Consider the following 109,590-nt stretch of genomic DNA (forward strand, 5'->3'; position numbering starts at 1 on the left):
GAGAATAACCGCAAAACTCGTTAACCGCCTATACGGAGAGTGGGACCAACGTCAGACCGAAAGCGGGGAAAAAAGCGATTCGAATTGACGGTTTTACGGGGAAACAAAGGAAATAGTTCGGTGACGCGGTATATATGGACATGTTCGTGACATCAGCTTACGTGTTGTATATTGTTTGTTAGCAGTCCTCGAATGTCCGTGATGATGGCCATGGTGATAGCGATGAAACCCAACCGGATGAATCAGAGGCACAAAGGCAATTCCATGACCTACATACATGAAGATGAACTCATTAAAGTGATGTTATCGAGCCGTGCGAGGTCCTCCTCGAGATCCCTTTTTGAACGCGGTACGGTCACACTTTGATTAGATATAAAGGCTCATCATTGAGTAACGCTCATGTCTAATTGTTTGTCCTCTGGCAAATAAACCAACAACACCATTGACTGTGAACGCCTCGATTGCTCCATTATAGCGTTTAACGCCGCGTAGGTCTATCACGCCCAAGGCCTTATTCTTCACTCGCCATTTTCCACAGGAATTTGGACTTCCTTTCAGGTACTGACCAATCAGAATCGTGGATGGTTGGTGAGGCACGCGCAGTCATGATGAGTGCAAGCTCCTGATTGGCCAATACCTGAGTGGAGCACCCAATCTCCTAGTGCTTCAGGACAGTAGTTACTGAATACTCACGGTGGTGTACATAGCTCACGCGGTGTGCGCGATGCGCATATCTGTGTATTGCAGATGTCACATCCACCAAGAATAAAGTCATCACGAGGAGGACAAAAACGGATCGTGGGGCCATGATGTTCTCCGAACAAGTTCTAAGCAGCTGCTATTCCCCTGGACGTGTGTCCCGCCGGGCTTGTCTTCGCCGCCAACAAAGGGGATATAGCGTAAATGGCTAAACTCGCCAAGGGAGTCTTCCAAAACTAGCTACCGAGTTACTCATCTTTGTATCCCCAGGATAACGATACATTCTAGCTAAATGGGAAATTGGCAGCCGAAACGAAAACACTCAAAAACGTCACACCGGGGGCGCGGGCACAACCAGTCAAAACAGTCCTCGAATCTATCTGTAACGGAGTAGTATTGGCCACAATTGAAGCATGTTGGCGTAGGGCTATGCCTATTTGGTAATGTTGGTGGTCTTGGTACTTGACCAGCTGTTTGCCCTCGGTCGATATATTTGAAAAGTCTGACATATGTCCATGCAATAAAGAATGATTGACACAATAACAAAATACATGTACATGTAATAACAACTAAAACACTTTCTTTGTCAAGGACGACCTCAAGGTACACCCTGCGCAGTAATTAACGTTGATAGAGAGAGTGAGAAAATACTTGCATTTGAATGTCGACACTGCTTTGGGAGTGTAACACCACGACGCGTCCGTGCCGAATTTCAAAATGACACGTGGTGGCGTCCGTCATGACGTCACACGACCCTCTGACCTCATCAAATCGCAACAGTGACGTCATTGGTCGCCAAGGAAAGGAACTTGCTTCATTTTGAAGAACACACCGCGGTCGCATTTTTTTTCGTGCTCCGGATATTTTTATATTTTCGCCATGTCTGAAACAACGAGAATGGCCAATTATGGGCGACAGGAGTTGAATCCTATTGAATTGGACGGCCAAGCGAAGGAGATTGTGAGGGTATGTCCCAGGACTGAGCCATGGGGTTTCTCTATAATTGGAACACACACCCTGAGGGTCACACCAGACGGTCAGATTGCACCTCCATGTTTGACAAAAAAACATAGATTTTTGGTTACCTGCTTGTATCATTGCTTTGAAATCTTGCATTTCGTGTTTTTCATTGGTAATTTCCAGCTTGGTGCCATAAGATGCAAAAACCACTTGGCCATCAAAGGTGGCGAGCCAGGGGGACATTGGCCGGGCGTGAAACTACCAGACCCCGATCTTAACATCAGTTACTACAACGAAACAAAGCAGGTAAGTTAGGCAAACTCTGAAGGTCACCGTGATTGTACCCCGAATGCCCTTTCTTCTGCTGTGGCGAATGTACTAATCGTCTTCATGATAAACTCAGCCACTCAGAAAAATAAAGTCTCGCTCATTCCGAATACATCGAGTGCGTACACCTCTGATAATATTTGCCCCTCTGCAAGTGTGTTGCAAAAACTCCGGACTTCTCCGGTTATTTCCAATCTAATCTGCGAATCCAATAAAACGTGACCCTTTCCTAATTTTTTGGTTTCCCCTTGTCTCAGCATACCCCATCATCAAGAGGTTATGATACCATGTTCCACATCAAGCATGGTTACAACAGTCACCTCCACCGCGACGACAGGGAGCACACGGTTGGCCTCAACGTCGTTGAAGAGGTGTGTATAACTAGTACAGAATTCAAATTATTATATTGACTTCAGACATGCCATATATTGGGCTACTATGGCAAGCCAAAGCGGAATTTATTCAAGACTTTAGAATTACCATTCAAGAAGTTAGATATAAGTTCAAGAAGGAAATATATGTTCAAGACTAAAATATGTTCAACCTTGAATCAAATGTTTTCAACCTTGAATAAAATATGTTCAACCTTGAATAAAATATGTTCAACCTTGAATAAAATATGTCCAACCTTGAACAAAATATATTCAACCTTGAACAAAATACATTCAAGACTCACGTGACCATATTCAAGACGCACGTGACCACAAAATTGATGACGTAGAGCGTAGAATCTGTGGTACTTCTGATGCGTTCTGTTTCACGACATGATTGATTGCCTGTATAGCCTAAACACTCAAACATGTCAAAAGACAACGAGAATCCGATACAGTGGTGTCGGCCTTAAGAATGAAAGGTGAGAGGCATTGCGCATTTTGAATAATTTGCCTGATGTGTCTGTGAAACATGTATCGACTCTGACATTCACTCGGCATCCATGTCATGATGTGTAGGATTACAGTACATGTCAGGTGTAGGCGGCTAGGTACGTGTACAATCATGTGTCGAAACCTCGTGCGAACAATTCGAGCTCCGAAACGCAACACAAGTACCATGGGTTCGGGAAAGTCCGGACGCGGGTTCGGGAAAGTCCGTAAAGCATCAAAACATGAGCAACTACGTCATCAATTTTGTGGTCACGTGCGTCTTGAATATGGTCACGTGAGTCTTGAATATATTTTGTTCAAGGTTGAATATATTTTGTTCAAGGTTGGACATATTTTATTCAAGGTTGAACATATTTTATTCAAGGTTGAACATATTTTATTCAAGGTTGAACATATTTTATTCAAGGTTGAAAACATTTGATTCAAGGTTGAACATATTTTAGTCTTGAACATATATTTCCTTCTTGATCTTATATTTAACTTCTTGAATGGTAATTCTAAAGTCTTGAATAAATTCCGCTTTGGCTTGCCATAGGCTACACTGTAACTCTCCGAAATGCTACCAGTAATGCAGGGGATGCCGTCTGGCCACAGCATAGTCGTCTCCGAAGACCAACAGATGTCTATCCGACAAGCCCTGCTGGACTAGGCGAATTAAAAATTAGTCGCCACTTGGTCCGTATTGAGCGGGTCATGCAAGGTCTAGGGCAAGGGGAATTGGTCTACAGAGCACTTGGTCCAAATCATTTTCATATCAATACCAAGCAGGCACACTCGCTGCGATTTTCCTCGGTCGCCCTATTATATGTATATGAAAATAGCGGGGCAGTCGGTATCCCCCGCGGATGGTCGGGCGAGGAACAATTCGGAGGTTGACGAACGTTGGGATCACCCTGGGTATATAACTGGGTGTGTACCGATTGTGGTGCTGCTACCCCGCGCCCAGCTGCCGTGTACTCATTACAAAAGAATCATCAATCCTTCTGTCTTCCAGGAGCGCAACCGCCCAGTCCCTGTCCTCTCCTCCTCATCCTACGGGCGACGCATAGATCGGCCGTTCGAGGACCCGGGCACTCTCAGAAAGTTCGTCCGTATTGAGCGAGTCATGCAAGGCTTCTCTCGGGCAAGGGGCACTGGTATACCAACCAGTGTCGATATGGCGACAAAAGAGCACCAAGCCCATTAGAGAAAGGTGGAATAAATTGAAATAAAATGAATAAGAAAATGAAGACGCCCAGTTCAAACGATTATGAGTTCAAGTTGTAAATCTAGTAATCTTCAATGAGCTTTCGTATTTTTTCTGTTCACTTTTTATCTAAGAGCTGAGGGGCATCACCCGAGCCGGATCAGTTCCATGACTACGAAATATACGTTGGAAGATACTAAACGATCAAACCTATATCAGAGGCACAACCATCCTAACCATCACGGTCACAACCGAGAAGAAGCTTGCAAGGGGTCATCCAGCCAGCTGGAAATTATTTCGGCTGAGAACTATTGACAGAGTCTCAACTGTCAAGACCTTTAGTAGGGGCACAACCAGGCTGACCACTGTGAGTGAGAACAGACTGGGGACAGAGTCTCAACTGCCAAGACCTTGATAAGGGGCACAACCAGGCTGACCACTGTGAGTGAGAACAGACTGGGGACAGAGTCACAACTGCCAAGACCTTGATAAGGGGCACAACCAGGCTGACCACCACTGTGATTGAGAACAGACTGGGGACAGAGTCACAACTGCCAAGGCCTTGATAAGGGGCACAACCAGGCTGACCACCACTGTGATTGAGAACAGACTGGAGACAGAGTCACAACTGACAAGACCTTGATAAGGGGCACAACCAGGCTGACCACCACTGTGATTGAGAACAGACTGGGGACAGAGTCACAACTGCCAAGGCCTTGATAAGGGGCACAACCAGGCTGACCACCACTGTGATTGAGAACAGACTGGAGACAGAGTCACAACTGACAAGACCTTGATAAGGGGCACAACCAGGCTAACCACTGTGAGTGAGAACAGACTGGGGACAGAGTCACAACTGCCAAGACCTTGATAAGGGGCACAACCAGGCTGACCACTGTGATTGAGAACAGACTGGAGACAGAGTCACAACTGGCAATACCTTGATAAGGGGCACAACCAGGCTGAACACCACTGTGAATGAGAACAGACTGGAGACAGAGTCACAACTGACGAGACCTTGATAAGGGGCACAACCAGGCTGACCACTGTGAGTGAGAACAGACTGGGGACAGAGTCACAACTGACAAGACCTTGATAAGGGGCACAACCAGGCTGACCACCACTGTGATTGAGAACCGTAGGGACGGAGTCACAAGGGACAAGAAGGCACAGAAATGCCATAACTTTTGTTATTGGATAAGGCTCAGACGGCAACACTCAAATTACACAATCTCTGCAGTGAAAAAAACAAACAACAGACCTAAAGTAATTGTATGCAACATTTTTTATACTTCGAGAAAACAGACAATATCCCAGCCTCAAAAACCAATGTGCCATGAGGCCAATGGACAGAATAATTACGGAGTTTGTAGCGATAGCATCGGAGGGGTACTCGATATGAAAAAAAGGAAATCTGACACAGGAGGACAGCAAAATGAGTCACTCATTTCCCATTGTTTGGTCATTGTGACTCATTTTAGTATCCTCGATCACAAATGATTTTTCGATCAAAAATAGGGGGGCCATCCATTACCTACTTACGCGTAGAATTCGAGAATTTTAGACCCTCCTCCCCTCCCCCTAAAATTCTGTGAATGCAAAATACACTGGTGAATGTACAGTGACACTTGAATTCTTGAACCACCCTCCCTCTCGGATACGTACATACGAAATGGGAGACTCCTAGCTACACAAGAGATGTGATCCTTCTAAGTGTCAAGAAACAGTAAATTTTGAATTGAAAATCTCCTTTAGGAATAAATTGTAAATCTCAATAAATTGTAAATTCTAAATTTTTAACGGAAAATCTCCTTTAGGACCAAACTTACACGATTCAAACATTATTTACAACAATCTCCTCACTACATGCACAGTGAGCATAACATTATTTACAACAATCAAATGCTACCCGTCACAGCAAAACCAGGCGCATGTCACTCTGTCTGAGCTTGGCAGGTTGAGACCGACTGGTTGTTCATTTCATTGTTGTCTGCCTGACGAGTAAATCAATTTCTTCTAATATCTCCTGGTATCATTATGGCTCATCTCCTGTGCGACATGGGCCTTGTTTTGCTGTGATGGGTCACAAATGCGCCTCGACAGCAATTCAACGACATTGAAAGAATTTACAGTGTCACATGAAAAACATGCAAGTTGTGTACATTATATGAATATTGCCATTACAGTAGTGTCTTGCTATTACAGTAATGCAGTAGTTAACATGGACTCGGTAACCCCCTCAATCCCCTTACTCAATACCTATTTGACACTTCACAACTTGCGCCAGACTTCTTTTTTACCAAAGATTGGATATCCTTTCATCAGGAACTCTGTTTTTGCACTTAATGAACTGTCCAGTCTAGTGTGTGTTGTGTTTCAAGCCTTCATCAACCTCCTGTGTTTTGTGAAGAGGTAATTGGTTCATGTCAAAACGCAGCACCAACTCGATGCACCGAAAAATGATTTGCTAGGAGTTTGATATCGCGCTGTATTGTTCTATTCTAAACCTTCAATGCGTAGAGAATGGTTAACCGGTAGTCGTTGTAATACCACCCTGTGCTAAATGACTCAACAACTGAATTGCCATCGACTCGGATGGCTCAAGGTCTTCGACTGAATACGTCTGCTCCCCATATTGCTGCAGGGTTTTTTGACTCGGTTTCGTGTCACAAGAGGAGAGCACAACTTCGGCCATTTCTAACATGATGTCGGCCGCTGATGTCGTCTGCAAGCTGTGTTGGATCACGACGTCTGCATGACTCGAAGAAGTTGCGAGATACTGTCCATCATTGGTTGTTGTGTCGACAGCAGAACTAGCATGAATTGGGTGCTTCAAATCTTTCCTTGACGACAAAGATTCGTACACAAGTATATCATCTTCCCCAGCGCCAGCTGCCTCTGTTTTAGAACTATTTGCGCACTTGGCAATTTCCAGAAGGGCAGATAAGAAGTCTTTTGGCACGTGAATCAAATGATGAACAGGGACCAAAGATTGAGGTGTCCGCGCTTTCTCGACCAACAACAACGATTTTGATAAATCCTTCGAGTCGGACATTTCAATGACTGACTGCGCCTTTGGTGGCGCAGCATCTCGTACGCCCGCAAAAAACGACAGGACAACATTGCGAGGAAACATCGCGAGTTGGTGCAGTGAAACTAGATGTGTCAAGCCAGGCTTAGTCAAGTCGGACAGTGACGGGCAAATGTTGGGATTGCCTTTTGAGGTGTACACAGGCAAAACAATAACATCGGTCTTTGACTGGACAGATATACCTGAGGACTGAGCATGATTTTCATCAGCTTGATTGACAGACACTCCAATCAACTGGAGATCACAAGTTTCCGGTAACTGACCAATGTACGCATCATCGTTGAGGAGCGCACGTAACTTTCCATAGGAAATACCACCAGGCAAAGATGGTAGCACAGGAACCGCCGAGTTTCCCAAAGCTTGTTCAGAGGTGGATGGCAAAGTAGATGGAACTGGGACTTTTCCTTCGGCGACAGCCGGCCAGGAAACAGGAACATAAGTATATTTACCAAAAGCTACGTCTTTTTTGTCTTCCTCTTTCAGCTGTGGCAAGTTTGGTATATTGTTGGCCTCTATCACACCAGTAGTAGGAATTACACTTGCAGCTTGTGGTGTGTCACTTTCAGGTTCTTTAATGAATACCTCCACCTCCTGCACCTCAATAACTTCCATGCCTGCTTCAGACATTTCCTTCAGCGTGAAAACATTTGCGACTTTCAGTTTAGCAATCTTGTCCGAACGTTTCCTAGTAACCTTTGGCGACTGTCGCTTCGTTCGCTCCTTTATAGGCAAGACCTGTTCGCCCTCTAGCGGTGCCTTGGGGTCACCCTCTCGCTTATACAACCCAGAATAAACGGAAACAACATCCAAGTCACTGTTCTTCATTTCCGCCTTATGATCCGACACGAGATGATCACGAAATGGCTTCGAATCGTTCGAACTGAATTTGCAGAATTTACAAACATACACTTTGAGTCCAGCGTGTTTCTTTGTCTTCATGATGTGCTTACGAATATTTTCATGCGTGTTGCATTCATAGGAACAATACGGACATTTGTACGGTTTGGAACCGATGTGGACTCTCATGTGTCGACGGAGGTGGGTGCTATTCAACGCCTTATATGGGCAATACTCGCAGCTGAAGTTGCGTTCCCCTGTGTGAGTACGACGATGCCTCGTCAACTGATTTCGACTTTTTCCGCGGTACCCACAAGTGTCGCACAAAAATGGCCGTTCATTAGTGTGCGTGCGTAAATGAATTGTCATATCGCTACGAGAACGGAAAAGAAGGCTACATCCGTCATATGTGCACTTCAAGTGCTTCTGGCCGTGAATCTTACTATGGTGTGTCAGCTGCCACTTTGAGGCAAATGCGTGATTACATGTATCGCAGACGAAATTCTTCGGCGCATTCCGATGAACGATCGCCACGTGTTGGCGGTAGGAGTACGATTTTACAAACCGCTTTCCACATTCCTCGCAGACTATCGGCTCCATGTTGGTGTGGGCGCGTTCGATGTGGCGTTTTAACGACGGGACGGATGAAAAAGACCGAGAGCATGCGCTGCATTGTTGAGACACAGCAGTATGCGTGCGGAGGTGTTGCATGACGCCAACACGTGTTATACTTTTATCGCAATCCGGGCAACTGATAAGGCTCTTGGTTCGAAGCTTCGGGAGGCCTGCTAGGAAGTCTTTGTACTTTTCTTTGATTTCGTAATACTCGTCTTTTGATGTAGTACCGCATCGATGAGACAACTTATGTAACAGGAGACTCTTCTCTTTGGGAAAAACGCGTTCGCAAGTCAGGCACTTGAAAGCACTATCTCCCTCTTCTGACAATTTTGCCAACGTTTTATGTCGTTTCGTTTCCAGATGATTCTTGAAGTCGGTAGTACGAAACATCGTCACGGCGCAATGCTTGCAAGTTTTTGCTTCGTTCGGATGCTCTTTGACATAGTGGGGACGCAAATCTGTAAATTTTCCCGTCTTGAAATCACAGAATTCACAATAATGGACAGGCACATGTTTTCCGCGGACTTTCTTTGGTTTGACGACAGGACACAATGGCATCACTTCGTCTTTTGAACGTGCTGTCACTGTGGCATGAGCTTTCGTATTCATGTGTAGCTGCAGAGTATACTTATCTGCGTAAGATTTTTGACACGGTTCACACGTGAACGGTTTTTCTTTCGTATGACGGCGGCGCACATGAATCCCGAGGGAAATCTGCGAAGAAAAAACCTTATCACAATGCAAACATGTACGTTTCACGCGCTTCCTGCTTGTATCTTTGGCATGTTTTGCCAAAATGTGCTTCTTTAAATCGGTGACACAATGTACTGTTAAACCGCACTGTTTGCAGTCGACCTTCTTGCGATTTTCGCGAATTACGCACGGTCGCTTTTTCGTGAGTTCAGTTACGCGCGCAACATGGCCGTCGCTGCCGATATGCTCGACCATCTCATCATTATCATCGGTCATGAACCGACACAAGGTGCACAACTGTGGACCAAGATTACCTGACATGTTGTCAATGTGATCACGCATCTTCAAATGCAACTTCAAATTCTCATTCGAATTACAATAGAACTTACAAGACCCACACTGAAATGGGCTCAACCTTAGAATCAGCAGGTGATACTTTTCGAAAAGCTGCACAGACTCGGGATGCCCTTTGGCACGATTGTGGTGGTACTGGCTCAAAAGGTGGCGTGCCATGCTGTACTGATTGTAAAACTTGTCTTTACATATTGGGCAATAGTGTCCTTTCTCAGAATTAGAGTCTTCATTCGTACTACTCTCATCTTGCAGGACGGTTTCCTCTGCTGCCTTCGGAGGTATGCTGTCAGTGACCTCATCTACCTTGGCCTCTGCAACGCTCTCTTTCTCAGGAGCTGCAATGTCGCTACCTGTTGCTCTACCATCGATCTCAGTGGCTACAGTAGGCCTATCTGCGGCTGTTACTTCAGTCTCTCTGTCTGCAGTTTCATTTGTCTGGTTCAGGGGTCTGTCCTCATCTTCTGTAATTAAACCGAAAAATATGTTGTAGATTCTTCCCAAAATGAAAGAGAATATTAGATAATACTATAAGAGCCCAGCATCAATTACATGTACCAGTAGGACAATCACTAATGAAAATGAGGATAGACATTCACAACTCATGCATCCACCCCCACCCTATCATCCCATTCTCAATGGTTTATAGACTGCGTTCAATTGTTTCCCTGAAAACAGAACCTCTTAGAACTTCCAAGATACAGAACAGCAAACCGGTCCCACAGGATACAACCTGGTGGACCTAATTTTTTACCAAACAAAGTCCTAACAAATGTAGGTGTGACAGGAACACAACCTTACCTGGAGCATCATCCTCCTTATCCCTAGTTCCATGAACTTTGCCCCCCGTTTCTCCCTCCTTGACAAGATGCTTGAAAACCTTTCCTCCAGTCCGTCTATCCTTGCCTCCAGTCGGCGCACACTCCTCTTCAGTTTCTGTATCCGCATCAGCATCCTCATCATCATCTTCATCTTCAACATCATCACCACTAGTAACAAAAGAAAAAGATAAAGTGTTCCCCTCCCGCCATGGACTTAGTCCACAAAATCTGCGGCTGAGAAAATGATACCATCCCCTACCAATGCAAAAAGTGTGAAAAATGATAAAAAGAAGATTCTGTGGTGTATGACCGCAATTTTCACTCATCCTAAATTGGTCTCAGGACGACAAAGCAACAACCAGAAGGATGGGCCGGATGAGATCACATGCAAATCATGCTCCAGAGAGATAGACCTTACCATCACGATGTGCTGCCATCTATGACCTTAAGTAGAAAGCACAACATGGCCTACCGTGACATGAATCGAGCCTTTTGGAATGTTCCACCATCTTCTCCTCGTCCTAATGTTTGGGTCATAGCCCAATGAAGTGGGGAGTTTGTTAGGTCGAATAACAATCACAACCACACACACTTTGATTGATTTTTACTGTAGCCAAGCTGTTCAATGATTGAAAAACCGTTTAAGCAAAGAGAAATCTGAAAATACTTAACGGTCAGCTTGATAATTTTTCAGTCAACAGCACGAATTGAACAGTAGAACCTCTCTATCACATGTATTAGGGACAGCCTTGGGACTGAAAAATGCTTGCCTTTTCAGGGATGAGTCCTGATTGCAGAGGTAAATTTGTATAAAAACAGCCCATTTGCGACCCAAACCACTGTCCTGCTACATGTAAGAGAGGCGTTCCATTGTACGACAAATAGTAACATTCAGGACGGTCACCTCATGTGCCTAGCTCTCTTTCTGCTGATAGGTCGAGGCCCCATCCCTGGTTTCCATTTCCCACCAGTGTAGCCTGTAAATAGCATGACAATTGATCAAAAGTTGACCAAAGCAGACGACTATTACTGAAACATTAGATTTGCTTCTCCAATCTGCATTTCTCTGGGAAACTCCTACATGGCGAACAACTAGAACGGCAATGATGAGACTCTGGACAAGACTTTATCAACATCTGCCTGCGCCGTAGGATCTTTCACCTCAGATGGACAGACCAGATCTTCAAGAAGGACCTGTGTAGGAGAGCCGACAAAACCAGGGTAGATAGAAGTACTCTGACGATGTTCCATGATGGGATTAGATCAGACATTCAGCCCGACATCACCCAACAGGCTCAGACATGGAAGCCATCGGGGAAGAGAAAGAGGGGAAGACCGAGGAACAGCTGGTGACGGGACCTTGAGAGTGCGACCATTGGTCTCTCTTGGCAGGAACTAGAGAATTGCCAAGGGAAGAAGACGGTAGAAGGAAGTTGTCGGTGTTCTTTGCTCTCAGAGGAGCAAAGGGCAGAGTAAGTATGTATAAAAAGTGGAATAAAGGCTTTCAATCTTACTTCTTGGAGGCCTAGCTCCAGGTTTCCATTTTCCTCCAGTGTGAGTCTCCGGTGGCTTCCATTTCCCGCCCGTACTTTCGGGAGATTTCCACTTGCCACCTGTACATTCTGGCGGCTTCCATTTCCCGCCCGTATGACCTTCCGGCGGATAATAATCATCATCGGAATCCTTCAAATATTCTGACAAATCCGGATCCGAATCGCTGCTAAAGCCAAGATTTAGAGTCAAAAGATTCGAAGACCCAAGATCCATTAGGTCAAGGTCATTTGGTCTTTTTTCCGTTGATTTATCTGGCATATTAGAGCGACTCTGCAAGGCCAAACAGGAGATAAAGTCGTTGAACTTGTCCACATCGTCATTGTTCGATCCCAAGACGACATTCGGATTGACGATTCCGCTCGTCGATGGGCTCATGTGACTTGGCGGATGAAGGTGGCCGACTTCGTGGACATCGACAGACATGGGACCAGCATGATGAGACGGACCAGTCCCGGGCTTTTTTGAAATTGTACCTTTTCTGTGGGGACATTCCAACTTTTTATGCCTGAAGGAATACAAAACAGACAGAAAGATACGTGTAACATCTCCCTCAATGTTGTCATGTTATAGTACGTTTAAGATATTTTGAGAAAGTATAGGCCCTACTGTAGATCCAATGAATACTCACCTTTCAAACAAAATTAATGCTTCATTGTACCATGAATGATGAGGAAGTGCTGATCAAATGCTTTTCAATGTGTTTTAAGGGAATTCTGAATTTGGCAGTTTTGTAACCTCTTTGGGGGACTTTTTCTAAGCCCTACACATTGCATGGCTTAGATAAAAGCCATGCCATTGAGCCAGTAGCAGACAGAGATCTGTAAATCCGATGGCGCTGAGGGTGCTTTCATTCTCTATACGCTGCAATGATGTACGATAATTAGCCTCGTGATCCTTTAACCAGTGTTAAAGGACTAGTCGGAGCACATCACATTGTGAAACCACAATGAGAGTTCATAACATTTTTTCTCACCTGACATAATTCTCTAAGCCAATGATTGTTGTCTCACATGTCAGACACATGTGAGTGTCAAGGTCATCTTCATTACCAGCTTCCATGGCGTGACCTTATTGCTGTAGGACACGAAAGAGAGACCTCAAAAAGAAAAGATTGAAACCTCAAAAAGACTTTTTCCTAAGAATATAGAAGTGCCTAGTGCCTTACTCTTACCTACAAGTGCCTTACTCTTATACCTACATGTGCCTTACTCTTACCTACAACGTGCCTTACTCTTATACCTACAAGTGCCTTACTCTTATACCTACATGTGCCTTACTCTTACCTACAACGTGCCTTACTCTTATACCTACATGTGCCTTATTCTTACCTACAAGTGCCTAACTCTTACCTTCATGTGCCTTACTCTTACCTACATGTGCCTTACTCTTACCTACATGTGCCTTACTCTTACCTGTGACATGTGCCTTACTCTTACCTACATGCTCCTTACTCTTACCTACATGTGCCTTACTCTTACCTACATGCGCCTTACTCTTACCTACATGTGCCTTACACTTACCTAATGTGCCTCACTCTAACCTACATTTTTTATGACCCAGCCTCGAACCTCGGCCTACATCTTATCCGCTGCACATATCATAAGCCACTTTTACCAATTGGTTTTTCAGTGTACTAAAGTGGGATCCGATTACATCAACAACAATTATTAATGGTTTCTGTAAGTGTTTTACCCAAGGTCTCACACATTGTCAAATATGAATTGCATCTGTTAATAAAGGGACTCGGCAGGGATAGGCAGCAGCTAGGTCACCAATAATTCAATAGGGGTCTCTCCCATCTATCTCACAAAAATTTTCAGAAAATTCAGCCAGTAGCCTATCACTGCCTCTTAAATAAGTGAAAGTATCTTGCTCTAGGTCAGATACCTTTCAACTTACATTTAATCTATTGTACTTCAATTAGTTAACTTGCTCAAACAGTCTTGTCAGAGTCAAGTGTCTCAGCCATGGACGGTCACACATTGCACAGCAGTCAGTACACCATACTATATCGAACGAGCCAACACAGGCCACCGTACACAAATAACGTCTGCTTCAAGCAATACACACCTTCTATCCGACTAAAGACACGTTTTCAAACACCATTGGGTGTCTTAATAGAAAATGTTGATATCAATATTCAGCATTTGTTGAAATTTACATGGAAAAAAGGCTTAGTTTAGTCACAAATCGACATGATCAAAGAAAATATTTTAGCTGTTGCGCTTTCAGAAACCACACCAGCGAGAACACTATTGTCGCTTTGTGCCAAACGTTCAGATTAAATTATGGACGTTACTTGCAAATCTAATCAAATTCAATATTTCGTTTTATTCATAACTATTATTGAATTCTGTATTATAATTGAAACAACCAGGCATCTTGAATTGTGTATTCAATGCATTGCACTATGTATTACATCTCATACACCAAGGCGAATCAATTATGCAAATGAGCGGGCACCTGCTCCCAGAATCCCCGGTAATTGCCATGTTTCCGGTTTATTTCTGAAGCAGACCGAACGCAACTCAACGCGGCGCTCTATTTCAAGCTGGATATCAATCTGATATATAATATTGTTACAAGTTCTCGATTTTAGGCAAAATTGGCAAGCTACCATCCTGGAACTGTTTAGAGAATGCCGAGGAGAAAACAAATTCGACCAACGCGGATGAAATGTGAGTAAAAATACCGTTTTGAGACGCAGAAACGCCGCCCCGCCTTGAGCCTTTCAAGCATGCGCTCGGCGGTGAGATCAAAGCGTTATGAGATTCAGCATAGCCTGTATAGTATTGTTTTACGGTTAGTGCTTCATTTCAGACGATGATTACTCGGACCATTTGTGATTATTTCAAGTATGAGAACGAATTCTGTGTTATACTGCCAGTTGTTATGTGACCTTATTTCTAGATTCCGGCAGGATGATGTTGAGTTTTTGTAAATTTCTTGCAGCTGTTGTTCGATTTGAGAGCATCAATCAACCTATTCATGCAAGTCCGTCAATCATGTGTCATGGGCCTTTGTGGGATTAACGATCAATCTTGCACTGCCATCAATCATAGAGGAGGTTTTTATCTGGAAAGTATTTGCTCAGCAGTGCAAACAAAATGCAAATGACATACTAAGATGACTTTGACTTCATGATGAGAGTTATAGGGCCAATCAGACTACCTGGATGTAGGCCTTTGGAGTCAGAACCACATTTTGGGAGAGAATGATCAATTTTTATAACAGTGTAGGACTTTGAATTAACCCTTGTTCTCCAAATCCTCCAGTTACAGATTCAGAAGATTTGCCAGAAATAAAGCTGATTAACACTTTGGGGAATTTTTTAAAAAGGAATAGTGAGAAATTTCTGAACACATTCTTTACTTTGGAGGGGGTTGAGTGTTGGAGGGGAGGGGGAGATTTCTCTTTTCAGGTTTGTGATATTCACCAAAATGACAGTTTTTTAACAGAACTTCCGAGTAGGCTGAGTACTCAATTGACAAACTATTAGCTTGACTGTCATGACTCAGTGCAAAAGTTTGTCAAGGACTGTTCTGACCATACCTTTCTTTCAGTATTCATGTCCTAAAAACTCCCAGACAAGGATTGGGCGTGGGGGGGGGGGGTTGTTACAGTGGACCTCCCTTAGCGGACACCTCTCTAATAAGGACAACCTCTCTATTAAGGACAACTTCTCTATTAATGACAACCTCACTATCAAGGACACTAGTTTTGGTCCCTAACTGGTAGTTTCTATTGAATTTGACCTCTCCAATTAGGACACCTTGCTATTAAGGACAGCACTTGTCAATCCCGAGGTGTCCTTAATAGAGAGGTGTCCAGATTAGAGAGGTCAAATTGAATGGAAACGACCAATTTTGGACCAAAACTAGTGTCCTTAATAGAGAGGTTGTCTTTAATAGAGAGGTGTCCGCTAAGGGAGGTTCCACTGTAGTTGGGGAGAGGGGTCATTATTTGACCGGGAAGCTTCTCCACTCTAGAAGGTCTTCATGAGATGTGTGGTTTCTGTTTGCCAAATGAACTCAAAATGGCTGAAAAATTTGCCAGTGCTTCAACTTGATAACCTTATACATGCTTCCCGAAATTGGTGGCTTGCATTGGAACTAACTTTTTCCCCCTTGTCATCATTAAAGGCATTCAAGTGTGTTGGTCAACCATGACTATCTCGACTCCTTTGTCACTCCACCATAAGGCCTAGTTTCCCCTTATGACATCACTAATTCGGACACTCGGACATTTCTGGAAAGGTGTATAAGGGCTCAAATTCAAGCATCCTAATGCTTTTTAGGAAAATATATCAAACCCATAATTTTTCCATCAACAACAGATGTATCAGTACAAGTTTGCCTTGCATATTGGCTTAGAGAATGCCTTTCTAGGGCTCAAATTCACTGGCAAGCGTCCTAATGTTTCTTAGGAATATATATCAAACCCAAAGTTTATCCTACATTTACAGATTTATACAAGTTTGCCTTGCATATTGGAGAATGCCTTTCTATTTGTCATTTCGTCCTGACAAAGAGAGTTCGGCTTTTAATTCACACAAAGCATGCATTGGTAATTTTGAGAGGTGATTGATGGCCGTGTTATCAGTCACCAGTTCATAAATAAGCCCATTTATTTTCGGACCTGTCACTTGGCAGTCATATGAATCATTCTAAATGGGACCACCAGTTCCAAAAAGAAGCAAGTGCCAAATTTTGGCATTTTTCTCATGCACTTATTCCAGCGCAAACGCGCTCCTGGGAGCCAATAAATCAACTTGGCCATGATTGGTAGAAATAATAGTGGAGAAATACTGCGAGTTGGTTTGACAATGTCTTCTCCTGCCATCAACCATGTCAGACGTAGCATTAAGTTAACCATTACTAATGGTATATAGTGGGTGATTGCATTCGCTTATGCAACCAAAGCACTTCCAAGACGATTTATACTCGTCACTGGCAGTTGTCACCTTAATTATTTTTTGGATTAAAAGTGCTTTTTTCATCTTGATTTATTTCCCTTATCTTGATATTTGAGGGATTTAAACTTGTGACGGGTCATATATTTTTTTCTATTTTCACTATTTCACGCAATATCGGTTTTTTGACAACATGTCTCATTTGCCTAATGTCTGTTTTATGCATGATTCTTCCATCTGTTTTTCTTTGAACTTTAAACATGGAAAAAACATTGCAGAAGCGTTTCTTTCTTGTTGTAAATCGGTTGACACCATGGTGGGATACTCTAGTGTCATTGATGTAAGACTGCTTAATGACGGCATCAATGCACCCCTCACAGTCATATTCATTTTTTGATGATTTTCAAATTGCACTGAACAAATTCGGTGATGAGAAATGAGCAGCCTTCTGTCAGTGTCTGGCTGTTGACACCAAGATCTATCTGGGTCATTCAAAGGAGATAAATCAAACAGGAGTAACAGCCTCGTAAATTTGAGGAAAATTATTACCTTTGTTCGCAGTAGTTTAGTAAATTCAATTTAGAAAATGATGTCCTATTTTGCATATTTCTATTCCACACTGCCTCACATAAACCATTTTTTTTTCACCTATTCTGGGTTTTTTTCTGTTTTTTATTCGGGAGATGATGGACAAACAGTTTTTAAGTTTTCCCGAATAATTAGCTTGGGGAAAGTTGCACCAATTAAATTAATTCTTCAAAACTTCAATAGGAATAATCAATGCTTTATTGGCACCTCAGGTCTGATGACGTGTGCTTTGGCATTGAAAATTATGTGATACTGGAAATAAATGATGTTGACGGAGATGAAATGTACATTACATGTCGACTCTGACTTGTCACTTTTAGTCATTTTGGATATGGAGCTAGCTAGGCTAGCTAGGCTAGCTTGTCCAATGAATTTACTGTGGATGGTAAGACAGTGGAACATCCCTTGGCAGACACCCATGTTAGCAGGACAAACTCTCTATCAATGGTTTTGGTCCTAAGTGGGGTTTTTTTTGGAGATAATTTGACCGATTTGACCTTTGTGAACAGAACCACCTCTCTATCAAAAGGTGGTCTTGGTCTTATATGTACAATAAATGGTTTTTTTTCTATAAAATTTGACCTTTGTAATCAGGACAACTCGCTATTAGCAACAACATTTTTCAGTCCCAAGGGTTTCCTACATGTTTCCTACAAGGTTCTACATGTACAGTACATGTGATTCAAGATTCTAGAAACCTTCTTGATGTTGTTCCTACTATCATGTTGTTATTGCTGGCTATTTTATATGCACCTCGGCCAACATGACCCTCATCACGACACCCCGAGGAAGGTCATATACACTGCATGTTTGAACTGTGTCAAGAGGCGTTGGTGATGATAGTGAAGTGATGTCATTGACAGCTTCTGCCTCTTCGGTACACCCTCCTTGACCTTAGTAAAATGTGGCCAAATTGAAAAAAGCCTGGTTTCTTTGAGTGGAACCTCCCTTAGCGGACACCTCTCTTATAAGAGCACCCTCTGAATAACAAAAAAGCCTGGTTTCTTTGTGAGTGGAACCTCCTTAGCGGACACCTCTCTTATAAGGGCACACTCTGAATAACCAGCTTTGGTTGTTTCCATTCAATTTAACCTCTCTTATCAGGACAACACACTATTAAGGACATCACCTATCAGTCCCGAGGGTGTCCTTAATAGAGAGGTTCTTCTTTACCTGTGTCGAGGATTTATTCTCAGAGGGTGGCCCAGAAATCTCCCAAAAGTGTGAACGACAACGTCAGTCCCAGCATTGTTGTTTTTTGTTACAGATTAATGTATGAAGTTTTTAATCCATGTTATCTGACTTCTTCACCCAACAAAATAAAACTTTGGGTGTACTTCTGCACATGCACCTTCAAGTTGAAAACTAATCAATTATTCTGGATCAACAACTACTTCAAACATCAAGGAGCAAACATGGAGTCTCCTGATGTCTGATTTCGATATCTTGAGTGCGGGACTGAAAAACATGGAATACTGTTTGTGACTAGGTATTTCCTTTAATTTTGAGCCTACTTACTCCCACAGCTAATTCCAGGAGTACCAATCGTTGATTTATTCAATGGTTTTTGTCCGATTCTCAAATAGTTGCCAAATAATGTGCTATTATTTTGCATCTGGAGTGTCGGTACTTCAAAGCCCGTCTGACATGGAGGACCCTGCATTCTGCTGATATCAGTGCATGTTGGACTGGATTGCTTTTATCACAGATAAAATGTCACTGACTTTAGGATCCTGTGTTGTATTTTTTGTCAATATTTTGATCAGGAAATGAGTTTATGGCGCAGATGACACATTTTATCTTTTTTATTGCCCCAGTAATGAAAGGACTTCAAAGTACCACTGAACCTCTCTATGAAGGACATTTTTGGGATGCTGTCCTTTTAGAGAGGTGTCCTGATGAAGGAGCTCAAATTGATTAGAAATGGTCAGTCCTGGAACAAAATGAGTGTATCTGATACAGAGGGTATCCTGGTAACTGATAGCTTGCTAAGTTATCCTCTCTTGGAGGCTGTACCGTAACTCTTATTCTGGCATAAGCCCAGAATTCGTGGATGGTTTCACAAAGTGGCCAATTGGCAATTTTCTGAAATTGATATCAACGCCATCTGAGTTGGACTAGCCATGTGTACTTACACACCAATTATCATGGTGATATTTAAAGCCAATGTCAGTTCTATAACTCTTTACCCCCTATTCATGCATTTTGTGACATTATACTCTTTCATATGTAATGCACTGTGTCATTCAAACTACGGAACCTTTGAGTGGAGTTTTCTCACTAAGTTGGTCCCAAATTGGTTGTTTCCATTCAATTTGACCTCCCAAGTCAGGACACCTCTCTATTAAGAACACCAGGTTCTACTGTATTCTTTTAACAATGTATGATATGTGTTCTTGATGTAGGCCTGGACATGATAAGGAAAATAGCTTTCAAAGACAGGATTTCTTTCAAAAAATATCATCAGTGGTAAAATGATGGTCGCCCAATGCATTGCCAGTAAAGGTCGCATTGCGCAATGACCACGTTTCTCATTAGTCCCCGGGGATTCCACACAACCTGGGACCGATGAGCCCAGGTTACTAGACTAAGCCTATGAAAATCATGAAGGTGCCAAGAAAATGCATAGATGTTCTAGGCAGAAGCTTACATGTAATTATGCCTAAAGAATTGCAAATTTCATTCTCAATTATTTTCGGTGTTCAAATTAATGCATTTTGTTGCAAATGCTTCACCCAATCCTCGGTAAATTACCATCGATCAGCTTGACTTTACTACCCGCAACAATCCATCATACTTCAGGGACTTAGAGAAGGCCCAGAAGTTCTCCAGCGTTGATGAAGTTTGATTTCCACCCTAATTGCACTCGTCAGGTATCAATCTTGCAAAATGTTAACCTCCTTGGTGAGAGTGTCAGCTGATGAGTCTACCAGCCACACGAGGGAGTCTTTCAAATTAGGCCGCTGAAAGTTAATTTCATGGTTTTCATCACTGCCCTAATATAGTCATTGTTTTAACAGAAACAATATCTAATTTCAAGACCTGCAGATAGGACCAGAGCAACAGAAAAACACAATTAAAAGTCCAGGGGCTGAGATGTAACCCTTATAATAATATGATAATTTTAACCAAGATTTTCCAATATCTGACCATTTTTTCAGTTATTTTTCTTCTGTACGAAACATTTTTTTTAGGTTTTACTGATAATGAAACTATTGAAAGATGAAAGTTGAATGAAAAAACCACACACATTTTCTGCAAGTGGCTGCCAAGAAACATAAAATCAAATTTCATTGGCCTTAATGGAGGAACATTAAACCATTGATGGATTGTTTTGTCTCAACCTTGTGCTGCTCTGGGATGGATGGATAATTGATTGTTTCACGCATCAATTTGAACTGCTGAACAAAATTGATGTTACTTTTTGCTAAGCTTTTTGATAGCTCACCTTAGGAGAGCTTATATAACACCATCATCATGTGGCCTGTTCCATGACCACTTGAGCTATGACCTTGAAACTTAGTGCACAAGATGTGGTCAGGTGACCTCTAACAGTGGAGTTTGGTTTTGTTCTTGAGTTGGCCACCAGTGGGCCAAAACTGAAAACCTGAAATGGGCAATAATTTTCCTACGACTGCTTTGTTTTTAATCAAGCTATTAAAGTAGTTACTCCTAGCAGAATATACCCACGTTTTTTTAGATGCTATTTTTCGAGGTCACAGATCGTCTTAAACACTTACAAAATGTAATAAGCCAGTGACCTCATCAATTACAATTTAACATAACTTATTTCCTTTAATTTATTTTCATACCAATAACTTGGTGTGTATGCAATATTTCAAAATGAATCATTTGCTGAACTTTGACGCCAGGAGATTTAATGAAATTATTTACTACATGTAGTGTAATTTGTTTTTTTGGAATTTGAAATAATTGTTGTACTCTTATCAGTTCATTAGCCCAAATGATCTAAGATAAAGGATGTAGAAGAATAGACATTGAGAGACAGACTTTCACCTTGGGTCTTATTAACCCTTTCGCTGCGCCGCTCAAAATTATTTCAATATTGATTCCTTGCTGCCCCCAAAATACTGTAAAACCCAATTTTAACATAGGTAACTTTGAGGCCAATATACAGCCTGAAGGAGAAGAGATAGAGCTTTGGACTATTGGAAAAGGTTGTTGGGGACAGCATTGACTTTCAAATTATGCATTTGTCAATCACCTGAAATTATGTTAATTAACTAAATAACGCTAATTAGTATTAATCAACGAGGAGAAAAACACCATTTTTCATCTTGACCCAGGCTATCACTATCATCCCCTCGGACCCTGAATCATGCACACTTTCAATCCCAATGCACGCTGTGTACATCGGCATTATGTTCAGAATCATAATCACTAATCAGACTCATCTTCTAACGCCTCGAATTCACTATTTCATCAATTATTGATTCTGCAGTTCGTCGAACACGTGACTGAGGCATTTAAATTTGTTTACAAAACTTTGGACTCAAAATATCGCCTAAACTTTGAATAAAAACACCGAAGTTTTCACCAAGAAATCGGAAGTTCTAGCGGTAAACAACATGGCAGGACACCTAGCGACAAGTTACTGTACTAATTTGCTATTGAAAACATCGTCTGATTCAGGTCTCTCCCAAGTCGCAGTTCTGCGTACATCCGCACAGATCGGAAATTTTTTTTGGTCGCAAAAATGCGTACATCCGCAGCGAAAGGGTTAAAGGCCTACGCCGTTCTTTGAAAATTTGAAATTGGTAATTGAATATGAATTTGAAAATTGCCAATTTCGTAAATACGTAGAGATTTCAGCATTGCTGTTCTGTAGTCAAATCAACAAATACACGTACTAAGATTCAGCAAATTCGTATGCCAAGTAACTGCACTGTGGCATTGACTATTGCTGAATTTCTTTTTTCTTCTACCACCAGTAATAACAAACGGCATACCCCTTTAAGTGTTTACTCCTTGCCTGCCAAAGCGGTCTTTGTTTTCAACCCCAATTCTAGTCAAGAAACTAATATGTTTTACTGTTTTTAAAAAGATTCCAGAAAAAAAGCATCAATGCGATCGAACTCATGAAACTGATCCTGCCTCCGGACATCGTTTATGGGATGGTTCCTTAAACACCCATCCCCTTTTGCAAATCACATGGTACATGTCAGTATACTTTTTGCAAAATCGTATAATTCAAATCGTCAACAAGAAAGTGGTTGAAAGAGTTGCCAAATTAATTTTTGCTGTGGTAAATTACTTTGCCGACCATATTGAAAGGGCTTGCAGCGCTGCATCTCAAAATTACAATACTTTATTCTTCCTACCTCTTTGCTTGTTATTATTTTATACTTCCTTATGTGGTCCATTATCATTTGTAAATATATTGTTTGTACTCCAGGGCTAATAATGCACATTGTGCCTCAGCCCTGGAAATTTATACCTTTTGTAACTTTGTATCCTCTTGTGATTCTGAATAAAATTTCATTAAACTAAATCGTCAAATTTTTTCAGGTGTTTTTTTTCTGTGGATTTTATCAATGACCATGATACGCGACGATGATAAATCTCGTGATTTTGAGAAAGTAAATAGGTGAGACTTACATTGTTTTGCCAGGTTCACAGTAGTTTTTAGAATTTGAAATGTTAGGAATTTCATTTTGATACTTACATGTATCATACGCTATTTAACTTTTAACCCTCCTGTTATTGAACTCGACAGTTGGCAGTTGCTATTTCACCTAAAACGTTTCCTGATCATGCCATAGCTGATCTAACCCAAACCCTCTTAATTGCCTCACATGGTTTTAGCCATACCTCCGATGTGGATGACATTGGTGTGATGATAGAGTCCCTTTGTGTGTCATTTATCAAAAAATATTCATTGCCTGATCACCAAATGCAAGTCATTGATTGATAAAAAACCTTAGCACATTTTGACTATTTTTCAAGGTCAGAGACTAAGGTTAGAATCTGAAATCTCTTCAAAGGTAGTGTGACCTTCATCTAAAGGCCAATTTTGTTAATGTCGAAAAGGTGAGCACAATGGCCTGTTCGTTTTCTCATAAAATTCATAACTGATAAGACTTGACTTTGATAACCAAGGTCTAATTACTAATTGTTTATGATTTATTTGGTTGTACTTGGCATGCTGGTCACGTGAGACATTTGCTGCCGAGTTCTAGCAAGCCATTTGCGATTGTTGTGTCCGAGTATCAAGATGATGTTTCCTTGCTGTTCCCAGGTGTTCTCAATATATAGCCAGTTTGCTCATCAAGAATACGATTTTCGGAAGTGGACAATAGAATGACCCAGCAAAAGACATTGTCGGTTGCTTTTCTTGTTCACCAGGTAGGTACGATATGACATGGTTTTGCTCAGCTGTTCATCTGGAGTGGCCAACACTAAAAAACTCACATTTCCAAATTTAATGATGTGACCAGGGATGTTGCCACAATTTCCAAGAGTGTTGATCAAATTCAATGGCAAGATCAAGTAATTTAGTTACATGTAATTCAATGTCGAGGACTTTAATCTGTTGACTTTAAATGATTGTGAGTTTTTTGGGAAATAACTTAGAAAACACTACTTTCTCCACATGATCATGTGCGTCTCCCGGATCGCATAAGAAAGTGTTTTTAAATTCAGTAGCAAATTATTATGTAAATTTTGATTCAGCTCTAGGGCCTTTTGTCTGTTGATTAATGCCAGTCATGACTTTTGGAAAAAGAACATTACCTTTTCTTTAAGCAATTCCAAAATTTTATGACGATCATGGGCGTCGCCAGGATTTCAAAATAAAGTGTCGTTTAGATTCAACTACAAATCGAGGTCAGTTTCAAAGTCTTTTTTCGCTTAAGGAATTTCGTCTGTTAATTAATTTCAATGATTGTCCCAAAAATGCTAGAATGGTCTGTGAATTTTGGGAACTAAACCTACTTTCTCTGAGGCCGCAAGCCACCCTTGTCTAAGACAGACACCTGAATCTGGCCCTGATTTGAAGATAATTGCGACAACAATTCAAATATGTTTGGTGCCCTCGAGTATTTTTCTGACCTGCTGAGCAGTTTATATTTCAAGACTCACCACCCCAACTCCACTCTCATAGATCTTGAGACTTCTAATCAAATAATGAACCCCTTCTGTGGTCACTGTCAGACAACATCAATGCCAGTAGGTGCCTAAAACACCAGATGCTGATGTGCATTGAATTTGAGAATTTCCTTAACTGATCAATTGATTGCAAAGATGCGCCTCAAGACCCCCAGGGGCTGACAGAATCCTTTTAAACTATTTCACCCACCACATCATGCGCAGGTGTTACGAGTGACATCTCGGGGTTCGGTTTCATTTTCCCCCAGTTCTGTTCTTTCTGCACTGCTGGGTAGTTTTCCCTTATTTCCTTGCCTGCATGTGCCCTTGAGCTTTGCTGCCTGTTGGCTGGGAAAAACTTGAGATCATCGAGGGGAGAATGGTCTTGTTTTGGATGCGGGGATTGCCTAAATATGATGATCTGTATTTGGGATAAAGGAATCAGATGCAAAACATGACAAATTTTGTATACAGTGGAACCTCCCTTAGCGGACGCCTCTCTATCAAGAACAACCTCTCTATTAAGGGCACTAGTTTTGGTCCCAAAGTGGTGGTTTCCATTCAATGTGACCTCCCTTATCAGGACTCCTCTCTATTAAGGACAGCACTTGTCAGTCCCGCGGGTGTCCTACTGCAGTTCAATCATGCTTTCAATGTCTTGCCAGACTGCACAACAGGTGAGTGAATTCCTACATAGTCACTGAGGATGGGTTAATCACAGATACAATTGTTTGTACAACAATAATGAGGAAGGTACAATCAATAGTAAAATAACAGACTCAACGCCTCCGCCTACATCTGTGTCTTTTTTCTCCAGAAGTTCTCGTATCTTCATCGATCAGACAAAAAGCGAGGTTTTGTTAGGTTTCCGTTGCAGAACAGAATCCCGGATGGCTCCTTGGCAGATTACCCACAATGCCGGACAATATAGTTGCATACTAGATACACAGGCTATAATTTCATCCAGTGATAAATTGAGCCATTTCGCTCTGTGATGGATGATTTATTTTTTCAGACAACGCCGAAAATTATAGGACCCGGCTGAAACACAAAGTCGCAAAAAGAAGTGAACCATGCTAATAAATCACTCAAGGGTTTCAGCACAGGTCTATACATTCATCACCTCCAGTACACTTCAAACGGATGACAGTGCCCGAATGATTAATTGGGCGGGAAGGGATCAAACAATAGGTGTCACTGTGATCGGTTTGTTATTTGCCGACCTGTAGGCCTAGGACAAAGGTGATGATTGATGATGGAGACAGGAGGTCGGTGGATTGACATGGGTTAGTGGTGGTTGGAGTGACGTTTTATTGATGATGACAGGGATGGTTGAGGTCAGTGTTGGCGATTTGCATAGCTTTGTTCCTGGTGTACCGCTCTACGAGGGTTCAAACGAGACCGTGCACTGACTGCATTCATATTAGATTCTGGATGATTTGTAGGGGATTTGTAGTTGCTTTTAGGTTTGTAAACCCATCTATTTCTACAAGCCTGATATGTTGCAACAGGAGTACAATCACAAACTTAAGGGATGCGAAAATGTTTTATCTAAGGGTTTTTATCATTGGAAACTGCACCCATTCACAGAAAGAAAGGGAGACAATACTGAAAAGGATGTTTTTTCGAACACGTAGGGTCACAAATTAAAGAAGTTTGCAGTAATCTGATTAAGGGTAGCATTCTGCTTTTGAGCTAAACTGGCTTTAGGATTGCTGGGGTTACACAGATAGTTGTCCCCTGTGAGAGTAGGAGTGTCATATGACACTACCTAGTTTCCTCAGCTGAAGACAATCCATTCTTCTTCTGCTTTTAGTCTTTAGAGCATTATTCTTTGTGTGCCACTGGATTTGGACATCAATTGTGGCTTTTGTAAACCACCAGAGTTTTGTGGGTGTTACTCCCTGTGACCTTCAGTCTTTGATTAATTGACCTCCAACTCCTTAAATCCTATCAATTAGAGCATAGCCGGTAACAAACAAAATCATGTCAAACTAACTATGAGCACTGAAACAGGGCTGCCATTGTTTTCACATCTGATTTCAAGCCATCCAGCAAAACTGTCCTCAAGATCCAACAGGTTTGTTTGAAGGTCAGCATTGTCAATATCAAAAGCCTCTCATACAAAAGAAGACGAGTTTATTGCTTGATGTCAGTCTGTTCTCCGCAGTTGTTCTCTTTATTCATATCTTGCATAGCTGTTATTTTTCCCGGCCAACACCCTGCCACAAGTGGTTCACGTCGGTCTATCAATCACAATCTTGTCAATAATGACAATAACCAAAACATGTTAAACACAACAGGAGGGTCTGTTTATTTGATGGATGTGAATCTCATGCCACAGTTGTTTTGATATTCATATATATGGAAATCCATGAAGCTGTTCTTTTTGTTGTTGCGGTGCGCACCCAGTGACTTCCTAATGATCTATTCAGATGGTGATAAAAGTGAGATTTGAATGAAAGGAATCACAATGTACGATCAATTAACCGCAATGGTATCATGTCAGTCGCGCACATGTGGTGTGAGGGCTTTTGACATGGGCATCACAGTCATCGTGGTTTGTCACGCACTGCCCTTGGTCGCTAATAGACTTATCCTCATCTCGGAGTGTTGGCCGTGAATATTCAGCTAGCTCTCCGCTGACCTTGCATTCCACACTTGTTGATTGGTTAATCAGATTCGAACAGTGTTGTCAAACGTCACCACACAATCATGTCCCCTCTGCCAAGTGGAATTGTCATCGATGTTGCCTTTTGCTCCATGGTACTGATCCATACTGTTCCTAGTGTGGCTGATCAAGACTGTTCCTAGCTTGATCCAGACTGTTCCTAGTGTGGCTGATTGATTTTTCGGGACTGTTGTTCAATGAATCATTTCACTTTTGGATAAATGCAGTTGTTTGCCTGTCTACCATTTGTCTGCAGATACTGTCAGCAGATTTGAGGTTATCCTGTGAAGATTTCAAACGTGTTTCAATACATTGCCTGATGGAAACAACCAATTTTAAACCAAAACTGGTGTTGATAGAGAGGGTGTCCTTATTAGAGAGGTGTCCACTAAGGGAGGTGCCACTGTACTGTACTTTTATTCTTCCTTTAAGCCCAAGTTGTTTGTGACTATTATCACTCATCCATCAGTTGGAAAATAATGACGATTGATGCTTGAGGTTTATGTGCATTGACTATTCAATATCTGCCTCAGTATATTTTATGTTATTAAATATATTGATGAATGATTGTTAAGATAGTAAATAACTAGTTTTGATCATCATCTAATGCACGTTTGGGTTTAATGGACATATTGAATTCGGAAGGATTGCCATGTATCGTCACAGAAAGTAATTCAAGCATCTGCACTGTGATGCAGTCCGAGTGACCATGGTGACCATTATCAATCACAAGATGTATAATAAAGAGATCCCTTGAATATTAGAGGACAGAAGAGGGACTATTGTGACATGTATTGTCCATTGCCCACTTTTACGTACATGCATGACAGTACTTCTTCTGTCTTGTCGGTGGCACCTCTTATCCTTACTAAATTCGAGAAAAGTTTGTGTGTTTGTGCGCTCATATCTCCCAGACCGAATGGCTGAGCGACCCCAGATTTTGCATGTAGCATTTTAACGGGTCCCGAAAATGTCCTTACGAAGCCCGATTTTTGAATTTCCAACTGTCATCCGATATAACGCCGTTTATTGGTTTTATCTAACGTTATTCAGCTTGCCCGCGCGGCGATTTTACCTTCGCGTCATGCGCGTAACGGGCGACGTCACTCCCAACACAGCCTGATCGCGTCACGGCTCCGACGTCAGGATGGCTCTGCTGACGTCATGACGTCATGACATGCGTTTTTCCCTGTGATAATTTATTGATTTCAAATCAAAATACAGATACCTTCATGGCTTTAAATAAACTTGAAATTTTGTTATTTCTTTTCGTTTATCAATACATCACCTATAGTACACTGAAACTCTGATGATGGCGGCCACGGGTACAGTGGACTAGTAATTTAAAGGTGGCACAGTCATACAGCTATTGTATGTCTTAAGTAAAACCTCACCGACACCAATGTTCTGGTTTCCTCCTACAAATCTCAGCATTACAAATTGCCTAATATTTTGCTATAAAAAATGTCCCAGCTGATGTATAGGCTCTGTTTAGAAAAACAACTTTGGCTTATTCTTAAGCTGAAACAAAATGAGCATTCAAGTTCTTTTCTGTCCAAACTTTTGTGAGTCTTCATTGATGAAAAGTCATCAATGACCAATAACTACTCCACCCTATTCCCATGACCTCATACTGACGGACGGTGTTCAAATTCTGACGTGTACAGTCCAAATCACAATTGTCATCCCTAAATTTGCATCATTGGCGTGTCACTAAAATACGCCCAACATAGAGAGATAAGCGCGTCACTGGTGCGTCATTGACACACAACTCGCGCGTATGTTGCGCGTCAATGACGCAAAGCAGGATGGATGTCATTTGTGAATTGGACTGTAATAGAGTCACATCCTGAAATGTACAATACCTAGCAGCCAAAGCTAAACGCATTACAATCTCTTGTCTAGTGCTCTTTTTAATGGAGAAAGTTCGGCCCGTGGTACTCCATCATATGCGATGATCTATATGAGCATTTCTTGCCAAGACGGCCAGGAGCCCTGGAGAATGAAAAACGCCAGAGCATTTGTATTCATTACAGCATTTCTGTTGACGATGATGGCAAATTGATTTCTCTGTTTGCTGATGGTCAAGGCTGAATCTTCGTGCAGTCGGTGAATATGAAGTGACAGAAGGTCCTGTTACTAGTATGTCATGCACACAGATGTCCAAGAAAACCTGGGCGGCATGGGTGGAAAGATGCAACTAGGTGCTTGAAAGGTGCAGGCGCCATTTAAAGGGATAATCCCACTCAAAAGAAATCGTGTCAGAAGAAGTTTCCTGGCCTGGATACTGGCTGCTTGAAGAGATCTTCAAAGTGATGAAAAGAGCTGTTTGGTTCTGTAACCACTTTAAGCATTGAACTGAATTGACCTCCAAAATGGTAAAAAGAGCTGCTTGGTGCTGTGACCATTCTCGGGATTCTCTAACTGAACTGACCTCCAAAATGGTAAAAAGAGCTGCTTCGTGCAGTGACCATTCTAGGCATTACACCAGCTTCTCTCTAAACAATTCACGACGCCACTCTTTCTACAATGGCATGCGCGGCAGGTGATACCTTCCTCATATATAGCCTTTAGCGTATTACGAACATCCTTCCAGCGTGATCCCCGTAATTAACATTACATTGATTGATACTCGGTAAACAGGAAGGGTATTAAACTCATCGAGCATCAATCACACGTTGGCCCTTTTATTTCCTGCGCCATTTCGGGTGACAGCTGTGGGATTGCCTGTTTGGTGGACGAGGTTTTCATTGGACATCTATCACTGTCCATCCATGGAGTGACGCATCAGGTCATGCCGCGTTTTAATCAATCAAAGAGGCTAGTCATTTGTTAAATCTGTTAAATGATTGATGTGATTGGGCAGGAATTGCTTCTTGATTGATTGTCTTAATGGCTTTGCCGCCAACCAAATGGCCACTTGCAGGATGAAGTATTGCCCTCGTTGGACTTGCACAAGTTTTTTCTGCCATCAACCATGAGGGGGGAGGAAGTTCGAGCCGGCCTAATGGCTTATTGGACTAACTAGGCTTTCCTGTTGCCAAAATCTACTGGCTAATTTGAACTCCTACTTCATCATTCAGAGAATAGGCTGTTTCAAACATCTTTGGTCAGACTGCCATGACAATTAACATTGTTTTATTGTGTTGTTTTAGTTGTTGCTTTAAAAAAGATTCTCTGCTTAAAATTCAATGCAGTTTGCCATCTGTTGAGTTAACTACATGTATGCCTTGTTTTGCTGAGACACACGTTCACCTGTTATGGAAGATAAGATTGTTGAATCATATGACATGTTGAAAAAAGTATGAAAATTAAGTCAACTTGAAAGCAACATGATTATTTGAAACAAGTATGAAAATTAAGTGAACTTGAAAGCAACATGATTATTTGAAACAAGTATGAAAGTTAAGTGAACTTGAAAGCAACATGGTATATTTGAAACAAGTATGAAAATTAAGTGAACTTGAAAGCAACATGATTATTTGAAACAAGTATGAAAATTAAGTGAACTTGAAAGCAACATGATTATTTGAAACAAGTATGAAAGTTAAGTGAACTTGAAAGCAACATGATTATTTGAAACAAGTATGAAAGTTAAGTGAACTTGAAAGCAACATGATTATTTGAAACAAGTATGAAAGTTAAGTGAACTTGAAAGCAACATGATTATTTGAAACAAGTATGAAAATTAAGTGAACTTGAAAGCAACATGATTATTTGAAACAAGTATGAAAGTTAAGTGAACTTGAAAGCAACATGATTATTTGAAACAAGTATGAAAATTAAGTGAACTTGAAAGCAACATGATTATTTGAAACAAGTATGAAAGTTAAGTGAACTTGAAAGCAACATGATTATTTGAAACAAGTATGAAAATTAAGTGAACTTGAAAGCAACATGATTATTTGAAACAAGTATGAAAATTAAGTGAACTTGAAAGCAACATGATTATTTGAAACAAGTATGAAAATTAAGTGAACTTGAAAGCAACATGATTATTTGAAACAATGACCTCCCATCTCCTGTAGTATTGTTCTGCACCAAGTTGTATTTGTCCAGTGTTTATTTACTCACTTATCATAGACTTCTTTGTGTTTTATGTCTTGATATCCGAGCTGGATTGACAGAGTTAGCAATGAACATGGACACCAGATAAAAATGGTCGTAGTTTATGGAGAAATGTTGGTTTATCTCTGTAACCGCGGTTTAGTGTCCGTTCCCACGCTTCTGCTTGAGGCAATAGAAGTCGAGCTCAGCAATGTATCATGTATTTTATTCCCTTACTTTGATGTAGACCTGGTAGAAGTTCAGCTGTCATGTCAGTGAGGTTTGTTGTTGGTGTCAATTATGGCCGAGTCATTTCCTCAGGCGCATATCAAGGAGGAGGTGCTGCCCAATGCCCTTTTTGAAATGGTGCTCGCCCCATCTCTCACCCCAAATTTAAGAAAATCAATTCAAATTGACCAGGCCGAGTTTGGGAAATAGCTTTAAACCTACCTAATTATCAGGGCTGGGTTGTTCAAAAACAAGTTAGCTTTAACCTGATAGAAGTGATAATCATCTTGGTTATGTGCAGGATGCCATAAATAAGGTCCAAATTTGAACAACTCCAATGCTGAAAGACAAGTTGATTAGTATCATGCCAAGTTGACACTGTAGGTGGCAGCACCAGTCAAAACCCACACATTCGTTTAGGCCGTTACAGTGATAGGGCTGGCTATCAGTGATGGATTGTTGATGCTGTGCATTTGCTGTCAAATTGTTCTGATCGTCTAACCTCGAAATGAGGGTAAGCAGACCCTGAGAGTAATTTGTTATTCCGGGTTCATGATGTTGCCAAACTATCATGCCGTCAATCATAAAAAGGGCCTTGGTCTAAAATGATGTATAGCGGTACTTAGCCGACGCTGTCAAACACTACACGGATGCAAAACTCCCTGGGTGCAGTTGTATGACCTAATAAAGAAGAATGAGCGTCATTTAGATTGATTTTTCTAATCACCTCTGCCAAGTGATTGATAGAGTCATTTGTTTAACATTTCAGATGCATATGGCTTGTATACATGCATACGTGATCCTATTATTCCGATGATATAATGCCCACTTGGGTTTGTTCAATATTTTCTCTTTTTCTTTATTTCTTCCTTTGTTTTTGGCTAATTGGTAGCACTCCTAGTGGATAGTTCCAAAATTGCTGTTAGGTGGTGCTACAGGGCCGTGACAGAAATCAAGGAATCTTTCAAAATCTAAACATTGAGCGAGTGAGTAGGGAGCAGGAATAACATCGGAAAACCTGAAAAAGTGATAGACTATTGTCTGTCATGACCCTCCAGTGTCACTTAACAAGAGATTTTGTAACTATAGCCCTGGAGCACTACTAGAAAACCAGAACCTATTCACTTTTAGTTGTCTTGATATGATATGAATATGAATACGATGTGAATTGAACTTCTTCAACGTAATCCACGAAGTAGCTTATGTATTGTCTGTGTACCCTAAGAAATGTGGATTCGGCAGAGATCAGTATTCCTCCGGAACTGGGATCAATTGCGTTTAGAATTTAGGTTTTCTACTGAAAGTGTAGTATGGAGTGAGAGGGATTTTGGGACTAAGCCGTCTAGAATTTTTTTGAACTCCTTTTCAAAACGATTGACTGCCTGCACACGGAAGCACCAAATCCCTCAAAAGAGACTTTTTTTGCCATCGCACAGAGTTTGGGAGTCAAGCCACACAACACCTAATGAGTTTCGGAGATGAGGGAAATTATCATATCTCTGCAATGATGTCAGGTTAACGAGCATTGAGATTCATCGCCCCCTTGATTGATTGCGGTGTTTCAAGCTGAGCCAAAGGTGAGAACTGCTGGTCATTCTTGTGTCGTCTGCATTCTTAAGAAAAAACATTTTTTCCGTTTCCACGAGGCTATAGCAGATATTATTTGCCCTGCCTGATCTCTGCCATCCTCAGGTTGGCAAATCATGTTCGCTAACTGAACCCTAAGTGTAGATGTCACCTCTGCATCAATACCATCAGCAGTCTATGTCCTTTAGAGATGGCTGTGTATTTAAAAAAACATTTTCTTGGTGTTTGTTTTGTTAGAAGCTCAAATTTGATTCCATGTGAAAAGGGTTATGGACCAACATTACAATACCTCAAAGAGTTCAATCCCCACCTTAATTGCAGACTTGAACTACACAGTCTCAGAGCCTTGTGTCAAGATGTAACATTACATATTCCGTTGTCATCTGATCAAGTGGGCGACTTAATGGACACTGCACACGAGAAACCCCCAGCCAATATAAACTACCGTAAAAAAGGAACAAAAACCGACACACCCCAGGAACATCTGCTTGAAATAGTTTTTACAAAAAGATGACAATGTCTTTTACAGGTGCATTATCCCAGGGCTGCCTTTGATGTGAATTCTGCCCGAGTGGAGTAGCCTCTTCTGTGAAGTAATCATCCTCTAGAGCCATTTCATAATGCCACGATTGCATAAAGTCGACCCTTTGATGTCAACTTCACTAGCACACCTGTCAATCTGCGCAAATGTAATTTCCATTTGCAAACAGGTCATTTAGGTTCGTAACCATGACAACGCGTAGCAGATTGGCGTATTAAAAACTTTCCCGGAGATTTTTTGCTTGTTTGCCGGGGTCATTTACTTTCTAATGCTGTTAAAGTAGAAACGTTGTCACATTTATTGAATGAAAAAGGAATTCGGTGTTTGTGGATGGTAAACAGATGGCGAAGTGTTTTTGTCGCGAAGACGAGTTGTCAATTTCACTGCTGACTTCTAATCAATAGAGATTTCACACGTGGAGTATCGGCACCATATTTCCTGAGGGCATTCTGCAGTTTCGTTCAGTTCAAGGTAGGATTTCCTGGAAACGTCATCCACTAATACACAGAAAATGCGAACATATTGCACCAAAATCACACTTGCAAATAGATGGCTCGAAAGTACTTACATTTGGTGATCGATGAAACAGCAGGGAATTCAAGTGTCTGTAGTTTTGAAGTGACTGTCGTAAGCCAGTAATAGACTATCTATGTCTTTGTTCGTATTGAAGTGATGGCCCTGAACCAAGTACACTTGCATTCAAAAACACAAAAAAGTCATTATTTCTCACATTTGAAGGACTCTTCTGAACAACTCTATTATCTACTGGACTTGGTTCACGTCACTGCTTGGTTCCCCTACTGGTCGAGTTCAAGTGAGCGCCTTCTGGTTGCTCCTTGAAACCCCTGATTGATTTCTGTGGAGACTGGGGTAATACATTTGTAATATGATATCCCAAAAAAGCGCTTAGAACAGGGATTACATGGAAAAGTGCTATATAAGATCTCAATGTTAATATTATTAGAAAAATGTCCTTGACATCTATAATTGTGCTTCAGACTGTAACATTCAGGCCTATACTGTCAATTTCGAAATTCTTCCAAATTTCATGGTCAGTTTCAGAGATTTCTCTGAAACACTGCTGGCGACCCCTAGAATACTCGCCTGCCTGTTTCAGGCTTTGCACTGTCCTGGTCAGAAGAAACATCGCTCTTTATGCACTCTCATTAAATTGACGAAAATCTTCGTTCACCAAAAATTTCATTTTACAAAATCCTTCTGATTGGCCACCACCTCAGCGTGCCAAACCAAAAGATTCTGCCAGCTTCGCTAGGCCGGGGCAGGTGCAAGAGTCCCCAGATCATAAAGAACATCAAATTGATATCAATCAAACGTCCCTCATGATTCATGACCTGTCAGAGTGAATATTTAATGAGCCTTATGTATATATACATTTTAACCAGGTTCCCCTTGATGGTATGGCGTATGTCTGGAATCTCTTATAGGGGAGATAGCCATGTTGAAGTTCCAGGCGCTGGTTTGGCATCTGTGGTGTTTCATAGGGGTCCTTTTTGTGGATTAATTGGGAACTTGAGGTTGGCTTAAATGTTCTTTTTCTTCTGCACTTGGAGGATTTTTTTGGTGTTATCCTCCAGGATGTATTCCTCCTCCAAGACTGGATGAGCAGTTTTTACGTGCCACTATAACTAGGTACCAATTGGGTGTATCGCGAGGACGTACTGGCCGAGTGACTCCGTCTTTGGCCGAAGGTGGAGTCCAACTCAAGCTACTCCTGTTTCTCTCTTGGTGAGGTCATTGCTTGCTCTGGCATAGGCATGAGATACAAGGAGCTTCAGTGTTTTGTCTCATTTATCCAGAAATACAATCCTCAGTTCTCGTCCGGGTGGGGGGAGTTACCTCTCAAGGTTCCCCTTTTTGAGGTTTCATGTTCTGGGGTCATTATCAAGCTGAGCTTCTCTCAATGGGTTAATAATCCTGCGAAGTCTTATGCAGCCTTCCAGTCTGTCTTGCGCATATAATGACACCATCTTGACTAAAGACATTCTCTGTTTTTACATGACAGTGATGTATGAGGTCTCAAATTATTTGTACGTTATGTGTATAATGTTTTTTCATGCAGCAATTTTCCTAATGAGTAGCTAGACCTGGGTCGCATACAAATTAAGGTTCTTTGATCAATTTGAGTGACTATACATACACCAGACAAGTCTGCAATGAGCTACTATAAAATAGAAAAGAAGAAGATTTTGTGCTCGAATTGATCACATTGGTGATTAATTGGTCCTCTTGCTACACCGTTGCATCTGCTTTGTCACGTAGTGACCTGCCCTTAATCACAATTCAGAATTTCACATGCCTGATGAGCATTACTTGATGTAATTGAAACAGATTTTGATCACTACTTCTTAAAGGGAGACTTTGGCAGGAGCCAGATAGGCCTAAATAATTTGTCACGTAGTGACCTGCCCTTAATCACAATTCAGAATTTCACATGCCTGATGAGCATTACTTGATGTAATTGAAACAGATTTTGATCACTACTTCTTAAAGGGAGACTTTGGCAGGAGCCAGATAGGCCTAAATAATTTGTTCCCAAAATGACCAAAAGATGGTACATCATGTTTTATTATGCATCTTGCAGTACATTGTCACATTCATGCTTTGCGAGGACTCCTACAGTAAAGTTCACAAAGGGCCAGGTCTTTTACTGCACATGGGCATCAGGAGACCACCCATCTGACCCAGTACCCACTTGCTCCTGCTGCTTCAAATCCTTTCCTAGGAGCCTCATAACCCAGTGGTAAACACTGCTGGCTACCACGCAATAGGGCCTGGGTTCGACCCCGCGGAGAACCCAGGATAGTATCTCTGGATGAACTGGCATGGCTTTCAAGGAACTGAAATTCCTGTCTCTTCACAGTCCTTCGATGAGATGTATCTAATGGTATCATGTCAGCATGTATGCCAGGGGCAAGCAAAATACCCCACCAAGTGAGAAACATGAGTCTAGCTTGCGTGGACTCTACCTCTGGCCATGTCTGAGTCACTAGGCCAATTAACCCAACTGGAGTCCAAACCGTAGTGGCATGCAAAGAAAACGCTCATTCCGCCTTGGAGGAGAAATACTCCTTGGAAAAAATCACCTCCAAGTCCAGAGCAAACACTGAAGAAGCAGAAGAAGAAGTCCCGCCTTTAACAACGGGTGAGTTCTTGTTTGTACAGACCGCTGTGTCTCATATTGATGTTTCTTGTATGCCCTTACTTTGATCGAGCTACGTGGCGCTGTTCTTTCTGTTTTATCAATGGCAATTAGTCGGGAAGCCATTGAAGTGGTCTGCCGACGGATTACCTCGACTACTGCGTATAGATTAACGAGAAATATAGCACAAGAGTGACACTGGAGATGTAACCGGGAATTCGACTGACGGGCCGGTATGCCTGATATCAATGTTTGGCCTCGATGATGCCGATGGCCTCGAATGCTACTAGTCAAGGTTAATAGTAGACGTATCAGAGTGTTCCTTGACTCTGCAATTGTTGGAGAGCTATGTCCTTGTTAATTTTCTTGTTGGGTAAGGATTTTGGTTAATCTGTGATTCTATTCACTTCGACATCCCTCACTAATAACTCGATCGGAGGTGACAGCGTTCTCCAAACCCATGCAGGCATATGAACTTCATTGTCACCTCGGATTCCTTACCGACCATTGCACATGTCAGAAGCATTAGCCTCGTGTTAGCATTTGATTAACAAGAATCTTGGAAAGCTTGTGGCACTACTGAAAACTACCAAATTTCTGTGGTCGTCTTTTTCGTCAATTTTTCACAAAAATAATCATTACGAAGCGACATTTTTGAAGAGAACAACTTGAAAGAGATTTCCTAATCCCTAAAATAAAAATTGTGAATTATAAAGTTGTTTGGAAATTGTCACAAATGGCATAATAAGTAGGCGTAAATATTTGGTGGTTTACTGTCTTCATGCTAAAATCACATACCTATCAAATAAATTTAACATATATAAAATGTATAAATGCCAAGAAATTACCACTTACAGGCGGGGAACAAATTTTGGCATTTAATTAATGAGTCAAGGAGGAGAATGAGGACGAGTCAGGCAAAACGGAACTAACGGTAATTGAAAAAATTAGGGCCTGTCCAAAAGGTTATACTGTGGAACCTCTCGTAATAGTGGACACCCTCTCTTATAAAGACGCTGATTTTGGTCCCAATTTGTTGTTTTCATTCAAATTTACCTCTGTAATCATGGACATCTCTCTAATAAGGACAGCATATGTCAGTCCCAAGGGTGTCCTTACAGTATTTCGTAATAATCCATTGAGAAGTTGCAATGATGAAAGTTAAGTCCCAGATCTGGATTTATTGGTTATTAGATAGAATATATATCAGGAATGATGTATTTAATATACTGTTAAAGAGTTGTTCAGGATATCTTTTTGATGTCTGTGACACCCAATGATGTTTAGTCCATAATGAAGTTTTAGTTATTGGTACGATGTGGAAGTCGTTTACATGTCAACATGTTTGACATCTCTCACTTGACTTTGGTTTAATTGTGCACAAGCATAATAAGCATACTTTCAAATCTGCCAAATCATATTGAATGCATATCGGTCCAATGTCGGTATTAACAAGGGATCAAATGATGTTGCCATTCAAGCATCTGCGCGACAAATTAACTAGTCACCTTGAGTTGATGAATTCAGATACCAGTGTCACATGTCCTGTCAACTAGATCAGGTACACAACCAAGATTATCACAGGTACTCTAGTTTCACCGCCGAAGACTGTTAACTGCATCTTGAATTGAATGTTATTTTACATTTAATCAACATCGTCTCGATGTGATTCAACATATTCAATAATGATCGACAGTGGGTGACACCAAATTGTCCGATGGTCATGATATGCCAATGGTCTGATTGAACCTTTTAACAAAAGGTTTCAGAAAGGGTCTTAGATTGATGAAACTATCGTAATTCCAACAAAGTCTTATTGAGAATTTACAGCTTCTAAAAGCTGTCACTTTGTATTTTGAAACTAGAGTAATTCTAACAAAGTTTCAGAAAGTGTCTTAGATCGATGAAGCTAGAGTAATTCGTACAGAGTCTGATGCTTCTGAGAGGTGTAACTTTGTATTTTGAAAGCATGTGAAACACCGGGGAAAAACTATCACATTTTGTTTATGATTTGACAGTTGCCGATGACAGGTCTGTCACGTTGGAACTTTTCTACCTCACTGATCGGACGAAAGCGAGAAGACGTGCAAGAAGTGAATTCAATGGAGACGCACGCGAAGGGAATGTTTCATCTTGTTTTACATCTTATCCTCATTGAAGTAGTCGTCTGCGTTTGACATTGGCGTAAAAAGTCAGTGGCAATTTTGCGTTTTGCGGAGATATGTGGTAATCCTGTGTGAAGTTTTAGCGCTGGGGGCCCTGTGTGGAGTGACCAATATAAGAAAAAGAGTAATTAGGTATTTGGCAGTGTCACTGATTTGGAAGTAGACATTGACAATGTTTGTCATTCCTAAATTCTCTTCAAAGGAAAAAAGAGGAGAGTCGACTAATGCATCATGGTACCAATAAATCAGTGTGGGGAAATGTACAATTGATAAGGTTTGGTGCTGACTGTATTTTCTTGTTGGTAATAACTTTTTCAGCACCTCAGGTAAGGGTACAGAAAGCAGTGTTTGGTGGAATGCTTTTTTAGCCATAATTGCATTCCTGGTATGTGCTTTATCATGTTTATTAACGCATGGAACAAACTTCAGATAAACACTCATTATACAAGTTTTAGAAAATCTAAACACTCTAAACTACACTGTGAAGTTCTTGAATGCAAATATTGTGACTTGTGAATAGAGCTGTTAGAAATCTTCCTAAACTTGCATGGTGCACAAAATAAAGTGCCAAAAATGTTAACATTGGGTAACAAAGGAGCATGAAATGAGCCCTGCTGATGGATGCACTCTGTCACAATAGCCTCCTAATCGGTACATACCCGATTAATGCCTCTCTATATGTCCAAAGATGCTGACGGCACTTGGACAGATTTAAGGATATAATGAATGAACCAATCAGCTAAATGGTCCTGCTGTGCAGGGCAGGGTTCAGACAAGAACAATTCATGCGGCATTCTTTGATTTTAGCCATTTTTTTCTCTCAATCGCTAATACAATGTAGCTTTGCATTTTGCATTTGTAAATCTTGCTTTTTGTATTAGTAATCCCTGAAAAAGGGACAGTTTGAATCTGTCATACTGATTAGTTGCATAACATCACCCAATCCCAACCACAGCCAATGTTATGCATAGTTCACTGCCAGTCAACACCATTTAGAAGCTCCAAGTCATCAACACTGAGATTAACATGGACTTCATATGCTGGGCCCTGCGACAATTATTGCATTAGACAATAATCTCCTGTTTGCAGTCGAGGTTGTTGCATGTGCTTGCAACAAGAATCGCCCATCGCTGCCACCTGCAGTATCTATCGAACCCTGTGATGACTGGCTTTACCAGCGGTAGAGCAGCTACTAATTACCGCTGGTCGCCGGGACAGAATTCTCTCATTACTGGTGTAAAGGAATGGTCAAATCTCACTTGATACAATCTTCTTACTGAAAACAGCTTCAGTTTGTGTCGTATTTGCACAGAGAGATTAACACAATCGTATAAATAAACAGCAGCTTTTTGCATCAAAGCAATGTCATTTTCTTTGATAATTGTACCGATTTTAGATTTTGCTACTACCGTGTGTCACCAACTTCATCATGCAATTGTGGGTTGCCTTGGAAATGTTTCGTGAACTGTTGGAGGCTATATGGACATCCACTCACATGTCATGTAGGTTTATCACGATGATAATTGACAGCATGACAGCATGAATTGGCGTGATTGAACTTGATCATCTCGGGGATTTGGATTATGTAATCCCTAGTTCGTGGTATTGTCCGATTCTCTCCACTGCAAGGCGTTTAATACTGTAAACTCCTACATTTTCGCAGGCATTTTCACCGGCGAATAACTGCTCTACGTGACGATAATGGTTGTGAAGTTAAACATTTGTCATTTCAAAGGACACGTTAGCAGTTTCACCATACAGTGGAACCTCACTAGCGGATACCTCTCTATTAAGGACAACTTCTCTATAAGGACACTAGGTTTGGTCCCAAATTGGTTGTTTCCATTCAATTTGACCTCTTTAATTAGGACACCTCTCTGTTAAGGACAGCACTTGTCAGTCCCGATGGTGTCCTTAATAGAGAGGTTCTACTGTAATTGCATTTTCTCTGTTTTACAAATTTTCAAGTCTGTCATTTGCTTCGTATTATTTTTTGCTTGTAATTGTTAACAAACCAAATTTCCCCTATAACCTGTATAATCAAGTCTGATGATAGAGACACAAATACTTCCTGCCCAATATATTCTCCCCTCCCTGACTAATGAAATTACGCTTGAGGCATGGCCTTGCGTCTAATCTTGCAGGCCTTCCTCGATCAGTTCCTAACTTGTCACACCGTCTTTAATCTGACTCAATGATTCGACAGTAATTGGTCGCAGAAAAAACCAATGTCAAAGCTGATCAGGTTGTAGTACATCAATTGCGACATATCAAATTTAGATTTTGAATGTGAAATGGTAGGTGTGTTTTCGTAGATTGGGCTGACACGTTAAGTTTAGCAACGGAGTGTTGATGGTGACAGCTCTGGGATCGATTCTCGCTGTAACACAATATACAGGCTTGTTAGTTTCTGAGGCTAATGGTATTGACAAGTTGTGGGTTACATTGCTAAGACAGGGGGAGACTTCTCGAGAGTCAGGCTGTCAGGTCTCATTTGGCGAAAACTGGCCCTTTGTTTCGTATGTGTCATAAAGAATCGCGACTTGAACAATTGATGGTTTGTGGTGTTTTATCAGTGGTGGTGTGCAGATTAAATTTCAAGTCATCCTGTTTTGATCCTCTCCTACTTGGATCATTGTGTCAATTGAAGAACGAAGAGAGTTCAAGGCTGAGATAATGGCTTTGTTTTATTTTTCACTATGTTGTTGGTAAAAGCAGCAGAAGAGAAGAGTTCTTGTTGGTTGTGACAGTAAAAGGATCCTGTCTTGTTGTCTGCAGCATCAAACAACCAATTGTCCCTCTTGTCGTTGGTGCCTACAACTTAAAACAGCCAATTGACACTCTTGTTGTTGGTGTCTACAGTATCAAAATGTCAATCAGCACTCTTGTCGTTAGTTTTTACAGCATCAAACAGCCAATTGTCCCTCTTGTTGTTGGTGTCTACAGCATCAAACAGCCAATTGTCCCTCGTTGGTGCCTACAACTTAAAACAGCCAATTGACACTCTTGTTGTTGGTGTCTACAGTATCAAAATGTCAATCAGCACTCTTGTCGTTAGTTTTTACAGCATCAAACAGCCAATTGTCCCTCTTGTTGTTGGTGTCTACAGCATCAAACAGCCAATTGTCCCTCTTGTTATTGGTGTCTACAGCATCAAACAGCCAGTTGGCCCTTCTTGTTGTTGGTGTCTACAGCATCAAACAACCAATTGGCACTGTTGTTGGTGTCTACAGCATCAAACAGCCAATTGACACTCTTGTTGTTGTTGGTGTCTACAGCATCAAACAACCAATTGGCACTGTTGTTGGTGTCCACAGCATCAAACAGCCAATTGACACTCTTGTTGTTGTTGGTGTCTACAGCATCAAACAGCCGATTGGCACTCTTGTTGTTGGTGTCCACAGCATCAAACATCCAATTGGCACTCTTGTTGTTGTTGGTGTCTACAGCATCGAACAGCCAATTGGCACTCAAGTTTTTTGTATACACAGCATCAAGCAGCCAATTGTCCCTCTTGTTGTTGGTGTCTTCAGCATCAAACAACCAATTGGCACTGTTGCTGGTGTCTACAGATCTAACAGCTAATCGACACTCTTGTTGTTGGTGTCCACAACATCAAACAGCCAATTGTCCCTCTTGTTGTTGGTGTCTACAGCATCAAAATCCAGTTGGCACTCTTGTCATTAGTTTCCACGGCATCAAACAGCCAATCGGCACATTGTGTGTATCTACAGCATGAGAAGACCAGGGTGGATTGTCTTTGGTTTGTACCGATGAGAAGTTGGAGTATGGGCTGAAAACATAAAATGCAATGGTGACCAAGATATTAGAAAAAAAATTGATGGGAGAGTGTTAAGGATCATGAATCAGAAAATGGTAAGACCTGTGGACACACAGGTTACTCTGCTGAGACGAGGTGACCTCTTGGAAGTCTGTTTACTCTCATTTGGTGAAAAAGCTGTGGTGGTGTGAGTTTTATACAAAAATATTGAAAGTAATGGCTTGTTGTGTGGACAGTGGCTGTTTATGTTTATTCATAGATTAGTACATTTTATTCAAAGCAGGGTTCAATCACATGCACACGACTTGTAATGAGGGCACATCAGCAGGCCATTGAACTTTGTTTGAATCCAGCGGAAACCGCCACAACAATCTGCCGATCATTATGATGTGTGTAAGATAATATACATATCCATCAATCATGGATTAGTATCAGCTACAGCTGCGCCTGAACCCATGACACCTATAGACAGAGTCCTCGTAAAATAATTATTTATTGCTGCACAGAGAAAGGGAGACTGCAGTCACAGCTTGATTCTGGCGTATGTGTGACAAAAGTTATATTTTGAAAAACAATACTGCTGATTGATAAACGTTGATTGGAAAATGTAGATTATGGGACCTAGGCTTGACACTCCAACAGAGCCCAGTAGTGCTCAATCCGCATAATAGCAAAAATATATAAGGCATGCTTATATATTTTTGATAATAGCGGTAAGAGCAGACAAAGAATTAGAAGATGACCCCCCTTTCCTACATCTTCTAATATGACTGCAGCACAAGTAATCTGACCAGGCTGGTGCTACAACTAGGCCATGATAACTTTTATGTGATTTTAGCAATGTTTGAAATGCTGTTATACCGCAGCAGTACATGTCAGAAGCTGATATGATGATGTTAAATTAGCCCCAAGTAACATTTGAGTAATGTACATTTGGGCTGCCCTGGGGCCATATCTAGGATTTTGGCAATGGGAGCAGTTGGTTCTCTTTGGGAGGGCGATCGAGGCAGGCAGGTGACCTTTTGCCACTTTTCATCAAAAATCTGCATGAAAGGAATGAACTCCTAGCTCTCCCATCGAATATGTCCCTGCTGTAAAACTAGCCATTTAAGCTTGAATGATTGAATCAGATTGAGGACAAAAGATCAAATCGTATACATACAATGGCGGCACATTACTTACAATAAAAATAAATTGCACATGTTAGGTGTCAAATTTCTGATGTACACAAAAACATGATATCTGCTTTTTTCAATCAGAAAGTAAGTAAAATTGGTTTTATTGTTTTGCTTCCATAATTTGCACCTGGTTGTTGCTCAATATGTATGAAAACAATGAGTTATGTAAATGGGCAAAACATTGTAAGATTACACATCTGCATCTAGATGGGATCATCAATCACTCTGAAAACGACCATATTTTCATGACCATATTTTCATCGAACAATTTATCCAACTTGATAAATTTCAAAAGAGCAGTCACCACAGCCTGGAGACTGGCGATATGATGTATTGTTTCTTTACTACCATAATGTCGGAAAATGGTGAATCAGGGCTGTTTCCAGTCTGGCATCATTCATCATAAACCAAGGGTAAGCTAGTCGATTATTGACATTATGTGAGGTGATTTATATTTTCATAGATCAAATACTTTTGGTCACAGGTTTTCTGAATTGCTTCGATAAAATCATGCTTTTTTAAAATATTGAATATTTTTCTTCAGTGTACAAGTTGGTGAACAGATAGACTGGTTGTTTTTGTTTTAAAAAAATCTCATCTAAAAATTGCTAGTCTGAAAAGACTATCTGTAAAGTAAAGGAATGAAACCCACTGTCTGAGACATCACCGGGCTGATGTGAATTTATTATTGATGACCCTGCCACACTTGAAAGAGTAATTGCAGGGGCCGCCTCAGGATTCAGCCTGAGCATAACCACCTCATACCTAGCAACTGCAAGCGTTTCGTATGCCATCCCTTCTAAGAGGTTAGAATTTGCTGTCCAGATTATCCAATAATAACTCTAGAGCAACTTGAACTCTTATGATGTGAACGACAACTAATTTGGTTTTAAATTCACCAACCCAATCACCGCTGCAAGCTTTGTGCAGGCCAGCCCTTCTAAGTGGTTCAGTAGAGTTTGCAGTTCTAATCATCCAGGCCCCTCCAATGACAACTTTTCAACTATTCATACAAGGGCCACAACTTATCATTAGCAATTAAGACATACACCACGCCAACTCCATCACAAGCCTATTGACTGTGGTGCATATGCCTGCTTTCGGAGGGACTACAATTTGCAGCTTGAATCATCCTAACTCCTCCAATGACAACTGTTGTGCAACTTTGAGGGGAACCGTTATCCATAGGTTATCAGCGTCAACTTCCAACAGCAATCGACACCGCCCTCTCCCCTTGATTACCGCCAAATTCACCACCTAGCAATATATTCGCGGATAAAATCTACTTTTCCTCTGCATAATTTGAGGCAAGAGCATTGAGGGCATGCAATAAAGACTTGACGATGGCTTCACACTCTTCTACTTACCCATCTCTAAATACATGCCAGTATTTCATTCCCCTTACTCAAAAATACTTGTTCGTGATGTAGCACCAACATCAGTTAACATTTTGACAAGTTGACATGTCTGAGGAGTTCTTGAAACCTATAGTTTGTCTCGCTGCATGCACTTCACAGCTTCGAGTCAATATTACATAGATACAGAAACTCGCAGACATTGGCGGATTTCTTACTTTGCCAATTATGTTTGCGGATACTGTGCGAAGTTCGGAAGTTAGGTTAAGAGTGACACAGTGTCAGGGATGCAGGGTTGCGTTACTGGTCAGAGCCTCCTGCGAGATACCGGCCAGCACATCACATCACCTTTCCTCAATATTTTACAGACACAATATCCAGGTGCAACTTTTATGCAATAAGGTGACATTGGTAGACGACTTACTACATGTACTAGTATTTACCCAATCAATGTTTGTCAAATGGTGCCTAGTTGGGAGGTGGATCGCACAGTCACCACAGTGTCGAGATTCATGGTACTCGTCAGTAAATCTCTCAAAGATGAAAAGCAACAAGCTAGGAGCCAGTCTCTCTTTAAAGAGAGTCGATAGGGAGGAGCCAGCTAGGTAAAGAAAGTTAAAGTTACAGAAAGTCATTGATTGGGCCTTTTATCTCACCTGAATACCACCAATATGATCCCTAATTCCTGCCTCAGCCCACCTTCGAAGTTGATGCCAAGTTATAAGTGTTTTGTTCCTGCCAAAGGTACTTATTTGAACTCTGGAATGTGAATAGATCACATTTACTAAATGATAGTGGTGTTGCACAACACTAGATTATCTTATATCGTTATAAGGGTAGGCCTAAACCAATGCTTCAGAAACAGAGTATAGTTCTTTTACATTGCCAACCAACCAAAGTCGGTCAACTACGACACGGGCTGCCTAGGGCTGTGTCACATCCCTACTTGTGATCTCACTATTTAATACAGTTTGGTGACAAGAGGTCAGCCAAGTACCTGAAAACACTATACTCTGACTGAACCTCTTGGGGTGTTCTACATTCACGAGGTGCTGACTTCTTCACAAGTGTATGAACGAGGTGCTGACTTCTTCACAAGTGTATGAACGAGGTGCTGACTTCTTCACAAGTGTATGAACAAGGGTGACAAGATATCATTTAAAAATGTATTATTGGCAAATCTAAACAAACGTTATATCAAGATGTCAGATACTTTCTTGTTGTTGTCTTCTTAGCCAGGACTTAAGCCCATCAAGGAGACTGCTACATCACAATTTGAGAACATCACCACAACATTGAAATTTAGATGCTGCATTTTGATCTCTATTGAAGCGTGATGCTCTCCTACGAAAGTGCTAAATGTCCAATGGAGAACTTGTCTGTTGCCATTGAAAACCTCCTGGTAAATATATTTATATCTGAAGTTTCCCCCAAGTGATGCATAGAGTGCGAATTCAGTATCAATCCCTTCAAGTGTAGACTTTTAATGTTCTACATGAAATCTTTTAAACAGAGAATTTCTGAGCTTGATATCTAATGGTGAAGACCTTCTTTTCTACACATATTTCGCTTCATGTGAACTTACCTTCGCATTTTTCCTGTTTGAAAGTCTGCTGCAGATCTGTTTGCTATAGATTTGGCATAATGAACATGTGGATAGAGGGGCCGCTATAGGGTTCCATTCATAATCTTGATGATGCATCAATTACTCTGATACTGACAGAGGTGCGGGCATTGTATTGCTCATAGGAAATTCACTTTAAATGTAGCCGCAGTTGATTACACTGCAACCTCCCTTAGCAGATAACACTCTATTAAGGACACTAGTTTTGGTCCCAAATTGGTTGTTTCCATTCAATTTGACCTCTCTAATCAGGACACCTCTCTATCAAGGATGGAACTTGTCAGTCCCGAGGGTGTCCTTGATAGAGAGGTTCTACTGCAAAAAAACCTAGGGGGTCAAGGTGGGTGAAGGATATCCCATCGTTGCTAAAAAGGTGTTGAAGTTATAGAGTTCAGGTAGGCCACCAAATTAATTCAACGGCTGTTGTTTAGTTTATTAATGCATCAAATTTATGATATTATTAGATGACAATTTGCTGATGATGAATAAAATTTTATTCGTTAAAACATCAATCATATATAGCTGGCTTTACAGGTGTCTGTGACACACGGCCATCTACACCGTTGAATATGCTAATTAAATTGCTAGTTAATATTTGGAGTCGTCAAGCCTGGCAGTTAATATTCGATCTGCTGCTGTACTATTTAGTTTGAGATGAACAAGTCAGACTGGTATCTACAATGTACATCCCTCAGACTTATTTTGTCTCGAAAAGTAAGTTTAAAATCCGTTTTGTGGCAGAGGTGTTATATTTTATTTGCATGTTTATTTATACATATCCATTCGTTACATCAAACTTTCAATTGTGAGTAAGTTAATTTGATTTTTTTCAAAAAGGGTTTAAATGATTGTTTGTTTGTGATTCCAACTGGTGCCAGCCTTGTCACCAAAAGGGTTAAAGAAGTGAATATTGCAAACCTCCTTCTTTAAGTCACAATGATGTGAAATGTAATGATATTGTTTTTTCTATCACTAATAAAGTCTGTCGGAGTGGCACAGTTAAAACATCAGCACCTGTCCCCTCCACAGTCCTGCGTTCGATTCCCGGTCTGTCCCTGTACACTCATGTGATAGAGAACATGACTCTCTCAGACATTGGGTGATATGAATAAAGACTAGCAAATGCTTTTATCTGAAACTCCATGTACATTTACACTAGGCCTTCCTGTACAAAACCGGAGTAAAAGCATTTGCTAGTCATTATTCATATCACCCATTGGGTGATATGAATAAAGACTAGCAAAGCACGGAGTAAAAGACTAGCAAATGCTTTTATCTAAAACTCCATGTACATTTACACTAGGCTGTTCTGTACAAAACTGAAGTAAAAGCATTTGCTAGTCTTTATTCATATCACCCATTGTAGGTTTCCTCTGGTGTCTCTGGTTTCCTTCTGCCTTTCATTACAATCACAAGACATTGTTTGTAGGGCTAATAATGTCAGCTAGTTGATGCACTGCTCTCAACACAGCATTTTTTTGCCTCATCTAGATCCAGGTCTTGTTGCTAAGTAACAATTATTGTCACTCTGTATAAGGAAACTGTCACAAAAGTTTTCTCTGCAGGCAACAGGTGAAATTATTCGATGTAAACGCCGTCGCATAGCATCCCCCAATCCCTACAAAAGCTGATTATGCTGAACCTGCTAAATCAATCATGTTGGGATATCAGTGTATACCTTATTTAGTTAGTAAATTTGCCATTATATAAAAAGAATGGTTTAGAGAAATCAAAAGCTGTTATACCTTAAATGTTCACAAAGCTATGGCAAATAAGCCTTAGTCTTAACAGCCATGTTTGCTGCCACACTTTAATACTTAATACATTAAATTTGAATTTTTCGTACTTTTATAATCAACGTTTGACCGTACAGTAGAACCTATTAAGGTCACCCTCGGGACTGACAAATGCTGTCCTTGATAGAGAGGTGTCCTGATAAGCGAGGTCAATTTGAATGGAATCAACCAATTTGGGACCAGAACGAGTGTCCTTAATTGAGAGGTTGTGCTTCATAGCGAGGTGTCCGCTATGGGAGGTTCTACTGTATTTGCCAAAAAAACTTACAAAATTTTACAGTTTTGGCAACTGCTTGGAGAATAAGATGACCATAAGTGTGAATATGGCCATTTTTATGTGATATTGGCTGTGTCATGTAGCTTAGTCTGGCCCACCTGGCTCCTGCTTGTATTCTCCCTCTAAGCAACAAGGGTAAATTGTGTAAAGTACTACATCACCCTGTTTTATCATATACACAGGTTCCGTTACTGGTGAACTACCCCCTTTGGTGGCATATCTTTCCGTCCTTTCAGACGCGAGTCAACGGTCAAACACATGTCAGGTATGACACCCAGTATGACAAAGATCAAAGCAGTAGCTAGGTTTCCATTGGATCATTTTTCTTGTTGTCAATCAGATCAACCTTTTGGTACGAGACATTCTTGTCGCCAGGGGAGACTTGTCCATCATGTTGACACCAGAACGGACATCAAAGCGCAGAGATTGCCAACAACGTCAATTCTGTTTGAAAACTGAGTCTGGTTATGAGAGCGGTGAATTTTTCCTCTTGTCCACTATTTCGAGCGGACAGATAATTCGTCAACATGGATAGATGCTGACATTGCTGTCACTGTTAAAGTTTGAAAAATATTACATCATTGACCTCACTGGTTTATGTAGGGATTTGAAACTGATATTCAGAAATATGGTACCATTCTTCTTTAGCTTCTCTGTTCACCCTGCACTTGGAGGATTCCTTGGATTCATGCTCCAAGGAACATATTCTCCCAGGCAGGATGAATATGATTGTGCACCACTTTGGATATGCATCAGTAGGAAAGACGGCCTTGTGTACGTGACTTTGACTTCCACCTTGACCATCGCCAGCTACGTCAATTACAGTCCGATGAGATGGCGGGGAGGGGGGGGGATCAGGTGCAAAGAATCTGTATTTTTAGGTCTTATTCAAAGGACAAAACAATCATGACAATCATGACAAAACAATCATGGAAAAACAACGTGTTTAGGATTGTCAGCATGGCAGTGCTAGGACTCGAACCAGGGACCCTACAATGGTGTCAAGACCAACCGCTAGACTACTCCAATTCTCAGTATATACCTTTTTAAAGCTTCTCCAATTGCTAAAAAATACATACAGTTAGACAAAGCGTGTTTTTGTCAGGATCCACTTCAGATGGCGAGTTGATGCCTCGACAGCTCTGCTTTGTGAAATGATGTACAAAGACACGCTGAATCTGTGTTTGACAATTCCAAAGACTTGGAGTCCTTTCAAAACTATCAGAGCTGCCAAAACCATACTGCTGTGGTTGTCAAACGTGTCAAAAATGCAATGTCTTATCAATAATGCCCCTCGGGATTCCGATTTTGCCGAGGAATGTGTCATACAGAATGATATATTTCAAAAATTACGTTGTATTTTTCAAAACGGTACCCTGCAGGTATGTGCCAAAGAGGTAGCCTGGTGATGGTAAAACTATCAGTCTTTGATTTTAAAATAATGACAAGAGATTTCTGGTGTCATTTGATTGAGGTGTGAATTCACAAAATATAAAACACTTTTGAGAGTGAGCAGTTTGGCATGTCATGCCCGTGAGAGTGTGTATCCTTGATATCCTCAAATTGCACGTAAAAGCCAAAATGCCCATTTTCTTAAACTAGATTCCAGCATGGAGCTTCTCAACAAAGAAATTATGTGAAATAGGTGTTTTCACTGAGCCGTTTTGTCAGGGTATTGAATTTTACATCTGTTTCCTGCAGCAAGACCCAATTTCTTCTATGCGTTTTTCCTCTATGTGCACAGTGTCAATATCTGCCAAAGATTGATGCGTTACTTACATTTCATACATTTCATACATTTCCATCTAAATACTGCAAGGTATGTTTCACGCTTGTGATCCAGTTCACCTACAAAACATATGGTAGAGTAAAAACACTGCTGAAGATAGCTAATTTGAATATTGTCCTGACCCTTTGATGGACGACACGTCAGAGAAAAACAGTAATCCATTCGTGAGGCAACATCTCCCCTGGTGATTATAATTACAAGACGGACACACGACATGAAAGATGGCACATTTACCCAATAAAAGAACATACCAATACTCTCGAGATGTCTTTGTCGGCTGGTGTCTTTTGTTCTTGCGAGCGCGAACCTCTGGGAAGCAACAGCCAGTAATTACTTAAGGCCAGAGTAGTTTTGCAACTGTCTGGTACATGTATGACTAGGGAGTTGTTGCGCAGTTTGGAACATGTCACTTTAGATGGTTGATTTGAGGTGTTGGTGGACGTATTCCCTTGACGAATTACTCATGGTTGTTGTCTCGAGATGGCCAGGTCATTGGTTGGTCATTTCACTGGGTGTCTCGTATGATATCCCATTTTGCCTTGAGTGTGCTAAAAGAGACTTTCTGCTCAGCATGTTCTCAGCATGTGATAGGAAAGTGGCCTCAGTCTCTAAAAATCCAAATGCAGTAGGTTTGGACATTATCTTCTGGTTTCTCATGAGCCCAAACCATTCGACGCAGCAGCCAGCAATCGTTTCTGGTATGACTTTCTTCTTTTTCTCCTTATAAACTATAAACTGCACTACTACTTTATAAAAGGTTAGTTTCTACGTGATTTGGAACTTGTTGCTTGAGATGGCCGATTGGAGGTGTTGGTGGAAGTAATCCCTTGGTGAATGTCGGCTACTGATGAATACATCAGTAGGCAGTTTTGCCTGCTGTCTCACTTTTATTGCCCTTTCTTGTGTTGCTGATTTTAGGGGACTAACATGACAGAAAATCATTGCCTACAATTGCTTTTCGTGACATGTAATGGTCGCAAATCCTAGTCTTTGAAAATGTCAAAGTTGCGCCGAGGCCCTGGAGGATCATTCAGTCCTATGCCTCTTTCTGTCTGCACCTACCTCTGTCAGATGACACTCGGTGTGACAAAGACCAAGGGTCATAGTGGAGTTGTTAGGTGTTGCTCTGATCTCTTTGTTTTTGTCAATCACACGCAACCTTTAGCTCTGTGGCCATCTCTTCGTCAAGGTAGACTTGTCCATCACGAAGGAACACCATTGGACATCAAAGCTGACCGGGATCAGCAACAATCTCACTGGTGTTTGAAGTTTTATGCCTTCTTGGAAATTAGATGGATCGGAAGATGATGAGTTTAGGTGAATGGAGTATGATGAGTTGAGATGAATGATGGATGGATGTAAAATCCCAAACTTCTTACCATGATGAAGAAATCAGATGGGCATGTCAAGTTCTTTTTTCAGCTGTTGCTTTTTGTGGTAAGAAATAAATGTTGTTCAACTCTTGCTAAGGAAAGGTAAACAATTTATACTGTGGCTCAGAGGCATCTAGTTCTAAAATAGCTAAGCCCATGGCATCATTGTTGTTGTTGTTGGTGGTGGTGTCTGGTGGCAGATATTTTGTGATCCAACTCTTGATATGATTGTATGGAGCCTTGTTGGTGCCATCAATGAAGAAAGAAGTCCTGAAATAAAAAGGTCTGCCTGCAGCTTGAGAACATTAAGATGACCATGTCTGTTGACAACAACATTCCCAATCTCAGACGAAAAAGCTGACCTACAGAACAGAAAAGTTGTCACGATTGGTAATCCTATTATCAGTTTTACCAGCTTTCATCACGATTCAGCCAGGTGCATGAGAATGGTACTCACACGAAATGTCAAGCTAGTATCCAGGGAACAATAAAGGAATGCTCATTGCGGGCTAATACATGTATATAATAGCATCTCAGATCAATCAGATGAAGGGGATTAGGCTTGCCTTGCACTTGAAGGTGCACCTAATGTAGGAATCGGATCAAAATTACTCCACTTGTCAGCAGTGATTGATGTCAATTTGACCCAATGACAATACTGATCATTTTCTGCATGGTCAGTGGCTTAGTGTAATATGACCATTTTCATCAGCCATTTTCTTGGAATTGGGTTTGTGATATTCTTGTCACCATCCAGTGATGGAGTTGATGGGTGAAGATAGTTGTTTTGTGATGGTAAGTGCCAGCTTATCTACCTATTGTTGATTGGCTTACCACCATCATCATCAAGTAGATTGTTCCTACTGAAGGTTTCAAAGGTCTGGGAAAGAGATCATCGCAGGAGATCATCACAAAAAGGAGATAGACGCACAGTTTTTTGCCGACAAGCATACGTATCCTTGCTGTAGCAACCTTCTTCGCAGAAACCCCATCATTATCTACCGCTGGTCCTCCTCTGAAAGAAAATAAAGTTCTTTGCAGCACAGTTTCAGGCATGAGATTTGTTAATCATGTCATCATAGTGCTGTTTGTTTTGTTCTGTTAACTTCACAAGGTGATCAAAACTGTGATTTGTCTTCTTCACACAACAGCATTGTCAGGAAACAATCAGTCCTGGACGTTGCCAATTGGAAAAACTTGGAATTGTATATTTTTTACCATACTCTGGTACTCCGGCCTTGTTTAACATACAGACACACATATATAAGTATTCTGTTGGCATCCTAAGAACCCTCTAGTGGAAACTTTACACACCTAGGTGTCAGCTAATAGATGAAGCCCTTCATATTGATTAGCCAGTCAGACCCTGGAGGGTGATTGAAGTGAGATCCATCTTCAAGCTAATCTTTTACAACATACTAACCAAGATAGAAAGTGCTGCCCTATTGCTTCTGACAGCTTTGCTTCAAGAAATGGATTACAGTGAGAGCATTACCATTGTTCCTTTCTGAAAGTGGATGGCCCAAAGAGTTATTTGGATGCTCATGTATAAAAAATGGATTTGACTGCTCCTTTTCGAAAATGATTCTCGGAGAATGTTTGTCCGATGGGGCGTACAGTTGGTCAAACCTGATGAAGACAGAGTTCCTCTTCTAGATTGGTGAAGAGTTATAGCCCCTCTTTGTTAAAGTTGCATTGCATCATTCGGGTAAGGTTGGTAGGCGGCAAAGCATCTCTTGTCGGGTTTGGTAGGACAGCAATGCGTTCCACTCGGACGAGATACATTTCAACTTCAATCAGGCTGCCTCTCTGATCTATGAGGTAAACGGAAGGGTGAGCACCGGCTTACAAATATTTTGTACAAATTTTGCTGGGTTATATGAGGAGTATTGCCAATAATTTCTGTCTCTTGTATTGTTTTGCACGTCAATACCATAGGCCTTCAAGCAATGGGTATTACATGCAATATTGCCATGCAAAAACAGTGTATGGGAGAATTTATTGGCAGATATCTAGCTAAAAAACGAGAAGGCTTCCAACCTTTCTCTCCAATCTTTCAACCTAGACAATTACCAGTTTTCCTTTGAAGAGTTTGCGTGAGGCTCTGATATGAGCGCAACATATTATCGACTGATCACTCCGATTAGCATACGATTGGTGTCAGTAAAATTATCCAACGAGGCGAAAATCACATTGATGGCTTCAGAGGCGGTGAAGTGAAGTGCACTGTTTCCTGTTAGTGTTTGTCAGACTCGCCAGGAAATTGACCGATGACCGATTTCTCGGCCATTGTTGATAATCAAACATTAGTTCAATGTATTAGTTGGAAATGAGAGATCATTGTTTATCATGCGATGGACACGCTAAAGGGAGAATCAATATCGGCTTTATGAAATGAAATCTGGGGTTCGACAGATTTCATTCGGTTGACAGGTCACAATGACAGATTGGTGAAATTTTGTTTATTCCAATTTTTCATGCAAATGCTGACACTGAAGTGGAGAGCCGGGCAGTTTTGACATGCGGGAATGACAGATTACCCAAGTTTTGTTTACTTTCCATTGGCTGATATGACAAACTGGCCGAACAACATTCCACAAATGGAAGGTTGTGATGGATTACCTGTTAGGCAATATTGTTTTATGCTCCAACTTGTAGCCGAGGCCCGGAGATAAATTTTGCAGCACATCAACAAGCGCTTGTGTGGAGCTATTGAATGTAAAACGATAAACAGGTTTGGCATGAGAAATCTGGCTAAAGCAGTGTGGTGATTCACATGACAGATTACGCAGTAAGATGTTCCCCTTTAACTCTTTCGCAACCGCACTCGGTATATACCGGGCCCTTACACTGCGTATTATTGGCCAGCAGTAATCCGTACTGCTACCAATTTTCCCCAATTTCTATCCCTCACTACAGTACCTATTAGTATTTGTTTGGTTACACATGAAAAACGAGATGGCAGTACTGCACTCAATTCAATGTAGACCTCGTCCCTAAGATTGGGTAATGCTAGCTTTTTTATGATAAAACTTTTCCAAAGCCAAGTTGGGATCCTGGATAAAATTCATGTTACTCATACATACATTGTGACCACTATCTCGCCTATCTCAGAAATTGGAAAGTATTTTTCTCAATTTCTGCATGCATGTGCTGTCAACCACAATCCGGTTGCAAAACAGAAAGATAAGTCAAGGCGATAAGAGCCACCTGGTGGTTAGTCATTGAACTCAGAGTCCTGCAGTTACCAATTTCCTCTCTTGTTGTACCTTTATAGGTTTTATCTCTTTATGGTATTCACACATCACTTTTGAAGTTGAAATCAAATTTACCAATAACTTGTCTGTGGTTACGTTTGAGTCATAACATGCAGAAATGCCATGGAGACGATAGTGGGAGTGGCTGTATGTGTAGTTTCTTGGTAAGCTTTTCTACCAAAGCCTCTGAATGCCGCTCTAATCATTATGATAGACCTTTAACGGTTGCAGTCTCAAACATATGATTAATTACGTGGCACCTTTCAAACACACATGACAAAACCGCTTAATTTATTGGCGTTTTGGATATGAAATTGTCGAAAATAGTGTTCATGTCATGGGTTTGGAGTCTGTTCCCTTCGAGACAAAGGCTGATTGATACTCAGATGGATTGCTCAATGACCTGGCTGTCATTCATCTTGCACAAAACGGCAATAACTTTGACATGCCTGAGACATGTTTTTTACCAGCCCTACTGCTAGGCCAAAGGTTTGTGGGCAACTGGTTGCAATTGTGTTCTGTCTATTCATTGGCATGATGAATGGGCACTGGCGACACGTAGTTGCAACTCGTAAATAATCCAAGTCATTTCACTATGATTGTAATAATGTCATGTTAAGCTTTCACTTTTAATTTATATACTTGGTAATGATATGATGGCAAGAAAGCACATAAGGCAATGCCAGTTACTGTGAACCAGATGTAGCCAAATGGGTTAACCCTTTGCCTATGTAAATAATGTAAATATTGTCTTATATTGCGCATGTTCCAAGAAAGGTCCTGCTCACAAGCGCTTTTTCACAAATAACACTCTTGAAAGAGCAGGGTCTTCAGCCCCGTCTTAAAACCGGCGATTGAATTGCATTCACGTAGTGAACAGTGGAGACAGTTCCACAGTCTACTGGCCTGGACCACGAAGGTCCGACCCCCAAAAGTATCGAGGCTAGCGTGGTACGGCTATCTGTCCCTGATGCTCTGATCTTGGCTGGCGCAATGGGTTCTAGAAATGGTGCAGCAAGCCCTTCATCTTCTTCTGTCTGGTGACTGATTGAAATCCTTGCTGGAAAGAATACCTTTATTTGGGTACACCCTGTAATTGAAAAAAGTTCCAGTGTTGATTTCAGAAACATGTTACTACACCTATTTTCAAGGAAACATTATTTGACGCAAAATGCTACAGAAATAAGAGTACAACGTAATTGGGCGGGAGATGATAATAAACTTTGTGCGATATCCTGAGAGTGAAGAATTTGGCCCTGGCCACGTTTATGGTACTTACTCACTCATTTTGGCCAAGAGACTCTCTCAAGCAAATTAATAGCATGCTCGGCGTAAACAAAGCAAGCATCATAGTTGGCTAACATGCCATGGGGGGAAATTTATCTTCGTGCTAGGTGAAATATGCGTCTGTTACAAACAGATCTTGTGCAGATTGAATTGGAGGGAGTACAAATTGACGTAGCTGTCTGTTGCTCGGTTTCATAGATCACCAAGGAATGCTCGGGACACAGGGAGGTTTGGCAGGTATTTGGAAAGCGTGTACCATTAGGAAGGGAACAAGGTACAATGTTGGCAGATCTAATTTGTCACCTCGATCAAAGCACATCATAAATTTTAGAGGAATGTGCTAAAGTGCCCTAACTCCTGAAGGAATTGGATAAATTCGTCTGCAACAACCTTGCTATGTCCTAGGCTAGACATGCGCCCCGGCAGTCTTGATGGGTTCATTTAATCTTTGAACCCCAACTTGCCATTGTACTATGAACTGTGAAATTTTTACAAGCCTTTATTTCATGAATGCACCATCAAACACACACTTTAAAAACATGGAAATTACATCTCAAATGCCTTAAATTTTGGCAGCAAGCACAGTATTTAGTCTATCACCAAAAGAAAGTAAGCAAATGCCCCAAATTTTAACGTCACGAAAATTCCATGGTTTGCAGTACCCCTGAAATGATCAGCCAAATCATTTTTAGCTCAGCTGACAAGCTGAGCTATTCATATGAGTAAATGGTAGAATGAATGTCCGTCTGTCTGTCTGTCTGTCTGTCTGTCTGTCCGTTAAACAGGCACGTTTCAAAACTATGGCGGATAGGCGATAGATTTTCCCTATAAGCCATTTAGACCCTTCAGGACTCCTGAATAGACCAAGTGTGGGTCCGGCAGGATTAACAGTTTGGCCACCAGGGGGCAAAAAGCCTAAATCACAAAACAATTTTTTGGCGCTTTATTCAAGCAGATAGAAGCTTGAAATAAAGTTGAAAAGGACCGCATGCATGTAGGTCTTGAAATTACTAAGAGTAGTTTTGATTGATACTACCAGTTGGCGTTACTGAGCCAAAATCTGTGTTGACCTAGTTTAAGCTTGATTTGAATTTCCCGCTCTTGTATGACTCTGAAGGTTGTGGGTTCCAATCCTACTTCGGGTCAATTTTTTTTTTTTTTTAATTTTTACTTTTTTCACTTGTAAATACATTTTCTTTACTTTTTTGAATAATTTGGTGGGCGGCCATCTTGGTTTTTTTTTTCTATTTTAAAGCCTTTGCTGTATCCAGAGTGACATGAATTTTATGGTTGGTGTACAATAAGTCTCCTTTACATGATATCACATGGGCTTTCTATTTGACCTACTTTTCAAGGTCAGCCTGGCTCAGGCACTTAGATTTGACTAATAAGTGGCATATTTGTCACCATTTAAAAGTCTTTTTACTTTGGTATGTTTGCCTGATATATTGACAAAACTGAGGTTGAAAGAGATCTATCGGGTACTTTCCATGTTCATATATTTCAGCTGAGCGCCAGGCCCTTGGGCCTCTTGTTGATTGATCTTTTTTGTGTGCTAGTCTAAGCAATAATATCTAATATTTCTTTCTCTTTATTCTATCTTGTAGGTAAGTGTATCCACATGAAAGATGCCGCCAACATGTTGTAAGGTAGGCTTCCTGACGGGTCGACAGGTCTGTGCTAGAAGGGTAAACTTATTCTCCGAGTACTTCAGAGGATGTTCTCTCTGCAATTAGTGACTCCATTACACCGTGAGCTGCCAGAGGTATCACAGGCGCGTGATGATATCTGAATAAACAGATTAATAGCAATCAATCAATCCCCACAAAACTCACATGAAGAATGATAGCTGTATCGTTTTCCAATTATTTATGATATCAGTTAATTCAAGCTAATCCATCGATGGCTCTGGTGTCTTCACGTGCCTGTGATCACTCCACTTAAAAGTCGAGGAGGTCATTTCATGCATTGTTTTTGTATTATACTGATATCTATTACTGTCTATGATGAAGTCTCATTGATTCTAGCTGGTCCTCGAGCAAGTTACTTTATCAGAACTGCAGTCTGAGACTCTGCATACCTAGAGAGGGTGTATCGAGCGTGTAGCTATACTGTATCCATGAAAAAGCAGCAGTACCTACCTGACAATAAATTTCCAGATTAGCTAAAAACAAAATAAATCATTGCTATCGCCAATCAATCTTGACTAGTCAAGTTATATTTTAGTTCCCAGACTTTTCTCATGCTAAAAATAACGAATAACGTTGATATTCTGTCACAAGCATGCAACAAATCAAGAAGCCATTTTATCACCCCTCCATCTGATTCATACAGCCAAGTTACGCATAAATCAGCACTAATCTGTGGCGTTCATATCTCTTGCTGAACGTAGACGGCAAAATCGAGCTTTAGCGCGTACCTTGACGCACATTATTCACAAATAAATTATAACTTTTAGTTTTAGCAAGATAAGAAGCGCTAATTTGTTGAGATTTGTTTATAATGCTGTGATTGTTGCTTTGGTATGAGAATTGCTTCTGTCATGAAATAAATTTTTGCAGCGCATTTTATTCCCGCAGAACTTAAGAACTTCAATTTGAATAAACTTGCGGAAAAGTAATTTTTTTAGTGGAAAAGAATTTCGAAGTCACCAGTATCATCCACGCCTGTGTAAGGAATATAATAAATACAACCAACACCCCATCACGGCTTACTCTAGTTACCTGAAGGTGTCAATATGACCCCCCCACCCCCACCCCAAGCCTATGGTCCCCTTAAAGTGATTTTATTGTGACACCACATGTCTATCAATCTCTAAAAGTCAAGTTTGAACATTCCTATAAAAGCTTCCAATAAATTATCTGCATTTGTTTGTAAATTGCGATATGACACTCATAAATATCTCATTTGATAAGATCTGACATTTTTGTTTTGGTCCGTTGGGTCCCCTCGCTGGCCCCATATTTGCATCCAGTAGCCAAGGTATCAAGAAAACCTAGATAAATCAAGTCATACATCATGTCAGATTTCTGTCACGTTCTGTCAGCCAGCTGCCATTAGGGGTAATTTATAGTGTATGCCAAACGGAGACCTATGAATTTTGCATAATAGTCCCTCACGTTTAATATAACTTTGACAGTTGACTTATGATATGCCGTTATGACGGCTGGACCGCTGTGGTATTTGGTGACCTAGTTATTTCCTAACTTATTTGTCACTACAGAAGAGTGCATTTCAAATTTGGCAATCAAGGCGATTTTTGTCAACAATTGCGAGATTTACCATGTTCTTTATCGGGTCATTTGTCAGACCTAAAATTTGAAGGAAAAAAAGCTCACTGTGGACATCACCATCAAAATCAATGTCTATGCCATATGAATTACCATCAAAATCAATGTCTATGTCACATGAATTACCATCAAAATCAATGTCTATGTCACATGAATTACCATCAAGATCAATGTCTATGTCATATCAATTACCATCAAAATCAGTATTTTTGCCAAGCATGCAAAACATGATGACCAAAACTTGTTATGTTAACATTTTTTCTGTCATCGCTCTCAAACATCTCAAAGAGAGACTGGGTCAGCCACTACTGTATTGTCACAACCGGGCCTGTGATTACCATATTGTCACAACCGTGTCATTGTAACCGTATCCTCTCAACCACGTCAGTGGGTTACCCCATATCACAACCAAGTCTGTGATTACCCTATTGTCACAACTGGGCCAGTGATATAGACAATCAGTAAACTTCTGAACCAGATTCAGAAGACACGTATATGTGACCCGCCATGACAAAACAGGTCGCATGTCGCTCTGAGCTTGACAGGTTGAGACAGACTGGTTGTTCATTTCACCATTGTCTGCCTTTTGTAAAATCGGAGCATATCAATTTCTTCTATTATGTCCTGGTGTCATTTTAGGCTCATCTTCTGTGCGACATGCGACTCATTTTGTCGTGGTGGGTCACATATGCATTATTTTCCAGAGTTTGTATGGCAGTTTCACTTGCACAGACAGCTCCAACATCACGTACCACTAACAGTAGGCCTATACTTAGAGATTATATGCATAGGCCTATGTCATCGGGTAGAACATCCTGTCAATTATTGAGATTAACTCAGTACTGAAATAGAATCTACCTCAGTCTGTAAATAAACCTTCAGAACTTCATAAAAACATCAAGTAAAATGACTTCATTATAACTGCCGAAGTTCATAAAAAATCTCAACTCAAATGACAGGCACATCATAGGTACATTTTAATCAGACTTAAAATGAAAAGCACATCAGCATTGGCATCTTAAATTGCATCACTGACAACAAAAGTATCGTGTAAGAGGCTTAAATTGATGGCTGACAATTTGAGATTTTTGTAATCGTGCCTCTGCGTCAGGTGATCGCATTGACATGACAGAAACACGCTAGAAAGTGACACGTTTTATCCTTTAAAAGTTCCTCGTGGTGAGTTAGACGGATTGCGTTGAAGGCATGAGGTTTTTCCAGCTGTATATGACAGTTTTCTTGCACCCGCGGCATGATTGATATTAAAATTCATTCTTCTAATTCTATGAGATTAAAAGTATGTTTGAATTAACCCTACCCGTTGGCATCGGGAGTCGGAAGTGTGATATTTGTGGAAAGGTGTGCTGTTCTGAGAGGAAATAAATGTGATGTTCCTTGATGGAAATGCTTTAGAGAGTTACTTGCTTCTCATCCAGATGGCTCTGGCATCTCATCAGATCAATTGATTTCCAGTCGATACGGATTACTTGTTAGATAAACTGAGATTGTGTAATTGTAGCCTTCTGTGCTGATGGTGTGTTTGACGATCGCGGTTGATGGGGTTTGATTTGTTTGAGGGGCAGTTAGAGCCAGGGTATGGGGGAGTCAGGATTCAAGGTGCAATAGGGGTCATGAAAAGGGGCCCTTCTTCAACGAGTGAAGAGGAGCCCGTCTTATTAGGTCACGATTATATAGAGGTCATGTTCTCAACGTGTCACTCTTCACCTTTCATGCATGTCTTGAAGAAGAAACAAGTCATTTCCAAGAGCGGGTGACATATGATTCATGACGTCACCTTTCACCCTCACGTCGTATTTTCAACCCTAGGTCAGTTACATGTAACTTGTGAAAAGTGACAATCGTGACTGTGAATCCTAAATAACTCCGGCGCTAAAGGTACCAGGGCCGCCCTCTCACCAGTATACTGTTCAAGATGAGCGCAACCAACTCAGTAGACATTGCCTTGCATCCCTTCTGGTAAAAAATTGTAATTAACCTTAAAATAAATGTTGGCCACAAAATCTTAAATTTACCTATGCAACCTAACCTTTCCCAGCTTAAGTGTCATGCAGAGAAGCAATGTTGCTGCCATCTGCGATTATAATCATTGTGATATGCAACAAAAAAATTCTCTTGTTTGTGGGTCAAACTGGTAATTGCTGGTTTGGTATTATTAACAGGTTCCAGCCATCATTGATTCTTGTTGACTGCAAATACGCGATTTTTGTTCCATATGATCATCATCTCTGGTCACAGGGATAAAAAACGCTTGTTTGTGGGGTGCTCCGGAAAAACCATTAGAGAAAAAGTGTTCATTCGAAATGTGTTCTACTGTCCCAACAGATGAAACTGGCAGAAATGGATTGGGGATTACAATGATTTAATGATTAGGGCCATGTGCATCACCGGTGATGGATGATGTTGACAACTTGCTATAAATGATAAATAAAATGCCTGGAAATTTACATAATGCTATTTTTGTATGCATGAAAAGTCCAAGATAAGCACCAATGGCCATTCATCACTTTCTGGAACAAAGGTGATAAATTATTGGATGTAAAATGTGATGGTTTCAATATTGTATGTATTAAAGACCCGTTTTGCCTGTTGTAGCAAACTGCTAGAATTTGAATTGTGCAGAAGGCAGGATTACGTAACCCACATGTAAGTAAATGTGCAATTCAGATCTATTTTCATGGTTTGTTACCAACATCTCACTGAAACTTGCTAATCGGTATTACCTAACAATAATTATAAAAGGCATGTCAAGTGATGTCTAGTTTCTTGTTTTAGAGAATTCTGTCTGACGGATCCTTGTGAGATAATTGTTAAAAACATTATGCTGGCACATCATGAAATGATGACCTGGCAAGGTCCTATTCTCGATTTATGAATGTATATAAAGAAAACTTTAAGAACTTTGATTCATATTGCTTTTCCATTGACAGGTCCTGCTCATTATAGTCATTGCGAACCAATGATTACTCTAGTTATCAGAAGATACTAACACAGAAGTTGATCCTCGACCTTTGGTGGATTACCACTTTTTCGTCAACTTTGGTGGATTGCCACTCTGTCCCTTGCGCTATAATCTCATGGAAGTGAGCTTGTCGGTCTAGTATTGCCACTTTGTCCTTTGGGCTATACTTTCATGGAAGTGAGCTTCTCGGTCTAATATTGCCACTTTTTCCCTTGGGCTGTACTCTCATGGAAGTGAGCTTGTCGGTCTAGTATTGCCACTTCGTCCCTTGGGCTATACTCTCATGGAAGTGAGCTTGTCGGTCTAGTATTGCCACTTTGTCCTTTGGACTATACTCTCATGGAAGTGAGCTTCTCGGTCTAATATTGCCACTTTGTCCCTTGGGCTCTACTCTCATGGAAGTGAGCTTGTCTGTCTAGTATTGCCATTTTGTCCCTTGGGCTATACTCTAATGGATGTGAGGTTGTCGGTCTAGTATTGCCACTTTGTCCCTTGGGCTATACTCTCATGGAAGTGAGCTTGTCGGTCTAGTATTGCCACTTTGTCCCTTGGGCTAAACTCTCTCATGGAAGTGGGCTTGTCGATCTAGTATCGCCACTTTGTCCCTTGGGCTATACTCTCATGGAAGTGAGGTTGTCGGTCTAGTATTGCCACTTTGTCCCTTGGGCTATACTCTCATGGAAGTGAGCTTGTCGGTCTAGTCTTGCCACTTTGTCCCTTGGGCAATACTTGTCCCCTTGGCTATTCTTTCTTGGAAGTGACCTGGGGCTATACTGTTGTGGAAGTGGGCTTGCATATTGATGTACTGTAGATACTGACACTTCTGATGAATGTAATTACAAGCCCCAATTTTGGTCCATTGTCTACGCAATATGTCCCTCATCAGCCGCAACTCATATGAAATGCAACAACTAGTCATATTAAGACTAGAGGGACATCAGGTTGATGATGATTAGTCAACGCCATCTTGGCTCGCTTGCGTGTTTAGCTTGCCCAAAGCGTTGGCGATCACGGCCCCTGGAGATGCCGTCATGTCAATAGCTGTCAGGTCTGATGGATCGTATCACCAACTGATAATAAGATGAGAGATAATCATCTCAGGTCCATCACTGGCCATCTCATCTTGTCCACTTCTTGCTTAACCCTCTAGGAGGGATAATCGTCTCATCACTCTTTATGAGAGATTGACATCTCAGGTCCATCACTGACCATCTCATCTTGTCCACTTCTTGCTTAACCCTCTAGGAGGGATAATCGTCTCATCACTCTTTATGAGAGATTGACATCTCAGGTCCATCACTGGCCATCTCATCTTGTCCACTTCTTGCTTAACCCTCTAGGAGGGATAATCGTCTCATCACCCTATATGAGAGATTGACATCTCAGGTCCATCACTGGCCATCTTATCTTGTCCACTTCTTGCTTAACCCTTAAGGGGTCCATCACCAGCCATTGCTTAACCCTTTATGAGCGATATTCATAAATCATCTCAGGTCCATCACCGGCCAGAGATAATCGTCTCAGTTCCATCACCAGCCATCTCATCTTGTCCACTGCTTGCTTAACCCTGTAGGAGGGATAATCATCTCTGGTCCATCACCAGCCATCCCATGCTTGTCCACTCCATCTCATCTTGTCCACTTCTTGCGTAACCTTATAAGGGAAGATAGTTGTCTGATGTACATCACCTTCGGAGCTGTATTTCTCAAATTCATTTGTCATGAAGGGGCTGGTGCTGAAACCAAACCTACATCGTTTAGGTGGGCCGAAGGAAATTGGAAGCACTTTTCCCTCTGGTTTCTCGATCTTCTTAGAAAAAAAGTGATGTCAATGACCTGTTGATTTCTATGTCTTCTTCCAAAAAAGTGTTGTTAAAAACCTACCCGATGCCAGCACTGACAGTCTTCCTGGTTGGGGAGCAGGTGCCAGACTGCCCAGGTCTCAGACAGTAATTGATGCATTATCCATGCTGTCCAGGCAAGCTGTCACTTCATGTCATCTCAAAATGTGATGATGTTGGACTATATGTATACCATAGTGTGCCCATCCATCTCGGACAATGTTTTTTAGCCGAGCTGGCACCGAACAATTCTTGATCATTCTACTAACATATTACTGAATATCATATTTTGAGATTTGATAACGAAAGATTGTCATCATTGACCTTGACCACGCTGATGAACAATGTTAGATCATTCTGTTATTTGTGACCCTTGGTAAGGTTGGTGTGCCTTTCTGTCATCTTCTGTTGTCTTGCCACTTGGGAACACAGTATTTTGGTCTCAACCAGACATCGGTAGACTCTTGTGTCATGACCAGCCATAATTCAATTAGGGGAGGTTACTGTCCTGACATCAGGTTATAATGAAATGGCCAGGGCCATTGTGCTCACCTCATGTGGAGGAAAGATGGATAAAGAGCATGGTATTGTGTCATGTAGTGTTAGGTTTGATGTAGGTCCAAGCAATTACAATTTCCCCAAAATGGCCAATTTACAGTACATTCGACCTCTGTGACCTTCAAAAGTAGGTCAAATCAAAGAAGACCCGGGTGACACATTGAATGGTTGTTAGAATTAGATGTACCTATGATATAAAATTGGTGCCAATCGGGCAAGTCATTGCTAGGAATAATGGCATTTTGAAGAATTTAGGATTTGGCCCCCTCCCTGGAGGCCAAACGGCAAATCAGATTGCACCAAACTTCGGTACCTAAGATCACCTGACCAAGGGGTACATGTGTACTTAATTTGTGATCAATAGTCATTGCTGTTAAGAAACGTGCCATAGTTACGGCCTGACGGCGAATTTACGCCATTTGACCTCTGTGACCTTGACAAGAAGGTCAAATTACAAACCTGTGTGACATATACTGTATGGTGGTTAGATGTACCCATGATATCAAATTGGTGGCAATCGGGCAAGAAGTTAAGGAATAATCGCATTTTTAAGGTTTTTGGATTTTGCCCCCTGGTGGTCAAGTGGTGAATCATATTGGACCAAACTTCGGTCCCTGAGATCACCTGACTAAGGGGTAAATGTGTACCAAATTTGGTATCAATAGTCATTGCAGTTTAGAAACGTGCCATCGTTACATCCTAACGGCCAATTTACACCATTTGACCTCTGTGACCTTGAAAAGGAGGTCAAATCAAAAACCCGGAGGATATATGATGCACCTTTGCTAGAAGTACCTACCATATTTTTTTCAAAATTTCCCGACTACTATTAAGGGAGATATTGCATATTTTCACTTTTAACGTTTGGCCCCCTGGTGGCCAAACCATGAAACGAATCGGACCGAAACTTAGTCTCCAAGGTGTCATTACATAAGGGTACATGTGTACCAAGTTTCAACTCAATAGCTCTAACAGTTACGAAACGTGCCCTGCTAACGGACGACGGACGACGACGGACGACGACGACGACGACGGACGACGGACGCCACGGTATGGGATAAGCTCACCTCTGCTAAGAGGTGAGCTAAAAAGGCCACTTTTTGACCACCAACAAGTTTCTTTAGCCAAATCTCTAGGCAAGCCACCGCTCATCCTAAATCCTGCAAACGATAGGATGTCTACCTGGATCCCTTCAACAATTGTTGGTCCATCTGAGTATCTCAAAAAGACCATTTCCTCATCAATGTTTACTTCAACGTGTTGATGCTCATACCACTGATCCGTGAGACTGCCCAAGATTGACCATCTCTGGAGCCATCAACTAGCCAATCGATGGAAATGACAGGTTTATCAAGGCTTTACTTGGGCTGAATAGGCTGTAATGGGGATCATTGACAGTCAACTCAAAATGTCTTCTACAAGAGGAAATGTATTGGCTTGATGACCTGTGGATTTCAGTTTATTGCCTGGCTGAGTTAAGGTCATGGCAAACAAGGGAAATGACATTGAAGTGATCTTATCCAGCCATTGTGGTTGTAAGGTTTTGTCAACTTATATAATTGTTGCTTATATCACTGATCATCACTGACCAAGACTGGCCATCCCCTGATCATTCGGGGTCATTGTCAGAAATCTCAAATGTCACCTTGATGACCTGACAATGTCGGTTTATTGCATGGTTGAGTTCAAACCATGGCAAAGAAGTGAGATGACATTAAAGTGTTCTTAGCAAGGCATTATGACAATTTGATGCATTCTGTATAATTGTTGCTGATACCAATGACCAAGACTGACCGTCGCCAGAGCCAAGCCATTCAATCGATGGAAGTGACAGGTTCATCAATGCTTTACTTGGGCTGAATTGGCTCTGATTGGGGTCATTGACAGTTATCAGCCCAAGTAAAGCCTTGATGAACCTGTGAATTCCAGCAATTGAACGGCTTTTGTAGCCACACTTAGCCTTCAAGCTCAACGTGTGGTGGGGTTCAAACACACTAAAAAAGGGAACAGCACAACTTCTTGTCTAAATCTATCATTGTTAAAACATATCAATACAAGGGGTTAATAATCATGACTTATTTACAAAATTAATACTTAATTGAATTATTGAAACATTGTTCTTCCCATCACCGGAATAGATGGACCTTAAAGTCTGGAAATACCGCGCACAGGTACTACACATGAATGATCAACGCGAAAGGATAATGTCTGCGCGGCGCGACGCGAGTATGCATACGCGAGGGCCCTATAAATATATAATTGTAACGAAGAAGCTCTCACCAGCTGGACTGTCCGATCATATCCGATATATCCATCATACTTCCGAAACTCTGCATGAAAACTGACTATCGCGAGCCTTAACCACACATCTCGTATATATACGTCTAACCACCGAGCAGACACGTGTTGCCTCTCCCTGTTCCTCCGAACAACAACGTTCTTACAATACATGTAACAAATTGCAAAAGATAAATGAAGAGCCAATTGTTCTCTTGATCTTAAGCTGGCCCCGGCCAAGGGCGCAATGTTCCCTGGGTGTATAATCATGTACCCCCAGAAGTAGCATGGCTACACTTGGAAAAAAAGACAAACAACTTATGAAACCGAGGAAGGAGAAGCATATTCAAAAGATATTCCATGTTTTCCTTTAAAGATTTCAATCACATCATCACCAGTGATATCAAAGGTATTATCACGTAACCTTGTTGTCAACAACCAATGATTCTATCAACCATAAGTAATTTCTATTTCTGTCATTTCATGGCCGAGACAGCATCATACATGTACCTGTCATAATTCCCAGTCTGAGTCAGAGTCGCTGGTGTCTCCAATCCCCGCTAATACACACGCACCGTACACATACGGTTTTGCCTTTTCTTGACAAGGTGATTACTGCGATATTGTTATGAGGTCTCTTGATTGACAGAAGGTGTCTATTGTGGTGGTTCAGATCGTGACATGGCGACTCGGCGCTAAGCAAGGGATAACATCGGGTATAACAGCATCTTAGCATTGCGCACCGTTCATCTGGTGGCTAACCAATGCTAACCGCTGTCGAGTGCCGTGAGATGTTATGTGTCATTTTGATGGATATTTCTCTGAAGGTCGGTGGATGATTTGACGTGTGATTGTGTCGGTGTACTGGATAGCATTGTGAGTATGTCTTCATCAATTTTCATATACATGAATCTGCTGGATTTGATTTTGGGAGTGTGGTTTCATCTCATGCTATTCTTATATATATGGCTGGTTTTGTCCAATACCAGGTATGTCATTCCATTGTGGTTCAGGTGACATTATATTGAAGAGAAGCCATTCATGTAACTGTTTGTTTGTGATTTTTGTGAACGTTGGATTTATTTTCATGTTGACATGTTTGTGATATGATATTTGGGTATCCCTAAAATGGCCTGATCTTGTGAGTAAAAGGTGGCTAAAGGTATCAATTTGCCCAAGAAAAATATGTGCTCAACTGGAGAGGAAATGACGACACAAAAGAAACATACAAAATATTAGTTCATTTTGAGGGGCGTAAGGCTGACGTTACATAGGCCTCATTCGTTCACTTCCCACATGTCACGTTCCCCTTAATGCGTTCGTTTCTCACTGAATGCATGCCACAAGGCCGTGCATTCACCGAGGAACGTTAAGTAAAGCTGGAACGTGACATGTGGGAAGTGAACGAATGAGGCCTATGTAACGTCAGCCTAAGGCCCACATTCATTATTTTCATCTGATTGTCGCCCTCCAACATTGTAATGGGAGGGCCTTGTTTCCATTGTGTTGCAAAGGTAAACCAATACCTTTACTCTCCGTGAAGAGGGCCTAGGAAAACATACAGTATCATCAATGCTGTATAGACTACATGTATAGCTTCGAAGGTCAACATTTTGCCACACACGACTTTAGACTGTGGAGTTTTGTGGGAGTAGATTTTCGTAAAATCTCATCGCATCTACCAGTCAAGTAAGCATCCCTGACTGCAATAGTCTTCCAGCTTAAGAGTTTTAGCAGAGCGCAGCACCCTGCCTTTTTACAATTTTCTCTTTTTCCCCTGCCTTTTTTCACAAATGGACAGTGCATTTCCATTCAAAGCAGGGCACTCGCACGCTGCCTATTTTAGGCTGTGCCCTTTTCTGCCATGCCTTTCCAGATTTCTAGCTGAAACACTACTGCGAGATCGGCTGCCAATTCAGCAAGTTGTCACCAATTTGGATGACAGCCCCCTTGAAAATCTAGAGGTGTTGACAGGTTGCCGAATGTACAGCATTTTACACATGTGAAAAAGCAATATTTCGCTAAAACTCAAACCCAAATAATTTTCCATAACCTCTGTGACCACCAATTGGTACCTTGCTACCCCACTCCTGAAGGTTCATGAAGAAACAACGTGGTCATATTACTGAAGCTTGAGGTTCATTTGTTTTCTCTCCAATACTCTGCCAAAGATGTAGTCAGAGAAGAATTCTGTGATTGTGTGCCAAAGTACTGATGGTGTGAAAGCAAAACCACTGGTGTTCTGTGTCTTACCATTGTGGAGGGGGGGGGGGGGTTACAAGATACAAATTGATAGTTGGATTTCTCAGTCCAATGATTTGCCAAAGTCAGAGAAGAATTCAGTGATGGTGTGCCAAAGTACTGATAGTGGTGTGAGAGCAAAACCATACTGGTGTTATGTGACTAAACATTGCACAGGGGGGTTACAAGATGCACATTGATAGTTGCATTACACCCCATTACCAACCCTGACAACTCTGCTCATTGCCTCAGCCATCATCGTGCTGACTTTGATGAAAATCACAACAGATCCATTGAAATCCAATCGGCTTACGGCCATGGACGCAATGGCTTAGATTTCACTCGTATTAGTCTGGCATCGGCTGCTGTTCACGGCGTGTTAGAAAAAGTCGGATATCCCTCGAGGCGTTGCCTCGTGTCTTTCTCGCGTTTGCACATTTAAGGAAAGTGATACTCTTCCCTGGCGCACGTCTTTTTCTCAATAGTATCCATGTTGCTTGAATCTTAGCAATAGAAAATATTGGTTTGTGACATCTTTATTTGGAATTTAAGAAGAGGACTTCATTCTAAGCAGATGCAAAAGCTTGCTTCCCTTTTCGATGCTTTCTCAGGCTACCCAATTACATCCTTGGGACATCCACACCCTGCATTCCTTAATTTGGTTTAGTTTACTGTGACGTAATTGCGCTTGTGCATGTTATTCCAAACGTTGGCCTTAACGCCAAAGTTCATCTTGGGCATAACCATGAGGCTATACTTGATAACTGATTATGGTGACAACTTGCTATAAACCTCTATAGGTGCATAGTTGTGTTGGCCAAAGACCTTTAGAGTTTTTTTAAAATCTCAAGAACCTATACTTCTGAGGGTTTTGTCCAATATCAATGCTGTCCAATATTCGGTCCAATACCTTGACAATCTACACTGGTCTGCAAAAATTTTAGGACAGTAGCAATTTTGCTCACCGGAGATTCATACCGTCGTTCAATATCACAGCACGTGTCATAGCCACTGGAGCTTCGCACATATGTAACACGAAGTGAAATATCTTATTCCAGAAAGAAATTTCGGTCTGATCCTACTTGGTCTTTTGCAGACCAGTGTACTTCTCATCTCCAAGCATATTTTCTTGGCATGCTGGTAGCACCAAAGCAAACACAGCAATCCAACAGGACATGTCACTTGATCTGACACCAGCACCCACTACCTTCACTTCTCATAACGCATTATGACACCATCGATTATCGCGCCATGAAATAACGTGTCAATCCGTGTTTGTTCCAAACCAGTGCCAGTGTGACATCAGATCCCAGGACGCTCGGTGATTGTCTCTAATCGGGGCAGAATGACCGTTCACTGAATCATTGGCGAAGCTCAGATTTCAGCCATGATTGCAGTGTGGGTGGAGGGTGATAGCCCAACGTGGATTCAGTTTGGTTTGATTTTGGGTCTGCAAAATACGAAAGTACTTTGGGCTACTTCACAGCACTCTCTATTTGGTTCAAATTCTCAGGCAGAGTATTCCATAATTGGTTTCCTAACTCTGGACAGATTCAAAATCGTTTGCTTTTAAAAGCGGTTCAGACTGCTTTAAATCTTGACCAACACAATCTGTCAGATATCTCGCAAATATTGACAAAGATACAAGCTGCAGACTTGACTAGTGCAGCACTGATATTCCTACTGTTCTTGACAAAAATGCTCTCCTCTACATTCCTGTCCATCCGATTCCCTCCAGATTCCTGTTGACTCTTCCATTTTGCAAAAATATGTGACCCGCTCTACCAAAACTAGGCGCTTGTCGCATCTGAACTTGACAGGTTGATATGGACTTGTTGTTCATTTCCCTATTGTAGACCTTTTGTTGAATGTGACCAAATCAGTTTGTAATAGATTTCACAAAAGGTCAACAATAGGGAAATGAACAACAAGTCCGTATCAACCTGTCAAGTTCAGATGCGACAAGCGCCTAGTTTTGGTAGAGCGAGTCACATATGGACTTTTTATCAACCAATGGTTAGGCTTATATCCAATCAATTTTGGATAATATTCTCCACTGTTGGATATCAATATATTGCATCAATATATGCATGAAAGTGCACCTAATCCGCATAGTTCCTTGGTACGCCTTTCTCCCTTTCTTCTCTTCCGCCACTAAATGCCCCATTAAGCAAATACCCCAGGATAACAACCAGTGAACAATCCCAACAATGGATTGACAACTGGAGAACCAATTGGTGATAATGCCAACCAATGCAAAGTGCTTGTAACCAGATTTACCAATTGTGTGCGAAATCTATTGAGTTTGTTGTTGGCTTTTGAAACGGGTGAGACTTTTGATAGCAGGGAATTGAGAGGACGCCATTGTTGAATATAGTGGGCTGTCAATGATAGGCCAGTCACTGGCCGAAATGGGGCGGAAAATTGGCCAGAATAAGTAAGAGGGGACAAAGGGAAATCTCCCCTTAGGTCAATTACGGGGTTTAGAATTTAAATTCTAATTTCAGATTCTTCATTGAACAGTTTAGTTGGGTTTTTTTAATCTATTTTTGGGGATTATGGTTATTTTGATGGCATTTGTGGTGGATTTTCTCTCTGGTTTGGGAACGGTTCCTTTCAAATTTTATTCCTTTCTGTAATATTTTGTGATAACATTTCTTCCATTAAGTAAGGCGTGTGCAGTGAAAACTGGTAAAACAGGTCAATGGGGTAACTTCCTTCACCAGATTTGCCTTTACAAAAGTGGCTGCCCTTCTGGTGCTGATCCAGAATTACCAGCAAACTATATTCATAAAGGAGGAGTGATCATTTTAGACTGACGACGATAATTGCAAGTGCTATTTTCAAAGGAGGATGTGGACAAATACATGTACCAAGTCGTAAGTTGAGCGGTTTCACATGACCAGCGCTTTAGTCTACTTCTTACATTTTCACAGTACGCGAAAAAGTACTTCTCATTTCCTATTTTAAAGTCTGGCGCAGCTGAGATAGGCCTTTCCGAAGAAGACGAATCAGAGCCCCAAAAAATCAAATGCGCACACTCAGAACACGTCAGAAGGCCTAAGCTGACTTTGGCCAATGCCATAAGTTACTGTGACCCTTCGTCCCAGGTGAAACCCATCACCGGTCACCGCCATAACAAACTTCTTCGAAAAGGTCGATTATTTTGTAAGGTGTGGGTCAGTCCAAGGAACTCAACTTTCTGAGAGCGGGGAGGAAAATGACCGAACAGCATCAGGGCTGCAGCAGGATTGAGATGATGCAAGTTCCCGACCTTTATTTCTCTTTATCCCATGGGGTCTGGGGTAGTTCTCATGATAAATCATTGGCCTCTCCCCACCAGATTACGCACCTATCATAAATTTGCAATAAAAATGACAAATGATGTATGCTTGGCACACAGGTGGAGATCTCAGTAGATATATACCCACATTACCTGCTCTGTTTCATGTCCGAAACTTGACTATAAATCACTTTGTCTGTCATTTGGGACTCCACCAAATGTGATAAATCATTATAATGTTTGAATGCAGTTTGATAAGAGATTATGGACTTTGTAATTTAAACGCACCAGGCCGGCATGAAAGTTGTTCTCCCAGTTATCAATGGTTGCATGCATTTGATCAAAAGTTGTGAATTTTGAAACAGGCATACAGATGTTGCTGCCTCCTGGTGCATTGTTGTGTCAACACAATGCGACATGGGAAAAATAACAAGCCTATTCTAAAAACAGTTGAAAAGCTTTGGCGGTTGTCCGTGTTTCATGTTAGTACTGGATGAAGAGAAAGGGGGTCAAACTCAATCCTAGTATAGACAATCTGTTACCAGCCAAACATTGTCTGAACTAGGATCCCAAAGATAACGGAAAAACACTGATGAGAGGATTCCCCTTTACCATACATGATAAAAGTTTTGTCAAAATCAGCTAGTGGGGTAGAAAATATCTGAAATTAAAAGTAAATCAATGATATGAATTACATATAAATCACTGATCACTGCATGTGATAGCAGCTCTATATGTATGTTTTTCCATCAAACAAGATCTTACATGTACATAAGGCTATGTACATTTAAAGAATAAACTAAAATGTGCGTTATACTTTAAAATCAAACTGATAAATCAACACCGGGCAATGATTTTGACATTGCATTATAATGATAAGTTATAAGGGTCTACTATAAGTCACTACACCTCTCTTCATCATCAGCAACGAAAATTTACCGACTGAGCACCAATAACACTGGCGGACAATATGTCAATGGGAGATGATTTATCGTCGATATCAATGAATTATGTATCGTCGTTCTATCAAATAACATTGGTAAGGTAAATTAGAGGAATAAGCAAGAGTTTCTAATGACGAAATATAAATGCGTCTGTCCAAGTTATTTATTCATATTTTAATGCAATCAAGTTGCATTCAATTTGGCGCGGGGACGTTTCTCGCAATCTTAAGTGGGACGTCTTGGGTCAAAGTGATCAAGAAGACAAAGTTGGAATCAAACTTGAGGAGATTTTGATTGCTTCTGAAGCTGCGTAATATATCGATGTGTAATTTGTAATATATCTATAAATAATTTAAAGATATGTTACGATAACACTACTCAAGGTATCAAAATCAGAAAGTTATAAATTGGTATTCGTATTTTCATGCTTTATTGACTGTATGGTGGCAAGATAAAAGATCTAAATAACGTCATATTTCAAATATTAGACATTTTCTGGCAAATTTACGCCCTGGCGCTGATTGTTGACTGGGCTGATTGTCTGTCTGATGAGGTGAGAGGACCTTCTGAAAAAAAATTTGTTATCATCAGTGGACGGCGATAGAGTGGTCCGAAGCTTAATTTGATAAGTATCAAAAATTATAATTTATCTCAGACAAACCGTCAAGGAATGATCGATACCAATACTTTGTGACCACGAAACTCTAATTTTGCAGTTCACAGTTCAGTAGGTTTATTCCTAACTTTTGTGAACAATACTGAATCTCTTCTTAGCAACATCTATAGCCACTAATCCTGCTGTGAGGGTTAATCTTGCCTGATGAATGTGATATTTCCTCCTCCTTAATTCCCCGAACAAACCATCGTGTAACAATCTGCCAATACGAGGCATCAAATATGACACCCGCAAGAGAGCGTAAAGAAACAATGACTGACAACAATCTGTCAAGAACGAATGCAAAAAGCAAGAAAATATCGACAGAAACTTCCGTCGATGGAGCCAAGGTTTCACCGTCTTAGGTAGTTGTGCAAGTACGGTGAACATGTACACCAGAGCAGTGGGTACAAAAGCAGAGGGCATATCAGTTGTAACTGGGACTGTACCTGTACATTGTGCATTTGTACTGGTCTGTAATAATTGTACTCGTGTACTTGAATTACCTGCCCATTTTTACCTGAATTACCTTCACCATTTGAACCTGAATTACTAATTGCATTTGTACCTGAATACAATTAGGTGCATCATAGTTGTGGAAAATGTGTATTTTTTCTCCCAAGTTGACATGGAAGATGAACACCCAATCTGCCGATTGTCGTAACATGACATCGGATCGTGTTTTCACCACCGAGAAAATGTCAAGAAACTGTACGCCGATGCTGATGCTGATGATTTTATACGTTACCACCTTGTTGTTGCTTCAGGGTATGTTAATTACGATAGGAGCTCGAGGCAAGGCACACAAACGTCAGTGTCACCTGCGGGGATTTTCCATTTGACGAACATTCTTTGCACGATCTCTAAAACCGATCATCAAATTACGTCGTTTCCAGCACCACTACAGGCAATGCCAATTTCATTTGACAGGGTTAGTCCAAATATGGCAAAAATGTAGCGAGTATTTAATAGCGTGACGAGCACCTGTCACATTTGTGTCAATCCCTGGCACAAGTTTGACGGAGCTGTCATGGACAGATTGGAGTAATATGACGGCTCTAGTCAGCGTGGTAGCGTATTATAAGCAACGAAAGTGACAAGTGGAGATTCAATTTACCGCGGTGAGTGGCGTGAACATGCTTTGTTTTTCGCGATGAGGTCATAGGTTGACAAGGGAAGAGGCGAGGTAGTGCTGAAGGATTAACCACTTTGACTTCAGATTTCTAGAAAACTTAAGGATATTTTCTATATTGATTCATATTCAATTGAATTGCTTATTGGGATTAAGATGTCGACATGCGCTCTTATTGATGGTATCACAGTGGTTTCTAGCAAAGTGTGGAGGCTGATTGAACTTTTTATATAATCTTTTTCGCTATTTGGAGCAATGATGATTTTTACAAACCGGTAAACATTTACAATCCACGATCGGAAATGACGTAGTTTGATCGCGTTCAACTATAAGTCCATTGAACAGTGGCACTTATTTCGTCAATTGATGATCTTTTTTGAGCCATGATCGGGGATTGTAAACTCATTCCTACTCATCTTTGCTATTTGGGGCAAAGTCACTGATTGAACCTACCTGTAATTAAATGTAAATTGCTTGTTCCCAAATTCAGCCAAAGTCAGTGACTTCCCATGAACCTATTGGATCATATTCTCCATTTAAGCCAAAGTGATAAAATGGCATCTGTTGACTCTCTCTTGTTGACCTATTTGGGGCAAAGTTGGTGAGTGAACCTATTGACTCTTTCCCTATTATGGGAGCAAAGTCACTGATTTAATACCCTAGCTATTGACTCATTCTCGATTTGAGCAAAGTCTGTGATTGAACCTATTTGCTCTCAATTTGATATGTGTTTGGACTGGGGCAGTAGAGTGTAGCACTGCTATTTATTAGCACGGTGCTATATCAACGTAATAGCTGGTAAATTTTCCAAATATCAATGTGGGTGTATATGTTTCGAACATTGTTGAAAACCTCGTGCAATATCATCAATTCATGCAAGAACTGCAGGAAGATTAAGATCCAGCAAATCTTTAAAATATCTAATGCTACACACTGGAATGTTAATTCAAACTTTGCAGTCGTATTTGGAATACATATATTCATACTTGCCATTGATATCAAATGGTGTCAAAAGGGTACTTCTGTGTCACTCCAACACCCTCCATCAAGCGGTATGCAGTTGGCGCAGCTGCATGTTTATATATGTACTTACAGCAATCTTGATTACCAGTTCTCACCCTCGATTGACAGGCATCATGTCAAGATGACATGGATGATTTTGACATACACATGATACATGTAGAGCTGATACAACTGATGTTGAGTCTGCGCGTTTTTAATGAGCGGTAATCATCGGGAGCAAGTCTGTTTGGATTCTGTGTGCATGTTTGAACGTTCAATGCAATGGCGTGAGTTGGCTTGAGGATACTTTGCAAGTTATGAATCTTGTATTGGCATCTCCATGTCATGAGGTAAAGGTTGGGTATCTCTTTTTAAAATTGATTCATGAACATAGTGTGATAGTCATTGCTTTGGTTTTCGTAGTATGTTTGTTTCTTGCTGCTCTTTGAAGTTGTTGGTATTGGTAAACGAGGACTGACCCAGTAAAGCTGTAACCATCAGCATCCGACATGCATCACCTACGTTTTCAATTCTATATCTGGTCAGACCATGCAGAATTGCATCAAATAGTGTTACACGTGATCTCTGTCACAATTAGTGCCAATTAGAACCTGCACTGATACAAATTATCATGTTTTTGAATATTGCGGACTGTGTGAGGCATACGCATAAAAGTGCCTGGGTATACACCTTTCCAGAATGTTCTGAGTGTACGAAATAGTGATGTCATAAGGGGAAACTAGGCCTTATGGTGGAGGGACAAAGGAGATAGTCGTGGTTTACCAACACACTTGAATGCCTTTAATGACGGACAAGGGGGGAAAAGTTAGTTCCAACACAAGCCACCAATTTCGGGAAGCATGTATAAAATCTCTGACACATGAGCTTATAAACCCTTGCTCCAACCCAGGTGAAGCTCAATCTCCTACCATTTGGTTATGAGCACCCTCATGTTACCATGAGGTGGCCGGCCAACAATAACCATTTGTGATCCGTCACAGCAAAACCAGGCGCATGTCGCTCTGAGTTTGGCAGGTTGAGACGGACTGTTTGTTCATTTCTCTATTGTCTGCCTTTTGTGAAATATGAGCACATCAATTTCTCCCATTATCTTCTGGTGTCATTTAGGCTCATCTTCTGTGCGACATGCGCCTGGTTTTGGTGTGACGAGTCACATTTTGTTACCTTTCCACACCTTGCTTATAGAACTGGTGTCAGCTTTTATACCTTGTTCATGGATTATACCGTATAACTCACAACAAGCACTGCAAACTCAACGAGAGTTGCTTATGTTTTATTGAAGTGTTTCAATCAAATTTGATGAATGCTGTGAAGTAGTGGTTACAGAATTGATTTCGTTTTGTTGCTCGGCTCTGTAGACGCAAAGGTTATAAAAATTAACAGTTAGAGCTAGTGGCGTGTGAAATTAACAGGGTTCCTTGTCAATATTTTATTCAATAGTTGTCGGCGTAAGCTTGGGCCAGATAACGATTGATTGTTATTTTCAGAAAGCGATTTGTTTGTTTTTGCCATATTGGTGATTTCTTCCTGTAACTCATAGCTGTTTCATATTGATTTGATGGCAAATAGTTCAATCATTGTCTCTGCCCCAAACAAAAAGTGTCAATGGTTCAATCATCATTTTTGCCCCAAATGGGGAAAATAGTCAATAGGTTCAATTGTCAATTTTGCCACACACAGGGAAAGAGAGTCAATAGGTCCAATTATTGCCCCCAGCAGGGAAAGTCAGTCAAAAGATTCAATTCAATCCCTGACTTTGCTTTAAATAGGGAAAAAGAGTTAAGAGGTTATAATCTTTGTCTCAAAGAGCAGTTCAATCACAGGGCCTCAGCACTCTGCTAGAAACTGCAGTGATATCACCAATAAGATTGTATAAAAAATGATATACATATACACAATGTAGATCGCATCCATCACACATTGCCCACATGCAAGACGGAAGAGAAAGTCAGTTGGTTCAAATCGAGCACACTATCATCTTAATTCCAATAAGCAATTCAACTGAATACGAAAATATCTTTAAAAGATTTCTAAAAATCTGAACTCAAAGTGGTTAAATCCTTCAGCACCACCTCGCGCCTCTTCCCTTGTCAACCTGTGACCTCTTTGTGAAAAGCAAATCAGGTCCACGTCTGTTTATTTATCAAATTTGCCAAATTTTCTCAAAATATTAAAAATTGATTTTTTTTTTTGCGATAATAATCAAAACAGATTTTTTTCATGATCTTTATTTTCACGAATTATGGCAATTCGCGAAATCCAGGGAAAATAACGTCCCCATAAATATTTGGTGGTTAGGGACCGTCCGTAAAGTACGTATGCACTGAAGGGGTAGGGGGGTCCACAGCTGAGATTACAGGGTGCGTAGGGGGGGGGGGGGGTGTCAAAGGTCTGCGTACGTATTCACCCAAAACACTTTTATGGACAGGTCCTTTCACAGCCATCTTTGTTCAAATTTTAAAATGACTGTGTTGCTCTGAAAATGGTATGATGCCGATAAGCCATTATCATCACATGAGAATAATAGTCACACAATTCATCAGAATCGTACGATTAGTGTCAACATTTCAGTTGACTTGGCATCATCATTATTTTCTCTCCATCAAAATGAGAGATATTTATGCGTTTATGGGGACAGAATTGTCAAAAGGAGGTTTGGATTTGAAACTCTATCACTATTTGTCATTTAAATGAGTAAATGACTAATTTTGGTGATGTTTGCTATTAAAAAGACAGGTGCGATGTTGAATTGATTGAAATTGCGAATTGCAACCCCTTTTTAAATTAGAGCTGGTATTGTTTATGTTCTAACTCAATTTTCTGGCTAGTGCTGCTATCTGCATTGTAAAATAATTTTCAAAATTACAGCAGAATCTCCCTTAGCAGACACCGCTGTATAAAGGACAACCTCTCTATTTAGGACACTAATTTTGGTCCCAAATTGGTAATTTCCATTCAATTTGACCTCTCTAACCAGGACACCTCTCTAGTAAGGACAGCAGGGTGTCCTTAATAGAGAGGTTCTTCTATATAGTCGGAAATGGTAATTTCTAATACATGTATGAGGGAATTGTCTTTTTTGGGTTGCCTTAAATAAATTGGGCCCCGGGTGGAGGTACCGCGAATCTGGTTTTTCCCTTGAGTAATGGGATGGGATGGATGATTGGGATTGCTCTCCATGCAGCTCAGTTTAAATGATGATAAAAAGAGTTTGTTTGTGTTTTCATCAAAGCAGGACCTTTGTTGGGATCTCCTGGACCTTCACAGTAAAATAGACTTTTCAGTCAGGGATATTTGCATGGTGAGAAAAGAACCCTTTAACTGTCTCCACGTGATATGTAGTGGTATCCTCTGATGTACATGTAATGTAGAAGTATCAGAATCTGGCCGATACAACATCTAGTGGTCATGGATGTCTATTATTTCTGAAGAAGAATGGTGGAACGTGGAACCATTTGAAACATCAAGGTGATTGTGTAAAATCTTGCTTTGTATCATTTGAAGTACTTTGTCCGAGGCCTCAAGCTATGGTACTATTTAGTATTTGGGTTTTGAAAGGGTCCAGCTGATGTTGAAGCCATCGATGTGACTTTTAGTTATTATTGCCAAGACAGCGCAATGACATGGTCATTCCACAGGGATATGGTCAGTTAATGAGAGTGGAGGATGTCTGGGGTGTGAGTGACACCTGATTATTGCCGCAGCCTACAGGTTGATGGGAGAGCTAATCACGTCACTATCCATCACAAGAAAGCAAGATGGACCAGCCTGGTCCAGGGGTCAAACACAGCTATGTAGTATATTGGCATGTAGCTAGCTTTTTGGTCTGGGAGGAGGTGCATGAACACTTGTTTTTGACAATATTGGCCCTTTTAAATAAGAAACATGAAAAACAGTGAAGTTTGAGAAAAGTTGGCCCACTTGCCCTATCTCGCATTGCCTAGCTGAAGCCCTGCTATCACGCCTACATGTATGACCACTTCCAAGAATGCCAGGGGTAGAGAACGGGATATCGTACTGTCAAAATATTCTTTTCAATCAAATGAACTTGATGCCCTGTAAATTGGGTGTGCATAACTGAAATATCACGACCCTCCCTTATTCACACTGGAGATGTCCACATGCTTTAGCTGCAAATTTATTCTTGTACATGAAGTCAGGAAAACTTATCCAAAACGTTCAAACTTTACTTTGTCCCCGACGAAAATTTACCTCCACCAGTTATTGAGAGGAATAAACTTTTGTTTTGTGGTCAACGGAAGCTGCTGTCAATAAATATTGGTCTTAGGTACCACAGGATCAGCCAACTTGTCAGCGACACTTGATATTTAGACCTCGGTTGAGCCAACACTTTTTTTTTCCCGAAAATACCTCTAAAGTAACAAGATTGATTGAATTGTCCCTGTCAATTGCGTCTGAGGCATTTGCTAAAAATGTCAAAACCACCGAACAGGTCACTGCCAAAACTATTGGGAAAATGGAAAACTGACAAAAATGCCTTTTACCACTTTTGTTTCGAGAAAATATTTCAAAAGTAACCGGATTGATTTGTTTTGTCTGTGTCAGTTATTTCTGAAGCGTATGGCAAAATGTCAGAAAAATGTCAGGGAGAAAGTTTTAGGCTACTAACGTGATGTATTGGAAAACTGAACGGCTGACAACAATGGACAAATCTTGGGCTAGGCGAGAGCATGGATTGGCATATTTCTCAATTAAAAATCGCAATTTGGTTAAATATGTCTAGAGTTTTGAAAGTTGTTCAATTAGAATCTGACAGGTTTGTTTGAGTGTGTTGCGAGATATTGACAGTGAAATTAACTGGTTCACTTGACTTGCAAAGCTGTCAAGGCTCTGATGGGCGTTTTCACTCGCAACTTCGAATCGATTCTTGAAGAGAATCGACTCGAACTCCAGTGCAAATCTACCATTGGTGACGTCACTGGCGTCAAAAACTATTTCTCTTGACCTCGATTCAAAAAGCTTTTTCAAAATATGATATTCAAACGTTAACATCAGCTACAAACATTCTTTATCAACTCATTGAAATATACAGAAACGATATATAGAAAAGATCGCGCAAATAATCAAAATGTAAGATTATTTTGAGAACGATTTTGGCCGATTCACTCTACGACTTGCGTGACCTCGTCACAATCGTCATGTTTTGACGATTTTCATTATGGCGACGTCGAATGGCATTAGAGGGACGACGTCTGTCCCCTAACCTCGCCGTCCCAAGTACCGCTATAATGTTGGAATGGGGCATTTTTAGGCATCTCGAAAAATCTGTTTCACAATTCAGTTTTTGTCTGTGTTGGTAGGCTTCAGAAAGATAAAGCACCTGCAATCAAGATTTTTGTTGCCGCTGACTGCAATAATTATTGCAGTAAAAATCTCTCATTTGTGGTGATCATATCAAAGCCATCGATCACTGGTTTTACCTGCAAAAGAGCAATCTTTTAATCACATATTTCAGCCTAAGGAAACTTAATATCATACTTCATCATGTGCCAGTTGCAGAACCAACAACCTCTCTGCTACAGTGCCCCATCTAGTGTTAAGTCAAAGAGTCATTTAACTTTATCTTGCCATATTTTCCCCTTAGAATAATTTCACAGAAGTGTTTGCTCTCTGGGAAATGATTTGTTACCGCAGCGAGATGATGCTATGGTGGTCTTGTGGGTCATCTAGCAACCTATTCTGATGTGAAATATGTCAAATATCTCCAACAAGAGTGTTCACAATATAAATTGCTGTCATTAGCGTTTCTTCTTTTGCTTGTTTTATCCCAGCGGATGGTGGCCATGATGGATGGATGGACGTTATCGCCACGATATAGACTGGCCGCCATATCAGAAAATGTCAAAGCCATCCGCGTTGGACATGATGTGAAAAAATACCACAAATCAAATTCTAATTTTGTGGAATGATTTTATACCTGACGGGAACGTCATGTGATTAACGAGGTCGTCCATCACAGTATCCGGCCAATGGCAGCCATCCATTGTCACGAGTGGACCGCCGCTGGAAATGTTGACGTGGATTGATATCTGCACGTTCATTGTTTATAATTGATGGCCCAATTTGTCATCCAACCGACAGCGTCCAAATTTGACCATGAGCCCTCAGCTCATTTATAACTGCTATGATATTCTTTCCTATGCAGTATGTTTGACCGCTAGACCCATCGGCCATTGCTTATGAAAGTTTCGCAACTTAAGTTTTTCTTGCAAAAAGTTTCTACGGGGTCATTTGTCATCCGCCTTCTAAATCCTGTCATATATGACAGAGGAGATTGAATACTGTGACAAATGACATGCAAATGCCCTGATCAATTCCATTAAGCTGCCAAGTTTTGACAAAAGATTCTGCATATGCATGAAATACGACATCATGTACATAGCAAAAATATTTTCTGCCGGGAACGTGATGTTGATCCATAATGGCGGCAAAAAGTAAAGACCAATCAAATTCGTTGTCCTTTTTTGTCAAGGAGAACCAGTGGTGTAGTGTTCAGAGTGTACTCTTAAAGGATTACACCCCTTCTGAGTCAACGTTTCTCTTCTTTGAATTCTCTGCATTGAGAAAATGCCCATATGATACTGTGAACTGCTAAATTTTTGCAGGCGTTTTATTTTTACGGATTTTTGCAAATAACCTCAATTCGCCACAAAAATTAAAAATCAAAAAATAATTTTTTTCAATGCCGTGACAAACAAAGACTGCTGCAAGTTCTAAAAAATGCTGATTGAAATTTTCGAAAACAAATGCGACTTTAGTGTTCCTAGGTGATAATGTGTTGTGTTTTTGATGCCCCGGTATCATGCTGCATACACAATGAGGGCCATTTGCATGTGTCTAGGCTATGAATTCAGAAGCATGATAAATCAGACTAATGGTTTTGCTAAGAAAGACTAATCGCCCCTGCCAAAAATGTGATGGCGAAATGGAAATAGATCGCAAAGATGTGTGTTACGTCGGACAACTTTTTGAGTTTTAGTCGAAATCGTCAGCTAAAAATACTGTGGGCAGAATTTGAATAAAATGCGAATAAAAGTCAAAGAATTGGTGGCTGGCGAGACCATAGCAACAGCAATGTCACTTATGAGGAAAACAATTAACATGTCGTAACACCGCGTAATGAGTCGGTTTTTCACATAAACCATTAGGATAGGCCATCCAGAGAGTGCCATTTAGCCTCCAAGGTGCTGCCTGTTGGTGAGATTTGTTGGGTTCATTTGATGTGTTTTGCACTTTTAGTCTTGCTCAGACATCTGGTAGTAAATTTACGAATCTTGGTCGCTTTTGATGATTTGTTATCGATATTGGTATTGATGATTGAATTGTTACTTGGGCGCGTTTGTTAAAAACAGGTTCTGTTTCTAATGCTATTTTGGCTAGAAATGAAATCCTAAAGCAGTAAGAACACTTTTGAAACGATATGAATGCCAATTTCATGGGTTGGAGTCAGTTCTTTGGTTTCCAGGGAACAGATTCCCACCCTTGAAATTGGCATTTTTTAAATTTTTAATGAGTTCTAATTGCTTTACAATGTAGGATTTTAAATTCTGGCCAAAATGGTTAACTTTTTACAGAAAGTGATAACACCAAATTAATACCGTGTTAGTGACCTTATTTGTTTGATTAACGACCCTGTTCTGGTAAAACCAGTCAAAATTCACCGAAAGTAACTTTTTGCTATTTCTGAAATTCCCATTTCATTTCACATTTTAAGATTTCAATGTTGCATGAAACTTGCGATTTCTTGAAAACTGGTGATTTGACAGCGATAAGGCAGTTGTCAAAAGTAATGCATTCCAAGGCTTCTAATGTATTTCATCCAGAAAGCACCCTGAATGATGTATTAAAATCAAATTAAGTAAAGGCCAGCTGCTAAACAAATGCTACCTAGCTATGCTAATGTAATACAATGTTGTATTAACCATGTTAGCGTTACTTTGATTTATGACCGCAAATGAGTCACTTGGTGCATTTTAAATAGGATGATGAGATAGAGCAGATATCTTGCACAAAAATATGCATGTTGTCTCAGTAACAGGCGTAAGTAAAAAAATTGGCAAAATAAATCTCTGCCTTTTCTTCTTTGTCTTGAGCGTTCACTCTGCACTAGGAGAGGGTTTCTACGTGCCACTTTGGTTGGGGGCCAGTTGAGTTTATTGATCAGTCCACGCAAGCTACTCACTTGGTGGGATATTTTGCTTTCCCTGGGAGAGCCACTACAGATATAAGGCGCCTCGGTGTGTTGTGAGAGCAGTCATTTCAATCATAGGACAACACCATCAGAACTTCAAGCCAGTTATTTGTCAAATATTTAGGGAAACACAATCAGTAAACCTCTTCAGAATAAACAATCACTTCGCAAAATGAGAATGATTTCAGGTAGTATGAGGGAAAATTTTAATGAAATGACCAAGGGCCATTGTGCTCACCGTATAGATATTTGGTGGTTAGAAATTCATCCTGGTTAAGAAACATACTACATGTATAGTATATAGGTCAAACCAAAGTCGGTACGACATGTGATGTATTGTTGCTTGGAGTAACTACCATAAAAATGTCATCGAAAACAAGTCACTTATAAGCGAAATATTGCACTTTCTCTCTTTTTTAGTTTTGGCCCCCTGGTGGCCAAGTCAAGAATCAGATCAGACCGAAATTCATATTTAGAGGTTACATGACATTGGGAGTCAGGTGTACAAAATTTCAAGTTCATAGCTTTAGCGGTTAAGAAACGTGCCATAGTTACACCCAAACGGCCAATTTACACCATTTGACCTCTGTGACCTTGAAAATAAGGTCAAATCAAAAACCCATAGGATATGTGATGTGTCCTTGCTCTGAGTACCTACCATAAAAATGTTATCGAAAATGGGTCACTCATATGAGAGATATCACACTTTTTAGGTTTCCACTTCTGGCCCCTGGTGGCCTAGTTAAGAATTAGATCGGACCGAAATTCATTTTCAGAGGTCACCTGACCTGAGGGGTCCTGTGTACAAAGTTTCAAGTTCATAGCCCTAGCGGTTAAGAAACGTGCCACTGTTTTTGAAATAGGATACGACGGCGACGGACACTGCGATTTTGTAGAGACTCACCTAGACGGTGAGCCAAACAGTTAAAAGTACACACATTTGGTATTATTTGTAGCTAATTAGTGTTTTAAGTGTATCACCATTTTTTTGCGCTGGATCTAACATGTTTAATGGCCTGTTTCGTTGGCTGATTTGAAAACTGAAGTGGAATTTTGAAAGTTACTAGAAATACCAAGTTTCAGCAAATTTGCATGCATACTTTACTGCACTTCATATCTAATTCTGAGCCACAGGCAAATACTAAGAATTCGAACAGCAGTACCCATTTAAAGGGGCTGTAACCTGTAACTTGTTCACTTACCGGCTGTAACTTGTTTACTTACCACAAGGGTGCCGGAATCTTACGATGTATACCTAGAAATGAAAAAAATACATTCATTAAACCATTTGGGGACTTAATAACAGGCCAGTGATTCCTACGTGTGGCCCAGTTAGCCAGTGATGTTAAAAGATTTCATTTGCCAACCACCCATCTTAACTGATTTAAGCTCCTCTGCTGGTACTATCATTGCGAGACTGATATTGATACCACATACACTAGTTTTACTGATCTAAGACCACTACATGAAAGTACTATGACACAAACACCATGCTGGAACCTCACGTCATGACTAACGGACAGCATGGTTAGTGCCAACCCACTGTCTAACCATATTCATCATGTAAAACAGCATCGGTTGACCATGTGCCAAATCTCTGGTCTCTTGATTATTCAGAGACTAGAAAGAGTCTTAGAAACTAGGTGAAACTAGAATGCATTTCTTACTCATGCACAGACAGCTTGATATCAAGTATTTCTCCTCTTTTGTTGACTGCACTTGGCTTTGGCAGAACACTCGATCATCGAGACAGCGGGTCTAGTCATGGCATTTGCATCTCAAAAAATCTCCTTCACGTTAGCATTTCAGTATACCACACCGGTCCAATAATTCATATATTTACTCTTTGTGCATAGTGGATGGAGGAAGGTTTGTTCCAGAGCAGTTGTCCATCTTAAGGCACCTTAAGATATGGTGTAAGTCCATAGGCTACAGGCAGAGAGAAGATCTTTCAGTCTGTCATTGGGAATGCCATTTGAGGTGAAATTTGAGGGCAGGGCAGATCCCTCCCTAACTTCCTGCAATAATTTGTAAATTTGCAAAATTGATCAGGTCACTAATTGCACCTCACTAGTCACTAATCGCAAAGTAGTGTGCATACTCAAACATTCAGAATCTAGTTCGCAGGATACATTTCCCTGCGAGCCTTTGAAATGATTGGCAGCTGATGAGACAAGGGTTAATATGGTATGTGTACAACCCTACTCCATATGTATAACTCTAACTGGGCAAATACTGCGGCAGCTTCAATCAACTCACACTCACACTCCTTCTACCCATGTCAGGTTTGAGGGACTCTCCCCATCAACACGTCTAACTCCATTCTACTGCTCTAATATCAAATATTCGAGTCCACTTAGCGTCAAATTGACGATCTTGTAACTACACAAGTATGACATAAAGTTGTTGTCAATTTTTACATCAGAAATTGTTTCTGCCATCTTGACATGAAAAGGACGTCATTTTGATGTAGAGTTGACACGTTATTGACGTCTAGTGGCCCCAGTCATCTGATTAAATGAAGCACTGACACTCCGTGACGAAACACACAAAAGCGCCTGTATTAGTTTTTCCCACTTCATCCGAAAGTGAAGTTTCAAAATTGCACTATTGGAATATGTTTCGTATTCTCAATTTTTCGCGGTGTTTACACATACTGAACTTGACATGAATCGACTCGCGCTGTCAGAATTCTGACTTCACGTTACACCAGTTCTGAGTAGGATCTAACGCACAACCTACTCAATGATAATTTGTTTGACATAAGTCATTATCGGCGTGGTTAAATTTTGATCAGCTGTAGTGGTGGATGATATGAAATGACTAAAATGAGATTTCTCGTGTCAATAGTGGGTTCTTTTGAAAAAGACTCTGACGGCTTTGCTGGAGAAAAGAGATTTGGTGATAACTTCCTCAGAGGGAATGGTTGATGAAAAGCAACTGGAACCGGTAGATAATTTCAACCACCAAATCTCCACACCCTCAAAAATACAATACTTTTGGCAGATATCTTGAAATTCCTTGCAAATTTCCAAATCAAAGATTTTTTTTCTGCAATTTTTATTTTGCAGATCAACGTGATTTGCAAATTCTGTGAAAATGAATAAGTAACGTGTATCATCAGAATATTGGTGATAGGTCAATGAACCTGCCTTTGCTCTCATGACTATTCAAATATGGGGAAAACACTCGACACTTATTCATTAACCATGTTTTGCTTCTTTGATGATGCTTCTTCAGGATTTTTACTAAGGAGATATACTGACACGACTGTCACTTGGCCAAAAACCCAAGGTTTGATGAGGTCATCCCCATATCACCCTCACCCTACCTAAATCATGAATATCACAAAGCTGTTTGTCTTACTTCCGGACAGCATAAGACACCGGGGATTAAAACGACCTCTTGAAGTAGCCAAGTCATTTATTTCCATGGTTTGTACCCACTCAATTGGTCTAACGTGCAAAAACTCGGAGGCTGCCGAAGATTGATTCCTGGGTTCAGAGCAAACGCTTCTTGTCAATGTCTGACATTGCCCGAGTAATTTATAAATGACATTCTTAACCTGAAGGGCAGTTGATGCATCGCTTCTGTCGCTGGTCGAGTTTTACCAATTTGTGTTGTGGCGTGGTCGGAATTAATCATCGGGGCTTTTCTTGGTCCGAGGCCAGTACACTTATATATCAATCATTCTCATAGAATTGGACTGGTGTGTTGTTTTAGAAAGAAAATTATCTCTATCTTCCTTGCCTCAGTGGCAAGCTCGCACAGGTTACAAATTTACCTTCGATCTTCTGCTTCTCTCGGCAAAGGCACCCAATGACAGTTAAGGTCAGTTTGACATCAGTTTGCAATCAGAGTAAAATGATTTGCCCAAGGTGGATTTTCCCTCCTTTCACATTTCTCATGGTGGGTCAAAGTTATATGCAAGTCTTGATGGGAGTGAATTGGCCACAACTGATAATCATAACCCCAGAAACACTAACTGACATTTGTATGTTTTCCTCAAAGTTTAAACTATAATATGTTCGGATGGGAAAAAAAGAACAATTTATTGCCATGATTAGAATATGCTAATGCATTTCGGCTGAAAGTGGCATGAAAAATCTTTGTGATGAATGTTTTGCAGAAATTTGACACATAATGTTGATAGATTCGAATTTCAACTCAAAAGTTTTCAGTCCCTTTGGGATCAACAGTTGTCTGTCTTGAGCAACAAACAATGAAAGAAATTTTCACGAATTTACGATATGCCTTCTCTTCCCGATGACTGTCTTCCAATGCTGAATCCAACCCTGTCCCTCTGCCTATCGCTGGTTCAAACTGATTGACACTAATTGATAGTTGTGTACCCACGACAGCCAGATTGACATTGACTGACACATAGATTGAATCTGAAGAACTCGTCTGGATTTATTGATCCAAAATTGATTGTTTCTCGCTGTAAAAACCTTTTCGAACATTAGCTTTTTGAAGTCGATGTTTAAATTTATGGAAATGGATCCAAAATTCAGTGAATCTTGCTTATACCAGTAGAAACTCTCTATTAAGGACATCCTTTATGCTGTCCTTGAGGGGTGTTCTGATCACAGAGGTCAAATTCAATGAAAATTACCAAATCAGTACCAAAGGACGTGTCCTTGATAGAGAGTGTGTCCTTAATAGAGAGGTGGCATGGCCAGAATTGTTGATGATGTGATTGAGGAGATGGGAGTATTGCAACGTTATGCTGCACAATCTTTCATAATATTGTAATGGGCAAAGCGTCGTTCATCATTTTTCTTTTTCTTCAATCATGTTTGCACTAAGGCTTCACCTCTTGTTGGACCCAGGATGCTGAATTTATACTTCTGATTGGGATGCTGAAAAATTTACTTGAGCAAGCAGAGAAAAACCGGCCAGCCAATCTGTTAATAAGCGTATCATAATATTTCAGGTGCCGTCATCCCTTCTTTTATTCCAAAACCATTATAGCAAATGGAAGTTGGTGGAGAAACAAACAGAATGGCTTATATTTCACAGGTTTATTGCAGCGGTGAATTTAGGAGTGACACATAAGCTCACAGACAATTTCATCTGAGAGCAATGATTTTTCATCTCCCAAAGAAGCAAAGAAGCAAAGAACCTATTCTACTTTTAGCCCACAGATGCCCAGAAGAACATATTTGGCACTTATATTTTCCCAAGATCCCACCCAATTCAATTCTTTCCAGGTGGAGATGCCCCCCCCCTCCATCCCAGATTCCTGTGCCGTTCTTAATTTCAGGTGACTTCTTCTTGTTTGGGTATTTATGTTTCATTTGTATATATTTGACTCCAGTACTTCTGAACTTGTATATTCAACTCGGGAACTTATGCATGTTTTTGTTGTATCTTGCAGACTCTGAAGATGGTAAAGTGATCAAGGAAGAGGCTGATGATGAAGGTGATCACGACGGCAGTAGCGAAGATGACGATGACGAAGAGAGTGATGGTGATGACACGCAGCAATCCGATGATGTCAATGACGACAATGTCGCGTCTGATAATGAAATAAAAACCGCTGAGAAAGACAGTGACGTGGTGCAGCCAGAATCTGACGAGGAATTTGGTCTTAAATCTGAAAATAGTGAAGAAAAAGTTGACAATTTTGAAGAAAGTAAAGACGAAATTGATGCTTTAGAGAGTATAACAAAAAACATTGAGAATTTTGAAAAAAATATGCATGATTCTGATGAGAACGATTCTAATATTCGGACTAAATCAGATACTTATGCAAACATGTTAGTGACATCGACTCCTAGTGTTGATCTTGCTCAGCCAATGAAACGAAAGTGCTCGTTTGAGATGGAAAGGAGTGTGGAGCACGACCTGTTGAGAAACAATTATCCTTCCTCTCATGAAACTGTGATGGATTTAAGTGCCAAAAGACCAAAGTTAGAGCATTCCTCTAGTGATGTGTCACAGTCATCGCATAAACCTAATACATATCATAGTAGTTCAAGAAACAGTAGCATTGATCCGAGTCAGCCTTTGGACTTGTCACAAAAATCGTCGAGGAAGGCAACTCCAGAAAGTAAGGGCAGCACCACCTCAATTCCACTGCGGAATAGCCATCATGAACATCGGAATCACCGGAGGGAGTCGCGCAGTCCCTATCACAATTCACGGAATAATTCACGGGAATCTCGGAGTAGCTATCAAGATTCTCGGAATAGTCACCGTGAGCATGATACGCATGGTACCGCAATATCACCATCTTTAGCAAGCCTGCAGCAGAAATTTGGTAGCAACTTGGGCTACTGGTACAACGGTTGTTACCCGCAATTTCCTCATATGAACTACGTGTTCTCGCATTTGAAAATACCAAGTCAGTACGATGTAATGCAGTACGATAAACGGTCACTAGAGGGCTGGTATGGCAAAATAATGCCCTCTATTACTCATCCTGTGAGTCGACAAACACAGATTCTGAAACCTGCTCTTCCCTCGGCCGCCCCTCGTCCAGTTTCGAACGCTAGTGGAGTTCGACGATCACCATCATCAGTGACATCGACAGCGTCCTCTAGTCGGCCAAGTGCCAGTCTCCCAATATCAAAACCACCTATGGATATTCCTATTTTTTCAGACACTAAAACTGCCTTAAAGGGTAACTGCACTGATTATAAATGCGACTGTAGCAAAGCCTACAGCTCGTTATATGAATTAAGTGTTCACATGCAGGATACTGGTCACATGCCGAGAAATACTAAAATCGGCCCCTCAGGTGATTATCCGAAATTAGTCCGTGGGCAGGACATGTGGTTAAATAGTGGGTCTGAGCAGACGAAACAGATTCTACGGTGCATGCAGTGTGGTGAGTCGTTCAAAAGTTTGCCAGAGTTGACAGTCCATATGATGAAAACGCAGCACTATGCGGATATATTTAGCTCTGCGCATCGTAAACTTCACAAGTGCACAACCTTCTTTGAGAAGGAGAATGATACGAAGTCCGTTTTTAAGTGCCGAGTTTGTGATACGGAGTATGATTCTTTGGACGGGTTGGCCAATCACATGGTTGAGTCAAAACACCATAAAAAGCAAGGCTGGCGGTTCCAGAACAGCTCCAATGGTTCCTCTGCTCGACCAAAGGTGGAGACATCTGACAACACAGACGGACTGAATCGAAAGTCTATCAAAAGGGAACAGATTTCAAAGGAGGATAGTCCAAAACCCATAACGAGCATTAAACGTGAAATTATAGACAATGATGTTTTGTGTGAAAAAAGATACACTGCTGGTAAAGATGAAAAAGGCCTTAACAATTCACTGCTGTTTGACGGGGATAAAAATGGCGACATTAACCATAATGATACGTCGTCGGAAATATCCGATGACGAGGTCGGAAATTTGTTGCAACCCTGCAAGGAGGAGGTGAAGGATGCTATTATAAAAGAGTTTATTGCAAGCGGGCATTCTACTCCTTCAGATCTTGATGAAGACATGGCGACGATTCGATGTGAGAACTGCTTGGAACGCATTCACACTGACGAGTTTGTTGAGCATGTGCGAGTTTGTATCAGTAAGAAGTCGCAATCTGAAGTGATTGGGAAGTTGAAAGCCAAATTGACGGCAAGGTCAAGGTCATGTAGCGATGGTGACGATGAGTGTTTATCTGACGATGACGACGAAAAAGACAAAAGCCGAATTGATGAGAATCTGTTGATGAATGGTAGCCACAATGTTGTTAAGTCTTTGCGAAAGTCTCTAGATGAATCAAAGGACATTTCGCCTTTAACAGGTAAGCTACCGAAGTCGAAGCAAGAGCCTGGCTCTGCTTTGAAAGCCATGGAACATTTCATAGATAACTTTAACGAGAAACGTTTGACGAAATCACGTCATGGAATGAAAGCGCGGTCGCTGCTGTACAACGTTCCCAACGTCTGTAACTACCCTAGCATATCACCTCTAGTTGGTAATAATAATTACATTGACTCCAGTCGGTTCCTTAACCATGAGACGAAACCTTCTGTGAGGAATGAGGAGCGGAGAAAAAATGGTTCAGATACTGAGGATAGGGGGCGATCTCCTCGAGGCACGAGTCCTCCCAATGTGCAAAACTTTTCTCCAAAGTATGAGAGGATGATTGAGAATGAAAACGGAGGAGGTGCACTGCATAGTCTGTATAAATTCGCCTCAATGGATCCAAGGAAAGTTGCACCGAAACTACGAGCCAAATTAGACCAAAAGCCGGACTTGTTGCAGACAGGATCGGATAATCCTATCACACATTCACCTCAACCTATTCGCCTTTCTCCCACTCCAACCAAAGTTCTTGACACTAACGAGCCTGTTAAGCGATCAGAGAGATCCAGGGATACACCAGAGAGAGCAAAAAATCACCATTCTCCTGTGAGAGAAATTGACAGAACTGTCAGCAGAGATTCAGATGGTCCGAGGCAGGATTTAACTGGCAAGGCTGATTGTGATCGTCTGCGCGATTCCCCATCTCCTGGCTCTGGGAAGAATCAGTATCTACGTGTTGAGCCCGAGAGCCCTTCGGACTCCAAGAGCAACGGATCAGCCTTAGACTCATTGAAAGGCCTTGTCGTAAAACATATGGAAAAGGGCGAACATCCTTTGAACAGTTTACAAAAGCTGATAAACTCAACCGACGGGAATCATGGACCAACAATTACATCGCTACAGAGTAAATTAGTGCAGAATGGTCCAGTGTGGTATTCCATGTCAAACTCTGTGTTCTCACCTAATAAGCTGCTTAGTCCGCACAGTAGGTCTGGCAGCCCTGTCCCAGAGCGTGGTGTAGGGGGACCCGGCGCTATGGATCTCACACCGGGGGCTCACACAAACAGTGATCATGGTTCTCATAGTTCAGACTCGGACGAGGAAACAAAACCTAGCGACCTGAAGTGTGATTTTTGCGGAAAAGTCTTCTCAAGTAAAGGTGGTTGTCGATATCACCGGAGTAAGTGTCCTCAGAATGTGCCACGTGGAATGGGTGGTCGAGAGGCCCGGATTGTACGGACGCCATATATGTATATGCCTCCCGAACATACAAATAAATTCTCAAAATATTACGAGATGGCCAGGGAACTTGCCAACAAGTCTAAATGACGTCAGGAGCAGGCTGCGTTGGACACCTAGAGGGGTCAGATCTTGCATAGGGTTCTGAGATCCAGCAACGAAGAGTCATTTGAGAATATCACAGAACCATCATCAGTTTAAAAATTTCTCAGGGATTGCAAAATTGCTTTCAAAGAAGTTACTCCTAAAGTATGAAGAAACCTTTTGTTAACTCTTTGGGAAAAAATATTTGAGGCTAGATTTAGAGTGTAAACAGAAAATGTTTCTAGTGAGAAAAAAAGTTAGGTCCAAGGATATACATGTAATGCATTTGCCTTTGATGTAGTTTCATATTTGCTCTTCCTGGACCCTAGTGCTGATGACACATCTGTAACACTCCTCTCTGACATCTAACCAGATTTTGAAATATCAGTGAATCTTCCATGTTTTCATTTGATTTTCATGCATTTATTAATGTACTTTCTTTGTCTTGTAAATTTTTCTCAATCTCCAGGCAGCATCCGGGGCCATACTTTTGTACATAGTTTTACATTGTTACGGAGCAAAGTTTGGAGCCTGACTGTTACAAACTTGCTTGCCGATATCTGCATTTAGAAGAATTGAATTTCATGTATTGGTAAAGTTGAATCTCTTCATGTTTACAAACCTTTACGACCACAGCGGGAAAGGTATCAGTTTACCTTTGCATTACAAAATAAACCAGACCTTCGCATAGTGTAGGATGAGGTGTAATAGAAATTGAATAAAATTAATCTCCACAGGCCTTTACACTCCTTAAAATGAACTGTTCTACTTCTTTAGTGTTATATTTGCTCTCGAGGTAAGCACATATTTTTATGAGGTAAACCAATACCTTTAGTGGCCAACAATGAATATGATTTGGGTTTGCTGCTGCCTACTTTTCTTCATCTTGACCAGTTGTATATTATTATCAAATTTAGGGCCAGCAATCAGTCATCCTATCTACTAATAGTCAGAAGGACTACCCTGTTCAAATACGTATAATTTATAAATTTGAAATTTGAAAAAGTCAAAACACGTTTTAGCAAATTTGCCTCCTTGATACCTGCAATACAGCAATGTTTATTTCTATTTACCAGTGCCACGAGTAAAAACAATGAACAAGAATGATGGGTGCGAGCCTTTAAAGCCAAAATCTTTGCTCCAGGTCTTTTGTCCGTACGCCCAATTACTTGCTCATTTCAAATCTGTGTGTATGAATATCTCTATTGTGAATTGACTGTAAATAAGAAAATATTTATTAAGTGGAATGTTGAGGTGTTTTCGGGACTTAAAGGGACAACTTGGCCAGAAGATATGTTGGTTTTCCACACAAAGACGGCTTCCGGGAGGCCATCAACTTCTCAAAACAGGATCATTGCAAAAACGACAGCAGTAAACATGAAACAGGGCCAGAACTTCACCAGCCATGTCCAAAACTGCCTCGCAACACTGGCGAAAACCATCAGTGTGATACCACAGGTGGCGGCGCATGGTGGCAAGCAGGGGTATTATCCTCCTGGCCAGGTAAATACCACGCCCAAGTTGTCCCTTTGAGGAGGATCAACAGCTCCAGAAAGTGCCTGCACTAATGAAATTTACAAAGTTTGTCTACCGAGGGCAGTACTTGGATGTATCAGAAAATGTACACAGACCTTCTGCCAAATGTTTTTGCACACATTCCAGTGTACATTTGCAGCGCCCTCTGCATGGGAACACTGTAAACTACATTAAATAAAACGCTCAGAAAAATTTCGCTGTTAACTGGTAATTGCTTGAGTCTGTATTAGTAGGTAACAGAGACTGATGTTCTAGCAGAACTGATTGGAAGCAGGTAATTATGATAAATTGGCTTTCACTCAGTGTGCTGCCAAACGAATATTGGTGAAATTAAAGGGATAGTCATGATGGCTGTGTTTATGTTGCTAGTGGCCAAATTTTGACTGAGGTTTGTGATGGGGCCAAATGCCCTCCTTGCAACAGTGATATCAACAAATTCTACTGTGGCATGAGATATGTTGTTTTCTCTTATAAACATGGCTTCCATTAGGACCATGACTTCTCCAAGCAAGATTAGTGAAAAATATTGAACTGTAATAAACAGAGCACGACAATGGATTGTAGCCTTAGGCCTACCTGAAATTCACTGGGTCTGCCTAAAACCACCAAGCAACAGAAGAAAAAATCCTTATCCAAAATCAGTATTAGTGTAACACTACATTTGGTAACACTACATTTGGTAACACTACATTTGGTAACACTACATTTGGTAACACTACATTTGGTAACACTACATTTGGTGGCACATGGTGGCACATGGTGGCATGCTGGGGTATTATCCTCCAGACCACCTAAATCCCATGCCCAAGTTGTCCCAAAGAGGCAAGGTGACCTAAAAAAAACAACTACAGTCATCACAACTGAAAAACATGGTGTTTATTTGGTTTCAACCCTCCTGTGGTTTGACAATAGGCAAAAGCTCGTGGGTCCAAAATGTGCAGCAAGCAGTGGCGTGTAAGGGAACAGGGTCCTGTTTGAATTGGTGATGAAAAGAATCCTCGTACAATCAGAACAGTGTATTGGGATGGGAGAGACGCCTATTGATGATGTTGATTATCTTCATCTGGCCCACTTGGCTAATATTGCCAATGGTCCCCGTTTAAAACTTGAAAAGAGACTTGACTTGGCCTTAGCAGGAAGGACTAAATCAACAGCAATATTATGAGATGATAACTTGATTCCATAAAACCCAACCACGATTCTTTTTCATTAGGATGTTTGCCTTTGATGTGTATTGACTGACAAGCTCGCCTACGCTGTCGGCCTGTGACTGCCCATACCAACCAACTAATATATGGGCATCCCCAACGGGTGCATTTCAGCCAATTGCAGAGCCCAATTCATCACAATTATTTCCTCGCGATCAAAAATGCTAGTGTGTGCAGGGCTTCGATGGCTGCTAAGGCAGTATGTCACATGATATAAACACATAAATCAATTGCCTAGATTAAGCATCCATCATGGCTGAACGGGGAATTTATGTCCCAACATGGGAAGGGGGGCTCCAAAGTTGAAGCACAGTTGGACTGTCGATGCAGCAGAAAGATCTGGAAATTTGGATTAATATCCAATGGATTTCATTAAAAGATCTCTCAAAAACCTAGTGCAACCCATCTCGTTTACACATGTTTACATCTAGCTGATCACTTTTTTCTGAACCACCCTGTCCAGCAAACGTTCATGGGACAATTGACGTGATGCCCCCCTTCAGCTGTCAGTAACGATGTTTTCCTTGCATGTGGTGTGGCTAAATCTAGATAGATATAATTCAGTTTCACTGATCTAAGAATATTGGAGTCCAGCCAAAAAACCACATGTTCGTTTGTTCGACATGTTCAATTTAGATAAACAATGGATTGATGACACTACTGTCCAATAGTCATGATGTCATGTTCCAGTCAAGCCTTCCTGCCGATTTCCTAGTAATTGATGAAGCGGTATTATATCAGTGAAAGTAGATATTTTGGGAGGCATAATCAGTTGATTATAAAAAAGCTTTATAACTGCGGTATTGTTGTTTATCCAAGGTGATTACACATGTAGGATGTGATTCCTATTTTTACAACTATTTCTATTTTATTGTTTTGGCCTAGTGGAAGGGAAGAGGGCACATTTTGCTAAGGGTTGACCATGGGCAGCGCCATTTTGACAGGAACGTGAAATCATAAAGCAATTGGAACTCTTCCAAAACGGAGTGAATGCCAATTTCAAGGGTGGGAATCTGTCCATTGTTTTCAGGGAACAGACTCCCACCATTGGAACTGGCATTCACTTCATTTTAAATGAGTTCTACTTCCTGTATGATTTCAAGATCTTGCCAAAATGATGGTGCCTATGGTCAACCCATAATGTAGCAAATCTTCTCTGTACTGACTTGAATCTAACCTAAACTTTCAAGACTCCTTTAATGTAGGGCCAGTGTATCTCAGATCTTTGCTCCACGGAATGTCATTAGTCGATTGAAGTTAGATGTAGTTATTCTGTAAATATACAATGGTGGCCTTTACATGATGTAATTTTCATTTCTTGAACTTGTAATCTTGCAGTTGGTTAAACTGTTGAAGTGGTAACCTGTAGTGTTTAGTGTTGTTGCAAGGTGCCAACTCTTGGTGCAAGTTTTATCTAATTGTGGCATCAAGTTGTATTATGGTTATGGTGCCTAATTCAAGTGGAACCATTGTTAACGTGAGGCTAGTTACATGTACTTCTGATTAACTACATCATGTTATATGGTGTCATTTAGTCATGAGACATATCAACACCACTGCTCACCTTAAAAGTAACTATATACATAAGTTACCATACGTTTTATGGTACTGGTATATAACTACCATCTCATGACACCATTGGTGATAACAAGCATAGATTAAGGTTAATCCATGATTCTTGCTTCTAAGACTGGATCCAGAGAGGCCTGGAGGTGGATTGTTTTTCATGCAGTTTTTGCCATAACACCAAAAAAATTAAGTTTTCCTTTTCCTTTTCCATACATTTCCCCTTCTTGTTTCTCACTGTACACCAAAAACAGATGGAAATTTAGGCTATTTTGGTCTTCCTTCTCCATACAGTAGGCTACTCGGAAAGTGATTGTAATAGTCTCTTTGGTGTAGTGGTTGATTTGATTGTAGATTATAATGGTACTATTGGTGTGATGGTGAAATTGACTGTAATGACCCAATTGGTTTTACGGTGAAATTGACTAATGGCACTATTGGCATTGTGGTGAAAGTGACAGTAATGGTCCCATTGCCGTTGTGGTGAAAGTGACTGTAATGATCGCATTGTCATTATAGTAAAATTGACTAATGACACCATTGACGTTATGGTGAAAGTGACTGTAATGTTCCCTTTAGGCATTATGGTGGGAGTGACTGTAATGTTCCATTTGGTGTTATGGTGAAAGTGACTGTAAAGATCCCTATGGTGTTATGATAAAAGTGACTAAAGAGCCTATGGTGTTATGGTAAAATTGACTGTAATGATCCCTTTGGTGTTATGGTAAAATTGACTGTATTGACGCCATTGGTGTTATGGTGAGTGGCATTATGGCAAAAGTGACTGAATTGGCACAATAAATGATTCCACAACACACCATATATGCGTTATTGTGTTATGGTGCCGTTTTCCTCCTTGGCATCATTGCTCTATCTTCATTGAAAATCTCCATATTTATGTATATTTTGTCTGGCTATCTAATAGCCCAATGTTATAAGCTTAATAAATATTTGACTTTTCCATGTACATCTAGAGTTTATCATGTTCTTCTTTCAAAGCCATGGTTTTGTTAATGGATCCGTGGCCAACTTATGTCCAGAAGTATAAAGTATGTCGTCATTTTCTTTTGCGTTCCAAGATGATCACGACAACCAGCGCATATCATTTCCCACACCTTCTCTCCCCTCTTCTTCTTGTTTGGCTTTCTTCTCAGGCATGTCACATGGACACACGAACGGGAGAGATAGCAGCACCACTGGGACGTTGGTCGCCTGTCTCAACTCTCCTTAAATCAGAATGATGTTGTGGCCATGTGGCCCCCTGTGGTCTGTGTATGCTGGTCTTGTCTTCGAATATATCAAATATCATACCAAAATACAATGTCCCGAGTAATCACTGATCATGCCCGCTGTTAGAACTCTACTGCATCTTAATGGCAAAAAGAACAGCTTTTTTACCGTTGATGACAACTGAGAGAAGCTATGAACCATGAGAAGCTCGACTGTCTCATGAATACTAAACACGGACTTGTACACCGGCATACACAGGTCATGAAATCTGTCAGAATAAAGTGTCTTTCAGATAGATCTTGCCAAAGATAGTTGGATAGTTCTGGCCAACGAAATGTTACAAAGCACTGGGGGGGGGTCATAGTTGACAAAAGATAGTTGACTGATACCTCTGTCATTGAACTATAAAAGTTGGATCACAAATAGAAATGTTACACAGCACTTGGGGGCTGGTATCACAGTTGACCAAAGATAGTTAACTGATACCTCTGGCATTGAACTATAAAAGCTTGATCACAAATAGAAATGTTACACAGCACTGGGCAGCCAGTGTCATAGTTGACCAGCTACAGTTGACTGATACCTCTGCCATGGAACTGTAAAAGTGTGATCACAAATAGAAATGTTACACAGCCCTGGGCAGCCAGTGTCATAGTTGACCAGCTACAGTTGACACTGTGAAAGAGCATTTGTTAGGCCTGCCTTAAGGAAAATATAGTCTTGAGCAACACCACTATTATTTTGGTAAGAGTAACCTTGTCACATTCCCGAGTTCAACGAAATACCACTGGCCAGAACAATATGAAAAACACTTTACAATAGAGTTGGACACTTACTTTTCGAGGGGAATTTTTTTACTTCTTCACTGGTCCTGTGGAACATCTGGCGATATCTGGTTGAATCTCTAGAGAGTCTGCAATGATGAAGCAAAATACAATTTGTTGTGTGTGACTGTCTTCGGAGTGGTTGTGACTCGTCGTTCTTGCGGAAACATGTGTTATTGAAATTTTCTGTAACTTCGCAGAAATATTTTGGGACCAATCCATTTTCTCTCATCCTGAGGAAGAAGCATTAACCCCCGATTTCCTCATAACATAACATAACACCAAGTTTACATATAGATTAGAGGGCAGAGGCAATCAACGGTTAATGGATTATATACACCTTTCCAGAAATGGGGCGCTGTGTCCGAAATAGTGATGTCATAAGGGGAAACTAGGCCTTATGGTGGAGGGACCAAGGAGATAGTCATGGTTGACCAACACACTTGAATGCCTTTAATGATGGACACGGGAAAAAGTTAGTTCCAGTGCAAGACACCAATTTCGGGAAGCATGTATATATAGAGCAAATTTAATTACCAAAAAAGTCCCCTTTATTCAAAATTAGAACTAAGTGCTAGTCTTACTAACTAATAGCTAGTAAAACATTCTTTTTTAAATCCATACTTGATGACAGGTATCCAAACTGCTCACTTGAGACAAAAATAACGTTCTCTGTCTGTTCAAAGTGTTATCCAGGGTGTTATCACGCCTTCCGTGTCTACTCTCACCGCCAATGACAAGTTGCGTTAGAATGCTTGATTTGATTCGACTGTGTGAGTTTCCCGGGGGTGACTGGTGTCCCTGGGCTATTGTCAGACCTGACGGAGCGGAAGCCACTGCTATTGTCAGTTAGAAATTGGCACAAATTAGACACGAAGTGAGATGTCAGGCCGGGGCACGCAACGCCTCGGTGAAGTCGGCATCGATTTGCGAAAACATCAAGACAGTTTAAAAGTTAAACCCAAAGCTACACTGAGTTGGGATCTAAATTTTGTCTCCAGGTGGAGATAAAACTGTGCCCATGTTAGTACGTCAACTGCAAAAAACAAACCTTCAAATGTTGTGTGTCGTGTTGTAAAATCATCCGATATTCGAGTGAGGGGAACACGTGGCCCGAATGGCCATTGAGTTAGGTCTTTTTATAGGCAAGAACCCACATGATACTGTACTTTTTGCCGGCTTACTGGACTTTGCGCAACGAAACGAAACGAGCGAAATGGGGGAGCGACCATTATGTTTTACCCCGGTACGTCAAGTTCGATACATGGTGTCAGTCACCAGTATGGATGTGCTTTCCATTATGAATACGTGTTTTTAAAAATCAAAATCATGAATTTCCTTTCCATTAGAAGAAAACGATGACGACGTTTCAGTTTAGGAGCCTAAGTTTTGTGGTCCCAATGGCCAAATTAACCCCTCGTTGGCTGAAAAGTCGATTCACCGGTCACAAATGGTCGAAAATGACCCCCAAAACTTCAGACCCCCAACCTGGTAATTATCACGGTCAGCCCACAACAAAATTGCTATAGTTTGAAAATCTAACCCCGGGCTGTATTATCTGCCGGAAATTGATTTTCATCGGCACGCCTGGGAAAAATCTATGGGGCGCTAAAGTTGACCAATTCAACTTTTTAATGCATTAGCAATTTGATAATAAATGTAGTGTGTACCCGTAACCGCTTGAGGTCTGGACTTAAAACTTTTGTTTACAAATTCACACCAAATTTCGTTTCAAAATTATTCTTTGTTTGGCACCAGGGGGCGTAATGCCAAAAAACTTGAAACAGACGATACGGCCCGTAGTTTTGTTGATACGAATCGTTTCCTGTAAGGCCGTTACAAGCCGTTGTCTGAATATGATGTGAACCTGTTTACTGTTCAATGCTGCTCCCTGTGACGCTGTACCCGCAAATGTTCAATGAAAAAAATGCTGATAATGACTTACACGGCTTGTTCGCATCGTAAACATAGTGATACCCGGGTTAACTGTCTTTGCGTTTGGCCTAATTTTACAACGATTACTCCCCATGTAACCACGATCTAGGATGGACAGGCTGTGTATTATGAATAGGAAAAGTCATCTAGGGACCGTTGCATAGAATACTTTTTTGGCGAAATATTGCGCAAAGTCTAGTAAGCCTTTTTTGCCTCCGTTACCTCCACCCGTACAACGCGTTGCGTTGTCTGCAAAGCTCACATGTAGCAATTTCAATACATTGAGGGTCAAGTCTCCTGTACAGCCTAAAAAATGGAGTCCGAATAACCGCATCTTATTCTGGACGCGCAACAACGACATTACGGAACATCGGAGTCAACGCTGTCTATACCCCATCTCAACTATATCGGAGGTACTCCGTCCGTAGCCTCCCCTCATTACACCCCAGACGAAGTGGACCGGCCTCGTTCCTCACCATAAGGAAACCAAATTAAGATGACGCGATGGGCTGCCCAGGGAGTCTACCCCTATACGGAAAGTGAGTCCAAAATGTGAGGGTAAAGGTGAATGCGTCCACAAAGGAATGAAAAACTTTTCACCAAACCAATAAATTAATGTCTGCTTTGTTTTTTATCTTGAAATTGGCAAACTCACTTGCCGATCGAGTTTCCCTTGGGAGCCCATTGCGTCATCCTAATTTGGTCTCCTTATAAACGAGGCCGGTCCACTGCGTCCGGAGTGTAGTTGCCCTCGGCACTGGGGGGGGGGGGGGGGTATATAGCTGTTTTTCCAGGGGTTAGAAATTACCATGATCCAACCACGTCCGTAAAAGAGGCAATGTCACAAGTGATGCAAGGTTGTTTGATGGTAGCCCAGACGCTATTTTACTCAAATCTGTGAAAAATATGAAATTAATGATACTATTCATGATTTATGGCTGACAAGGTATTAATGGCTGCTGTTGGGCGAGGAGATTGAAGATTTTAACATTGGCGACTCGTACACAATCCATCACAAAGAAGACTTCTGTACGTCACGCGCATTAGCTTTGAGCCAGGACACGATATGGTTCTGCACTTTGTAACACAAGAGTCTTTCAAAACAATATTTATTTGAAAGACTCTGGTAACACTAAGCTAGCCAGGCAGCAACATCGTCTGGCAAGTCTTATCAAGTCTTGCATTTAGCACAGACCAAAATGCAAGATATTGTCCTATCATACATGCAGACTCCCGGGGCAGTCCATTGCGTCATCCTAAATGGATCTCATTGGGTGATGAAGGAGGTCGGTCAACTGCGTAGTGAGTGTACCCTATCCCGGCCTTCTTTGGATGTGACTTTGTCTCCATACACCGATTTGAGGCTGTTGTATTTATAATTAAACACCAGGCCACGGAATCTCTCGTCTTTCAACACAACAGGAAGTATACTAGGTGTTGAAAAATAGTTTTGATACTTCTAAAGATAATAATTTTCTTTTTAAAAATGATAATTTTTTAGACACGAAGTTTTTATCGAAAACAATGTGGAAGCTATGGGATTTAGGTTTATGTAAATGACATTAGTCGTTCCTCCGTCATGGGATATCCCTCGAACTATCTGCTGAACAAAGAAGAAAAATTCTGACCGAGCTGGTTTTCTCAAAATTAATGGATTCTAATGATGATAAAAGTAATTTTTTTAAAAAGCTTATTTTCTAAACTTCTAATTTCCAGTTATTGATCTGTTGATGCAAATTACAACAAGCGTCAAAACATCGCTCTCATCAGCACATTAATAGCATCATTGATGAATAATTCATGAGCACGAGATTAATGACGTATTTCCATGACAACGTGCGAGTTTGTGCCACTTCCATTGGGGCGTCAGGTCCGCCGCCCGTCACGTTACTGATATCTAGAGAAACTGGAGCCTTGACCGCTATTCAATATTGTCTACATGTACATCTCCCTCCACACGCGAACGCTTTATGAATTATCATCCAAAGAAAACGGAAGAAATTATGGCTGTTGATCTTCATATCGACCCACGACAGTAGAGGTAAAGAGTTGCCACACGTGCGCGACACGCTGCGAGAGATTGTTACCCAGTTTCGTTACGCAACTTAATGCAGAGGCTTTGGGACATGTATAATATGAAAAAGTGCCACCTCTAGACTCCCGATGCTGTGCGCAAGATTGGTGTGGTCATCAACCGGAAGTAACAACAGAAGAGTACGAGGAGAGCAATACCGGATGGAGAGTACACTCCGGACGCTGTGGACCGCCCTCGTTCCTCACTCATAGAGGGAGGACGATCAGGATGACGAAATGGACTGCATGGAGAGTAAATCACGCCGAATCCTGGATGGAGACAGTTGCATGTGCTCGAGATTGATAGGACGATGGCCATAACTTCAAACATGTTAGGTCACGTGACCCGCTTGGACTCAACTGCGCGCGCACTTGCGGATGAAGGTCGTAAATTTAGGACGGTTGTTTCATAGAAATGATTTAAGACATGTTGTGTTGTTTTCTTTTTCTTTATTGCACTGACATAAAATAGTGATATCAATATGTGGACAATCCATCAACAAGAACATCCCCAGATTGTTTCTGCTCTAAAAATGCCATTTGTCAACGGGGCAATGACCGTTAAATATTTTCCGTTGCAGGGAATTGATCCATTTCAAAAAGAAGTCTTTGACCGAGACTGACTATGAAGCAGAGCATTTTGATTGGTTCATTGCAGATGATCAAGCCGGGGATACAAAATTCCGTACGTTTGATTGGACAATACCACCAAAATTACTCCCAATGTTTTCAGAAATCTCTGAATTGGAAATAAGATGTCTAGTATTATGGAAACTTAGATTTTCAGGTATCATTCATGTTTTAGAGTAATACATGTGCGTTCAGGATTTAGGGGATCACAACCCTGATGTTTTTGCCTAATGCGTTCAGTTTAAGGCATTACGTTCATGAATTTAGGTATATGCTCATTTTTTAGCGTATTTATACGTTCATGTTTTGGGGTATACGTTCATGCTTTAGAGCTCTAATAGTCTCGGGGTTGCATCGAACGGCTTAATCGGGGTTAGAAGGAATGACCATTTCTGAATCCTCATCCATCCATGCCACCTATCATTTCGCCTATGAGCTTTCACCAAGTCAGCTTCCCACCAAACTTTTTTGTTTGTTCATTTTCGTTCCCATCCACTCAAACATCTCGCCGTCAGAAACGAATAGGCAATTCACTTAGGCTGCTTAGAGAGATTGACGAGGCTACTGTTGAATAGATATTACATACAGCACGGCATGTTTTACAATTGCCTATGCTTGTTTTTATGTCGGACTATCAGATGATTTACTGCCCATAAGAAACCTTAAATTATCATTGCTTCTCGATCCAATTGGCTGTTGGGTCACAAACCTACAACCATTGCATATGTAAGATCAACTCCTCGGTCCCCTAAGGTAGGTTCTAGATGCCTTCAAAGATGGCCTCTTGCCCCCGTCGCTTTTCCATAACGCATCACTCGACAGTTCAAGCAGACAGATTTATTTACTAAGATTGTTTTGCGAGTGGTCATTGGCCTTGTGGCCACATAGCTCTTCAGCAATGGTCATTCATCTGTTCCCCCGTGAAGGGTTGGTCAGACCCAATTTCTTTGCAAGATGAAAAACGAGTGCACCTTCTTTTTTTGCTAACACTTTGCTATATCGTAAATATCAACGAAATGGCGGTCTACATATGAGCGGGGTACTTTTTTGTTGAAAAAACGAAAATCGTTATCACCAAAAGAAGCAACTATCAGCTTTAAACAAAGTGGGGAAAGTGTTTTTATGACAAGCTACGCTCTTCTTTATGTGTTTTTTTTTCACAAACAAGTATCAGTATCTTCGCGAGAAAAAAAACACGTCGGACTAAGCAATGAGGAACTGCTGGGACTTTAATGATATGTTTGAAGGCAATCAACCTTTAGGCAATAAGAATACGAGAAGAGAGCCGCGGTGTGCGGTCGGTCTGTGGATGACACAATAGGCCTACTTGCAGGATTAGCACGCTGGTGTCCTTAGCCATTTCACTGGCGGGCTATAGGCAAAATGCTTCATGCAGTGACCGATCTAAAACCGCGGCTCACTTCTCGTATTCACTAGGTGTCATACCACAATATTGATGGGACGATGAATTCATCAATAAACCTTACATACCAACCTAACAACCATCACAACTGACAAACGCCCATCCGGACTTGATGGATAACTGCCGCGAGGAAAAAAATCCATACCCGGACCACTCTGTGTTGCTGGTCATGCCCGCGCCATAGAAAATGACATATTGTCTAAAGGTTGGTCCCATCCCTTGCCATGTCTTGGAAGGATCCATTTGGCACCGGTTGATGATTTATCCCGTCTTGTGCCGCTATTATCTTGTGCTATAATTCTCCCCTAATACACTGGCCAACCAACACAGACCATTACTCGAACAGATCAGAACTTCTTGGAGAAAAAACACTTTCGATGGATGACAGGAATGGACGGGTTTGTGGTTTGTGGGGCCGGGAAGGCGAGATGATTAGGCTGGACGCAACAGTCAGCGGGAGCAGCAACCGAGATAATTTGTCGATGATAGAGGAGACAGATGCGGACGATTGGCCAATATGTCCGGGAGTGGCCTACGAACAAATCCATATGTAAGAAAACAATCATCAACAACACCATCTTCGTCAGTATCTCGGATTTATGCTACTTTGATTCGTTTCGGCTCAAAACAATTCTGTCAACTGCACTTGTGGGTATTTTCGCGCATAATTCGCGGTCTATACATAGGTCTGTATTTGTGTCACAAAATGTGAAAATTCGTCAAGCAACAATCCCAATATCTGTGCATATGTTCCTGCAGGTGAGAGCAACTCGACTTTATGTCATTCATGGTTTGACCACAAGGGGGCGTCATGCAAAAACATGTGTAAGTCTGTTATCTCGGAGATGGGTGGTCGGATCAACTCTTCTTTGACTTACTTCACCCCACCTCTTCCCACTTCACACTTAATCATAAAAGAAAACTAGGCCAATATTCAGAGCTGTGCTGCAAACGTTTCTTTGCTTTCCTCAGCGGCTCTTCATCAACACGACCAAATGATCATCAAATACCCGTTGGCTGCCATGTTTCTTTTGACAAAGATGATTGAGAAGGACGGCTGATTTTGATCCTCTCTTGAGCACTGCGGCACCATATCCGATGGGGCGGGTTACTGAGTAGATCATCTGAGGATGCGGCGCAACCTTGGATTTCAAAGGTTATTGACATGCCTTGCTATCATTGTTCATTGCCTGAACCTGCAAGAATATTAATACCAGCCTTCAAAATGTTTTTGGGCACACACTAACAGCAACTCGACAAACTGACGTGGACAATGTAACAACTGCCGAGGTGCCTGAGCGATTCAAATATCAATGATAGCCACCGGACGACTCGACCCGCTCTCACCTTTCTCGATTCCACCCCTGGCCGAATCTCATTGCAGTGACTCCGTCTGGTGCCAACTTCGTCCAAATAGCCATCAAATGGCGGCGAGTTGTGGCAAATATCCTAATCTCTTCCACCATTCCGTCCATCATTAACTCAACGCAGTCTACAATCACCGCTAGTTCATCTTCTTTCGCAACCCGTAGGCGTACATGTCCGCACGCGTATTCTTGATATCAGTATTCATAAAGTAGATAGGACAACACTTCACAACCAAACATGACACCTACTGGACACTGAGACAAAGTGACGGCCAACGATAGCCACCGGATAACTCAGCTTGTGACCAATATCCCGCGCGATCTCCTTCCCCATTTCCCATTCCGTCCATCCTCAACTCATCGCGGTAACAATATCTTCAATCACTCCAAATGAATAATGCAACAAAGGGATAACTTACGTCTTGAGCTGCTGCCAGTTCTAGCCACTCTGGCTCCCAAATGAGCTCAGAAAAGACATCATACATCAAACAACAATATAAATATTCTATACCTCTTTGAAGTCTAGCAATGGTATTTTGTCAACAGCTTTTAAGTTTGACGCCTTGTCAGCTGGGCTTTTTGGAAGAATTTGAAAAGCCTTTCATTCGGTTAGAGTTGGCTCACGCGTGTGTTATTGGCTGTGACAGCAGTGTCAGTATCACTAGGGAGGCAAAGATTTGACTTGATTGTTCAATGAAGACAGGTTACTTCAGAAGATACCGAGGTTGACTCGGAGTCGACATCACTTAGATAGCAAACTTTGGAAGGGCGGGGATTAATGACAAAGCGTAACAAGAAGTCGTGCTGGGACTGTGGAAGGAACCGAGCAGCTTTTCGCTCCGATTCGATTCGAGTGAGACATTTTCTGAGAACCATAAACTAGCTTACTATTGAAGATATTTGCTTTCCTTCATGATGATATGTATACATTGTCTAAAAGTGCATTTTCTCCATCCGGATGCGGCGTAGTCCCTTTGGAGCACAAAACCGTGGGCCCTGATAGATGACGTCACATTTCTTGCAGCCAATAAGATACCGGTAAATTCGATTTCTCTTATTTGCTATGGATTACGACTGGGGGCTGTCATCTATTCGCTAGATAAACGTCAGAATTCATGTTTTTGTGGTAACTTTTAATCCAATGCAGTGTATCACGTGTGAAAAGTTAATGCGGGAAATCGAATCTGAAAGGGAGTGTGGTGGTTGTCGTGACAACTTAAATTCACATCTTGTACGAGGCGACCGTGAGATGGGATGATTGATTGAGTTATCCATGATATTGCCCCATCGCGCAAGTTTAGGCACGATTCTCTTAGCGTAGAGTGACCAGGGTCACCCGACACAAGGTGGATATTTAGGGTTATTGCTACAATAAATCCAAGGCTTAGGTAGCTTTTGCGACAACAGAAGATTATCAAAACCTTGTCAGTCTATAACTTTAACTTACGACCGTAGATCATCAGTATGTCAGGTAACTTGTTATAAATCAGATCGGGAATTCACCAAACTGCCACATCGGACGGTTTGACTTC

General features: G+C 41.0%; 2 protein-coding genes across 2 annotated transcripts; one reads left to right on the forward strand and one right to left on the reverse strand.

Moving 5' to 3' along the window:
* Positions 1–5,318: 5,318 nt before the first annotated feature.
* Positions 5,319–14,246, reverse strand: LOC135495894 (uncharacterized). Its single transcript, XM_064784899.1, has 6 exons — positions 14,092–14,246; positions 12,995–13,117; positions 11,982–12,526; positions 11,372–11,444; positions 10,448–10,635; positions 5,319–10,110 (listed from the first exon to the last, which is right to left on the reverse strand). The coding sequence occupies exons 2-6, from the start codon at positions 13,078–13,080 to the stop codon at positions 6,584–6,586; spliced, it is 4,419 nt and encodes a 1,472-aa protein (XP_064640969.1). The 5' UTR covers positions 13,081–13,117; positions 14,092–14,246; the 3' UTR covers positions 5,319–6,583.
* A 287-nt stretch (positions 14,247–14,533) lies between these two features.
* On the forward strand, positions 14,534–97,249 carry LOC135495388 (uncharacterized). The gene is made up of 2 exons (XM_064783941.1): positions 14,534–14,699; positions 90,560–97,249. Exons 1-2 carry the CDS (start codon positions 14,660–14,662, stop codon positions 94,270–94,272), a joined length of 3,753 nt encoding a protein of 1,250 aa, XP_064640011.1. The 5' UTR covers positions 14,534–14,659; the 3' UTR covers positions 94,273–97,249.
* The last annotated feature ends 12,341 nt before the right edge of the window (positions 97,250–109,590 follow it).

Source organism: Lineus longissimus, chromosome 11, assembly GCF_910592395.1.
Source record: "Lineus longissimus chromosome 11, tnLinLong1.2, whole genome shotgun sequence".
Lineage (NCBI taxonomy): Eukaryota > Metazoa > Nemertea > Pilidiophora > Heteronemertea > Lineidae > Lineus > Lineus longissimus.

What these genes read in the sequence shown, in the direction of transcription:
- LOC135495894 (XM_064784899.1), bottom strand. Translation starts at nt 13,080, where the DNA reads ATGGAAGCTGGTAATGAAGATGACCTTGACACTCACATGTGTCTGACA. An exon ending in TGGAGCTAGGCCTCCAAGAA is followed by an intron (nt 11,445 to 11,981) that starts GTAAGATTGAAA and finishes TGCTATTTACAG; the next exon opens with GCTACACTGGTGGGAAATGG. An exon ending in AAGAGAGCTAGGCACATGAG is followed by an intron (nt 10,636 to 11,371) that starts GTGACCGTCCTG and finishes TTTTGTTACTAG; the next exon opens with TGGTGATGATGTTGAAGATG.
- LOC135495388 (XM_064783941.1), top strand. Translation starts at nt 14,660, where the DNA reads ATGCCGAGGAGAAAACAAATTCGACCAACGCGGATGAAAT. An exon ending in TCGACCAACGCGGATGAAAT is followed by an intron (nt 14,700 to 90,559) that starts GTGAGTAAAAAT and finishes TGTATCTTGCAG; the next exon opens with ACTCTGAAGATGGTAAAGTG.